Here is a 128,147-nt window from a genome sequence, read left to right as displayed (position 1 = left end):
AAGGGAATGAACAAGTATGGGTTCGAGAAGAATATTGTGGAGAATGTTCGATAGTGAGGTAAAGGTAAGTGAATTTAACTTGTATTTATGTTATTAAATAAACATTGGCTTGCGATGAACCAGTGTCAGAGTTACGATAAGAAGTGATTCTCAGTGTTATGTAAAGTGTGATTCAAGCCTCTATGTTTATTTAGTAAGCTAAGTTAAGGACATCAGTTTGTGAAATTTGCCTAAAAATTTATATTCTAAACTATAAGTTTAGAAAATCACCAGAAATTCTATAAAAATTATTGGAACATCACCAGAAATATTTATTTATTTGATTATTATGATCGATGACTACTTGAGATAAGTCAACCTCATTTTTTTCCAAATCGATTTATAAGTTCTTATGATGAAATATTTTCATAATATTTTTCATCAAGTTTTATGAATGATTTTGGGTATGAACTGCCCAAGTACGATATTTATGATGACGGATTCTAAATGTTTACAGTTATCAAACATTTTACAGTTATCAGACATTTTTCAGTTATCAGATGTTTTATAATTATCAGACGTAGATTAATAAATGATATTATTATGATAAATATAATCTCATTGTATGTTGCATTGAGAATCCTAGGTACATTTGACATGCTATTACGTTGAGTACTTTTCAACTTATGATTGCACTGAAGTGCATCATATCTCATTTTCAGTTTAGCTATGGTACATTCGTGTACCCCATGATTCGCACCGTTGGTGCACAGGTTATGATTGCACTGAAGTGCATCATATCTTAGTTTTAGTTATGATTGGCACCGTATTTTGCCTAGTGCACACCTTATACTCATGTATCTTGTATTTTCTTACATATACACTGGGTTATAATAGTAAATGTGAATGTTATGAAAGTATATGGAAGAAATGAATATATAATTGAAAAGAAAGTTCTAAAATTTGTTCGAATAAAAAAAAGTTATTTATGATATTTGACGATAACTTACATGATTTTTGATAAAATCATGAGATGATGATTTTCAGGTTTTTAGAAGAGAAACGGATTTACTAGTCTGGTTTGAAGTTTTAATGTTTTTATTTAAATTACAGTTTATTGCCTATATTTTATGGAAATTATGTTTTAGCTATACTTTTGCCTCAGTAAATTTTACTTAGCGCGTGATGATTTTCATGCGTAAGTTCGAATAAAGTAGAGGAAGTGAAGTGGGGAGCTTGTCTGCATTATATGGAAATCAAACCTACCGACGGTATCAGTAATACATCCTAACTTTGACTTATTAGTTGTATGTACATTATATCTGTTGGGTTACTTTATCAGATTTACTTTAAAAGGGTCTGTAATAGTAACTAGGATTATTTTCTTTAGTTTTGCCTAATTTTAATATTAATCGTATTTATGAATGAATATTATAAATGTTATATTATAAATGATTTTAAATTAAATAGTAATAGGAAGTTATACGTAGATATAAAACAACAATGAACTGCCTAATTAGTGATTGAAATCGGATTCATTTTCAATGATTAAACAGTATTTTACAAATTTATACGATAAAGAAAAAGTTTTAAAGTTGAAAAAGGAAATAATTAAACAAAACAAATTTTTTAAACATTTAAGTTTAGCAAATATATGTTGAGTTAACGTGACATCTTTAACTTGTATTATGAGATGTATGCAGGCTATGAGTGTTACAATAATTTAGAGCGATTATAACTTAGAATTTGTTTACATGCATGAATCAATGGAGGCAGGTGGAGACAGTCATTCTCTTGAAAATTTAAAATTACCATATATTGTAAAAATTTTCATTTATTTTATATTGAAAATTTGTTTTCGCTCAACTAGAATTTTATAAATTTATCATATCTTAAAAATTAGAGGTTCACTCCCTTAACATAAAATCATGCGTTCGTCATTGTCTGTTAATAATCTTTCTTTAGTCATTGACAATACGAGCACTCTGTAGACGCAACGACCCGAAACCTTAAACCGAATACTTCAAACAAATATAATACTCTCTTTAACTAGTAAAATCATTCAATAAATTCAACGATAACATAATTTTAAATCCTTAACCTAAATGAACTTATATTTTTTTCCATCTACCAATGGCAATCATTGCTACACTTGTCGTGGGTAATGCCATCAATTAAAGATGAAAAGAAAAAGTTATTTTCTTCTTAGTTTTTTCTTCATGCTTATGCAAGAAGCTTGATCATGAGTCATTTTTCTTTCTCTAAAGGTCACGAGGAGCTGCCAAAGTAACATTATGGGGGCCTCTCCCTTTTCACCATATTACAATTTTATTTTATGATATAAAGTTGTCACAATATTTTTGACCTTAGCCCATCAATCATCATATATATTAACTTTATAAATATACCTTCCTTAACCAAAAGTCCAAGACCCATACCTAATCCCATCTTAAAATGGGGTTAAATTGACTAGTTACCTGATCCAACTAATAGTCTAATAATGCTAGGCAAACTAATAGTATTATTTGGAGGGATGCTTGTTGAAATTTACTTGGGATTGTTTTCTTTCTTATCACCTGGTACAAGTTAGGTCATATGTTGTCTGGATCACAAGAAGTCGCAAAGACAAACCATGAACAAATTTCCACCATCAGTCTTCATGTCTCTTGGCTCAACTGGTTAGGTTTTTGTAGATTTCATTATCCATTTTTAAAGTGAATTTTTGAAAATGAATGGATACTCATGTGTAATAGTATGTAGGTAGAGATGGTCTGATGATAGAGTTAGTAGGTTGGCCATGATGGTGGGTGAATATTATGTAGTTGAGACCACTAGTTTCTAGAATATATTTAACTAAAATAGTATAAATGTTTTTTTTAGGATAGACCTTATATATATTAAAGTGAATATAAATGAAATTTTAGGCAGAGTATCGTCAGTATAATAAATAATTAATATAAAAAAATTGAATTTAAAGTTGGTACGCGTTCACCTTGAGAAACATCTACGTCCAATGATGGATGTACATTGTTTTATTGATTGTGTCCATATTGAAATTTTGTTTGTACACATCTCATATAAAAAAAATATTATTAATAAATGTATGTCCACTCTAAAAATATTTCTGGATTCGTCATTATCTACATCTACCATTGAGTAAAATTTGACGTAATTGTTCAAACTCAAGTAAGAATAACACTTCATTTAATCATTAAAATTATTTGATGATTTTTCAACAATTAAAATAAGTGATCAACGGATTCAATGGATGGTTTTAATGATAAAAAATAATGTTATTCTCATTATATGATCTAAATTTGAACTAATATTTTCTGCACGTATACGTAAATTTAATTAAATTTAAATCTTTTAAAAAATGATAATTAAATTCACAAATTATTCAAAGTTGAATATTAATATATTTAAAACTTAATTAATTTGATAATTCAAGTTTAATCTTAATCCGGTAACACAAAATATATTTTCGATTTAAACTCAAATAATATGTAAGTTTGTATATTTAGAAATTTTGAACTCAAAACTCTTATAGAAAATATAATGTCTAATCGTTAAACTAAATCAAATAATTTAAAAATATTTATCCAAAAAATATAAAAAATTAAACAAATTAATTAACATTGTTATTATTATTTAACTAAATAACAATAAATTAATAATTAATGATACAATTTATTTTATATAATAATATTTTAACTTTCAAAATTAAAAAGGTAGAATTTGAAGGGGGAAAAAGGCATCCTAATGCACACATATTAAAAAGTAATAAATAAATAAAAAGTTAATGTACGTAAAATCAAAGACATAAAAGAGTCGATTTTCCTAAAAAAATCATCCTACACCTATATATTTTCCTGTCAGACACCGTTTAGACTATATTTTTTGATCTAACACCTTTTGCAGTAAAACGCTCCCTGCACCGCGCTTTACGTCACGTGGGATAAGACGCTCCCCTGAAACACATCTTGTTAAACGTGTAAAAAATCCAGATATTAATTTTGTAAATATTTTTAAAGTAGTGTCTAATATGTAATTAATTTCTGTTAAGGGCTATTTATGTAAAACGACAACTTTATCTATTTATTTTTTGTGATATTATTTTTAACAACAGTTAATAATTTTTATTAATTTTTAAAATTAATTGTTTAAAAATATTAAAATAAACTTTTAATTACAATTGAGATATCAAATAAATTATTATTCACTTTTTTTAAAAATAACGAAAAATACAATAAAAATAAATTAAATTCAATAAAAATATAATGTAAAGCTAAAAATATCATCTCTTTATTTAAAATATTCTTTCTAATATTAATTTTAAAAAATATTAAAAAATATTAAATTTAAATTTTATTAAAAATGAATAAATATTATTAACTGTTGTTAAAAAAAATAATTAATGACGAGACAAAATAGTTTTTGTGAATATTGAGTAGAAAATATCAACTCTTTAATAAGATGTTTATTCGTGGTACAATTGAGTTGATATTTAGACAGCTTTATTGAATTTTAAAATTAATTGTTTAAAAATATTAAAATAAACTTTTAATTACAATTAAAATTAATTATTATTCATTTTTTTTAAAAAAAATAAAGAAAAATGCATTAAAAATGAATTAAAAATGAATAAAATTCAATAAAAATGTAATGTAAAACTAAAAATAGCACCTCTTTATTTAAAATATTCTTTCTAATATTAATTTTAAAAAATATAAAATAAATAATAAATTTTACTTTTATTAAAAATGAATAAATATTATTAAATGTTGTTAAAAAATAATAATTAATGACGAGAAAAAACAATTTTTGTGAAGATTGAGCAGAAAATATCAACTCTTTGATCGGATGATTATTCGTGGTACAATTGAGTTGATATTTAGACAGTAGTTAGATAAATTTAAGTTATTGACTTTGTACGATCGAATTTTTATTTGATTCCTGTAGCTTCCACACTTATGAATGTTTAACAATCATAAATTTGATTAAAATAAATTTTTAATTACAATTGAGGGATCAAATGAATTATTATTCATTAATTATTATTTTTGAACCACAGTTAATAATGTTTATTTATTTTTAATAAAATTAAAATTTAATATTTATTTATATTTTTTAAAATTAATATTAAAAAGAATATTTTAAATAAAGATGTGATATTTTTAGCTTTACATTATATTTTTATTAAATTTTATTCATTTTAATTCATTTTTATTATATTTTTATTTATTTTTAAAAGAAGTAAATAATAATTAATTTGATCTCTTAATTGTAATTAAAAGTTTATTTTAATATTTTTAAACAATTAATTTTAAAAGTCAATAAACATTATTAACTGTTGTTAAAAATAATATCACAAAAAAATAAATAGATAAAGTTGATGTTTTTACACATATATCACAAAAATTAATTCATATTAGGCACAAAAATTAATTACATATTAGGCACCAGTTTAAAAATATTTACAAAATTAGTACCCGAATTTTTTACACTTTTAACAAGGCACGCTGTAGGGCGCACGCCTTACCCCACATGGCGCCATATCAACCTAAAGCGCGGTGCAAGAGGTGTAATTTACTGCAAAGGATGTTAGATCAAAAAATATAGTTTGAACGATGTGTGACAGAGAAATATATAGGTGTAGGGTATTTTTTAGGGAAATCACCCATAAAAGAGGAAGAACAAAAAAATTCCAACGAACTAATAAATGGAGAAAGAAAAATAATAAATTTGATGAAAAAAAGCGAAAAGAATGGCGAGCTTCGGTGGAGATGTCTAACATACGAGCACTTTAATATACAATTAAAGAAATTTATTATTAGAAATATTAATATTTTTAATATTTTTGATAAAATGTTACTAAAAATATTATTTTTTAGCGAAAATATTAATATTAGGTGATACCTAAAATATTTAACAATTTTTGGGTAAAATTTTACCTAAAATATTATTTTTTTCAACCGAAAATATTAATATTGAACCATACCTAAAAATTAAATATCTAAATTAACATTTTTGGTAAACAATAATATTTTATGTAACATTTTATTAAAAATATTAATATTTTTGATAAAATATTTCTTTAATTATATATTAAAACTGCATAACTACCGTTTTGGTAGGCTAAATCTACGAGATAATGTGTTGGAATTATTTATTTCACGAGATAACGTTCTCCCAAGATTAATTGCTGAAGTATGACGAATTGCACAGTGTTGGTCGTAGGTCGCCATGCCTTCCGGGCGACCTACGACGTGACAGCTTCAGACGTCCCATGCACAACCCAACCCATAGGTCGCCATGCACTCCTAGCGACCTCCTAGGTCGCCATGCACGACCAACGAGGTCGCCATGCACGCCCGGCGACCTTGTCTCCTTGCATAGCCATGTGATATTTCTGCACGTCCCGCTCTATGGATGCAACGCATGCATGAGGGAGCAGAGGGCTAAAGCTTGGTCGTCGGGCAGGAATCTCCCAGCTATGACATGCAGGGCGTGCAAGGGTTAAAAGCTTGGTCGCTGGGCATGCATGGCGACCTCCTTGGTCGCTCGGAGTGCATGGCGACCTAGGAGATCGCTGGGAGTGCATGGCAACCTATGGGTTGGGTTGTGCATGTCCTATGCACACGATCATTCCCTCGTCGGAAGCTGCCACGTCGTAGGTCTCCCGGAAGGCATTGCGACATACGGCCAACACTGTGCAATTCGCCCTACTTCAACAATTAATCTTAAGAGAACATTATCTTGTGAAATAAATAATTCTAACACATTATCTCATATATTTAGCCGTTTTGGTGGGTATCACATTGAGAAAAAAAGAAAACCCAAAACAAAATAAATTAAATGAAAATCTTTTTCAAATATTAATTTACGAATTTCATTTAATAGAGAAGTCTCTACTTAGATCACGGCATCTGCTCTGCCAGCCTCACTGTGACGTCCGCCTCCCGCCGCTCTTTTTCCACCGGCTATTTCCGGTCAACCTTTAACTCTTCTCCTTTCTTTCTCTTCATTATTAGCACGCTCTTACCCAATCACGTGCTTGACACTCTCCTATTCTGATCCGTTGCGTTTTTAGATTTTTTATTTATTTATAGATAAACTATTATATTGATCATTTTTCTTTCACATTTGTGTACTTTTAAACATTAAATTTAAAAAGATTATAGTTTTATAGTTTATATTATCAATTTATTAAATTTTAATCACTTATGTTATCTATTATTATATTTTAATCACTAAATTATTAATTTTGGTTAGTTTGATTATGTGTCATGTTAGTAAAAGGAGTTAATTTTGAACTTCTGATAAAATATCAATTTGATCCCTAAAATTTTGATAAATTCCTTTAAAACTTTACAACTCACATCATAACTTTGATATCAATTGTTAAGAATTTGTAAGCGAAAAATAAACAATAAGAGATCAACATAGGAACAAGACACACACAAGAGACGATATTTAATGTGATTCAACATTATCTATTTCTATGAACAAGATAAATAAATAATCAACTATAAGGGTAGAGATCATAAAAAATATAAATACATGATATCTAAGGGAGGATATAAGGCTTGTACAGGGTGGGCACGTGCCCATCTTAGAATTCAAAATTTCTTTTTTATATGTGTTGTCCATTTTAGTATTGGTCTCTACCCTGAAATTTTATTTGTGTCAACCTCATATGAAATATTTTTTTATTAATATATGTGTGTCTACCATAAAAATATTTATGAATCTGTCACTGATGATACATTATGTATCATATAACTTTTTATCTCTCTCTATATATATATTCCAAAGCTCAATGTATCTCGAGAGGCTCTTCTATCATCAATATAAAATTATCTTTACAACAAAAATCTCAAAAGTTACATAGATCTCAACAAAGATCACATCTATTCAAAAATAATTATCTCATAATTTTAAACGTTAATACCTTCTATTTTTTTTAAAAAAATTAATCTTTAACAAACTTGTGGCTTTGCTCACGCCTATATATCACTTTTTTTTTGTTGCCATTACAGTTCTAATGCTTTGTCTTACATGAGTTTTAAATAGCAGGACGTAAACGAAATAGTGATCGTTATTTCGTGGTCGCGTCGTCGTTTGAAATTGATATTGAAGAATTTAGCGGTGGACAATAAATTCATAATGGTCTGTCACGCCCGTAATTTAATGGTTAACAGTAAATAACACCAATAACAAGACGCTATGACTGTTTTTAACCGTTATTACAAAAAAAACCTTAAAAGAGTTGGAATTTTCACCCCCAAAAAACAACTGGAATTCTCACCCCAAAAAACAACTAGGGAAAGAAACTTGGATGACCATGTTTATTGTTGCACAGTGACACCACCAAAGAATATGGTCGAGTGGACGCTCAATGAAATTCTGTGAAAATAAAAGGTTGAAAATAGAGAGATTTGGACTTGGAGAGAATTCACATAAAGGTTGAGAATCGGGATATTTGGACTTGGAGAGAATTAGACAGAAGAGCTTCTGAATTTTCTTTAACACGTTATGTTTGGGTTTTAACTCAAAAAAACAAAAGGTAATAGTTTAGGTCGTCCACTCCCACTCCCACTCCCATTTCCCCTTATTTTATTTTTTTAAATAAATTCTAAAATATTTTTTCAAGTGATATGTTAATTTGTTATCTTTATCTTTTAAAATTTATAATTTAATCCTTACTTTAAAATGTAAAATTTTGTTTATACAATTGTTTCTATTTCGAAGTAAACACGAGACATTCAGTACTCCACAAGCACAAAGAGCTTGGAATCAAATGAATACGAGTAAATCGTTAATTAAATTATTTACTTTATATTATTTAATTATATTATACATCTTATTCCTTTTAAATAATAATGTATTCACAATGTAATCACTCATCATTAATTATCTTATTCTATTGTCGGGTTTTTAAAATTTTATATTTGGTTAAACTATATTATATATATATATATATGTGTGTGTGTGTGTCATTTTCGTTTAGAAAACATTCTAAAAATCATTAAAAATTACTCATTATAATTATAATTATTATATTTTAGGATAAGTTGTGCGAAATTTAAAAAAATTCACGACCGCGACACTTACAGTGACCGCGATGGCATCTGTAATGTTCACAACCGCGATAATCGTGACGTGACCGAAATTTGGTTAAACTATATTATATATATATATATATATATATATATCATTTTTGCTTAGAAAATATTCTAAAAATCATTAAAAATGACTCATTATAATTATAATTATTATATTTTAGGATAAGTTGTGCGAAATTTAAAAAAAATCACGATCGCGACACATGCAGTGACCGCGATGACATCCGTAATGTCCACAACCGCGATAAACGTGACGTGACCGAAAATATGACCGCAAACGCTATTTAAATCCTTGGTCTTAACTAATTCGGATCGACTCGTGTTATATACCTCTCTTTTCGAGCAAGAATTTTTCACATACACAAAAATTTAAATTCAAAACCTTACTTAAAAGATATCAAACTACTTTATCACTCTATTCTTTTACGTGCCCACCCCCTAAATCACTTCAATCACTCACCATTTATAACTCGTACAACATAAGTATTTTAAATAACAATATATAAGTAGAAAATCGGGAAAAAAAGTTTGAGAATGTGGCTTAAATTCGAATAAAAAGCTGAAAATATTTAGGAAATAGTAATAAAGGAGAAAAAACGAATTAAAATTTGAATAAAGTAGGACAAATTTACATATTGTTTCATTCCCTTGTTTAAGAAGTGGTGTTCACGCGCTCGAAACAATGAGTGAGGGTAGAATCTAGGTTAAGGTCCAAGTTAGACCGCACCCACAAAATCATGTCCAAACCTCATCACCATCGTTCCAAGACAGCGAAAATAAAACGAGACAGACAAAAGTAGGTATTGACAATAAGAAGAAAAAAAATAAAACAAAGTAAAAAAATCTGTAATATTTTTTGTTTCAAAAGTCAGCTCTGATGTCCTCATATTTCAGATCACTCTCCCAAGTGTACCTTATTGTTTCTTTGTTTCTTGTTTTGTTTTGTCCAATAAAATATTGATTCTCTCCCTCTCTAAGGAACTTTCCTTTCCTTTCTTCTTTCTTCTTTTTCCCTAAATTTTTTATTTAATTTTGATTTGAAATGTCTTCCTCTTTAAGATATGTCGTATTCTTTTGCTTTGAAAATCAAAATCAGAGAGTGAAAGAATTGGTTTTGAAATTAGTCTGTTAAGTGACCCTTTTTTAGAAGAAAAAAAGTTGGTCAGTGTTGCATTATTAATTCGAGTGTTGGGTTCTTAGTAAACTATTACTTCAACAACAAGTGAAGCTACAAAGAGTTATAGATAGCAAGCTTTAGGCTTCTCAGCTTCCCCCCCCCCTTTTCTTTGTTGCTGGTTTTTCGGTATTGGGATCTGATTTTCCTTTTCTTTTTTAGTTCAAGAGATTCGATCTTTGCTACTATTTTAAGTTACTGATTTACTTGGAAGGTGCTTATCTGAAGCGGGTTTCTCTCATTATTCTCGAAGAAGTGCTGCTTTTTGTTAAAAATCTGGGCTTCTGGCAAGTGTTTGTAAGTTATTTGTTGTTGGTTTTTTGTTCCTGTAGTTTTTGAGATATTGTTCTTCGAGATTTGAGTAAAGTTGCTTCGTTTAGGAGTTTTCTTTTTATTTTTTTCTTCTTCTTACTGTTTTAATGAATACACTCTCATGTGTGAACTTAAATTCAGAATTACTTGATTCATGGTCTTGGGATTTGTTTTTTTCTCTTTCAGGTTGGGATTGTAGATTTCATTATAATTTTCCATTGTTGTTAGCTTCATTTCCCAGTTGCCAAGTTGAGTTATTTTGCTGGATATGTGAGCAAGTAAGTTACTTTATCTGGGTTTTCTTTCCTCTTTTTTCCTTTGAATCTTCAAAGCATTGAACATAATTGATACCATATTGAATGAATTTGTAAATTTAAGATTTTTTTTTCCTCTCTTCTTTTTCCAGAATGGCGGTGTTGGGGTTTAATCTAATGAGTTTCCTTAATTGGGTGTTCTTGGCTTGCTTTATCTGTACATCACTGAGCCTCGAATCCTCAGACCAAGCTTGTGATCCAAATGATCTGTTGGCATTGAAAGAATTTGCTGGGAACCTCACAGAAGGGTCCATCATCAATTCATGGTATAATGAATCTGATTGCTGCCAATGGGATGGTGTTGTTTGTGGGAAAATGAGAAACGTTTCAGCTTCTAATCGAGTTACTGGCTTGACTCTACCTAGAAGGGGTCTAAGAGGGAAAATTTCGATCTCTTTGGCCAGATTAGATCGGCTTAAAAGGCTCGATCTTTCTTTAAATCATCTGACGGGTGTTTTGCCTTTGGAGCTTTCGAATTTGAAGCAGCTTGAGTTCCTTGATTTGAGCTACAATTTGCTGTCTGGACTGGTTTCTAAACCAGTTTTTGGTTTGATATCGATTCAGTGGCTGAATATTTCAAGCAATTTATTCAACGGAGACCTGTCTGAGCTTGGACGGTTTCCGGATGTCGCTGTGTTCAACTTGAGCAACAATTCGTTTACAGGCCGACTTGGTTCTGGAATCTGTAGTTACTCCAAACGGATTCAGGTTCTTGATTTATCGATGAATCACTTGGTGGGGAGTATTGAAGGCCTAAGCAATTGCAGTATATCTCTACATCAGTTGCATTTGGACTATAATTCACTGTCAGGTGATCTTCCCGACTCTTTGTACTCTATGTCCTCGTTGGAGCGGCTCTCGATCACTGGGAACAATTTCTCTGGACAACTGAGCATCAAATTGAGTAAGCTCTCGAGGCTTAAATACTTGGCTATTTCTGCAAACCACTTTTCTGGTAGTATTCCTGATGTTTTTGGCAATCTTGTACAATTGGAGCTGTTTTGTGCACAATCGAATTTGTTTTCGGGTCCATTGCCATCATCCCTGTCACTGTGCTCGAAGCTTCATGTGCTTGATCTCCGGAACAATTCATTAACCGGTCCTCTTGATCTTGATTTCACTGGACTGCCTAATCTTTCTTTACTTGATCTTGCTACCAACCACTTTGCCGGTCCTCTTCCTGCTTTGCTGTCCAATTGTAAAGAGCTGCAGGTTTTGAGCCTGGCAAAGAACGAATTCAGTGGCCGGATCCCTGAGAGCTTTGCCAATCTCAGATCACTTGTGTTTCTCTCACTGTCGAATAATAGTTTTGTCGATTTATCGGGGGCTTTATCTGTGCTGCAGCAATGCAAAAACCTTACCATTCTTATCCTCACAAAGAATTTATATGGAGATGAAATTCCCCGAAATGTAAGTGGGTTTGAGAGCTTGGCGGTCTTGGCACTTGGAAATTGTGCTTTGAAAGGTCAAATACCAGATTGGCTGTCCGGTTGCAAGAAGCTCGAAGTTTTAGATTTGTCATGGAATCACTTAAATGGCAGTATCCCGAGTTGGATTGGTCAGATGGAGAATTTGTTTTACTTGGACTTCTCAAATAACTCTCTCACCGGAGAAATCCCGAAGAGTTTGATACAGCTAAAGACCCTGGTTTCTTCAAATTCGAGCTTAGCCACTCTTTCGTCCTCTGCCGGGATCCCCCTCTATGTAAAGCGAAATCAGAGTGCTAGCGGACTTAAATACAACCAGCTTTCAAGTTTCCCCCCATCATTATTTTTGAGCAATAATAGATTGAATGGGACAATTTTCCCTGAAATCGGGGTGTTAGAGCAGCTCCATGTCTTTGATATAAGCCGGAATAACATCACCGGTGTCATCCCTGCTTCCATTTCCAACATGAAGAACTTGGAGATTTTAGATTTGTCGAACAATGACTTGCACGGGACAATCCCACAGTCGTTTGCGGAGCTCACATTTTTGTCAAAATTTAGCGTGGCGAATAATCACTTGCAGGGTGTGATTCCTTCCGGTGGACAGTTTTATAGCTTTCCGAGCTCAAGCTTTGAGGGAAACCCTGGACTTTGTGGGAAAATAGTGTCTCCTTGTCATGTTATGGACAATATGCTCAAGCCAGCTATCCCTTCTGGCTCAAACAACAAATTCGGTCGAAGCAGCATTCTCGGAATAACGATCAGTGTAGGAGTTGGGATATTGTTGCTTCTTGCTATCGTTCTTCTTAGAATGTCGAGGAGGGATGTGGGTTATCAAATCGATAATTTAGATGAGGAACTCAGCAGGTCACACCGGTTATCTGAAGCTATTGGTTCATCGAAGTTGATTCTCTTCCAAAGTTCGAACTGCAAGGAGCTCACTGTTACGGACTTGTTAAAGTCTACAAACAATTTTAATCAAGCGAACATAATTGGTTGCGGTGGCTTTGGACTGGTTTACAAGGCCTACCTTCCGGATGGTACAAACGCCGCAGTCAAGAGACTTTCCGGTGATTGTGGCCAGATGGAACGTGAATTCCGAGCTGAAGTTGAAGCTCTTTCGAGAGCTCAGCACATGAACCTTGTTTCTCTTCAAGGTTATTGTAAGCACGGGAACGACAGATTATTGATTTACTCTTATATGGAGAATGGAAGCTTGGATTATTGGTTGCACGAGTGTGTCGATGGATCGTCGGTTCTCAAATGGGATGTGAGACTCAAGATAGCTCAAGGAGCAGCTCGTGGGCTGGCGTACTTGCACAAGGTTTGCGAACCACATATCGTTCATAGAGACGTGAAATCTAGCAACATACTTCTAGACGAAAAATTCGAAGCACATTTAGCGGATTTCGGTCTCTCAAGGCTACTTCGCCCGTACGATACCCATGTCACAACAGATTTGGTCGGAACATTGGGTTACATTCCTCCAGAGTACAGCCAGACGCTGACCGCAACCTGCAGAGGAGATGTTTACAGTTTCGGAGTCGTTCTTCTCGAACTTCTTACAAGTAGAAGGCCCGTGGAAGTATGCAAAGGAAAAAACTGCCGGGATTTGGTGTCGTGGGTGTTTCAGATGAAAGCCGAGAAACGAGAGTCCGAGATTATAGATTCATCATTATGGGACAAGGATCTCGAAACACCACTATTAGAAATGCTCGAAATCGCCTGCAAATGCTTAGACCAGGATCCGAGGCGAAGACCCTTGATCGATGAAGTTGTTTCAGGGCTGAATAGCATCGGAAACGAGGCTGTTCGACAATGAAAACTCCGTCGAGTTGTTTACTCTTTGAAAATCTTAGCCGGGAGGGTATACCTGTAAAGCAGAAATCATCGAAGTTTGGAAGGATTACTGACCAAATCACTTTGATTTGTCCCAAAAAAAAACCTTATGCCATTGTGTACTAACGTTCGAGAGTTTGTATACATGTGATGTTTAAGCCATTTCTTCTATCTGCAATAAGCAATTATAGAATATCTAATTATCAGTGTTTAGCATTAAACCCTTCTTTGATTGTCCTATCTATACATTTTCACCAATGATTTGGTAGTTCCAGAAAATAGAAGCTCATTGCTTGAAGTTGTATTTCATTAGTGGATATATATATAAAATTTTCCCATCTTTTCCACCTTTTATGGGAAAGAGTTTAGGGGTGGGACTTGTTGTGTGTCAAACAAATGGTGTTTGAGACAAGGATTCTCCTTTTTTGACTTTCTTTGTATCGTTTAACAAGAGCTAAACAGTAATGTAAACAGAAAGAATAGTGTAAGGCACTTTGTTCATTAGTGGGATAAGGTTAGGAGTTAGAATAGTGAAAGAATGAAAATTTTGTAGTTAGGGAAATAGGGTGAAACATTTTCAAGCACATCTTTTGAGAGGATGTGGATATCTCAAGACACCCTTAAAAACAGCTATGCAAACGTGCTTTTTTCCTTTTATTTCGGTCCCTTGGTTCAAAAACATGTAAGATCAATTAAGTCAAAGAGTTGTTGGGAAAATTAACTATATAATTCAGGACATGTTTTATTTTGTTTTTTCCTTCACTAGAATGGATCGACTATGAAATAAAAGGAATATTAACTATACAAGCATTTCTTTTATTTACAGATCACATGTTATGCATTCAATAATTAAATAAAAATATCAATCAATTCATAGCTGTCGATGTACACATCTCAAACGCTTTCACCTACTTCTTTGTCCATGGTGGCTTTGGGGTTTTTCTAAAATGGGAAGAAACTTCATTTTCCACTTGTGTTTCTTTTTTCCTTCATGATTGTTCAAGAGACAATGGAGTTGTCTTATTCACAGAGATGTTAATGCTTCCTATGGCCCTGTAGGACACATATAATAGGAAATTAAATGTCTATATGGTATATGCTGGTAGGTCAATTTGGTCGAATATGGCATATAAACTATAAAGAAATCGGGATTAATGAAATGAGATAATATCAGGAATGGCCCCTGTATTTTAGTCAGTGTTTTAATCCGGTGTGTGTACTTTAAAAATGATCCGAGTTTTGGGAAACAGAATGATTAAGCTTTATTAATTTAGTGGTAAAGGAGGGATAGAGACAGGAGATTTTTCAAATGTGTTTATGATCACTGCTGCTTCTAATTTCAACGGGGAAACCATGATTATGCTCGTGAAAATGGGAAAAGGGCCAGGGAAAAAGACTTTGTTTGCTTCTCTTTCTTATTGGGTGCCTTTTTCTTTAATTTCTCAATCATTGTATCCATTCAATCAAACTCATCTGCTTCTTTCATTTTTTTATCTCTTTTATTGTAATTTTATCCATTCAATTAAGGAAGTTTTAATTTAATTTATCTAACTTTAATATATATGTTAAAATAAATGTAATTCTACAAATTTACATGAAATATAGACATGTTTAGGGTATACACATTTAGTAATTAAACTATTAATTTTAATCCGTTTTAGTATTAATTTTTTAATTTTTTTAAAATCATATTTTAGTTTTTATTTCATTTTAATATCCCATTAAAAACTTAGAGTTAAGTTTTGAAAAATTTGAAAGTTTAGGTATTCAAAATAGATCAAAACTAATAGTTTATGTACTAAACATACTATGTTTTAACGATGGATACTAAAATGAAACAAAAAATAAATGTTATGCATGATTTTAAAAAATTTAAAAGTTTAGGTATTAAAACGGATCAAAACTGACAGTTTAGATACTAAACATGAAATTTACTCATATTTTTCATATATCAAATTAAAGTTATCTTATATATATATATATATATATATATGATCCTATTACACAATGTAAAAATCTTTTAGTTTTATACAGATATAGGACCGTTAGATTAGTAAAAATATATGATTGAGATTAACAGTAGGAAATGAGAAGGTGTTCACTGAAAAGAACAATAAGTCAATCTCAACCATATATTTTCACTCATCTAACGGACCAATTATCCTAAATCTGTGTAAAACTAAAGAATTTTATATTGTGTAAGTGGATCTAACTATATATATAATTTCATTAAAATGGTTGTCCCTTGTTCCCATATGTAATGGGGTAAGGGGGAGGTAAGATAGTAGGCTGCCCCCAACATATCTTAAATTTATTTGACATCAAATTTAAACTAGCATTTAACTTCAAAACTAATAATTATGTCATAATAGTAAATTTTCTCCCAAATGTGTGTATAAATGGTCACTTTTTCTCTTAATTTTGTGGAGCATTTTAACTCAACGTTTAATTTTGGAGCAAAATGTCTCCTTGGTGAATGAAAATTGTTAATTCAATAACGTTAACGCTTCCTATTAATGTGACATGTCAACGTGTAATGCATGTCATCAAAAAATATTTGTAAACTATTTTTAAATATATTTTTATAAATGTATATATAATTAACTATAATTATGATTTATTTTAAAAGTATTTGTTTTGTTAAAGTAACATCACATATGAACTTGTCATATTTGTATGAAACATTAACATTTAGTGAATTAATAATTTTAATCCAATCATGAAACATTTTACTTCAAAATAAACTGTTCTAAGCTAAAATCCTCTGGAAAAAGAATAAGATATTCATAAAATGATATAATTAATTCATTTTGAAGACTCAACTAGAATATTTTAAGATTTCAGATTAACTTATAAACTAACAATATACCTTAAAAATGAAAAAAAATGTGATAATTTGGGCTGAATAGGCCCAATTCAAGCATTCTAAAACCAAGACTGTGAGTCCATCCAAAATGAAATTATCAAACCCCGAACCCTTAATCATGGATCAAAACCACCGCTCCGCTACCTATAACCATCAAACCAAAACCAAAACCCTAAAACCAGCTTGGGAGAAAAAAAGCAGACAAAAACAAAATGAGTCATCCTCAACTTGTCGTGCAACGACCGAAACGTGTCCGGTTCCCCCCAGATGTCACTCTTTTAACACGACAAATTTCCCGTTGTTCTTTTGACTCGAAAACAAGAAAGTACAACTGGGAACCCAAGAGGTGAAGGAGAAATATTAATAGTTTCAACCAACAACAAAAAAAGAGTAATGAAAATAAGCATGGAAGCAACATTGGCAAAGAGAGCTTTGTTCAACATCCCAAAGCTCTTGCCTCATGGTCCTCCTGGAATCCAATCTGCTAGAAATATCACCAGGGCTCGCTTATCTTCTGCCTTTGAGCGTGCTGAAGTATGAAATACACTCCTACTTTTCTCATGATTTTGTTAGGGCTATATATATATATATATATATATATATATTGGTTGCTTGAATTATATACAATGTAGGGAAGTAATGCGGTAGCCGAAGGGTCGTCGGATGACGCACCAAGTGACAGCATGTACGAGACGAATCCCTCGTTTGTCACCGGAGAAGGGAGGCCGCCCGCTAGCCAAGCGAGCTTTGGGGCGGACATGGAGAAAGACGGGATTAAGAAGGCGGTTGAGACAGCGGAGAATGTAGGGGATAGTGCAAAAAAGACCATGGATGGAGCTTGGAGAGCGGCTAAAGATGGTGCACAAGGTATCAAAGAACGAGTTCTGAACGACGTCGATGAGTTTGCAGAAGATGTAGCGGTGGATGAGATCAGGAAAGTGGATCAACTTGTTGATACCCGAGAATATAGAAGTATTGAGGAATTGAAGAAGGTAGACTGATGATATTGGAAGAAGATCCAAAGCTTATAAAATATGTTTATGATAATGCAAAATAAAATAAGGTAATATGTTTTTCGATAAATTCGTATACTTAGCAAACGATCCTACATAACTCAGATTAACTCTTTTTTTAATCGAGCCCCCATGGATTCATTTATTTTTATACATTTAAAAAACATAATTTAAATTTATGTTTAAAACGTTCCATATTTTTAGGTAATTTGAACAGCCAACAATTTTACCAAAAATAATTTATTAATAATATTTAATCTTTTGTGTGTCATTAAAACTTTCCTAAATCTATTCGAAAGAAAAAAGTACATACAACTAAATGATCGAATACACATGTATAAGATCGAATACACAACAGAGATCATTTTGCATATCATAATAGGTCGATAATATTCTCGATAAATTCATTAAGTTCGATTTTATCACATCTCTATATATCTTTGAGGTTTTACTCTATATATCATTTTATATACTTGGTTCGAGTAATAATATTTTTAACTTAACTCTATTTATCCTTGGGAGATATCCTTATTTAAGATTTGTATGTGTTCGAGCAGGCTATTTACCTGAATATTAAAAAAAATCTCTAAAATAGATAAAGATTTTACAATTATATCTTATTTTTTAATACATAAATTTTCATTCATATCTCAAAATGGAAAATTCCATGTTTAGTCCCTCTAAAAAGTAATAATTGAATTTTAGTTTCTTAAGCCTTTTGTTCATTTTTTTTAAAAAAAGAAGAGTTTTAACCCTCTCTGAGTAACTCGATTTAATTCATTTTGACATGATTTTTTTTAATTTTGATCCTCCCAAGATCTCATATTTATATCTCGACCCCCAACAAAATTTCTTAATTTTGCTTCTGTTAGAACTTAGTCTCCAAATTCAAATTATTGCTAGTTTGTAACAACAATTAGTACTTAGCCTCACGAGTCTAAATATATTTAAATTTGTATTTTTATTAACTAATTCCATGAAACATGGTCATCGTCTAAATATGGACCAAATCAAATCGAATCTTAACACATATACTATAGATCGAAATTAGAACAATAAAGGTGGATTGATCATCCAAATATACATATTTCTCAAAGGTCCAAAACTTAGCCATCGTCCGTTTCAAAACACAACACAAACATGTCATTTATATATTCACCTTTAACTAAAGAAAGCAGTGTATTGGTGGGTGCGCCAAATGATACTATGACTATGAGTCAATGCTTTGGCAAATTGAAAGAAAAATTCTTCAATATTTGTCGGTTTTTGCATGCATGCATGGGCTGATGAAGAAACCTGGAATCCGATACGCATGTCTACGTTAAACAATTAACTCAACTTTGCAAAAAGGACTCACTCGAACAGGAATGACATGATCGTCGAATTTGTTCGTGACAACAACGAAGAAGTTCATATGCCTCCAAGTTGTCTTCATCTACTTTGATTCCTTCTCGTATTTCGGACGTTTAATATTAATAGGCTTAAATATACAAAATGTGCCCAACGTATGCCCGCTTTTTCAGTTTAGTGCCTAACGTTTTTTCGTTTCAATTTGGTGCCTAACGTTTCTTTTCATTACTCAAAATAGGTCACGCCGTGATGGACCTTAGTTTTCTCCGTTAAGTGACATGTGTCACAATCTAGTAATTTTAAAAATTTTATTAAAAATTAAAAATTAAAATTATATATTTTTTAAAAAAGAAAAGACAAAATTTTTGAAATAACCCCTAAACTTTGAAAACCTTCATTTCAACCCCTAACCCCTAAACCATTCGGCCGCCCCTCTTCCAAGCTTGTCCGCTCGACAACGGTGGCTTATCAAACCGGTTGGGTTTTGGTCGGATAGGACCGGCGAGCTTAGCTTCGGTAGCGGTGAGGCAGAAAGTTTGCGGTTTTGGCCAGAAATCGCAAAAGTCGAACAATGATGGGGGCTTTTCGTCGGACTTTCAAATGCCACTCCACCACAAACGACAGTGATTGGAGGCGAGTGGATGAGCGGGCTATGATAGGTCCGGACTGCGCTTCCACTGGGCTAGGCGGTGATGACTCCCGACAAGCGGTGGTCGAGGTTGAAGGTGGGCAACCGAATGGTTTCCTTGCGATTAAGCTCGACGGTGACCGATTTCGGGTGATCTGAGGGCTGGGTTGAGGTCGTCAGTTGCTGATGAGTTCAGTGGGAGCGGCGATGTACACCACCACCGATCGTAGAAGGGTGGTTCAGTGATGGGGTTAAAGGTTAATGTGTTGAAATAAAAGTTTTCAAAGTTTTGGGATTATTTAAAAAAAATTGTGTTTTTTTTAAATATATAATTTTTATTTTTTTAATTTTAAATAAATTTTTTAAATTAATCAGATTGTGACACGTCTCATTTAACAGAGAAAACTAACGGTCCCTCACTACGTAACCCATTTTGAGTAACGGAATGAAACGTTAGGCACCAAACTGGAATGAAAAAAACGTTAGACACTAAACTGGAAAAAAAATGCATACATTAGGCATCTTTTGTATATTTAAGCCATAATAATAATAATACGAGCACGTTTCTTAAAAATAATTATAGTAGAACATAAGTGTTTTGATATTTTATTTTTGGTTTAATAGTTATGGAGAAGTTTGAGGTCTTAGTTTCAAATTCTAAGTGTATAGGTTTGGTATAAATGTATACTAATCTATAATGTTCAATTTCAACGTAGAACAGACAATATTTTTACAAAGCATATTGTTGAGAGAGACCCTAAGGAGAATATAAAGGGTGTCTCATCAAACAGCTGAATACCCTTTCTTTATATCATGGTTCTCACATCATAAATAGCATATCCTATAGTTGTTCCTTCACCAATTTCAAATATAATTTTTTTTTTATATATAAGGAAAAAACATTGATATATGTTCTTCTGAGAAGGAAAGAAAGAAGAGAAAATGTAAAACTGGGTTTGCAAAGTGACAAAGTTTACCATGTTTTAATGCTCAAATTGTGTTTTAGAGTTTGACGAAAGGGGAAAATATGAGGACGAAAAACAGAGAATCTATGAAGATGGAAATGAACTAAAAACTGAGAATGGTGGGGAATTTGGTGATATATACATATAATGGAGAAAAATGCGGCGGAAATGATATGTATGCATTTAGTGGTGAAAGATGCAGAGAATTTGTTAGTGTTAACATAGTAAAGAGATCACGATAAACATTTATAAAAGTCGTCGATCACGTGGTCTTATTCTTCTAGTTTATCTTCATAATTTCAATATATATATATATAACATCACTTAATTAAACTTCTAACTTTCCTTATATTGATATCTAGTTGGATAAAATTTATTGGTTGATTAAGTCAACACTTGTCATTGATGTTACAAGTCCTATGTGTCTAAAATAATGATATGATGCATACTACATCTCTAAAATGATGATGTGGCACATTTCATGTGTTCAAAAGGATGATGTGGCACATGTCGTGTGTTCAAAGTGATGATGTGACACATAATACATGTTTAAAAGTGATAATGTGTCTCATGTAAAGTGCCCAAAATGATTATGTGACGCATACCACATGATCAAAGTATAGATGGGTTGGTACATGTCACGTGTTTAAAGTGATAATGTGTCACACATCTAATCTGATTGTATGAAATGTATCCAAATTGATTATATGACGCATATCATATATTTAAAGTGATGATGTGACTCATGTCACATTAGTGATAAACATTGACACTTAATAATTGAATATTTTGTTAAACATTAGACTGGATTTTGACATTATATTTTCATTAACAGTATATAAAATAATAATCCAATGTACCTTAAATTAAGGTACTTTAAGATGGTTAAGAAGGAGTTGAAAGAAATTTGAGGGGCCATGGCACCTGCCGACCCCCTTACCTCCATCTCTCCACTTGATGATGATAAGTATGAGCTCTGCAAGTTATTGGCTGCAACAATTTTATCCAGTACCCTATATAGGACAATGGCCATGTGAAACTTGGTGTTATGTCAATGTCACAAATTTAAGGTTTTTATTTTTCAATCTTACCTTACCTCCCCCAATTTGCAGAGTCTGAAAGAGTTTTACATTCACCCATGCAATGTAATAACACACGTTGAAATCAATGGAAAAATAAAACATTAGTTCACGTCTGGTAAAAACGACAGAAGCAGATAAAGCATTGTCCAACTCCAACAGGCACGCACAAATTGGTTGCTTTTACAGTATTCATTTCGATGACCCTTTCTTTGATACGTCTCTCTTGTGAGTTAATTCAACTGAACCAATTGAATTTATAACTGAAAACTACTGCTTTTGAAAGAGCAATAATTGAGACTGTAATTTGCATATTTATTTATAACAAATCCAGATTCCCCCCAACAAGCTGCTTCCTTTATGGAACTCTCAATCATTCACCAGCAAAAATACTATACCGAATAATAGGATTACTTACAAGAAGATGTTGGTTGTGGTCCTCCACCCCCTTTTTGTTATGCTTTTTTTAAGTATTTATATCTCTCCATTTATCCTGAAATGGAAGCTTATAGGTTTGAGAAGAAACAAGGGTGGTTTGTGAGAAAAAAAACATGAATAGGGATTTAATGGCTGAAGATGTGGACAATGACATGGAGGAAGGTGAAGAAAGGGAAGAGGAAGAGGGGACTGTAGGTTATCCTGAAGATGAAAAGAAAAAGAAAGCATCAGGAAGGAGAGGGTCTGGTGGTGGTGGCGGTGGTGGTGGCAGTGGCGGCGGAGTGTCGTTGCCTTCTTGTCAAGTGGAGAATTGTGGGGTTGAGTTATTGGCTTCCAAGCGGTACCACCGGCGCCATAAGGTGTGCGAGATTCATGCTAAGTGGCCGGTTGTGGTTGTTTCCGGAATCAGGCAACGGTTCTGCCAGCAATGCAGCAGGTTTTGCTTTTATTTCTTTTATCATATGGTTGTTTCTTTGGTTCCACGCTTAGAAAGGTAATTACTTAACCTAGAAGTTAACCGGTTTGAGCTTTTCTGCTTTCATTGTATATGTTCACAGGTTCCATGAGCTATCAGAGTTTGACGAAGCGAAAAGGAGCTGCCGGAGTCGGTTGGCAGAACACAACGATAGGCGTAGGAAGAGCTCAGCCGAATCATCTGCCGAAAGAGCCAGAGTTCCAACAACAACAATCCCTGGAATTTCATCTTCTATGAATTCTCACATCAGATGAGCTTAAAAACCAAAATCTATTATCAACATGCAGCATGCTCCCTCTCTTCTGTCTTTCAACGGTTCATGTCTCGCACTTTGTAGTAGTTGTTTACCATACTATAACGTAAGATCTAATAATAGCAGCTTCGGAATCTTGTTTTCTCGCGGCTTGCCTTGTCGTCGAATCTACGCTTTCTGTACCTATGACTCTGTATCCATGGAGACTACTATTGTATCAATGATCATATGCTACATAATTTCCTATGGCAGTTGCATTCAAGTAAAGGATATGATGACACATTTTGAGAGGCGAGTATTATGCACATATTTGACCATTTATCAGTAGCAAAATATCGAACCAGTGATGGATCGATGAGATTCGGAAACAACATAGACTTCCATGGGATGATGGGATTTCCCCTCCACTAAATGATAGCCATGCTTAATGTTCTTGGACATCTTGCTTCTCCCTTCCCCGGATCACAAACTATCATTGCCTTCACCTATCACTGAAAAATTAATGCAAAAAAAAACTTTTCTTCTTTTGAATTTCTTAAAAAAAACTTATTGAAACTTGTAAAACTTTTGTTTAATCTAGTTCGTTAACTCAATATTTATAGAGGATTTCCAAGAGATATTTACTCCAATAAGATATCTTTTAATATTCAAATTTGAATAGTTAATAATATATTTTAATTTAAAATATTTAAAATTATATAATTATCTTTAATATTCAAAATTAAATAAATAATAAATATATTTAATTTGACATATTCAAAAAAATAATTACCCTACTTATATTCAAATTAAAAATACATTTTAATTAAGAAAAACCCTAGTAATGTAGGTTTCCTCTGAAGGCGGCGTATCCTTCCAATTTCCTAGGAAGCATCGAAGACTAGATGATAACCAACTGATCGAGATGGTTCTACCGGCACAAATCCCAAGGATTCTAATTCTGCCCCCTCTTACAAAGACTCACTCATGAAAGAAAGCGGCGTGGTTCCAAACGAATCGGAAGAGATTATGGATGGAGATGATATAGACCTCGAAGAAGGCGATTTCACCAGAGGCAGGCTCCAAAGACTGTAATTTCAATAGTTTTTTTTGAAAAAGGTCCTATCCTTGGGTGAGAAAAGTCTTGTCCAAACTGTGGTTGTCAAATTATTGGGTCGGAGAATCGGGCATACTAACCTATGAAACAAGATTTACGAAATCTGGAAGCCGTCGCAGCCAATTAAACTCATGGACATCGAGAATGATTATTTTCTAGTCACCTTTGGCATTCAATTAGATTATCTTAAGGCTTTATCAGAAGGTCCTTGGACGAGAGATTTAAATAGTGGAACTTAACTATAATAGCGGCCGTTATTTGTGGTAGCATCGTCGTCCGAAATTGATATTCGGAAAAATTACATGGGTAGCGGAATCACGTCAATAGCGACAACGTTGAAACCTTACGTGCATCGTCGAGCCGAAACCTTATGTGTATCGTCAAACTTCTCCGCCAGTGAAAAAGTTAAGCAGCAACGACTGGCTTCCACTTTGTAGAAGATGAATCTTGAAACTTATTTTTCTTTGTTTCAAAAAATGAAAGGTCGAGGGGGAGGAAGGGGAGAGGAGTTGAGACTGTATACCACATAGTTTTCAGCTGGGCCTGATGAAGAATTGTCGAGGCTAGGAGCAGGTGCCTCAGTTGATGAAGACGGTGGGCTCGAGGCCAATAGTGATACTTGGCTTTCGGATTGCTAGGTGCCAATGTTGAAACCGTGGCTGGTAGTGATTTGAGTTAGAAAGTACACTTTTTTTTTGTTTTAGAAAATGAAAGGTTGTGAAGGGAAGGGGAGTTGGCACATTTGTTTCATTTTTTTATTTTTTAAAATAATTTTTAAAATATGATATATTAATTTAACATCCCTCATACCTTTTAGAATTTATAATCTAATCCTTAATTTAGAATATAAACTTTAATTTTTATTTAATTTAGTTCTAATTTCAGTAATATAAATTTATGTAATTTAAAATTTACATTTTTATTTTAACTATATTTAATTTAGTCATTTTATGGTAAGTTGTGTTATATTTAAAAAAATTCACAACCGTAACACCTGTAATATAATCCGTTATGTATGTAACCGTAATAAAGTCGACGCGACGAAAATATGACTGCAAATACTATTTAAATCACTGCCCGCACTGATTTTGGTCACTACCTCACGGTAGAACCATGGTCCCCCGACTTCTCCTCCTCGGACCCGTACCCGAAGATGGTGACAGCGTGGATAAGACTGCCGAAAATGGGTGAGTGTATTGGTCCCGTTATTAAAGATCGACTTTCAAACCGAAAATGGCAGGAGAGGCCGTTTTGCTCGGATGGCGGTCACTATTGACCTCAGTAAACCCCTGATATAAAAAATTATCATCAACAGGAGGACTTAAATTATCCATTACAAGTCGCTACCCAGAGTTTGCTTTCAATGTGGTAAGTATGGCCACTTCAGGATGGCTATCGAGGAAGCCAAGCGAAACCACAAACTGAGAACTCCAATGGCGATTCTACTGTAAACGCGCAATCTCCGCATAACAGCCCTTTTGGTCCATGGATGGTTGTCGAAAAGAAGCAATGCCGAAACACTAAGAAGCCTGATCAGACTCCTGGCCGAACTAATGGTATAGCTTTTAGAGAGTCTCGTTTTAATCCGATTTTTAAGGTGGAGAGTGAAGACAGTCCAGACCAGAACACTTCTGATGCGCCACAGCCTACTCCTCAGGTTCAGCTGCAAGCCCCACCTGCTAATACGAAATCAACCAGAAAAAACAAAGGCAAAACTCCTATTGCTGTCACTACCCTTCAAGCCTTCAAAGTCCGTAAGCCCTTGGTTACAACCCTCGCTGATTTCTCGATTCTCCCTTGGCAGCAAAGCAAAGCCGGAAGTTCCCGGTTGTCTTCTAAGGGTTCCCTCTCAGGCTCTCAATTGAATGGTGCTAAACATTCTGTCGTTATGTTGAACGAAAACTCTGACCCTAATATATCATCTCCTTCAGTGCATCTCACGTAACCAACCAGAAAAGGACCCACCTGATATGAAAACTTCCAACTCTAGTGAGTAATCGAAGCACGATAATTCTGCCCAGATTGAACATGTTGACCCTGTAATTCCTTCAACTGCTGGTTGCAAATGCTCCTAGAGGTGACCATGCCGTGGCTATGATGGAATAAGCACGGTATTTCCCTTTTTCAGACTGTTTTCTTTATGAATCTTAAAATTATATCTTGGAATGTTCAGGGCTGTGGGCACTTGAGGTTCCTTCCTGCAGCTAAACAATTTTTGCATGATTATAAACCAGATTTAGTTTTGTTTGTTGAGCCACGTATTAGTGAGCGCAAAGTCTGTTATTGCGTCTCTCGGTTTCCCTAATTCTCATCGAATTGAAGCCGTGAGTTTCTCAGGAGGAATTTGGCTTGCTTGGTACGACTCTATTTCTGTGGAGATTATTCTTAATCACTTTCAATTCATTCACTGCCAAATCTTACGAAAGGAGGACAGTGGAATTGTTTTTGCAATTGTTTTCTATGTTAGTCCGTGAGCTTCTGGTCGTAAACTCTTATGGCCTCACTTGTGTCAGCTTGCCGCCTCTATTCGGTCACCTTGGGTTCTCTTTGGTGACTTTAATGCTACCATCACTGAGAAAGGGTTGCGCTTCCACTACTACCCCGAGCCATGCTGTTCAGAATCTCATTTTTTATTATGGGTTGCAGGACATAGGTTATCATGGGCCGGATTTTACTTGGAATCGAGGTCTAGTTCACACCCAGCGTGATCGCTTCATTTGTAACTCTTATTGGGATAAATCTTATCCTGATTCGATTGTGCACCATCGAAGGAGCCTCACCGAATCATCACCAAACACTGAAGGGATTCAGACATATAACATTCAAAAGAGGAGGATCAGAGAAAAATAAAATAAAAGGAAAAAAATAGAGAGATCTCATTTGAAAATTAAAAAAAAAAAGGAGTACAATAGTTAATTAATTGTATTCGTTTGATATACGTATTTAAATTGTCTTAACTTATATGTGTTTAAAAGGGGTCTTAAATTAAATTTCATTTGAATTTATAAGTTTTATAAGGACAACTAATTAATTAATTAGGTATCAATTTATGGCATTATGGGTGCTACATCACTCAGGGAGCATGATCTTTATGCTCTCAATCGAAGTGGTGTTTGCTCTCAGTTTAGTCTTATTTGGATGACATCTTGGTGTGTGATTTTGGCTGTTGCTTGATTTGTCTAGCGTGTCAGAAGAAGGTTTTCACAACCTCACCTAGGCTTGATGAAAATAATTGACCGTGGGGTTTTCTTAGTACTGTCAATGTTTGGGTTTGTGTAAGGGCCACAATGTCGCTTTGGTGTTTGTTTCGTTAATGTATTTTGTAGTTGTTAATGCACCTGGTTGGTTAAGAGTACTCTTTTCTTCCATCTAAGGTTAGGGAGGCTCTTAATGATGCTCTTCACTTAGGTTTATTTAATAAAAAAAATCTACCTTGCCGAAAAAAAAAATCAAGGATGATAATATATTTGGTTTTAATCTTAAAGTTCTTACCAAAAAAAACAAGGGTAAATTACACTTATCATCACTGTCCTTTGTCCTTTTTTTCTAGTTTACTCACTGTACTTTAAAACTGGCAATTCTCATTGAACTTTATGCATTTAGCGTTTTTGGTCATTAAACTTAATAAAATTAGTTTTTGGGTCACTGAGCTGTTAACGTCATCATTGGTAGGGTTTTTGACGAAACTTCGATCAGTCCTCGATGGCGAACGGCGACACTTCACGGAGCGGGGTCGATAGGGGTTTTATCGGAGCAAGAAGATGCTTCTAATGCCATATGCGGCGACATTCACCGACGAGTTTTACCAGACGACGTCATAACGCAATTTGTCAGGGAAATGGCTGAGTGACCAATTTTGTCAAATATATTAAGTTCAGTAATGAAATTGATCAATTTTAAAGTATAATGATTAAAATAAGAAATACAACAAAGTACAGTGATGATCCGTGTAATTTACCCAAAAACCAAAAACATGTATTATTGTATGTATGAACTCACTCACTCAAGATTCAATCTTTATGGTCAAAAGATTAAAAAAAAAAGCTCTATTTTGAGTCATTTAGGGCCCACATTCAACGATATTGTTTAAGCTCTCACGCGTGCTACATTAAGCTCGAGTCGGCAAGAAATGAACACCAACACAAAAGGAAACTATTCAAATCACCCAACAAGGTTCCCCTTAGAGCTTCGTTGCAGGAAGTAGTAGTTCGTGTGGGACGAGCAGGACGAACAGCATCAATAGCAAGGATCCGTTGATGTCTTCGAGAAGTAACAGCACGAACAGCAGTGCACGGACGAGCCCTAGACAATTCGGAGAGTTGTTGTTGCAAGATCCATACATGTAATAATAAAGCAAGCGAAATGGTCACGGCTCAGCTATATGGGGATTCTCAGATATGGCAGTACATTACGGCGGTGCCTGTTCTGAAACGTGAGGCTTCCAGGAGGAAGAATTGTGGGGTCGAGAGGAAAGATGCCTTGAGAGGCAAGAAAAAAGTGACCATCATCAAGAAAGGAGTGCCACGAAGGGATGAGGAAGTAAATTAAGTTTCATGCAGGGTGAAATCAAAACCAAAATAAAAGTTGAATGATAATTGATAATTTTTATTCATTGATCTGAAATTATAAAACTTAGGAGAAAGTAAACTACAAAAGGATTAGAAATTCTAGTTTAATGGATCAAGAGAGAGATTTAAAAAGAAACATCAAAGAAAACAAAGGAGTTCAGCAACTAATGACAAATCCTTTAGCGTAAATACAAAAGCTTACCCTATCGTCCCTCTAATACAAACCCTTCATTTCAAGAAGGTATCCATTGCAGCAGCATACATCCCTGCGTCGGAGTTTCGAAACTCTGCCGGTTGATGCTGACGATGATCCAACAATGTCCAAGATGAAGACGCGGCCATTCTTGCAGGTAATGTAAAGCTCCTCTTAAACTTGTTTTCCATCTTCCTTATATTCTCCGTACGGCTATCCAAGCTCAAGAACTCGGTAGGGTTCGCACTGGCATCCGGGTTCCGATTAGAATCTTTTCCCTCAACGATAAAGGGATGGCAGTCTGTGCCCGGTTTGGACCCTAAGCTCTCCGGGTTAACTGAAAGGTTGGTGTCTTCGCCTCATCCGGTGAGAGCGTTGAAGAAAGTCAAGCCATTAGGCCATTTGATGTCATTTTTGTGTTCATTCATCATATCTTCCATTCTTGTCTCAGATGAATGGGGCATGAGAAAAGTGTTGGTCTCATCTTTGGCCTGTGGAAATCCGAGTCTAACTGGGTTCTGATAATTAGATGAAGTATCCATCGGAGCTGCCGGTGGAATCGGCCTCTGGTTCCAGCCAAATACTGAAGGCTGTGGAGGCCAGGTCGGAATGGCAGAATGCTTTGAAGGAACCGTAGACGACAGTGAACCATTTCTGTTCGACGAAAACATCTGAGAGAGAGAGAAACCGGATTGATAGCCAAGTGATTCAAAGGTATGCCTCATTCTTAGCACAAAATGGAGATCTTCACGTATCTGAGGACATACATACATCAAACATTTATAAATGCACACAAATACACGAGATCAAAATCATCATACATTACAGCAACTACCACTAATGGGGGGGAAATGCTATTATCAGACTCACGATCTTGCAAGAACCCAACTGGAGAAGACCTTGGCCAGCTTGAATAACAGCAATTGTCTGGTCAAGAGAAAATCAAGAATGACACGAAAACACATGTTACTCGAACTTTAGTATAAACATCGAAGTCGACATGGAAACTTACACAGAATCGGAGTAAGATAGACAAAAACAAACCAGAAAAAGACTAACAACAGTGAAGAAGTAGTAGTTACTGAGCAGACCTGAATCCCAGAGTCAAATTGATCAGTCCATTCAGGGGGGAGCTGCAAATTAAATACAACAAAGGGGGAAAGTCAACAACTTACCATTCCACCATAAATACACAGCCTTACTTCAAGAACAGGGCAAACAGTTTAGATTTTAACAACAAAAAGAAACAGGTGGGGTATTTATTGTAAACATACAGCATCAAAAGAACTCTGCCAATAATTGGATACATTGGGCTCAAATTCTGTTGGTTCTTTGAACACCCATTTATGGCACTTATCTGATGCAACTTTCCCCATTAACCTGTTCATTAATCATATTTTCAACCAACCAAAAACATGCACCAAGGAAAAATAAAAATCTATTTTTTTTTTCCATTTTTTTAAGGCTAAATCTAATGAAATATTTAATAGCACCTACCCAGTACCCACCCTTCTACATAATTATATAACTGAATGGATAATTTGCTGAAAGCTTTCTTCACTGGATCTTCTCCATCGATCTCTTCTAGATAATCAGTCACTCTTCCTCGGCAAAATCCATCTTCCCACATCAGCATCCTTCACCATGTAAAAAAAACGGGGGGGTGGGGGAAATCAAAATTTACCTGAAAATTATTTATAAAGTTGCTAAATTTGGAAATTAAAATACCTCCAAATCATAGTTTAACGAAAACCCATATCATAAAATCAATTAAATAACTCAAAATCCCTCATTAACCAAATTTCCCCTGTTCCTATAAGGAAACAAGCAATGCCTGACTCCGAAGTTGTTCATATTTCCTGTGTTTTGTCATTAACTTAATAGTCAAAAGTTTGCAACACTTGAAAGCTCTGAAGTTGTTTCATTTTCCTCTGGTTTCTCCGGAACCAAACAAGCAGAAAAATGAATTTGAAAAGGCAAACCCCAAAACCATACTTACAAGCTGCCGTTTTCATCCCCGACCTTGCAACCATTACCCCCCTCACTCGCCTACACCAAAACAAAGAAACCCGATTTAGTAAAACAGGTGAGAAAAGTAAATTAAAAAGAGAAAAAAGTGAGAGCATGTCTGAGTTGAGACAGACGGTTCTAAGTGCCTCGTGAAGGGCCATCATCCCTACAGCTTCTTTGTTCCTATCTGCTGAACCTGATCCATCCATCCATCCATCCATCCATCCGAGAAAGAAAGCAACTTTCTTCGATATACAGTAGTGTATCCATCCATCCATCCATATGAGAAAGGAAGCAACTTTCTTCGATATACAGTAGTGTATGCTGCTGGTTTTGACACCTCTTTGGTTATATAAACTTTGGGTAAGCTCATACTGGCTTTTTAGTCTTTTTATTTTGTGTACCTTCTTTTTCATTTTATCTCTTTTATCTGCTTATTAACTACAAAGTAAAGCCTTTCCTTTCCTCCCTCTTACTATCTCTCCATCTTTATCTTTTACCACTCAAAAAAAAATTAAGTTTCGGAGTGTCCTGATGAAGAAGACTTCGCCAACTTTTTATAATATTTAATTCTTTTATGATTCATTATTTTTAAAACTGCGTTTATAATTACAATTAACTACAAGATATGGCACATTGATTATCTTATCATTTAATTATGCAATTGGATTCTTAATAAAAAAATTATGTAATTGGATTCTATGCATAATATCTATTTTTTTAATAACTTAAAGTTAGAGATTATTTTAAATAATTTATATTTTTACAATCATATTACTCTTACCTCATAAAGTTATAAATAATTAATATATTGAATATTAAAACTATAAATTAATTTTAAATACTCAACTCTTTGTATATTATTATTATATTTATAATTTTAAGTAAAGTATAAAAAATAAGAATTGAAAATGATCATTATAAAAAGAATTTATTAATCTAGGGGTATTCTTGTCCAAAGGGGTGAGAATTTGTCTAATACCTAAGAAGTTGGAGATAATGATTCATGTCATTCTGGTAAAAATATTTTCTGTGAATCAAACGTGGGAATGTAATTCCGGAAAATATTATTCCCCTTGGTAATGTTATTTTCCGCGAACCAAACGTCTCCTTAGAGTTATAGGCATGAATCAATTTATCATTGTGGTTAAAGGAATCGTTGTTGTTCCTAGAAGTAATGGGTTCGAACACCAGCGACAGTAGCAGGGTGATTGAGCGGTCATTGTCAAATGGTTGAAAGTATTTAGAACATATATTACTTTATAATCACATTAGCTTAATAAAAAAAACTTTTAGGTTATAAATGGGTCAAGTTAAGTTCAAATATTGTTGAGCTTGATTCAATTTGAAAAGTTTAAAGTTAAGCTCAAAAGTTGATTGAATTTTAACCGAATTAAACTCTAATAGTTTATAATCTATCTCATCTCGTTTATACCCCTAATGGCTAGTTTAGTTCATAGATGAGATTTAAACTAAAATAAAATATGAACTAAAAACTCATTCATACGTTCGCGTATGAAGCAAACTGAGTTGGGAAGACCGCCCCCATAATAAACCTCTATAACACCATGTCTAAATTAGTCGGTCAATAGATCATATACAAATTATTCATTAAAAAAAACATACATAACATTGTATGCATGATAAAACTCGAATTCTAAAATTTCAAAATTATCAAAACTTTAATCTTATCATAAAATCAATTTATATTTTAAACATCTTAAATGATGGTATAATTGGTATAGAAAATTAACGAAATCAATACTAGACTGTATTTATTAATTGTGTTGCATTTATACTTTAGTCAATATGATTAAGTGTTGATGCAATCTAAGAAAGTTTTGTCAACATGATTTGATTTTATCATTGCATAATTAGGCTAATTAAAAGTGAGGCAATGTGGATTAAACAGTGTAAAAGTAATTGGCATCATGATTTTATTTATTTTTAAAATTATTATTTTTGGGTAAAAGTTAATTCATTTATTTTGTAAAATAAGATTATACAACGAGGCTGTTAAAAGAAATCCAGCCAAATAATATGATAAAAATTATTTTTTACTGTATGTATCACATTATTATATATTTAATAATAACACTAACAATCAATTAATCTAGTGAGACGAAGTATTATATCCTTTAAGTAAGGTTAGAGAACTTGAATCATAACGTTTGTGAATGGAGCAAACTGGATTGCGAGAGTCACTCTCGGCTTTGTATTATCTAATTCAGATTAGTTTATCAATGGATTAGATACTGATATGTATACCAAAAATATATATATTTAGTAATAATGATATATTGATTGTTTAAGAGAAAAAATAATCTTAATATTGAAAGGGTAAATTACACCAATCATCACTGAATTTTATTCTATCTCCTATTTCACTCATTGTACTTTAGATATGTTCAATTTCCTCACTGAATCTAATACAATTAGTAGTTTTGGTCACTCAACCGTTTTCTCACTAAACGTTGTTATAAATGAGCCGTTACATAGATGCAAAATAGCGTTGTTTTGGTGAAAATTCTATTTTTCGAAAACGGCGTCTTTTTAACCCCGTTAAATATTTAAGGACCGAATAACCAAAAATACTAATTGTATTAAATCCAGTAAGGAAATTGATCAGGTTTAAAGTATCGTGAATGAAATGTGAGAGAGAATAAAATTCAATGATGATTGTTGCAATTTATCCATTTTGAAAATATAAATTTCTGAAAGTAAAAGATTAAAATATTAAATTAAATAAGATTTTAATCAGAGCTTTAAGTAAACAAATAAACAAACACGAAAAAGAAAAGCTATGTGAATCAGAGAGTGAGTGGATGATTAGGGGGTCACGTGTGCTCGTGCCATCGGCAATGAGTCGGTGCCTCGTTTCTCGTAAACAAAAGCCAAAGAGCACGAATTGCGGAGGAGCTGCTGCCCTGCAGCATCCCCTTCCACCACCACCCTGCGGAGAAGCTGATGGGGTAGTTAAAATATTTAATATAATTACATATTTGGTTATTGTTACTTATATATTTTATCAATTTGGTCCTAATTTTAATAAATTAAAATAAACTTAACTCTCAAATCTTTAATTTTAAAAATATTTTAAAAGTTATGACATATTCTATAATTATAACAAAACAAAATTTTTACTAGAAATTCTATTTATAGTTATCAGAAGCATTCCGTCAACGGTACCATAACTTCTTTTGGTATTAAGGAAAATATAGTTGATTAGTCAATGCATATAAAGTTTGTTGGACAAAATTTTTATCCTACTACTATTTGTCAATGACATTTTAACAAAATCTTTTTCGAATCGAGTTTATGAAATTACAACTTGAAGTCAACCCGAGTCGTCAAGTAAAAAAATTGATTTTTCTAGTCGAGTTTTTCTCAATCCTACCGTGTGCCGTGACCGTTTAAATCATGAATCATGGTTAATGAAAAAGAATAGTAAAGTTGATGCCTTTCTTGAATTTCAGGTTTGACAAAGAGCCGAACAAAGAAGTTGCTATTAAAGTTATTGATTTAGAGGAATCGTGAGTGGAGACCTCTGTTACATTTTCCTTGATTTCTTCCTCATTCTAGTTTTTGTAGTGCATTTACAGTTCTGCATTTCTTATGATTAAACATTCTTATGAACTGAAAACCGAAGCTGGAAATGAGTAAGACTCGAGAACCCTGATAAACCCTCGAGTCCGTGGAGTTTCACCGGAGAGATCATTGGTAGCGATCTTGAAGAACCGGTTAGAGTCCATATATGAGAAAATAAAAAGAAAATAAAAGCCATTGATTTCAGTGGTTATCGTTGTGTCACCGTCTGTGGAAGGGATGCTTCTAACAGCTACGTGCTGCTGCACTTAGAGATCAACCAAACTAAAGGTCTGTTATCATTTGGTCTTCTATAACTAAATATGTATAACACAATCAGCCAAAATATAGCTATATGCAAGTCTCAGATAATTGCAAAAGTTGCATCCTTTTAATCGAAATCCATCGGATAACGTAAGGCTCGCTTGAGTTGTCTCCTAGATAAGCAGGGACTCTCTTCGGAATATAAACTTGGTAACTCACCTGAACGACACCAAAAAGAACAACATTATGATTGAAACTTAAAAAGTGATTGATTAATCGAGTACTACTGGGGTTAAAACCGAACCTGCACCATTTCCCCACCCCGCATTACGGACATTGTCTTTTGCTGAAATTGTGAACCACCCTTGGTCTCATCTTCCTGTTTATCTGAGCTAATGTTTCCAGAAAGGGATGGCTTATCACAAATAGAATCACTAATATCATTATCTTTACCGTCTAGATTACCACGCACTTCGGGACTTTGGGCAGTTCTTAAATTAATCTCCTTCACACTACTCTCGGTTACAAGCTTGGCTCGAGGAGGTTCTAGTGCAGCAGATTCTTGTTTTTGGGTGCTGCAAGTATTAGGTGGTTCCTGTCCTATTCGCAACTTAACAGATTTCGGCCTACTAGAAACAGAAGCTGCATTGTCGGTGGAGGATTTTATGGTTTGAGCAGTTTCTAAATCACTCTCACCTACACTAGTTTCAGTTACCAACCTGGCCTGAGAAGGTTCTTGGGTAATGGCTTCTTGTTTCTGAGTATTGCTTGCATTAGATGATTCAAGTCCGGTTTGTGATATAACCAACGTTGGCTTATTAGAAACAGAATTAATACCTGTATTACCTTCTTTTCCAGGCATACCAGTGGGAACCAACCGAGCTGATGGGGAAGCGACATCAAGCCCCGGAGTCTCGGAACATTTTCCATCATTACAGGTATTTGTCGTGTTCCTATCATCCTTGGGGAGAGTTGATGAGTCTCTTCTAACTGGACGCCGTCTAATCTGTTGGCTCACTTGGCTTGCTATCACCACTCTACCATCATCTGCTTCAGGGGCTTTGATCTGAAACGAGTCATTGTTTACAGAGGATGGCGTTTTAACATCATCAACTCTCTTATCATTCGAAGTAATTGGAGAATTAATGTTTTTCTGGAGCTCACCACGAAATTTTTTTAAGTTTTCAAGTGCACGTCGTCTTAAAATTGATTCAATATTATCACTAATTAAACCATCAGTGGCACTTGAAACATTAATTTCTTCAACATTGCTCGTTCTGATATTAGGAACTTCTACTTGCTCATCATCTGGAGGCTTTATCTTCTCGGATACAGCATGGATATGTTGCTGCAACTCCCCCCGACTACAGCCGTCATTACTATCATTGCTTCTGCAGGATGGATAATCATCATAATCATATACATCTTCTTTAGGCTCATCAGCAATCGATTCTCTGATGCTTTCATCTACTTGTTCAAAAACAGTAATAACCGATTTCAGCTTTCTAGAGTTGCTATCCTCTGCTACTCTCTCCTCAATCGACTGATTAGATCCTTCACTATCTCTATGGCAAGAAGAAATACCCCTTGATTGCTCCTTACTCCTTTTGCTTCGTCTTTTAACCTTTTCCAATCTTCTTCCATATTTCTCCTTCCTTTCTGATCTGACCCTTCTTTTCTCATATTCTATCTCATCGTTGTCACTCGGACAAGTTGAACAACTCAACGACATACTACTTCTTGAACTCACACTCAATTCTCTCGTAGACTTCTTCCTCTTGCCAGTTCTCTTCCTATCACCCCTCCTCGATCCTCTACGTTTCTTTGCATTAGGAGAATCCTCACTACTTTCCCTACTGGAGGATCGCTTTCTAGATCTCTTCTTCCCACCTTTTATCCTTCAGAGTACGAGACCGGGACCTTCCACCTCTACAATCACCCTCGGAACTAAAGGATGAAACAGACACCATACTAGCCAAATCACTATCACTTGAATAAGAAACAGAACCATCTCGTCGACGTCGAAGCCTCTTGGACTTGCTTTTCTTGCTCTTAACCTTATTTCTCTTCCTCATTCGCGACTAAAACGAAGAATGCACATACATACATATGGAGAGAAATTAAATTCACCAAACATTCAAACCTAACTTTCATTCAAACATTAAACGATACTTTTAATTGCTAAAAAAGGGGTTATCTTATAACTAATTAAATCACCAAATTAAGTAAAAACTAAACCCAGGATCAAACTTTAAATTTTATACGAATAAATCTCCAAATTTCTCAACTTCACCTCCTCTATTACAAAACATCATAAGAATAAGCCTGAGGATTTCTATAACGTTCCTAAGTTTCCCAGGCATCAAAACAAAGGGTAAATCTTTAAACCACTAAACTACAAATTGCAGGTAACAATAGACCCAGAATTATACCTAAAAACGAAGAATTAATCACATTTTAAAGGGGGGGGGGAAGAAAGGGAATTACCTGAGATAAATCTTTCGGACGTTTCGTCTTCAAAGAAGATGATTTTCCCATCTTTGATCCTTTTTTGGTTTGCCTCTACCGTTTATCTGCAAAAAAGAAAAGAAAATCCCACAAAAAAGTAGAAAAGAAAGAGAGGAGGATAGTTGGTGAAAAATTAGAAGGAAAATGAAATTAAAAAAAATGAAGAACAGGAAGAACATGGGGGAGAAATAATCATTTTTTATTGGAAGAGTTCGCTTCAGCCTGGTAACCTTAAAAGACGGATAAAAACACGTTGCCACCAAGACATTATCAAACAAGCTTGTCGTTTTAAAGGTTCCATAAAGCCGTTTTACTCTATGTAGTAAGATATTAAAATGATAACATTAATCAAGAAATTTATCCCATCTTAAAACAAAACGAGGCCTTTAGTTGATATACAAAAGTTTCACTGAGAGTAATTCATAACGGATGTTTTCTACGGAAGCTGCTATCAACCTGACGTTGGGGGCAGCCTACTACCTTACCTCTCTCTTATCCCATTACATATGAGAATAGGATCAACTAACTTACAAAAGTTCCACATTTCATTCAAGTTCAGAAGGGTCATAAATTTCACTCCGAATTTTTCACATTTGCTTTTACAAATATCAGGATCCAAAACTTTTAAGTTATCCTATTAATCTTCTCGTAAATGCCAATCAAGATTGAACAACATGCCAATCATTCACAACAATCGTAAAAGTCCTCAGCCGCCGGAGCCAAAGTGCCGCACAATCGCATCCCAAAGTCATTAAGTAAACGCCGGTCCCACTGTCCACATCGGACACCGACGTGCCAGCTTAATTGTAAACTCATCTTCGGACATGTCACCCCATTCCCGCGTCTTCTTTTATTCGTTTACGTTTCCCCTCGGCCTCCCTTAAAGTCAACCATGGAGAGCTTCACGTGACGAGAATGCACGTGGCAAACGATGATCGGGTGAAGTCCTGGATTTTCAATTATTCGAAATGTTTTGTTCGCCGGTTCACGACGACGACACGAAAACTGGGTCCCGCCTTTTAAAGCGGCCGCCACGGGGCCCTTCCCGTTTGTACGATTAAACCACCCGTTTGATCGATGGTGTCCAGTGAATCACGTTTAAATTGAAGGCTCTAAGAACTTTCAATACGAGGAGGTATTTTCTTCTTTGTTTTTTTAATTAGGCGCAGCCGATTCTTTTTTCGTATTATCAACTATGTGCCGTTGTCGTACGAATTGGGACCCATGAGTGACGTCATCGAACTGATCGATCGTCCGACACCGCCGAATCCGTTGCTGACGGGATGCCTTTCTAGCCTGGACAGCGGAGGGTGCAATTATAGCATATACTATAAGGTAACTGAAAGATTAAATTGATCATTAGGTCATGTATCATGTTTGAATTATACTATAATTTAATTAATCCTATTTTGTTTAACTTTTTTGAATTTTAAAATTGTAATTTTATTCATATAATATACGATAACATTGATATGTATTATAAAAAATAGTTGAGTACGAATACTTAATAGTTAAAATAATCATAATTCATTATTATTTTTAGAGATTATATATTTAACACTAACCGTTATAATAGAATAATTGAACAATTATTATAAAAATAATTAAATATATTTAAAAAAATACTATTTTAAATTATGTTAATTTAATATATAAAATCATTGAACTATTAAATAGATTATATTTTGTACAAATTAATTTACCTTTTAATAGTTAATATTTTACACAAATTAAGTCGCCTTAATAAAATCATTTCTAAAAGTCACAATCGAACATAAGCAACTGTAATAAAATGATTAAACATTTATTGTTAATTAATTAAAAATATTTAAAATAAATATTTTATAATAAACTTAATTTTATTAAAAATTAGATATAAATGAAGAACTTGATCGAATTGTGATTAGGTAGAAACAACATAGGGAAAATTCCTCAAGTTGCCAAAATACATCTCTAGGAGTTATTTTCTTTTATATAGGTTACATGTCAGCTAGCTTTTACCATTATAGAAAAAGATAGCCAAAAACGCAGAGAGCCGGTAAAAAAAAAATCAAAACATTTCAGCAGGCAGCTCGTTAAGATCAAGATCAAACACTCTTGCTCGCACCCCTTGATAAAGATCAACAACCCAGGACGACGAATCCGATTCACTCTGGGCTCCTCCGGCGTCGGAGATAAATTTTCCGGCTGAAGCAAATACATCAAAGAAAAAAGTCGGACGATTTGCCGTCACGGGGAGCGATAGTGCCCGCTGGAGAGTGTGAGGTCCAACGGCGGCGGAGAAGAGACTCCACGGTGCTGCTCTGGCTGGGCTTCGAGTGAAGTCGTCGGTATTACCGTAGGTGAAATTTGTTTTGGCCTTAGCGCCACGGAACTCTCGCGCCGCCGCGTCGTAAGCACGCGCTGCTTCCTCTCAGCAGTGTCGAACGTACCGAGCCAGACTCGGGCCTTTTTTCTCGGGTCACGGATCTCAGCCGCGTAACGGCCCCACGGACGCTTTCTCACGCCGCGGTAACGGATCTCGTGGTTATTCGCCCCGGGATTCGGTTAACCGGTTTCGATGTCGGAGCCATGGAGCTTTTTTCCTTTTTTCCCCTTGAGGTGCAGGAAGGCGAATTTGGTTGAAGGAAAACGGAAGAGGTTCGGGCTTATATACTGGAAGGCAGCTTCAAACGCACCGTTTCAGCACTTCTGGGTGCAGTCAAGCCGGATAGGGGGTGTTGATTTTTTGCTGCATGAACCACCTTAGTTAAGTCCCTTACAATTATTTTGCGCCGTGTGTCCCAGTTTAATGAACTTTATTAAATTTATCTCTTCAATAAAATCAGTTTTTTTTTAAAAGGTTTTTAAATCATATTTTATTAACGAAAAATAATAGCATTAATTATTATTATTATTATTTATTTGATAGATATTATTATTGCAATTGTATTTTAAAAAATATAATTAAATAAACCATTTTATTAAAATAGACTCTTCAATAATTCTTTTTTAATCCAATAACTTTTTAACTTTAAAGTAGTTGATATTATTAAGAGTAATTTATGCAAATTTGTCATTAAAAAAATTTTAGAGCAATTTTATTTGAGTTTTTATTTTTTATTTTATGCAAAAAAAGTTAGGTAAGGTGTTGTTCTCATAGTCTAGGATCAAGATATATTTAAGACTCAATTTGGATTTGCATAAGAATTTACATATTACCCACCGAGAATGACGATGATAAGATTCGAACTTGACATTACAAACTCAAATTTTTTAATCTAAACAACTTATGACAACCCTCGTTAACGATTTTTTTATATAAGTATTTTTGTTCTAATCATTATTTTTTATAATAACTTTTGATATAATATGATCATACTTTATTTTTTAATAAATTAATGATTTTTAACAAAAAAATAATGATACGTATCATAACCATATCAATCAATAAATAATAAGTTTAATATATTGTTGAAAAAAGTTTGTACTTAAACCCCGACACAAAAAAGTTTTGATATTTAACTATTACATTAAATAAAATACTATATATATATAATATTTAGATTAAATTATGATTAAAAATTATAAGAATATATTTCATAAACAATATTAATTATAAAATAAATTATAAAATATATATTTTTATTCATTTGGACAAGTGTAATGAAGTATCTATTTAAAGATAAATTTTTAATTTTTTAACATTAAACGCTCACACATCCGGTATTTATGATGTTTGAACTCAAATTCTTAAAAAATAATAATAATTCTTTTATTCCGAAGATCATTTGATTCGTACATAAAATAACATTATATGTATAAAATTGATTATAAGTCGATACATATCTCGAACAACAACATACTCGGAGAAAAAGTTGATTCATCTATCATAATTTTAGACGGAAGAAAATAGAAGCCACGTTATTTTTGTAGTTGTAGATATAGGAAGATTTGAGAATTTTTATGTACATCTAAACAATATAATAAAATGCGGGACCAAGACGCCCTAGAAATCCCACGTGACAAATGTGACAAGTTAGACCTCCTGCCCCAATTAGTAATTAAAATATATTTTTTATTTTAGACGGAAGAAATAGAAGCCACGTTATTTTGTAGTTGTAGATATAGAAGATTTGAGAATTTTTGTACATCTAAACAATATAATAAAATGCGGGACCAAGACGCCCTAGAAATCCCACGTGACAAATGTGACAAGTTAGACCTCCTGCCCCAATTAGTAATTAAAATATATTTTTTTCTCCTTTAGTTTGGAAGTTTTGCATTAATAAATCTGGATCGATTGGAGTTACATGTCTTACTTTAGTAGACGAGTCTCTCAGTGAAATTATTTTACATATTCAAAGACTCAAGCTTAAGATTTTACTTAAGTAGGGATGGTAACGGGCCGGGTTCGGGCCGGGTATTGGTCCCCCATCCCCGTCCCCATTTAAAAAACCGGTACCCGTCCCCGTTTAAAAAACCGCGGGGATTTCAACGGGGATCCCCGTCGGGTAATAGGGGAAAACCGTAGGGAACCGGGTATCCCCGTTTAGCACAAACGATTATTTAAACGGGTATTGGCCAGGTATTGGTCGAGTATTGGGTCGGTATTTGGACTGGTCGGGCCGGTATATATATATATATTTAAATTAAATATATATTTTTTATTTAAATTAAATTTATTAAATTATATATATAAATAATTATTTTTAATATTTATCGGGTCGGGTATCGGGGCGGGTAATCGGGACGGGGATTACCAAACTCGTCCCCGTCCCCGTCCCCATTTAAAATAAATGGGTTTTCTCCGTCCCCGTCCCCATCTCCGTTTATCATCCCCGAACCCGACCCATTTAATTCGATTTTCGATTTTCCCCGTCGGATTCGGGTTTTTTTGCCATCCCTATACTTAAGCGATATCATATTACTAACCACTTCAAACAATCTCTATTAATATAATTTAAAATGTTATAGTTTTATATAAATATTAATAAATTAATTAGATGTCTCTATTTCCATATGTAATGGGATAATAGGAGGTATGATAGTAGACTGCTCTCAACGTCAGGTTTAGAGCAGTTTCCGTGGGAGACATCCGACAGTCAGAATTATAAATTGCCCATCGTTAGACTCGATCTCACGACTACAAAATTAAAAGCCTTACGCTCTACCAACTGAGCTGGACGGGTAATTAAATATCAATAAATTACGTTATACTAAATCTTGGTAATAATTTTTTATATTGAACCTTATCTTATCTTTAATATCATATGTTTACTTTTGTATTCCGTGTCGCGTACACGGTCTTAATTAAACAAATAATTATTTCATAATAATAAATTCCTAAAATGTAGCCGCCCTGCCGCAGCAACGAAAAACAAGTGAAGCAACTGCAATAAGTCCAAGAATACACGTCAAGTAAACCGGAAAGGTCACAAAGGGCGCCGTTGGCTAACGGCGTTTCGGGGTTGCTTTGTCTGGTTGGTGTCGATTAACGGAAAAGGTTACCGCGATTTTTTAATTACTTCATTCATTTTTGTCGGTATGAGTAGGGGAGTTGTTTCGATCTCACTCACCTCATGCCGCGCGGGACTGGTTCACGAAATATAAAATTATTAGTGAGAATAAAATATTTTTTAAAAATAGAATTACTGAAAATGTTATATTGTGTTTGGTTGGTTTAGCAAGAATGTAAGATTATCGTGTTTGATTAAAGGAATAAAAGATTATTAGAATGTATATTTGATCAAATTGTCCTTATTATATATATATATATATAATAAATTGAAAAATATTTATATATTTTCTTAAAAAAATTTAAATTCATAAAATTTATATAATTTTTTTACAAATTTGAAAATATAAAAATGTTTAATGAAAGGGTAAAATTTTATTTTAACCCCTAAACTTCATATAAAATTTTAATTATAGATTTTTTTTTTGTAAATCTAAAATAGTTTAAGGATAAATTTGAAATTCGTAGATTTTTTATTATTCAATGACAGAATAAGGATATTTTTTAGGAAAAAAATTAAGGGTATTTTAGTCTAAAACGTCGGTAATCCAACAATATCTAAGGAAAGGGAGGTAATGACATTCCCGATAATATACCCCAAAAAATCCACTATTGGTAATGTAAGATTACCGGGAATGACATTCCTGGCCAACCAAACGGGGGAATGTGGATTTCATTCCTATAGGAATCTCACATTCCCCCAACCAAACACATCCTAAGGATTTATGGGTAATTTGAGGTCTATGAACACACTATTTAAGGCATATGATTTATGGTTCGGTTAGAAGATCATTTTAAGCTAATTTGTAAGAGATTTGTGCCCAAAATGAAACAAGACATAGGGGTTGAGCATTTGATCGAGTCGAGTAAAAAAATTTGAGTTGACGAATCCTATTTTACAACTTGAACTTAATTTGAAAATTTTTCGAGTCGAGTTTAAGAAATTGCGTTTGATAAAAGCATATTTTGATGATATTACGATGCCCAATTACATTTGAACCATGATTCTGGGTGTTCATCATCTATCTTTATGTTCCTGAACTCATTCTGCTTAATTTGCTGGGTAGTCGAACTCAAATCATCATCATCATCAACATTTTCAAACTCTATAAACAAATTCACATGAGATACATAATGAGAGTAATATGTCTCAATCATACCACAAAGGCTGACATCATTGCTAATAAGAAACCTCTTAAATGATACCAACAATCTATAATATAACAAAGAGATTCTTCTTTTCCTCCCGAGTTTAACATTTCTTTCTATTTTAAGCTTCAACTTGTAATGCCCCAAATATTGAATTAAGGACTTTATTGAAAGGATTTAAAATTTGATAATCTATTTGATTAATTGATAAAAGATGAGAATGATTTGGGAAGAATAGTTTTGACTAAATTGTAGTAATAGAGGATGAAAATGACATTTTGGTCATTTAGAATAAAATGAATTAAAAAATCATTTCCTTATAGTGTATTAAAGTAAAGAATAAGGGGAAAAGAGATTTTACTTGGTCAACTATTTTCTTCTTTTTCTTCTCCCGTGGATAACTCTCCTTCATAGCTCAAAGGTGAGTTGTAAATTGTTAGTATATCCTTTCGTTTTTGGTTGGTTATTGAAGCCTTGTATATGATAGAAGCTTAAGGAAGGTTTAGATGAGATTAAAATGATGATATAAGGGAAATAATGGAGATTTTAGAAAATGGGTTTTTAAAATGATATGTTAATATATGAGTGTTTATTGATGTTTATTGGTATAAGTAACTTGTCAAAGAGGTAAATGAAAGATTAGAAGCATTGGATGAATTTAAAAGCAAGTTAGAAATTTTGGTGTGATTTATAGAATCAAATGATCTTGAGGGATACTAGATGTTTTAAGTATATAAATGAATGAAAGTTAGTATGGATAAGTAGAGAAGACTTACATAGTATTGCTAAGGGTAAACATGAGAAATATTAACCAAATTAGGGTATGTCTCGGGTTGAAAACTGGAAAATCTGGGCATGGGTATCGGTACTGATAGAACAGTACCGATACTATAGGCTAAAATATGATGAATCACTTGAGTAGTATTGATACTGATTCAATCAGTATCGATATCGAAGGGGGGGTATCAATACCGAAGGGGAAAGTATCGATACCATTCAAAAACATAATATAAAAATGGTATCGATACCATAGTATGGTAGTATCGATACCATGGTAGGGATATTAATACTGAGGAGCCAAAAATTGTAAGATAGGTTGTTATTGTTGTAGAAAAGTTAATAACATGTACTTTTGATTAATGTTTAAGTAAAATTGTTAGGAAATATATTAACAATTGATATTATATGTGTATTTAATGAATATGGAATATATCAAAATCAAGCTCCCGAGTCGAGTAAAGCAAAAGGCAAAAGCCAAGTCCCAGAGTAATCATCTTTATATTTTGGATATCAAAGCAAGGCAAGCCAGGTGAGTGCATTTAACTATGTACGTATATGTTATGGTAGTTATAGTTGTATGATTTATTGATGTATATATGGTGATTACCAAATGACACTAAGTGTGCAAAAACTTAAGAAATTCATACTAGATGGATGAATTTTCGTATGGGCACTATATGTGTAAAACTTAAGAAATTCATACTAAGTGGATGAATTTCTGTATGGGTACTATATGTGTAAAACTTAAGAAATTAATACTAAGTGGATGAATTTCCGTATGGGAACTATATTTGTAAAACTTAAGAAATTCATACTAAGTGGATGAATTTTCGTATGGCCTCTATATGTGTAAAACTTAAGAATACTAAGTGAATGAATTTTCTTATGGGCACTATATATGTAAAACTTAAGAAATTCATACTAAGTGGATGAATTTCCGTATGGGCACTATATGTGTAAAACTTAAGAAATTCGTATTAACTGGATGAATTTCCGTATGTGCATTATATGTCTAAAACTGAAGAAATTCATACTAAGTGGATGAATTTTTGTATGGGCACTTTATGTGTAAATTTAAGATTTTCATACTAAGTAGATGAATTTCTGTATGTGCAGTATATGTGCAAAACTAGGAAATTTATACTAAGTGTATAAATTTTCGTATTGGTAGCAGGTGTACAATCCACGTACATTAGAGTAATGGTCGATAAATGATTGTATTAGTATTACAAAAGTAACTATTGAATGTTTAATGAATTGAAAGAAGTAATGGATATTGAAATCGTCATAATATACTTGTATATAGAATTTTTTACTTATGATTATTTTGCCTCACTAAGAATTTTCTTAGCTTGTGTTAATTTCACGCGTAGGTTTTACTTCCAGTGGAGTAAGGAGATTTTTGGACATCGAAGCAAGGATCACCTCTTCACTAACAATATGATACATGTCTATTTTTTATGTATTTAGTTGGCATGCAACATATTTAGTAAAAATGCTCTGAAGAACATTTTGCATGGTACTTTTTATTATGTAATTACGTTAATGTATATTTTGTACTAATTTAATTAGAATGTTTTATAAAAAGAAATAATTTTTTTGGGTTTTCAAAGGAATAACTATTTTAAAACTAATGTGACATCTATATCCCGTGTACGGGAAGGTATACGGGAGATGGGTGTTACATAACTCCTCAAGTGATTTTTTTTTATTGAAACACATGCTTAAATGTTTTCAATAAAAAAAACATTTGCCTGAATAGTAGTCATCCTAGCTAAACATCTAACATTTTTTCCTGAATATATTAAAATCGACTTTCATATGGCATATATATATATAGGCCTTAAGAAGTTGTCCTATAAAATGAGTCTACCCAAATTATTGTGTCTTGTTTGTCCTTATTCTTATTCAAAAAAAGATATTACATCAAACCACATAATAACAAACCAAAATAAGAGGTAAAACCCGATTAAGAGGAAAAACCTTACTTCATATAAATACATAATAAAAAAGATGCAAATACATCATAGTAAAACCACAATAAATAAAAATATTGCTCTAAAAGACTCAAATTCATCGATGTATCATGGAATATATTCTACATGGTGGTGGTGGTCTACTTCTAGGAGGGTTTCTTCTTATATGTTGCTTCTCCTCGTCCCTATTATTGTCATAATCATCATCTTTATCCTAATCCAAATCCTCCTCTTTTTCATTATCATCATCACTCTAAATAACATTGTCTCGATAAGGGCAGAATGTTGATATATGACCTCTGTAGAATAAGGACCCTGGAGGTGTATAACTGACAATCCCACTACTCGATGAGAAATACAAAAATTATGAAAAATCAGACATCGATATCCATGAAGCATATTGCAGTTGAGGTGTTTGTGGTGGAGGACCACCTGCAGCATAATTTGTATAGGAACTAAATGCTAGATCCATAAGCATAATCGAAAATATCCGCCGATGGGTGTCATAAAACCTTTCGGGCTCTGTACGTAACCAAATAGTGGTGGCATTTAAATCGACAAATATGGCATATGCACTTGCGAATGTGGCATCTGAACCAATTGTGTTGTCATCTGAAACGGTGGTGTCCCCATGTGAATTTGAGGACTACAGATGTAAACCGACGTCGCTGGTTGATGGTGTTATATTTCTGGTAGCATAGCTAAGGATGACCGGAAGCACATGTTCTTCGTCCAGTAGTGGGGGAACGATGATGTTGTAACGTCAGACAATTTTATCGAGAAATATGAATTGCCCCTTATGCTTCCACTGAAAGTAAGAATGGCTTCCCGTTTACGTTAAACCATTCAATATAACCATCTAAAACCATCAAACCAGTTTCTGTTATATACTGTCAATGAAGCAAGCGTTGATGTCAGTTCTCCCACGTCGCCAACCAGTCTCTATGCTTCACCAACAAATTTACCTATTTCTTTCCCCGTTTATCGACGTTACAGATATTATCAAGGTTCATTGGTGCTTCTGGAATAAATAATGTAAACCCAAACTGACGAAACACACGATTAGGCGAATGCCACTCAACAATAGAGTAACAAATAAGGGGCACAACCGCCACCATACATCAAATATCCCACTAAGGTTAGGTGGGATGCAAACCCTCAAATCGTTGTCCAAATATGGCAACCATTTGAACTAAACAAAAATATAGATTTCTTATCAAAATTAAAATGAGATTCAAATTATATAAATACAACTAAATAAAAAATATTTTTTTAAAAAGTACCTATATACCTCTATACCTTGAAAGTAACGGAATGACATATGACTCATTCACGATCGGGTACAAAAAAGACATGTGGTACCATGCCCATGGTTGGAGAAGCATGAGACAACCACCAATATCAATCTTCTTATAAATTGTAGCCCGACCAATTTCTCTAAACAAAAATGCTAACACTAACACTACAGACCCCAACTCAATGTGTCGAATACTTCAAAATCGATCAGGTGCCTCAACCACATATAATGAAATTGGTTCCGAGATTTGTCAAGCACCAATATACCTCAATTGAGTTGCAGTATTTATGCCTGGGCAAATGATTTTGCCTTATCCTCCAAATAATTTTCGCGCAACTATTTAAATTCACTTTTCAACTACCCTAATGTTATTCGACCACCATTGAAACTGGGCGGACAACTTCCAAGATACTCCCTGCATAAACCCCCAATCATAATATGTCATACCATAAATGACAGGTCTATCGACCAGGAGACCCAGTTGCATTGAAATATCCTTTAGCGTAATGATACACTTCTCACATGGTAGATGAAACGTGTGTGTCTCTGGCCTCCATCTATCAATTAGTGTAGAAATCAGGATGGGTTCAAGTTTACAACCTCCTTCAATTTTTGCTAACCAACCGAATCCAACCATAGACAAATATGACCAGATACGCCTAAGTGTTTCCATCTTCTTGTTGCGAATAAAAACTTCTAATATACGATTATTTTCCTAACAAATAAATTCTAACCATTAAAAATTGAACTACTATTTCAAAATTATTTAAATAATTTCAAATAATATATTCTAATAATTTAAATATATAATCGATTTCATAATATTCATAAATTTAAAAATAATATAATTTTGTATTTTTACTATATCGACAAAATTACTCGAAATATGATCAGCATCCAATCGCAACAACACACCTTTAATTTTTTAACTGTATTTAATAAATATTAACTAAATAAGTTTACAATTAAATAATCAAATACTAAATACTAAAATAAAATATAATAATAAAATAATTAATTATTTAAATAATAACAATTTTAATGAATAAAATAATAAACTATAAAAACAATTATACTTTACTAGATTGAAAATCGATAGAATGGAAAGATATTTAGGTGTGATTTATGTGAGTTAGGGAAGGGGTTTAGATAAACATTCGGTTGGGGAAATAAGCGGGAGAATTTGGCTGGAAATCGGGGTGGGAGGGGGATAGCTGGAAATTAGGGTTGGAGTGGGAAGACGCACCCCATAGTATGCACCTTCAAGGGTTGTCATAAAACCCCGGTAAGGCGCATCCATGGGGATGCACCTTCTAGGGGTATCGACGATTTTATCGGGTGTCAACGGTTTTCAGCTAAGGCGTTTCCTACCAATCGTGCCTTTTTCTCTCAGGTGTTAGATCGAAAAATATTTTCGAAACGGTGACTGATAGATAATATTTTTATTTATATAGTGATTTTTTGTCAAATTACCATACTTCATAACCACATTTTAACACAAAACAACACAATAAAGTTATATATATATATATATATATATATATATATATTATATATATATATATATATATCACTAAATAAAAATAAAATATAAAAGCCATACACAGACTTAAAATTACATTACCAATAATATATTATATATATCTAAGCATGCCAATAAATGATGACACAAATAATTGAGAATCAAGGATTTGATCTTTTAAGGTCAAGTTCGAATCATATCATCATCACACTTGGTGAACAATATATAAATTCATATGTAATTGGTTCATAAGTATGCCTTGATCCTTTACTGTAATATATATATATATATATATATATATATATATATATAAACATCAAAATTTAGAAATAAAACCAACAACTTCGAGACAAAAGTAAAACAAAACTAAAAGATTGACGAGAACCCTAATAATAACCCTCCTGCAAAAAGCAAACCGAATTAACAATTACCTCCAAGGTAGTTTTTGCACAAATTTGGAAACATGGGCGTGCCGTGCTCTCCTCATGCAGAACTAATCAGTGGCTCTGGAATTTGCCTCGAATGTTGGGGTTTTGATCGCCATGCCAATGATTTCGCCGTTCGCGTGCTCAATTCCAACCTTAATATAACCCACAAGATGCTGCTCGGTTTATCAATCATAACCAAAGATTTTCTTCCCTTGCTTTAATGTTTCTGCATGAAATTTGTACTGTGTATATTCATCTCTCTGAAAATCACGTTGAGGGGTTTTCAGACAATCAATCTCCTCTTACAATTTTTGTCACTTCTGTTTAGAATTTCATGAAGCTTAAGAATAATAACTAATGTAATATTGGTCTAAATAATGAAGCTTGAATCTTTCGAGAATCTTTCTGTTCATGTATAATTATAATTGAATTTAAAAAAAATGTGATTAATCATTTATCTAGTTACGAGAGAGCAACGGAATCAATCATTTATATAGTATAAATTCAGTTTCACCAACAGCATAGTTCCATATACAAAATGTAATTTCGTTAATAAATTACATTTTATTTAATTATTTAGTATAAAAAATTGATTATTTTAGATTTACATATGTCCTAGGGGTATATTGTAAGAAAATATAAATCTTTCTATGAGTTGAATCAAAAACCAGAAATGAATCTTTTCCGGAAAAGAAAATATGATATAGCCAGGAAAAAAGGAAAAGAGAAAGGCATATCGATTGTTGTGATCTCAGCGTATTGGAAGCAAACTTATCAGATATGGATAAGTCACCATCATCTAAGCAGAAGAAAACGCAGATTAATTAATCGCAATAAAGCATGATCTTACAGGCATGAAATGCAAATCTTGGCTGACGCTAATCACCAGTCCTTTTCTAAGCTTACTCCTAATGGCAACATAATTTGAGGAAAAAGAACACGTTAATGGGATAATTCCTATGTCCACATGCAGTCAAACACAGATGAACCAATGGATATCTTAGCACCAGAGGCATTGTTACCCTCCTCGGATACAGCGCCGAAGTTCGGTGGGGAGTCGCCGTGAAGCGGCGATGCAGCAGCCAATGCTGGCTGAGACAAAAAGAAAGGGAACTGTAGATTCTCTTGCAGGGACCTCAGGCTTTGAAATCCTGAAACACCGGCGGTATGTGAGTACCTCGAGATTGAATCGAAACCGTTGTTGACCATTTGTGGTGGAGGTGGCAATGCGAGGTCGAAACCGGGGTGGAAAAAAGGGGTGGCGGCAGCTGAGGAGACTGCAGCAGCAAGGGTGGAGAAACAGGACACGTGCTCAGATTGTGTATGGCTGTCGTAGGAGCAGCTGTCACGGTCGGCGCGGGAAATGGTGGCGGTATCAAGGAGAGGAGGAAGGGAGATTGAGGACGGAGAACTTGGTTCTTGGTAGAACGAAACGGCGGCGTTGATGCGACTCCTCGCTCCACCGCCATGGCTGCTGCTGGAACCGTTACCGGCGCCACTCTTCTGAAAAACCCTAGAAATAACCCATTCATCCTGCAAAGAAAAAATCTTTGAGCTTCAACAAAACAGCTTACCAGACAAAAAGAAGCAATGAAGAGACATACCTTCGAGCTTGTGGAGAGATAATGATAAGCAAATTTGCCTTCAAGCCTATACTCATGCATGACCCAATTACTCTTTTCACCTTTAGGGGCCCTTCCCCTATAAAAAACCAGGGTTTTCTTCATTCCAACAAGGGCACACGTCTTGGAGCTATAAATCTCCCTATCTTTCCCAGTAGCCTTCCAATAACCAGCCCCAGTTGCTCGGTTTGTCCTCAACCCCGTTGGGTACTTCCTATCTCTTAAACTGAAGAAATACCACTCTTTCTCTCCCATCGTTGCTTTCTCTGCAAAATTCCATAACCAAACCAAAAAAGAGCTGTAATCAGATTTTTATTACATCAACGAATAAAGTGTTAAACGCAATGATTATAAATACCAGGAAGCTCCCAAGGCTCACACTTGTTAAGGTCAACTTCAGCTATAGCTCGACCTGTAAAGCTACCATCAAGTACTTTCTTCAACAGATAGTAGGTAATGAGCTCTTCATCAGTCGGATGGAAACGAAAACCAGGAGGCAAGTGAGCATTACTAGAGTCCAAATGAGGGTAACCGTCCATATTCAAACCCCAAATGTCCAAGAGCTTGAAACCAGAACCCTAATCTTCAAAACACAGAGCTGGACATCATGGAAGGAAAGAGAGGAGATAAGTGGAATAAAAAGGAAGGGGGAGAGTGGTTGATATAGGGCGAGAAGGGATTTGATGAATCGAGTGGCAGAGGAAAAATTGGAACAAATAATAAGAAGATTAAGGGGATAATCTGGAGCAGGAAAATTCAGCCTGTGTTGCTTTTTCTCTGCACCGTTCTGCTTGGAAATCTTTCTCTTTTCTAGCTCTAGAGAGTGAGAGAGCGCGAGATGATGTATGGGGGATTAGAGTATGCGTGCGTGCGTGAGAAAATGTGCAGGTATTCTCTGTCATGTCAGCGTAAGAAAATATGAAACGGGAAAGTAAATTTTCTTTTCATTTTCTTGAGAGACAAACAAGAAAAATTAGAGGATGGAGATTCATATATTTTATATTTTGTTTGAGGACGTAACAATAACATTATCTATAATCTGAAAATGTAATGAATGAATCGATAAAGCTGTTTCATATCTCTGGATGTCAGAAGACACAGAGATTAAAATTATCCACTCATATATATACACCCATACATATACCTCATAATTCTTTTATCGTCACTTATTTTTTAAAATAAAAGATTTTTTTTATTAATTTACAGAAATAATAAATGTTTTAAATATTTTTAATTATTTAATATTAACATTTTAATTATCTTATTATAATATTAGTATTACAACTTCTTTAACTATCAAAATAAAGGTTTTAACTATCAAAATTTTTATACCTCCACTCTCATTTAAATGTATACTTAAAAATAATTTTAAAAGAAATCGACATTATCATTTCAATTATAACAAATCCAATTAAATAAAAATATGATAATATTTTACAATAAAAATATTAAATTACGTTAAAATAAAACAAAAGAGTCAAATTATAACGTACAATATATCAGACAATGTCCGGCGAAATATTATTATTGCTTTAACCTAAAAATAAATAAATCAGTAAAATATTAATGTTTCAAGGTACTGTAACAGTGGTGAGAGACTGCAAGTCAGTTTTAGATTATGATTTTTCTTTCATGCTTTTTGATTGATACATTTAACTGTTCATTCTATTGTTTGAAAATATCTGAACTCTTATTATTCTAAACAAAAAAAAAATCACAAGTTAGAAATAAAATAGGCTTAAAGGACAAAAAGGTGCCCAAATGTATATATTTTTTAGTTTAGTATCTAATTTTTTTATTTTAGTTTGGTGTTTAATGTTTTATACTGTAACTTAATTTGAGTCAGCTCGTGACGTGCGGTTAATTTCAGCCGTAAAATGCCATCTGACACTGTTATAATATTAAAAGTAAATTTTTAATTAAAATAATAACTAATTAATTAATTGAAATTAAATATTTTAAAAAAATAAAAACTTTTTTACCTTTAACCTTAAGTAATTTTCTCTCTCTTCCCCTTCCCTCTCTAACCTGTCACTCTCTTCCTTTTGAATTTTTTAAGTAACCCTAATAATTCTCATTTATCATTGCAATTAAGGAATGCGAAATTTGTTAATACCCTACCGATTCCTTTTTGGTTTTCTATCAAACTCATTGGCTCATATTGAAGGAAGAAGAACCGTCAAAGAAATGAAAGAGTTTGTGAAGGTAAAATTCACTGGTAAGCCTGAAAATGAAGTCTGTGTCTGATTTTGATTTTAATGTTAAGCAAATGACTTTACAACCCTAATCGAATCCTTTATGGTTTTCTATAAAAACCCATTGGCAGTGTGATTTTTGAATGATACGTAAAGTTGAATGCGGTTAATTATGTTCCCTTTTATCAACAAAGGTTTTATTTTAATGGTAAGTAAATGTTATTTGATTTTAATGGTAACCAAATGATGTTGATTCCTTGTAGTTTAATACTAAGTAAAATATTTTGATTTTGACGGTGATACTTTTGAAGGATAAATAAAGTTGAAGGACTTTTGGTGTTGTTGATTCTGAATTTGATCAACAAAGGTAACTCTTTTTTGTCTCATTCTATATATTCTTTTTTTAAATAGAAAAATATTTTATTAAAATATATATAAATAATATTTAAATAAGCAGTTATTGCGCTTTGTTTAAAGAATATTAATGAATTTAAATTTGATCATAATATGTTTATTAACTTTTAAAATATTGTAGTTTATTTTCTTAATGACATATATAATGCAAGTTGGTTATTTGGTTTGTGACATATATGATGAATATTGGTTATTTGACTTGTGGTTATTTGATTTTTTTTGTTAAATTTTAGTTTGACCCTAACATGTTAGAATTCTGTTAAGTTAAATTATTTTGTCTATTAACTGCTAGTTGTATTGATATTTTTAGGTTATTCAAATTAAGAATATGACATTCCAGGGTAGTGAAAATGTTGGTAGTGGACATATTGGGTTAGCTAGCATTTATGGGTTGGGAGATAAGAGAGTAATGAAAGGAGTTATGATACCTAAGAAGAGAGTAAAGAGGTAGGTGGATATTGTCCCTTATCTGATGATGATGATGATGAGATAACTTCCATCAGAAAGAACTTAAAGTTAGTGATAAGGAAGATAAAAAAACATCACTGTCACTAGATCAGACTTAGAATATACTGTTAATTTAGGTGCTGGTGAGGGTAATTAAGATTCTGGAAATGCAGATCTGGGTGCAATAGATCATGAGGAAGAAGGTATTTGTTTGGGCTCACCATAAGTAAATGATGAATATTTATCAAGTTAAAATAGAAGAAATAATTTGGGCTCAACGTAAGGAAATGAGACAGCTTTAGGGAGTAATTGTTCAACAAAATTAAGAGGTGAAAACAATGGGGAGGATACTGTTTGCCTATATTATTTAGATGTTGGGAATTATGACACTGATTCATATGGGGATTTTGTATCTAATAAGACTGGTAAACTATTTTTTTATTTTTCAAATGTTGAACCTCAATTTGAATTAGGCATTATTTTTTAAAATCAAAAACAATTAAAGGATTTTTATCTGCTTATGCAATAGCTCATAGGTTTGATTTCAAGTATTTAACAAATAAAAAATAAAAAAAAAATTAAGGTTGTGTGTGTAAGAGTAAATGGTGTCTATTTATGATATATGCCTCTTGAGTGATGGTTTTTCCACATTTAAAACTCTAGTAACAGAGCACCAGTGTTCCGTGACATTTAAGAATCAAAGAGTTAATTATAAGTGGATAGAAAAATATTTTATTGGGAAGCTTAGGATTCTTCCTAATTTAAAATTGAGTGATATGATGAGGCTTGGTAGAAAAGAGTTACATGTGAATTTGAACAAATAATGTTGCATGAGAGCTAGGAGGTGGCCAATGCAACAAATTAGGGGTAGTGTTGAACATAAATACAGTAGATTGTATGATCATGTCAATGCATTGAGAACTGTTGATCCAGAGGATAGTTTTGATTTAGTGGTTGTTAAACTCATTCTTGCTGAGAATTCCAAATTTAGGAGGCTATGTGGTTTTTTAGTGATTTGAAGTACTGTTTTAAGAAGTATTGTTGGGATGTTCTAGGATTAGATGAATGTTATTTGAAAGGTGATTTTCAAGGTGAACTTTTTTCTGCTATGGGAAGAGACAACAATAATCAGATACTTCATATTGATTGGGTTGTGATTGAGGTAGAAAATAGAGAGACTTGGGCATGGTTTCTAAAAACCTTCAGACTGATTTGAATCTAGGAGATGGTGAGAATGTGACATTGCTTAATGACATGAAGAAGGTAAAGTTTATCTTTTAATTTTAATTGTTTTCCAATTTGGTGCCCAATATTTGTCTCAATTCCAGTTTGGTGCTTAACATTTGTGTTGGGTTTATTTTAGTGCTTAACTTTTAATTATTTTTTCAATTTGGTGTCCAATCTTTAATACTTGTTTCCATATTAGGTGTTCAGCTTTTATAATATTTATACTTATTACTTCTACTTGTGGAGCACATATTTTGTGCTAGGCATATTTATGCCAACCGGAAAAAAAGTAACAAAGGAGGTGTTCTCCAGTTGCTGTTTTGGGCTTGTTGCAAAACTACAAAGAAGTCATTTTTTAACACAATGTTTACATGATTGGTAAGCTCAAAAAAGTTTCATATGATGATCTGATGGTTAGGCATCCTAGGTATCGGTTTAAAACATTTTTTAGTACTATATAAAAGTGTAATGATGTAGACAATAATTTTTAGAGTCTTTTAATTTTGCCATATTAGGGGCTAGATTAAGTTAATATTTATATGTTAGAGGATATTAGGCACTATGTGATGCACAGAGTTGTTGATTATAAGAATAAATTACTTAGGTGGAATGGTGACTTATGTCCTAAGATTGCAAGAAAATTAGAAGAACATAAGAAATTGAGTTATGGTTGCCATGTCATCTGGAATGGGGTTGCAAGATATGAAGTTTTACAAAAAGATGACACATTTGTAGTTGACTCTAAGGGCTGAAAATATACTTGTAGAGTGTGGGATTTCATGGGAATATCATACCCTCATGTTGTGTGTGTAATATCGTATAGGGAGTAACAGTTGGAATCATTTGTATTTAGTCTGTATAAAATTAAGATTTATCAAGCATTGTACAAATGTTGTTATTTATAGTTTTCCAAGTGAAAAATATTGGAAAGACACAAATGCCCAAGATTAATCCACCTTTTAAAAGAAAATTGAAAGACCAAAGCATAAAAGGAAAAGAGAAAAATGTGAGATGAAAAGCAAAAACACCATCAATAGTAGTGGAAATAAGATGAGAAATGTTGGAATGAAAATGAATTGTAGAGTTTGTCAACAGACTGTATACAATTTAAGAACTTGTCCATAAAAAACCTAATAAAATGTAAGTTTAATTTGGTTTTTCACTCTTTTGCTTTAATTTAATAATTTGAATATATATATTCTAATTAATGATTTTTAAGGCAAACCAAGTCCCATAAACAACAACTTCAATAGGGACTGCTTCAACACCACCTCTTTGTACACCACAACCACTACAACTTATTCTTTCACACCAGAACCCTCTATACCCCTACTTTTATAGTAGCAGCTTCAACACCCCCTACTTCAGCACCATAAGCACCACCACTGTCAACAATAAATGTTTCATAAATGAGGTTTATGCCTACTCAAACTGTTCAATCACCTATAACCTCTACACCTAGAAAGAAGAATGTGACAACAAATAGAAAATCCCTTCCCCCTAGACATCATGTTAAACCACATGGGCCAAGAGCAGAACAATCATGCAAAGGTTTAACAAGTACACAAATGAAGCAACATGACTATAAATTTTAAATGTAAGTAATTCTAATTCTAAACAACTTTAATTCTAAATAGCTTCTCATATTTGCTTTCTTTTTAACCTAGAAATACCAAGTCAAGTGCTCACTTCTCGACCTAACACAAGTTCACCTATTGCAGTCAAGATGCAAAGTTCAAGTGTTACACAACCACTACCAGCTTCAGTATCTTCTCAGTCACCTTTAATGGAAACTTCCAACATTGATCCTAAGCATTTAGAGACCTTAGAATAAAATTTATATTTTTTGTGTTTTGTGTTGCATTGTCTTTAGTTACATGAAATTGGTTATTTGACTTTGTTTACTCATGTGAACTATTTGGGCAGTTGACATTTCATTTTATTTAGATATATGTAACTACTTTGTAATCCAACTATTATGGCTAGTTAACTTCAATATATGAAACTTTTTCTTTTGCTCATATTACTTTCCAACTATTTACATACCCATGCTAACATTCAATTATGTATCAATGCAATAGAAACATATGCTAACATTCTATTTCCATACACAAAACATAATATTTCCACATCAACATATTAATACTTTTATTATCTTTTAACATGACAATTGTCATACCAACATTACAACAACTACAATTTCCTTCAACTACACCACTATCTAAATATCAAATTGCACATAACAACTACAATTTCCTTCAACTACACAAACATCCCAATTGTCAACACATTCATCATTCATCTAAATACCAAATTTCACCATGAAGAAGTAAAGAATACTATCTTATAGTAATAAAGCATTTGTCATCCTCTTTGTACATTTTACAATTTATTTAAATTGTTGGTTTTCATTTTTCAAATTCCTATTTTCGATCATTAACATTTCAAATTAAAATTTCAAGTATTCATCAATACATCCATTGTATGGTTCATTATCTACCCTGTAACACCCCCAACCCGTATCCAACCCGGATCCGAGTCCGAAGTATCACATTGACTTTTCAAAAACCTTTACTTGTATAAAATAGTGAGTAATTTAAAATTTATTATTACATATAATTTATTCAAAACCTTTATCGAACTATTTAGAGCTTATACAATATATTATTTTGAATACATGCCAACTAGAACTTTATGTATTAAAATACATATTATTCACCTTTCTTCTGATCTGACATTTGGTAAGGAGAACTGACATGTCTTGCTCCACAATGCTATTTACTCTTCTCACTTCGGTAACCTATGTGTGAAACAATCACACGCTAAGTCGATGACTTAGTGAGACAATAAATATAAAATATAAACTATAGCTTGTAATCATGCATGAACAATTACTACTATCACTCATACCCTTATTCATGTAACAAATCCCTATAACACATATGCAATATATATCATTACATGTAAAAACATATACACACACATATTCATCACTCATCATTTCCATCATTAGCCTTATTTCATTATCAATATTATTATCGTTTATATCACTTAATACATATCCTCTTATACCTAGCATTTTAACCAACATTTGTCTCATTTAATCATACAATCCACATATCATCATATAAATCATATAATACCATTCATAGCACAAAAGCATACAAATCACATGTAATATATTTGTTGTTATATCTTTGTCTAGCCTATGTATATTTTTGAGAACTGTAGATATGTGAGTCTATGGATGTTGTGCACTATGCTGTCACCACAGCTTGTATGGGGTCCCACTAGGGGCTATGAGATTTGTCCCGAATGACCTATGTACTGTATTTGTCTCGAAAGACCACTCCTTAAGAACCATATACATATTCCAGTGGATCAAATCTGTCTCAAAAGACCCTGTAAATGTTCCAAAGGATACATATATGTCCCGAAGGACCACGTAGACCCTCAACTCTTGGCATGCCAACTATACCTCTAGCTCTCTTTACACATAACATGGGCATTAACAATATATCAGTCACATATTCATATAATCACATATTTCACTTTCACCTGTCTCTTATCTCTTGTGACCATATAATCATATCACTTTGTATCATATTTCACATATTCATATCACATAGTTCATATCACTTGCATGTTTTCACATAAACACATATATATCATATCTTATTCTTATATAATCCTGCATATCATCTATGTACATTCACTTAATCTCTTATATTCATATATCATATATGCATTTTATTCATTATATAAACATATATTCATACAAGTCATATCATACCTTCAACAACATATAGTTCATAACAAACACATGTTCATGTTCATGAATTTATGCATAACACTATAGGAAATAGACTTGTCGCAAGTCTTATTTCCATTTTATATCATATACGATCTAATATGCACTCACCTGAGCCTCATTAAGTTCCAATCCATTTTTATAATTTCCTCTCTTGCGATCGAATCGTAACTTGATAATCGTTACGGGACTTGTTCGTGTTCGATATCTATATAATCATACATTGATACATATTAGTATCCAATTGATATACACTAATCTATCATTTCTTAGACCAAAAGAAATATATATTTTTATTTCCCTTGAAGTGTATCGATGCATTCTACAGTGTATCGATGCATCCCTTAATATGTGCATCGATGCACTCCTTATGCATCGATACACTTCCTGTGTATCGATACACTCTGAACAATTTCTGGAAATTTACCCTTGATGCATCGGTGCACCTTGAATGTGCATCGATGCACATAGCCCATAATTCATTTTTAAGCCCGAAAATCTACTCAAATCAACTCAAATGTTTCATCTTTCAACCCCTTTCATGTTCTCAACTCATATGCACATGCTTAAACCAATTTATATCCATATAAATCATCTTTAACTTAAAAATTATATTCCTCATATGTAACTCAAGAATTAAACCAACTTTGCAATATGTTTTAATTCCAATTCTATGGCTTCTAACTTCTTAATTAGACCATTGACAAGTCAAATTTAACTTCCAACTCTAGTTATGAACTCTATTTCAAGATTTCACCCAAGAACCTAAAATCTTTAATCCCTCCTAACTCCATCATACTTTGATTTTAAGATAACTTAAGCTTTCCTTAAGCTTAGTTATCGTCTAATAATCATAAACCAACTTTTATTTCAACAAATAATCAACTAACCACAAAACTCACCTTTGTCATGGTGACTCACGACTGAAGAAGAAGAAGATAACTCTGGAAGTTTATTTTGCCTTCTTTTCTCTTCCACGTGGGCTTCCTTATCTAATAAAGGAAAATAAAAATCTTCCATGTTAAATGACTATTTTACCCTTTACTTCATTCAATAATTACTAAATAACCTTCATCATATTTCCAATAAATCATTAAACTATTCAATTATCCCACTTTAATCACCAATTCCTGAAATTTTACAATTTGGTCACTAATCCGATATTGAGGATGTTATATACCCACAGGAAAAAATTACACCGATTATGCAGCATAAAAAAATAAAATTATTAGGCTAATAAGTCAACAAACACTAAACTTTTTTTTTCTGAATCAAAACTTACCTCTTTTGTTTGACAACACCCATAAAATTTTTCCCTTTATTCTATGGCTTATTAGAAATCCAATTGGGAGCTTTCATTCCACAATAACATTCCATGATCCTTGAACAATAACGAGACCTTGAACTTTCACTTGACATCCTTCACTCCATGCATGCAGATTTCAAGAATTGATTTAGGGTTATCGACTTCAATTTCAAAAAAGGGTAGAAAAGGAATGAGAAAAGAGTGACGGGGAAGAGGGAAAAAATTACTTGGGGTCAAAGGTAAATAAGTTTTTTAATCTTTTTTAATGTTTCAATTTCAATTAATTAGTTATTATTTTAATTAGAAATTTCATTTTTTAATATTATACCCATGCCAGGTGGCATTTAACAGCCGAATTTAACGGTTTGTCACGGTCCGACCTAAATTGAGTTACGAAATAAAACGTTAGATACTAAACTGAAACGAAAAAACATTAAGCACCAAACTAAAAAAACGAACGCATGTTGAGCACCTTTTTTACCTTTAAGCTAATAAGATATAAATACAATATTTCATGTATATAATTTTTAAAAAAAGTTATATGAAAATATATTATAAAAATATATATATAAAAGTATATATATGTAGCACGAGCAGAGTGATCTATGTGGTAAAGAAATAATTATCTTTCCTTAAGATTCGGGTTCAAATACCGAGAACGTCAAGGGTGTAAGCGTTCAATATTAAAAATTTAAGAGATATCTTAAAATAAATAATATCTTATATTTATCTCAAATTAATAAAAATATAAAAGTATATAAAAATGTAAAAATTTCTACAATCTTCATCTTGATTCGCCATATCTACACTGAAAGCACCCGTAATCATAAATTACTGAAAGTAGACAATCCTAAAATAAAATAAAATAACAGGGAATAAACAGAAATTAGGAAAAAGGGTGAGAGTAGTTGGTGAACCAGACTTGTTGAAATTACAGCTAGAAGACACTCTCATATTTGGGCAGGCTCCTTTCTTTTTTTTACTTCAAAATCAATGTTTCACACGTCGGAATATCCGAATCATAATATTTGTAATGATAAAATATAAATCTGATAACTGAGATTTATTCTTTACTATTATACTTACTGTTGCTTTAATTTTTTTACTAAATTCAATATATTACTTTTTTTGGTCAATCAATTATTAGACGTTAAAATAAGTTATTATTTAGATGTAAAACGGCGTTATTTTGATAAATAATTTGTTTTTTAAAATAGTATCATTTTTAACGTTATTAATTATTTAACTGTTGAGCGACTAAAATAGAAAAGGGAATAATGTTCATTAATAAAAAATCAAATGTATTCAGTTAAGTGAGAAAAATTAATAACTTTTAAAGTTCAGTTAACTAAATAAGAGAGATAATAGAGTTTTGTGATTAAATTCGTGATTTACCCTAATAATATTAAGATACTATTATTGAATGGTTAATTTGATTTATGTAATGTTAAAACAGAATTGTGTTGGGAAATCCTGAGGAAATAACGGTAATAAGCTTGGTTTTTGAACTGCTTAAGTTTTTAATTGAGGAATTTCAACGCGTGAAATGATTAGATTAGCATGCATGCATCAATTCAAGCAATCCCATCCATCCATCACCAGCTCATGCTCGGATTTTTAGAAGCCAAACAGGCTTTACATCAAATCATCTCTTCAACCTGCAATTTCAGCATGCTTAAGTCTTCCTCCTCCTTCTTCTTCTTCTTCTACTTTCCCCAGCCGGTCATTGGCAAAAACAAAACAAAAAACAAAGCTCGATAATCGACAAATTAGAAAGTGGGGTGGCGCGTGACGACAAAGTAAAGTAAGCCGCGCCGCCCTCCACCTCTTGCGCCTTGTAGTGCGGGTCAGGCCTCTACCCCTTCCGTATTGGCCCACCGCAATTCTCTTTCGCTAAAATGCGCCGCCTCTGTGCACTTCGCCTATAGGCCGATTGCGTATACTTTATTCAAATTTTGTCGCAGCGCGGCAGTACCAATAATGGGACCCCGTACATCTTTGATCCTTTGACACGTCAACATCCACGGTAGGATCAGGTTACGTGGCAAGATCTTACGATCTGGATTTTGTTTTTGTAGCTTCAACAACTCAATCCTGTAATGCAGTTTTTTGTAAACGGTTCAATTATTTTGATACGAGAATCAATAAGATTCTATTTTTCCCCCCAACAAAATATTAACATGTGGGACGTTTGGGCAAAATTTTCTAAATTTTGTTATGAGTTTGATTTTTTATTTTTTTTGAAACAATTATATTTTTTAAATTATTTAATTGAATAGGATAAATATTATGGTGAAAATCAAAGTCGCATTGCACTCCGTACGTCTCTTGAAAATTCGGTACGCATAATAATCTTTACATCCCTCCAATTTAAGTTTGAAAATCGTGTGATGTTCCATGCGTTTCTCATAATTACTATAGTAAATATTCTATTTAAATAAATAATTATAGAACCGTATTATTTTATAATTTTTTTCATTCACATTATTAATAAAATTTAACTATCATATGTGATTGATAATTGTTGTGCTGTGTAGACATTGATTGATATTCCCAAAATAATTCAATTCCAATATTGTGTATGAAATTTGATTAAATAAAGTTCCATTCTTGTTTACCTTTCGGAGTCGTAATATAAAGGATCATTCAATCATCTTTACTCATGTCCCTTCCTTTCTATACCTTTAGAGGGTGTTTGGTTCAAGGATTGTGGGATTCCCATAAGATGGGAAATCCCACATTCTCATATTTGGTTGGTCGGGAATCTCATTCCCGGTAATATTTTATTACCAATAGTATATTTTTTAGGGTATATTACCGGGAATGTCATTACCTCTATTCCCTTAGGTATTGTAACATTACCGACGTTTTAGACTAAAATACTCTTAAATTTTTATTTTTTGTCAAAAATATCATTCTTCTGTCATTGAATAATAAAAATTCTACGAAGGTTAAATTACAAATTTATCCTTAAATTATTTTAGATTTACAAAAAAAAGTGTATAATTAAAATTTTATATGAAGTTCAGGAGTTAAATTTTTTTTACCCTTTCATTAAACATTTTTTATATTTTTAATTTTTGTAAAAAAATATATATAAATATTATGAATTTAATTTTTTAAAGAAAATATATAAATATTTTACAATTTGTAATATTATACAAATATATAATAAGGACAATTTGATCAAATATACATTCCAATAATCTTTTATTCCTTTAACCAAACACGATAATCTTACATTTATACTAAACCAACCAAACACAAAATACATCATTCCCAATAATCCTATTCCCTGGTAATCTTTTATTCCCACTGGTAATCTTACATTCCGTGAACCAAACGCACCCTTAGTCATTACCCGATCACCGATGCTGAGATTTATGAACAATTATGTGTGTTTGATAGTTGAAAACTATTTTTTTTTTCGTGTTTGATAGTTGTAATTATTTTTTCTTAATGTAATTCATTTTTTTTAGTAACTTTGTATTTTTTTGTAAAATATTTTATCATCTTATTTTTCATAAGATATTTTCTTAATGTTTTGCTTCAAAGTATAAACACTCAAAATAATATTATTTTATCTATTTAATGTTAATATTGTATTTTATTATTATTTTAATGAAAATATTAATTATTTAATATATATATACATATATTTAATATGATTTTAATAATATTATAATTTAAAATTTCATTAAATTAAAAATATAATGTCATATATTGTAATAATATAACTGAATTATATTAATATAATATTAAAAAATAATATTATTAAAATAATATTAAGAAATTTTAAATTAGCTGATCATATTCCCATATGTAATGGGATAAAGGGGAGGTAGGATAGTAGACTGCCCCTAACGTCAGGTTGAGAGCAACTTCCGTGGGAGACCTCCGTCAATCATAATTATGAATTGCCCACCGTTGGACTCGATCCCATGACCACAAGATGAAGAGCCTTGCGCTCTTATCAACTGAGCTGGACGGACAATTCTAAAATTATATTAAGACGTCTTAATATATACTTAGTAATTGTGGAAGGTGGGCCTGAAAGTACATGAACTTGGGCTAAAAATTAAAGCCCTGCAAGAAGGGAAAATATTAAACGCAGCGTTTTGCTAATTGTATTATCTTCTGTTTCTGTGTTTTTTGGGTGCTTGATTAACCTAATTTGACGTGTTAAAAGACGTGGGGAAACGTGGGGCTCAAATGAGTTTAATTTGTCTCCAATACCCATAATTAATAACCATTGCACTTGTAATGTAAGAAGAAAGTATTGAATATTTGAAAAAAAAAAAAGGAATTGAACTCTGCTCTAGTGAAGCCTATGGAATGCTATAGATGATTAAAATTATGAGTATTATTCTCTCAAGTATCATCTTTTGATTGAGTAATAAGGATGATTGATGTGGGTACAAAGGGAAACAACAGTAATCAAAAGAAATAAGACTGAACAAACGAGTTGGAAAGAAGATGGAACTCAAGAAAAACTCAGGGTTAAGGCAAAACTCCAGTTTCGTTGTAGTATTGTAAGGGTTTCCGTGGTTTGGGACCAAGTGCTTTGTTTGACTTTTAGCTATCAGACTGGTTTGTTTGTTTTAATGTCAGTTGTTTCTAAAGATTCTAGGTAATCAGAATTCAAGTATTTTTTTAAGTATGACATTGGCAATTCATTTTGTAGGTGAAGCAGCTAGAAAATGCTGTTGTTGAGCTGGTAGAAACTCATGAAAACTGTCTACATCGTTCATCAGCTATTCAGTCTGTTGGAGAAGGATACCGACCAGGGCCTGAGGTGCATGGTTAATAATATTTTTAATCACAACTTTTTTGGTTTAGTACTGTTATATATATATATATATATATATCTGCAATTCTGAATTAATGTCATCCGTTGCTTTGAATGTTTTAAATTACAGTTAACTGATTTTAAGAAGTTGCTTGACACGGAGTTTGAAAGGGTCAAATCTAGTTCATCATCATGTCCGCAGAATCATCCACTGATGCATCAGTTTCATCAAGCTGTCTGGGTATTTTTTTGAAGTCATCAAGCCCCTTCTAAAAGTATTTAGTGTCAAGCAAAATAGAGGTAACTAGAGTAGAATATAGACCATTTCGTGAAGGAGGTGCTAACACCATGTCAAGAACCACTGATCTAAAGCTGGTGTTAGTAGATGTGATTTTGATAATATGTTATATTCTTTAATGGAAGCAGCAGTTAATGGACAATGTGGATGTGGTTTGCAATTGATGAGAACTCTGTTGGTCACTAAATTCATGAAACCACACTGCTCACAGCTGATATACTTGTGAATTGATAAAAATATACTTATTTTGTCTCTCTCATGACTCATATGCTGAAGTTACTGAAACCTGGATGCCAATAGATTTTATGTGCCGCTCTATATATCAATGACTATCTTAAAGCTTTTTTAGTTTTATTGGTAATATGATATTATATGTATGTAATTATTATATATCTTCATTCAATTGGGGCTTCTTACATATCCAGTGTTGTTCAATCTTCCACAGAACGTTCATCATGCTGGACAGACAATGCCAGGTGAAGAGCAGGAGGATATAGTCATGACCGGTACGGGGAGCAATATTAAGAATCTTAAATGTCCGATTACTGGAAAGAATATTACTGATCTAACAGAACCTGTTTGTAGGTATTGTGAAGTTGATTTGAAAACAGATGTTTCCGGTAAAAATCATATTTTCTTTATGTTTTGAGAGATGCATTTTCTCTTTCTCTTAGTGGAAAATTTTATTTATTTTGTTGTCATTCAAACTTTCCAGAAAAGCTATATGCATGGCCCTTGATTGATATTAATCTTAGTTATAAGTTTCAATTGTGAATGTGAATGGTAAGGAAGGATGGTAGTTCCAAAGACTTTCACTGTAAATAGTAGGCTCTGTTGGTTCGGCCTTTTAGGGTTGCCCATATGATTGAATTGTTCAGAAACTTGAGCATGCAACGCGATGCATATTTCTGTCCATTCTTTTGTTTCAACCTATATTGAATTTGTTTATTCCTGTGATGCAGCTTGGACTGCAAGCACATTTACGACAAGAATGCTATCCTGAACTTTATAAAATCCAATCATGGCAATGTCAAATGCCCTGAATCAGGTATACAATACTGCTGATATCAGAGGTCTTGATTCTTCTCTACAGCACTCATTCCTGGCCGTTTCTTCTTCTATCAGCTTGCCCTAAGATGCTGCAGGCAAAAAGAGTCGTCTGCGATCCATTGTTACTCTTTGAGATAGACGAGCTACACACATCGAGTATACAGACTGCTAGGACCGATGTGATAGAAGATTTCACGGAAACCTAACCTCAAGAAGAAGAGAGTCCATGATGGAAGCAGTTGTGCATTTCTCATTTTGCCTAGCTCGATTTTGAATCACCGTGGCCTTTCGCCCTTTCTTAGCTGATTAGAGTCCCTGGTTTATGTAGCCTTAATGCATATAATTAGAAGTGTAAGCATGCAACTATGGAAACAAGTGAGAAACATACATGAAGGAATTTTTGTATATTGGGCGTGGTTTAAGGTGTTGATTTGAATCTATATTTGTTTTCCTGGAGTGCTTGAACATCATTTATGGGAAGATTTAACTCTACCTCAAAGTTCAATATGACGACACCTAATATGTTTTTTCAGTTCTAATCAGATATTTAAGTCTACTTAGTCTACTTTAAAGAACTCATTAAACAACTTTAATGATAAAAAAATGTGTTCTTTTTTGAGGTTAAACAACTGTATCGAGATGTGTGTGTAAATTTATTTTCAAAAATTATATATATATATATTATCTTGTAATATCATGTATTTAAAAATCACTTTTTATCAGTGGGTCAATCGAGTAATACAGCACTTACTATAAAATCTTCCTCGTTCAACAGGCCTTAGCCATTTCCTACAATGGCATACCTTACTAGGATTCCTGCCGGTCGAATCTTTGGCTTATGCAACCGTTCAATTTCCTCTCCAATCAAAAACCCATTCTTCAATTCTACTCTATCATATGTTCCTTCACCCAAATTTACCATAGCATCCCAGTTCTCCTCATCTCCTTCACCTTCTTCTTCTTCGTCTGCTGCAACGAATACCCAATTATTTTGCACCAGTACTCGTTGGAGGCCCATGTGTTTGTACTACACTCAAGGCAAGTGTACCCAGGTTTGCCGGCTAGCTTTTGCTACACCCACCTCTTATTACAATTACTAAGAAAAAGCTAGTCTTTATTGATTTTCATGCCTCTGTTTTCACAGTTTATCTGTTGTTCACCACCTGTTTGAGTTAAGCTCAAGTGCTAGATACTATTTTTATGTGGGTGTATTTTGTTAACCATGTGTTTGCCTGTATGGGTTCACATTTTGAGCAAATTTGGCTTTTGATTAACAACTAGATGACTTTAGTTTTCTATACAATGATTATTCTTAGGCAGCACATTGTTTGAGTTGCATTAAGGTTTAAGTTATGGTTGCAATATATATGAAAAAAATAAATAAACATGTATTGTAAGTTCTTATACCTAATTTAGTTGCTTTTTTATTTTCAAGTTCAGATGGATGATCCTTCCCATCTGGAGAAATTTAACCATGATTGTTCGAGAGATCTTCAAGTTAATGCCACTGATGAAATTTTCTATGTGGCTAAAACTTGACTTAATTGCAGAGTCTGGCACGATACGGCTCAGCCATTTACGGACGTCATTCAGCAGTTTGAAGCTTGGCTGAGTCAACATAACCTATGGGAAAAGGACAAGGGTGGCTGCCTTACTCGTTCAGCATTTGTAACCTGGTGAGTCTTGAACTCTTCAAGAGTTTATATTTATTCGTTTTCGTCTGCCGATGAATGTTCGTTTCTTTGATGTTAGTGGAAATTGGGATTTGAAGACAAAGGTCCCTCAGCAATGCCAAGTTTCCGGGATCGAGCTCCCTCCGTATTTTAAGGAATGGATCAATCTAAAGGATGTATAACTAAACTTTTATGGCCGTGAGGTAATTGCGAGCTTTTAATAAACTAAGCCATTCTTTTCATCTTTCTTGCAATTCATGCATCGTCAAGCTTCGAATCGATAATACATGGCCAATACTTGTTTCCTGAAATGATGACTTTTATGTTTGAGCTGAATCTTCTATTCTCAATAAAATCCTGTCTGAAGCCTGTTTCCGCACATTTCTGGATGTAAAGCCATATATTTTTTTCTCATAATCATAAGCATGTTTGTATTTAATTAGGGTAAACTATGCCAGTAATTCCCTTTGTTTTCGGTTTGACAGACTTTGGTCATCGGCTTTTTAATTAAGTGCGCTTGATCCCGTACGTTATCGGTCCGTTCTGTTTAAGGCCCTCGGCCGTTAACCCATTAACAGAAATCTCTTCCTTCTCCTCCTTCTCTTTCTGCTTCTCCCTTACGTTATCGGTCCGCTCCTTGTCCCTTATGTTATTGGTCCGTTTGATTTAAGTCTCTCGGCCCGTCTTCTTCTTCTCCTTGTCCCTTTTGTTGTTGGTCCGTTCCTTATCCCCTATTTTATTGGTCCGTTCCTTGCCCCCTTATGTTATTGGTCCGTTCCTTGTCCCTTAAGTTATCGGTCTGTTCCTTTTCCCTTATGTTATCGGTCTGCTCCTTGTCCCTTATGTTATCGGACTGTCCGGTTTAAGTCCCTTGGCCTGTCTTCTTCTCCTTGTCCCTTACGTTATTGGTCTGCTCCTTGTCCCTTATGTTTTGGGTCCGTTTGGTTTAAGTCCCTTGGCCCTCCTCCTCCTCCATCTTCTTCTTCGTCTCGGTGATGTTTAAGTTGGCCATTGGAACTGTTAGAAGAAGAGGCAAAGATGCATGTTACATGATATGATCCAAAGGATCAGAGACTTAAACCGAAAACAATGGAAGGCCAGAAGTTCTTTTTGGCTTGGACTTTATGGGTCTGCGTATGAACATTTTTTATGATCATTCTTCTTACTATCTCGATGCATGCTCCACAATCACTAGGTTTACAAGAGTTCCATGAGAGCTATTCGACATACTAATAACTCTTCTTTTCCAACAAGAAGCTATTAAGTGACTGAGTGTTCTACTAAATTTTATTTTTATCAGATTGTATAAACTCCTTGGCTTGCCTTCTATCGAACTTAGAACTTAGTTCCTGACCAAAGTTAGCCAAACCGAAAACAAAAGAGACTATCGGCATGGTTTACCCATTTAATTATCATAACCAATCTTGCATTGTTGGTCCTTCCTGTCAATCTATGATTTACTCTGATGCTTTTTTTTTCTCTAAAGTACCCATATCTGATGACATCCAACACGAGTACGAGAGTATGATCCCTCAAATATCTGCATTCAACACTTATTTTGAGTCTCGGTAACATGGATGACAGGCCAGAGGAATGATGTCGATGATGAAGCAGCTCGAAATCCGGTCTTTGGGATGTCACCATCTGGGCATCGACGACTCGAAAAACAGAGCAAGGGTACTGCAACGCATGCTTGCTGATGGCGCGCTTATGCAAATTACTGCAAAGAGGAATCCTGGATCTCAAAAGGTCGAATTTCTCTATGAAAATCGTATCGAACATCCACCAAGGAGGAGATAAGCTTAAGCTAAATCTAAACCTTGCTCTTTGAACATTTGATTCTATGTTTTAATCCAGTTGATGCTGTTGGTTAAATTATTCTTCCCTGGACAAGCTTTGAGTAAGCCATGAGGTGGATTTTGAATCACTTTATTCACATGCAAGTTTCAGACGTGGTAAACAGATCCGAATTTGAAGATGAAGATTAAACAGCATTGATTCAGATTATTCAAGTTGACGCTTTTTTCTTCTACTAATTTGTTGATTTCCTGTTAGATATACAAAAATCACTTGACCGTTCATGTATTCGTGTTATATGCCCGTGTCATGATTGAGCTGAGTCGAGTTTAAATTTTGTTCAAGCATGAGACAATTGATCCTTTGTTGGATAATTATAGGTTCCTTAGGTTATTGGTAAATCTCGAATATGTGAATATAATAAATTGAGGTGAGAGAATCGTCTGTACCAAATTTGAACTAATTTGTCAATAAATTGGAGATAGGAAATGCTATATGGATTAATCTTTAATTTGAAAAATATTTTAATAAAAGCAAAATAAATTAGACATAATAAAAAAATTAAGAAATTATGAAGGAAAACTTCTATATGGCACACTAAAAGACTAAGTAAATTAATTCATACAATACGAATCATCTTGCCTTAGTGGTTAAAGGAAACGTTGTTGTTCCTAGAGGATAGCAGGATGATTGAGCGTTCATTGTCAAATGGTTGAAAGTATTTAGAACATATACTACTTTGTAATCAACTTATCTTAATACAAAAAATAATTAATACAACAAAAATATTATTAATTATTAGTTGGATTGTTAAAAAATTACAACTGAGCCCGAAACAGGCCAAAGCCCAATCCACAATTGAATATGTATATATACACGGACAAATTACCCCCTCGAAGGGGGGAAAAATACACAGAAATTATGTTCGTTAGTTCTTACCTGTTGATTCTTGGAGATTGATGATTTTTGGAGACTTTGTCTGTCATCACCATTCTTTGTTCGAAGTTCAAGTTTTTGTTGCTGCAGGTCAGTCAATTTTCTTTTTTGAATATGTTTTCTCAGTGATAAAGAACTCGTAGTAGTTGATATAATTTAATCCAAGCTTGTCTGATTCTGCTGTCACCTTTGAAATCCTCAAATTTTCTGAGAATAAGATATGGGTTGTTTTTGCTAAATTCAATTATAGTTATGTACCTCAGTTGCTTTGATATGCACAGTTCGCGAGCTCGAATGAAATTCAATAAAAACAATGAATTTCAAGGCAGAATCGTCTATGTTTTTACATTTCATTTGCAAGCATGCTGAAAATATGATATTAGTTTTTAACTATTAATCTGGTTTTGTGAAGTTGTGTTTATGCAATTATGGTTAACCTAACTCGGTTTCCATAATACTTAGGGATTTGCATGATTATCCGATCTTGATTCTGTATTGGCTTCAAAGTTACTTGACTGATTGGGGAAATGGAATTGAAGGGTGAATCTAAAATGGAAGATGCAGTGAGGGTCCAAACTCTTTCGCAAATGGGCATTTCAGAGGTTCCATCACAATACATTCAACCCCTCGAGTATCGGCCTAAACCCGAAACTAACAATATAACTGGTTTTAGCTGCAAAAATGTTCCTGTCATTGATCTATCCTGTGAAAAGGAGTTTGTCCTGGCTGCCATTCGAGCCGCTTGTGGAGAATGGGGAGCTTTTCATGTTATCAACCATGGGGTACCCACCAAACTGATGGATGATTTGAGGAGAGTCTGTCTCTCTTTCTTCAATGATGTGCCGATGGAGGAAAAACTTAAATATGCTTCCCGGCCTAATTCTGTTGCATCGGAGGGATATGGTAGCCGTATGCTAGTGAGCTCTGAAAATGAAACTGTTTTGGATTGGAGGGACTATTTTGATCACCATACGTTGCCTCTTTCACGCCGCAATTCTTCCTCTTGGCCCCATTTTCCTCCCGAATACAGGTACGTTGTTTTATCTTGATTAATGCTCTTAAAGGTGTTATTAACTTGATTTATTTTCATGCAGGGCATTGATGGCTGGTTATAGCGATGAGCTGAAAGCATTGGCTCAGAGACTGTTGGCATTGATGTCCAAGAGTTTAGGACTCGAGGCATCCTGCATGGAAAATATGATTGGAGATTTCTATCAGAACATAACAGCTAGTTATTACCCTCCTTGTCCGCGGCCGGATTTGACGTTGGGCCTGCAATCGCATTCTGATATAGGTGCCATCACACTTCTAATACAGGACGATGTTGGTGGCCTGCAAGTGCTCAAGGATGGAGAGTGGCTCCTTGTCGATCCCCTGCCAAATGCCATCCTCGTTCTTGTGGCCGATCAAACTGAGGTGTTACTCATCTTTTTTTTAATATTCCATCAACGCATCATAAATGAATGTCGAGAACCGTAACCGTTTGATGCATTGGGAACTTGCCTTACCTGCAGATTATAACTAATGGGAAATACAAAACCTGTGTTCACCGAGCCGCAACAAATGCAAACAGAGCCCGTCTCTCGATCGCCACATTTCATGACCCAGCCAAGACGGTCCGAATATCCCCTGCCTCTGATCTCTTGAGTCAAGATTCCCCACCTCGGTATTCTCCAGTTGTTTACGGAGACTACTTGTCATCATGGTACTCAAACGGCCCTGAAGGAAAACGAAATCTCGACACGCTCCTCCTCGACATTTCAAAGTAAACCAGAAATGCTTGTACTCTCTGCAACATAAACCCTGAAATAAGGTCATGCTCTTTCATTTCAACAACTCAAATAGTTAAGCTATTGCATTGCTTTGTTTATGCATTTTAAACAGCTCAAATATGTTGTATCACTCAATATATGACAGCTTCTCTCTTGATTACTCTAAAATTTACCCCTTCATCCCTAATAATAATTTGTTACCATTCATCTTTCCCTGAATTTACCACAAAGACTAAAATTATATCAAGTGTCGAATAATAATACTTTAAATGTTTGATTTTACTCGAATGTACTAATAGATGAGATAGACGGAATGAACAACTATGACAATGATATATGATAAGGACATTACGAAATTGAGTGAGAAGAGTATCACGTCCTAGGGGTGGATGACATTAATTCATCTAGGAAAAGTGAGAAAAGATCCTTAAATTTAAAGGCGGTGACATTTCACGTTTTATTAGACATATCTTTTAGTAATTACATGTGAAGATATATTAAAATGATAACATTAATCAAGAAATATATCCCATCTTAAAACAAGACGAGGCCTTTATTTGATACACAAAAGTTCCACATTTGATTCAAGTTCAGCACCATGAAGAACCATAAATTTCACTGAATTTTCCACATCTTCTTTTACAAATCTCCAGGATCCAAAACTTTGAGGTTATCCTATTTAATCTTCTCTTAAATGCCAGCTACATTTGAACAACACATAATCATTTCACAACCATCATAAAACCAATAGTACTATCGTTTATCATGTTTCTAGTGTTGTCTTGCTAAACACAGCAGCATCCACACATCAAAAGTTCTCGACTTTAAGAATTCCACCTCAACAATTGCTGAAAGAACCAAGTTTTGATCATAACTCCAAACACAAATGGTTGAGAAATTAAAAAAAACCCAGAAAAAGATTAGAGAAGAAAATAAAAAGTGGGGGTAAAACGGCAGTGACATTTACTCAATTTCATAGTAATAAATTACAGTTGCGGTGTCACGGATGTAGTTGTGGTATCGCGGTCACAGACGCTGCAAACGTTGTGTAACGCGTAACGATTATTGTGGGCGTGATTTATTTCTAAAAAATCACACTATTTCTAAAACATTATATTTATACATTTCACATTCATTTTCTAATATTAACTATTGTTTAATGGTTTATTCTTATAGTCAATCTTCAATTATTATATAGAGATGCGTCATAAGTTAAATGTTTGTTAATATTTAACATCATTTTTTTGTTAAGTTAAAATATTTGATTATTTTATCTATATAATTTTATATTTTAGGCAATTTGGATATTCGTTGTTGTATTGTTGCGGTGTAATTTTTTATCCATTGCGATATTATGTAAGGATTTTAAACTATAAAAATCGTGATGTGATTTCGTTTATCGTATTGCGTTAATATTACATCACCTCATATATTTTTTTTAATATTAAAAATAATTTTTGAAAATAAGAAATTAATTAAAATGAAAAATTAAACCTTTTTAGTTTATAAGGGTGGATCCGGCTAATTTCAGGCAGATGGAGCAGCAAGTGACCGGAGTCAGATTCGGCGACGGACAGCTGCCTTGAGTCCAGTCCTTGAGCTGGAGCCTCCGAGACCCGGCAACCAGTTACCGAACGTTGCTGGACCGGGATTTTTACCGACTCTGGATACATCGGCGGTCTTGTTGGATCATCAGCAACCATTTTATGGAGCAGTTGTCGGGTCTAGCTTAGATTGTGAAATTTTCCGGAGCTTTCCCACTCTAGATTCCCGGAAAGTTTAATTTTTGTTTTCTAATTTTTTTTGTATAAATACAATTTATTTATTAAAAACTAAATAATGTCATTCTTATTAATTTCATTTTATTTTCATTTTAATTAATCTCTTATTTTCAAAAAAATATTTATAATTTAACGATCAAATTTAACGGTCTATCACATTTTGATCAATTTTAAGTAACGAAATAAAATATTAATATTAAATTAAAACAAAATAAATATTATACACTAAATTAATAAAAACAAAAATATATTAGATATTTTTGTATATTAAGCCAAATATTTTCCTGATCAAGACGACACGAAAACTGGGTCTCGCCTTTTCAAAGAGGTCGGCAGCAGTCTTTGTTTTGAAAATCGGACCGGATCGGACCGGTCGATTCAATCGGGAACTATTGTTTAGTCCGGTTCAATCTAAATCGGTTGAACCACTATTAATGAACCGGCTAGAACCGCTGAACCGTTTGAACCAGACCGGCTGAAAACCGGAAAAAATTGAGAAAAACTGAGATTTTTGTTTTGTTTTGTTTTTAAAAAATTAAACCAAACAATGTCGTTTGTTAAACGAGCCAAGTCGAACTAGAGTATTGCTGAACTCGACTCGAACTTGAAAACTTTAAAAGTAAACTCAACTCAACTCAATCTCACAAGCTAAAAATTATCAAGTTCAACTCAAACTCGAAATATAATATTGAAACTTGAACTCAAAAAGGCTTAAACTTAAAAAAAATTAGAAGCTCGATTGAAGCCTAAAATTCGAGCTTGATTGAAGTGAAAGAATACTTATATAATTATAGTTATATAATTTTGTTATGATTTTTTTAACCTTAAATTTATTTTTTAATTATAGTTATATAATTATATTTATTATTTAATGTGTTTTACCTTAAATGAGATGACTATCCAGCTCAGTTGGTAGAGCACAAGGTTCTTAACCTTGAGGTCGTGGGATCGAGTCTTACGGAGGGCATTTCATAATTCGGAGGTCTTCTACGGAAGTTGCTCTCAACTTGGTGTTGGAGCAACCTACGATCTTACCTCCCCCTTATCCCATTACATATGGGAACAAGGGACAACCATTTTTACCTTAAATATTATGTTGTAGTTAACTTGAATCATTTTGTTTCACTTGATTTTATGGTTTTTAACTTATATATGTTATGACTTGTGATATAAAAAATTATTTTTTATTAAATATTTTTTGATATTTTTATTTAATTTTTTAAATAATTATGACGTCGTCTGTTATTTCGACCGATCAAACCGATTCGATCGATTAAACTAATAAACTAATAACATGACCGGTTCGCTAACCGATCCGGTTATGAAAAGCATGACAACAGCTTTGAAGACGATTAAACCAACACTTTTCATACTATCACTAATGTGCGGATGCCTTACGATATGGTACCCATTAGTGACGTCATCAAACAGATGGATAGTCTAACACCGCTAATCCGTTGCTGACGTGTTGTCTTTAGCCCGGGCAGCAGAGGTAGCAATTATAGCACGTGCTATTAGGAAAAATGAAAGAATAAATTGTGTCCGTATGTCTTGTATAAAGTTTAAATTTTACTATAATTTAATTAATCCTATTTTGTTTAACTTTTTTGAATTTAAAAATTTTAATTTTATTCCTATAATATACGACAATTCAGCGGAGGATATTAAAGCACATATCAAGTTATTAATACTACATTTTTGTCACACGTAAAACGAGTTTAACATGTAAAACTTCATTATGACTTTAGTCCAATAGCAGCCATAGATTATTGCCAAGGAATCGGGTGAACAAACAATGATAACACTCTGTCCTTCGAGTCACCATCTTCAATAGCATGGCCATCGCCATTTTGGTACATCAACTGCGACACTCTCGCAAGGTCCATAGCGATTTCGATAAACGTCCGAGAGAAGGGAGATTTAGCCATCTGTTCTTCGTTTATCTTTTTCCATGCAGCCTCGATCAGCTTCTTTACGTGCTCACGAGCTTCCTCTTCGGGTGCTTCGTTTTCGTGCATGTAACATTGGATTGATTTCGGAACATCACCTCTTTGTTGCTCGTACTAATGTTAAAAAAGAAAAGAAAACCAATCAGTAAATGGAAATCTCAAGTTTACAAACTATGTATATTGATTACTATGCATGTTGCTAACCGATGATGTCCCGAGATCATCGGCTAATCGAACAATTATCGACGACTGATAAATTATATTGTGGTAGTATTCCTCAATGTGCTGCAATCCCTCCTCTGTTATATGATCAGTTACCAAATAGGCATGGCCTAACATCACGGAACCGATATCGACAACCAAGCGTTGTCGATGTACTCCTGTAAGGTTGGTTTGTATCCGATGTAATACCACTTTGCCTCCAACAAGTATGCTTTACAAAGATTCGTCCACTGAACACATTTAAAGTGTTTAAACTCTTAGCTTCATAGGTAAAAAAGAAATGGAATACAAGTTCAGAGATCGATTCGATACCACTTTCTTGAGGAAGGGGAGGACATCGATTCCTTGTTCCTTAAGAGTGTCGAAAGCCATTTCGTTTACGGAGTTGTAAAGGGCATGGTAGCATATCTTCATATAGGCTGGAAGCTTCTGTATAGCATTTATATCCCATCTGAAAATGGCAACTTTAAACATTAATAACAGAGATCAGCTGCAAAATACATCAGATGGTGGTAGTCTGCATGGTAGAGCTGCAAACCTCTCGATGGCATCGGTGAAGAGCTCCAACTCGTCTAAGGTTCCGTAAACATCATAAACATCGTCTATGACGGTTATTAGCGCGTTCACCTTGGTTTGATCTCGTCGGCTCTTTCCGGACTGAGGACTAATTATCATTCCCACAAAAGTTCTCCATCAGCCTGTCTCTAGCAAAGTCCAGCCATTCGCAAAGACCGAGATTCTTCCACCACCTGATTAGAAGTCGAAAATCAGAATCAAATATGATGTAGATTTCGAACCGGTCTGGCTATTAAGCATATACTTACGCTGAAGCGTGTCTTAGATCGTCCTGGTGAATGGCTTGGACCATGTTGAAATCCAATATGGCAAGTTCTAAAACGATGTGATTTTTGTCCTTGTTCTTCTCGTAGGCACCTATGAACCATCTGGCTTCCAACCTCGGCATCCTCCAATGTAGAGGAAGCTCCAAGGCATGGTCGACGAGCATCGAAAGATATTGATCGTTGTTCTGCTTCCGACATTCTTTTAGAAGCTCCGCTGCCGAATCCCTAGCATTCTCCAGCATTGTTTCGCCTTCTACTAATAGGTATGAACCCTCATAGAGGCTGAGCAGTCCCTTGCAGTCCAAGGAAAACCTTGCTTTTAAGTTCCCAACCTCATCCATGAAGCTAGAGAAAACATCTATACATGAAAACATGTATATAATCAGTAACGAAAACGTTTGCAAGTCAAGAAATCCGACATCGAATCGAATTTTGTTTACCTTGATTCACCTTAAACCCATGTTGCCTTAGCAGTCGAAAACCGAGTGCTGTAGCATGTAAACTCTGTTTCTCCCCTTGAACACTGCTGCAATATTCACTTACGTTCTTCAAAGTAGTGCTTATTTCATCTTCAAAGTGACGGGACAAGCCGAGTCTTCGTAAAGTATCGATAAGCTCAAGCTTCTCCAAAGGATCATCCACCATTTCACAGAGCATCTTACTCACTTCTCCCCGTAGTTCACTAGCACGTTCCTTGTACGATTCGCCACGTAGAAAATCGCTCCGAAGAGACTGGACATAATCATGACCCCAAATCGGAGGATGGTAACCAGCCGACCGTCTAACGACGCCGACATCACCGAAAACTTCGGTCGTAGCTTTACATTGCAAGGCTGAAGACAAGTTTAACCTGTGGAAACGATTCTGGAAATTCAAGAATCGTTTCCACTGGGTGTGTCCGGGGAAAGTGCAGACGGAGACTGAATTAAACAAGGAAAAAGCCATGTTCGAAGCCTTGGCCTATTGGTAAAGATATTTTAATTGGGATGGTGAAGGTAATGGACACATGCATGCATATCTATATATACACACAAGTGCAATCCAATTAATATTAAAATATTCATCAAATTGGAAATATATATTATTATAATATTTTGCATATTTAGAATGTTAAACTTATTGTTACAGTATAGCTCTTTACATCAACGAACTTTATGTGAATGCGCTGTGTCATCTTTCAAAGTAGTTGACGCACTGTGCGTAGTAGAACCACGTGTGAAAAATAATAAAAGGGACTGTCAAGTCATATTTGGCTCATCTAGTATTGGCATGAGACTCGAACCCGACCTGATTGGATCGGATTTTTTTAAAAAATTGGATTCGTTTGGGTTCGGTCAGGTTTTTTTAAAAGGTGGTGTTCGAGTAGTGTTGGACTCGGGGAAAAAATAATTTTACCTTATATATTTAGGAATAATTACAATAATATCCTTCTATATATTATTTTTTTCAATTAAATCACTATTTTTATTGAATAAAAATAATATTTTTTTATTATTTTGGGTTGGGTCAAGTCAGGTTCGGATTTTATTTCAAAAAGTTGAAAGTTCGGGTCGGGTATATATTATACGGGTTGGGTTTGATTTCGGTGGAGCAATTATTGTTCTCGGGTCGGGTCGGGTGGAAAAAACCCCGCCCCAACCCGACCTATGTCCATCCTAGGCTCATCTGCGGTTAATAAAATCAAACCCAAGAAGTCTATTATGAAAGGGATGAAACGGAAAAGTGAACGAAAGCCTAAGAAGAGCAGTAGATTCAAGGGGAGAAAGATAAGTGTTGAAGGGTCGAGTGCGTTGGAGTTTATTAGCGTAAATGCTAATCAAGGTGAAGTACATGGTTTGGAGATCTCATGCTACCATATTGTTCTATTTAGCGAAGCAGAGGCATCCGTAGCAGTCAGGGAGGCATTGGGAGTGGAATTTTCTGCGTCGAGGAGGGAGGTGCTGGATAGACTGGAAGAGATCGAGTCTACTGTTAAGCTTTGAGTTAGAGAGGTTAGTGTTACTATTTTTATTTGTGTGTTTATTCTTCTATGGTTATGTTTTTTTCTGTGATGACGTGAGATGTAAGAAGCATGGGGAAAAAAGGAGAATTTGAGAGCTATATGTTAGGTTATTGGATCAAACAAAACAAATGCTATCTTGTTACAGGAAACAAAAGTTTATGAGATTCTTGTATGCGTATAAAGAAGGTTAAAAGGCAAGCGATTTGGGAAGCTGGTGCCTGCTCCTGCTGAAGGTGCTTCGGGAAGCCTTATCTCGATTTGGGATCAAAATTTGTTCCTTGTGAGTAGCAAGATTTTCCAGAGGAGAATTGTGGCTTTAAAAGGAGTGTTAGTGCATTGTAATATGAAGATATGTTTAATTAATGCGTATGGTCCGATTGTTCAGGGTGATAGATTGAAGTTCTTTTATCAACTCAATGACGTAATAGAAAATTTGGGTATTCCTATTATAGTCGGTTTAGATTTTAATACTGTCACAGTGGAAATGGAAAAAATTGGAGTGCTTTCTTACCTAGTGGTAATTCAGCTAATTCCCACATCTGATTTGACATAAGCGAGTCCATCTCATCTTTCATGGAAGACTCCCACTTAACTGAATCCTCCACCTGCATTGCTTCATCATAGCACTCTGGTTCACCATTGTCAGTCAGCAACAAGTAGTACAACGAAGGCGAATAACACTGGGTTGATTTAGGAATTCTGGAGAAGCGTCTTAGTTCTAGTGTGCCTGGTTCTTCTTGAACTGCTTCAGGATTGATCTGAACATCATTTCCAGAAATCTCATCGAACTCAGCAAATTCCTTTGTTTCAGCTTCGGTATTGGAGCTACTTGATTCTACAGTTGACTTGTCTTTGTACATTACATTCTCATTGAAAATGACATCTCTGTTTCTGATGATCTTTCGATTTTTGTAGTCCCAAAACCGGTAACCGAACTCATCACCACCATAACCAACAAAGATACATTTGTTGGACTTGGCGTCAAGTTTACTTCTTTCAACAGAATTTATGTGTACATAAAAAATACAACCAAACACTCTTAAGTGTGAAAGGTTTATTTCTTTCTTGCTCCAAACTTCCTCTAGTATTCCGCCATCCAAAGGAAAGAGGCCTACGGTTGATCAGGTAAGATGCATTGTTGATAGCTTCAGCCCATAGTATTTTGGGCAAGCCGGCATGTATCCTCATACTTCTGGCACGTTCATTCAGAGTTCTATTCATGCGATCTACTATACCATTCACTGCGGTGTCATGAGAACTGTTGTCTCCATCTTGATCCCATTATTTGAGCAGAAATATCTTAATCTACTTTTTCTGTACTCTCCTCCATTGTCAGACCTCAACCGCTTGACTTTCAAACCAGTTTTATTTTCCACCATGACCTTTCATTTTCTGAAGGTATCAAAGACTTCTAATTTCTTCTTCAAAAAATAAACCCACACATTTCTTGTAGAATCATCGATGAAGGTGACATAATATAGTGAGCCTGCAAGAGATGGAACTGGAGATGGTCCCCATACATCAGTATGAACCAACTCTAACTTTTCTGCCTTGGGTGTATTGTAAATCTTTGCAAAACTGACTTTCTTTTGTTTGCCAAAGATGCAATCCTCGCATAGCCCGACATCTATATTCGTTAGATCCGGTAGCTTCCTTTTTTTATAAAAGTGTCTTCATCCCTTTCTCGCTCATATGGCCAAGTCTTTGGTGCCATAGGTTTGATTTTTCATTTGCATCTGCTACTGCAATGATATTCTCTAAATTTGAGGTTACATAGAGAATACCAGTTTTCTTATCACGAGCAATGACGAGTACTCATTTGGTAATTTTTCATTCACAGCCTGAAAAGGTTGTACTATAACCTTCTCCATCAAGCTGTCCTACAAGAATCAAATTTCTTTTTAGGCCAGGAATATGTCTCACTCCTTTCAGCGTCCAGGTGGTCTGGTTTGACAAATTTAGTCGGATGTCTCATTTTCCGACGATCTTCAAGGTTTCATCATCAGCTAGATGAACCTTCCCAAAATCACCACTGACATAGTTCTCCATGATTTCTCGGCATGGGGTGGAGTGGAAAGATGCCCCTGAATCCAAGATCCATGATTCAATCGGACTGTTGACGCTTAGAATCATGACATCACCTGTCTCCTCTATTACGTTGGCAGATTCCTGTGCGTCGGTATTTTTCTTCGGTGCTCGACAATCTATTTTAAAGTGACCATTCTTGCCGCATTTATAACAGGTAAAATCTTTCTTTCCCGTTCTTGATTTTCCCCTTCTGGATTTGGATATGCCACGATTTGAATTTCTTTCTGAAGTTCTCCCTCTGGACTCCGTGTGCAAGGCTGAGGAGGTTGATGCTTCACCCGATTCTCTCCGTCGAATTTCTTCGCTCAGTACCAGATCCCGAACATCGTCGAATTTCAATTTACTATTTCCCGACGAGCTGCTAACTGCTGTAACAGTAGCATTCCAACTGTCTGGTAGAAATAAGAGAATTAAAGCTTGAACTTCATCATCGAATTCAATTTCCACGGAACTCAATTGGGTTGTAATTGTGTTGAGTTCATTTAGGTGTTGAGCCACTGATGCCCCTTCCGCCATTCGCAAATTGAATAATCGCCCCATCAAATGAACTTTGTTTGAGGCTGATGGCTTCTCATATATACTGGAGAGAGCCGCCATAAGACCCATCGTGGTCTTTTCCTTTGCTATGTTGAAAGCAACATTGCGGGATAACGTCAGTCGGATAACTCCGAGGGCTTGTCTGTCGAGAAGAGCCCAGTCTTCATTCTTCATGCCCTCTGGTTACTTTCCTGAGAGAGGTTGATATAAATTTTTCTGGTACAGAAAATCTTCAATCTGCATCTTCCAAAAGCCAAAGTCCGCACCATCGAACTTCTCAATTTTCACATTCCCTTCGTCTGCAGCCCTCGCTCCCACTTGAATATGGCTTCTTTGGATCGTTTCTGACAATTTCTGCGAACCGCCGTATATTAGAACACCTCCGTCGACAAACTCGTATCACCGACAAATTTTACTATTCACGAAATTCACTATTCACGTAAATAGTAATAAATAGTAACCTCTCAAAAAATTGACAAAATTCACAACCAAAAGCTCTGATTACCAGTTGTTGGAAAATAAACCGAGTACGAGTAATTTCTCTATAACCAGATTAATGAGAATGTGAAATAAAAGCGGAAAAATAATACCCGAAATTGATAACGAAATTCAGCCAATTATGCCTACGTCTCCGGACTGCTGCAAATCTTTTACTAAAGAGAAAATTTACAGGTATTTACAAAATACTCACTACTCACAAGAAAACTCTTTAGTATTGAGAGAAAAAAATGATTTGAGATGATTTTGAAGATAAATAAATTAAGGTATTTATAGTTAAAATTTAAGGATTAATTTTATAATTAATCTTATTTCTATTTTAATTAAAAAATAAGGACCCATAAAACCCAAGCCGGCGGTGCCCCTTTTATTTAGCCGCAATAATTGACTTTACACCTCGCAGGGAGAGTGGTGCGCTATCTGAGACATCTCTGAGACACCGTAATCTCCCTCACTTCAGAGTTCTCCCACCTGATCTAAGTACTGTTTTTCATTTCTGCAATGTTATCTCTGATCATTTTCCGTTTGTTTTCTTTTCTGAACAAGGAGAAAGGATCTCATATATGGCTGACACATTTTTTGGGGGTTATTTCAGTTTATATATATATATATATATATATATATATGCTGATATCTTTTATTTGACTTGCTGCAGGGGTTGCTGTACTCGAGTTCCCAGAATTTTATGAAGAACTTGAGAATCTTATAGATCATCACAAAGATATGCTCTTGGATATAGAGGACATGTCTTACGAGGTATGATGAAGCCCATTAGTCATTGTCTCTATGGCTTTATTTTTACTGACCACAGGAGTTGCTCGCGCTGGGAGAGCGGATTGGCAATGTTAACACTGGTTTATCAGATGAAACCGTTAGACGTAAATTGAAAACAAGATCGTATTCGACATTTGCAACAAATATTAACCTGGAAGAAGTCGCATTTGTTGACCAGGAACCTGAATTTTGTACAATTTGCCAGGTAATTAGGAGATCTTACAGCTTAGTTCACACCATTCATTGTTGATCAGCTTGAAGCGCACATCTATTTCTTCGTTCTAGTTTGCAGCACTGTTTTTTCATCATGGCATCGCCATTCACTCCAAGCATATGTTATTTACTTTCTTGTAATTTTGCAGGAGGATTATAAGAAGCAAGAGAAAATCGGCACCCTTGATTGTGGACACGAGTATCATGCGAGTTGCTTTGGAAAATGGCTGCTCGTGAAGAACGTATGCCCCATATGCAAATCAGAGGCATTGGCCACATAGTCCAAGGATGTATAAAGCATTGCGGTGACATTATCCAACAAAAAGTAACGAACTACATAAGATGTTTGATGGTCTTTTCGCCATAAATCAATATTTGTAGAGTATTTTGTACATGAACTTGCGGATGTCTACCAGACAATCATTTATTTGTTGGTTCTGTAATTATCAACAATTGTACAGACTTCCATTATGCAGTCTCTCATGCGATGATATTAACTTTTAGCTATAATTATTCATTACTCTTTTTTTTCTTACCATATATATATTGCCAGTTTAAGTTATATAAATTAAGTAGGAATGAGATTCTAAATCAATATTGAATCTAGAATAAGTTCCGAACATGCAAGAACACCTCGACACAGAACTAGGAATCTACAATAAAGAACATGACACCATAAACTGATCTGCTACACCGAGCTTGGATTCTACACTGGATTTTGCAACTCAAGACTATTTTTTGACAAGATCCTGCAGAGCTTGAATGAAATTGTTGATATATTCTTCTTGAAGATGTCTGCTGGAAAGGGTGTGCTTCAGCTTGTCACGGTTTGCCTTCAGCATCTTTGCTGTTTCATTCTTCTTGTCCATCACCAACTTGATGGCTTCACTCAATGATTCCTTTGGGATCTGCGTGTTTTTACCTCTCTCAACTTCAACCCCAATCTTGAGTTCATTCACCATCAACCTTGTAATCAGGATGTGATCAAAAATTTGAGGAATCAACACGATCTGACAGTCACTAAGCAAAAACTCCCACATCGATCCATATCCACAGTGGTTTACGAAACACCCAATGTTAGGGTGGTGCAATAGCAGCTCTTGTGGAACCCAACCACCATAAACCAACCCTCTCCCTTTAACCCTCTCTTGGAGCCCCTCAGGCAGTGCTTCTTCAACAGTCGAGCATCCTTTGGGTGGCTTTAAAGCTACTAAAAATGGGAGTCTACATAACTCGAACCCAAGGACCAACTCTTGGAACTCATCTTTCTGCAACTGGGTCTCGCTTCCGAACGAGCAAAACACAACGGACCCTGGTTCGAATTGGCTTAGCCAACTAACCCATTTCTCATCAAGCTGTTGGGTCTTTGTTTCAGGCAAGCAAGGCCCCGATAGCAAAACAAGCTTACCAGATCGTTGAGCAAAGTAGTCAAGAAATGGTCCCTCGATTTCACGGTAAGTCCTGAAGGCAACGACATCACTTCCTATCATACTCTTGTGCATCCGTTCTTCAAATGACAATCCACTCCCGAAATCCTCAGCGAGAAACAACAATGCATGAGCCTCTTCAGCTTTGAATCTCACAGAGGAAGAAGGGTAACCGGGAGGCAATTCTATCGCCTCTTCTACCGTCGTTTCCCTCGTTAGTTTCTTATGTTTTAACACCATTCCCGCCGACATCGAGGCGGCCACTACATAGAATACGGGGCTGATCCCGAGTTGGCGAGCCAAGTCAGGGATCCAAAACCATGTATCATAAAAAACAATATCAGGTTTTAGAACCTTGAAGATGGATTCAACTCGATCTCTGGTTTGGTCAACTGCAAAAGCAAGGTACTTTTGCTGGTTCATAGGAACAACAGCTGTGGTTTCAGCACCAGGAGGGAGACCATCGACTTGAGGAAGAAGGAGAGGGAAGAACTGGATGAGGTTTGGGAACTGGCTCAAGTTTTCAAGCTTTGGTTGAACTCCTTTAGGCAAAAGGAAGGATATTTTATGGCCTTTCTGAGCCAACTTATTTGAGAGATGAAGGAAGGGGATGAAGTGACCATAGGCAACCCATGGAAACATGGCAATGTGAAGCTTTGAGCAGTCGGATTTCCTCATTTTTTCTCCTTCAAATTTATGTTGAACAAGGTGAACCCAGACTGAAGCCGTTAAATACGAAGGCCTACCTAGTTTGTAACGCCTACAATACACAGTTTCACAACAAAGGCAATATACATTCAGCTTGTTTCTTGATACAGCCAAGTTCTGCATCAATGAGATTGATTTGTCAACATCAGACATTTTAATCGGTAAAATATCAGTTTTGTCCTCATTTTCTTTCACAAGTTATTTTATTTTAGGATAATCATTTTTTCTAGGCAAAAATGATTTTATTAAGAATTAAAACAAATAAACCTCCTACCTAAGTTACATGTCTCGTTAAAAACCTACTTAACCGTTAATCTATTAACGGAACGATGACATAACATCTTCATTCCATGACAGCGATAACATGACTCCCTCACCAAAATAACGTCGTTTTGACACGACCGTTTTAATGCTCAAGAAATTCAAAATGACTTCGTTTTTGTTAATGAAAAAAATGATTTCAATGAGATTTAAACCGTAAACTTTAAAAACTAAAGTTAAACACTCAACCACCAAACTAACTTAAGAACTTATTATAGTCTTAACAAAACTAATCTAAATGTTAAATAGCAATTTGAATTTTTTAATTTTTGTAAACACAAATAGGCATCTCCTTCCTTTCTTCTTCAACAAAACCTTAAAAATCTTGAGAGTATGGAATTGAAAATCTTTAAGGAAGGTTGGATGTTGAGCTTGGAAGCCAAATCAACAATCTTGAGCTTGACATTTCGTTAAACTAATGGTATTTAATTATCTTCCCATGTTCTTCTCTCACCTTTTTATTAAAAAAAAAGTCTCAGTCTTTAAATCATTAGTTAATCCCTCATTCTCTCTTTTTTTGGATCCATCATCTTCCTCCCAATCGGGTTATTTATTTTCTCTGTAAAGCTTTCATTTTTTTTTTGAAAATGGCGTTGGAATAAATCGAGAAAGTTTGAGTTTTTGTTGTTGATGTAAGGAGAAAGAAGAATGGAGAAGATGATGATGGGAGGAAGGTCTTTAGAAGAGACTCCAACTTATACAGTTTCCTTTGTGATTACAAAATTAGTTGTCTTTTGCTTTGCAAAGCTTCCATTTAAAAAAAAATGGCGTTGAACGCTCCATTTATAGATTTGAAAGGTGAGTATCGTACTAACTCTGGTTTTAGATTTGGAAGGAAATTTTTAATTCGATACTCAACACATTTGATAAGAAAGATTTTGTTAAATAAAAAGTTATTAAGTTAGTTTAGTGGTTGGATGTTTAGCCTTTTGTTTTTAAAGGTATATTATGTTCGAACCTCATTGAAATCATTTTTTCATCCACAAAACAACATGATTTTGAGTTTTTTGAGCACCAAAACGACGTCATTTTGGTGAGAAAATCACATCATCGTCGTTACGAAACGAAGATGTCATGTCATCGTCTCGTTAATTAATTAACGACGGGGTGACATAATTACAGTTATACATAAATGACAGTGTTAAAATTGACAAAATTAAAATGTTAATTGCATAAACGAATCCAAATTTAAAGATAAATAGTATTTAAAATAGTTTACCCTTTATTTCATGTAAAGTTGTAATGGTAAAAATACATCATAATTCATCGTTTCCTTTTCACAGTTTACCCAAACACGATTTATTAAAATTATTTTTCCATTCCTCTTTTAATTTTAACCATCCAAATAAAATAAATAAGTAATCATTTTCTTTCCATACCTTCCCCTCTTTTACTTTCCTTTCTTTCTTTTTTTCACTAACTTCAATTTAAACATAAAATAAGATTTTCTTTAATCAAACATTACAATCTTGCATTTCTACTAAACAAGTTAATCAAGATAATACAACTTTTCCAAAATAATATAACATTCCAGTAATCTTATTTTCAACGACAATCTTACATTCAGTGAAGTATATTAGTCCCTATTTCATCATATAGTTATGATGTTGTATTGATCAATATAGAGTTTTGATGCTATGCTTTGTTACTTTAGAATGCATAGTTTGATCACCTAATATCTGATCAAGTCTATTCGTTGACAAGTTTTAGGGCTGTTCATGGACGGTTTATCGTACCATTTAGCCTAAAATGTCGGTTAACTGTCGATTAACCGTTATAATAGTTATAGGATTTTTCTAACTGTATCATAACCATTAAGAATCGGTTAATCGCTAACGGTTAACCATTATTAACGATTCGGTTACATGTTAACCTTTGGTTAACCTATTACAATTATTTGTCAAATTTTTTCATAATTCATACTATAAAAAAATATATAACTTAACACATACTTACACCGATGTAAGTGAATAAAATTAAAAAAAAATGTAGCACTTAACACATACTTACATCGGTGTAATTATGTACATCTCCAAATATCTTAGTACCTAACAATAAACACATAATTATAATGGTGTAAGAATATTTCTATATTTTCAAAGAAATAAAAATTAAAAATGATATATATATATATATATATATATAATTATTTGTATATTGATATTGATCCATGGCTCCACAATCTCCGAAAGAATCATTTAGATTTAATTATTTCTTATATATTGTTGATCAAACTATTATTTTCTCTTAATAGAAGATTTGAAAAATACCAAGAATATGATATTTTTTTTGAGTTTTTTATTTTCTTCTCATAATTTGCAGTCGCTAGATAATGCAAGTCTAACAGTCTAAAGTCTCATTGTGTTTATTTTGAGTTTATTCTTAAGAATAAAGGACAATCTGATATTGATGGAAATGAATTGTTCGTGGAGTTGGTACTAAGAGAGTTCTTTCCTGTCGAAAAAATGGGGCCATTCGAAATTTTGAAGTTTTTTGAAAGATAATATTTTTTCCTAATGCTATTATTGCATATAGAATTTTATTAACTATTCATGTGACAGCTGCATATGTAGAACGAAGCTTTTTTAAATTAAAGTTGTTGAAGATCTATATGTGTTCTACTATGTCACAAGAAAGGTTTATTGGGTTAACATTGATAGCGATTGAGAATGATATTTTGGAGAAAATTGACTACGAAGATTTAGTTGATGATTTTACTTTTAAGAACGTTTGGAGGATGACACTTTTTATATAAAATATCACAATTATAGAGTTATTTTGTGACATTATCTTAATTTCATATGTTTATATTTTTTTTATAATAAATATTAGTAATATAATAAATTTTGATATTTTATAATTTCAATTTATTATAAAATATTTTAGGAAATTTATTTTAAAAAGTAACAGCCTCCGTATTTTTTGAGACAGGCCTATACGGCAATACCAATGGAAGTCACTGCTTTCATAAAGGGTCTTAAGCTTTCAACCGAGAATGGATGAGATTATGCAATCATTGAAGGGCATGCAATCTCCAGTGTGAATCAACGAGCAGACCACCTAAAAGATATTTCTATTGTAGGAGTGCTGTTCAACGAGGCGCGCACACTCATGCTAGAAGTCCCAGCCCTCAGGTTCATTATGTTAACCAAGAAGATATTTGGACTAAGTCTACGGTGATGGTCGTATAATATACCAACGGTTGTGGGAATCAAAATCGTTGAAAAACTTAAATGAAAAACCTAAAATTCTGCCGACACTTTACAGTATTTTTCACTATGATCGGCATAGTTTCACAGTGAGTGGAGGATTGATTTTGATCGCGACGGCGAGACGATCCTCAACGGTGATGGCCATAGATTGATTGTGGTTGATAGACGAAGGAAAATATATAAAATTTGAGAGTTTTAGTTTTAAAATTGTAATATTAAATTTTTAAAATAAAATAATTTTTAAATTTTTATATGCATGACATGTGTCAGATAACACAAATTTAACGGTTGTTACAGTCCATGCACCTAAAAGTGCAACGTTGAAAACTTTAGGCACTTATTTTTAGTGAAAATTTCTTTAGACACCAAATCGTATTTCAAGATATAGTCTAGGCACTTATTTTTGTATTAAGCTTGATGGTAGTTTAATATTTTTCATATTTTTATTATTATTCACCTCTCATTTATCGATTGAATATTACTGATTTTATCTTTATTTTGAGTTTATTTTGAACATGAACCTCATTGGATTAATTAGCCCAAAAACCAACCGAGTTCGATGGTCCAGCTAGCATCTTCTAGAAGATGAGCAAAATTATTTTGAATATTTAATTTAGAATTTACCTAGTTCAAGATTATCCAAAAGATAAAACAGAATTCAATCAGGACTATAAGACTTAGGGGCTGTTTGTTTTCCTCTTAATGGAACCATTCAGCTCTGAATGTTGAACCGTTCAGCATTCAGCGCGTTTATTTCACACCTCTGAATGATTCAGTACTGACTGATTCAGCAAAACAATGTTGAATGATTCAACAAAACAGTGCTAAATGATTCAACAAAACAGTGTTGAATGATTCAGCACAGAAGTACATTCTGAATGATTCATAGCCATTATTAAACAACACGTCACATTCAGTGCTAATTCATATAGAGCCTCTGAATCATTCAACATTTGAATCATTCAGCGCTTAATCATTCTGAAGTAAACAAACAACCCCTTAATATTTATTTTTATCTTTTTGTGATAAACCTTGTAAATTTAGAATTTTAGTTTGATTAATTTATTTTTTATTTATTTAGAAATTAATTATTTACTTAAAACTCTCGGAAGGATTTTAGTTTGATTATATCATTATCTTTTATTTAGTAATTAATTATTTTATTTACATAGAACTCTTAGGTTATAAATACCCCTTAGGTAACAGTTGAAAAACAACTTGGAATTTATTTTCCTTGGTTAATTATTGAAGTATGTTTTTTTTTTTCATCTACACTTTTCTTTTCTTTTTATTTTCTTTTCATAATGCTAAGCATGATTCAAACCATGCTTAGCTAAACTTCTATTAAGCCAAAAGTTTTTGCGAAACTCAATTCTAATAGTGAGAATTGAGTCTTGATATTCACACTTCAGATTATATTCTTCGATTCTCTGGAAACTAGGAGTGTCAATCGATCATTCTCTTAAAAGTTATTACATCTTCAATTCAAAAGGTGCACATTGATTTGAAGATTATTTTACTTGAAGTTTGGAAGTCGGATCAGCTGGTCTTAATTTGGTTTCTTTGTGAACAAACTTAGCGGCGGTTCGTTAAAGGAAATCAAGATTGAGTTCCATTCTTGGTGAGACGTTATAACTCTAGTCGGGCTTTTCCAAAACTTAAAGTTATTTTGGATTTAACGGCGATAGACATAGCTAGACCAACAAGGATCGAATTTCGGAGATAGACTTGAAAATTTTGGTTAACCAAAGAGAAGATTTAGCTACAATGGTTGGGCCCTGTTGACTGTAACCCGCGTACATCAGGAAGGAAAAAAAATTATTTCGATGAAATATCGAAATTGAAGCTAAGCAAAACCTGAGACTATATCATCTCTATTGAATTCTTCTACTTTATTTATTTTCTCGTTATTTTTTATTCAGTGTTTATTATTTATTACTTATTTACTTTTATTAGTTTTAAATTCCCTTTTTTTTTTTGCAGTTGATTCAATCATAGAAATGACATTATCAAACTTTATTAGTTCCTACGGATCGACACTACTTCTTTGTATCACTTTATTTATTTATTTAAGAATTATTTTTATTTAACAATTTCGACGTTTGTCAAAGGCTACATGTTATGAAAAAATTCTAAAAAAAAATACTTTTAGAATGATACAGGATGTTAAGAGGAATTCCTATTGTCTAGAATGATTTAAAAACATCGAAGAATGATAGTTCTAGTGTCGACAAGACATAGGAATAAAACTTTCGAGGTTTTATTTCAATGAGAGAAGAAAATAAAATAATTAAAAAAGGGGGGAATAAGATAAACAACATGCTGTTCCAACATCAACAGAGAATAATCTAGGCCATCATAAAAATATTTATGTATGAATAATTTAAAAGTTCAATGATCAAATTAATAAATTTTAAAGATGAATAGTTAAAACATAAATGCTGAAAAACGTGGTGACGAAAAACATAAGTTACCCAATAATTTTATGTCAATCGGATCATTAGTAAGAAAAATAAAAGATTATCTCAGTTGATATTTATTTAATAGTATCTCTTGTTATGCTTCAAGAAATTAAATAAAAATTTCAATATAATAGTTATATTGACTATAAATATATAATAAATATAATTAATTATGATTATAATTTAAATTTAATATTTTTTTTTATAAAAATTATGTTAATCTTACTTGATGCAGTGGCTATGTATGATTATAGAGTTGATAACACGATATGTAATTTTTCATTTGTATTAATGTTATTTTCGCATTTCTTTTAAATTGTATAATCATGATGATAAATTATTAATTAAATATATCATTTTAGATATAAATCTTATAAACAAAATAAGGACAGTTTGGTCAATCATTCAATTTAATATTGGATTTGAATTTCATAACGTTTCATCACTAAATATATGCAAATTATTTTGTTTGCCGACTAAAACTCTCAACAGCTCTTCGAGATAATTCTTTCAAAATGTATGCAAATTGCTTTGTTTGCCGAGTAAAAATGGCGATCGTTGTGCAATGGTAGACTTTAGGCTTTATAAATTAGGTTCTGTGTTTAGCCTCTGGCTTCACCTGCGTCAACAAAAAAGATGGGCAAATACGACTGCAGAAAGCTTCACGTTGCCATGTTTCCATGGGCTGCCTATGGTCACTTCATCCCCTTCCTTCATCTCTCAAATAAGCTTGCTCGGAAAGTGTTGACGAAAACGGGTAAAGAAAACGAAAGAACACGAGAATTTTACGAGGTTCGGCAATGTGCTTACGTCCTCGGTGCCTAGGCGGCGCTAGAAGTTTTATTCAATGATTTTTTAGGTCTAGGTTACATCTCTATTTATAATAGAAAACCCTGGTACATAATTACAAAATCAACCCTGTACCGTACCGCGGGGGCTGCGCCCCCACACCCCCAACCCACATAATTCGTAACCCCACAACGAGACTTTTTATGAGCCATACATAACAAATCTCCACCTTGGCGAATATCCTGCCCCTTGGAAACTTCAATGTGGGTTGGGTTACCTTGCTTCTTTAACAACTCGAAACATTCAACAAGTCCAAGCAATGCTTGAACTTGTCTGTCGTAACTGGCTTGGTGAACATATCAGCGGCATTCTCATCAGTATGTACCTTCTGAAACAAAACCTCTCCAGATGCAACCAACTCTCTGATCTTGTGGAACCTTACATCAATATGTTTAGTTCTAGCACGATACACCTGATTCTTAGCCAAGTGAATAGCACTTTGATTATCACAAAGCAACTGAACTCCACCTTGTTGAACACCAAACTCCTTCACTAAACCAGTAAGCCATAAAGCTTCTTTTGCAGCTTCAGCCGCTGCCATGTATTCAGCTTCAGTTGTAGATAGTGCCACGACAGATTGAACAGTAGACTTCCAGCAAATAGGCCCTCCACCAAGAGTAAACACATACCCTGTCGTAGATCTTCTATTATCCAAGTCACCTGCATAATCTGAATCCACATATCCTACAACCAAAGGATTATCCCGCTGACTCCCAAAAACAATTCCATGTCCCACAGTACCCTTTAAGTACCGAAAGATCCACTTGACTGCATCCCAATGTTGCTTACCAGGTTTAGACATGTACTTACAAACTTGACTAACAGCATGAGCTAAATCAGGACGAGTACATACCATCGCATACATCAAGCAGCCAACAGCATTAGAATACGGAACCTTTGCCATATTTTCAGCTTCCTTATCTGTCTTAGGGCACTGTTCTGATGAGAGCTTAAAGTGATTCGCCAATGGAGTGCTAACTGGTTTCGCGCTGCTCATCGCAAACCTTTCTAGCATTTTCTCAACATAACCCCGTTGAGATAGCCGCAGTTTCCTTGAGTCTCTGTCCCTGCAAATTTCCATTCCAAGAATTTTCTTTGCAGCACCTAAATCTTTCATATCAAATTCCTGACTCAATAAAGTTTTCAAACCGATAACATCATCCATGTTCTTCGCAGCAATCAACATATCATCAACATACAGTAATAGAAAAATAAAAGAACCATCATCAAGGCTCTTAACATAGACACAACAATCATACTCACATCGGTTGTAGCCAATCTTGATCATATAGGAGTCAAACCGTTTATACCACTGTCTCGGAGACTGTTTTAACCCGTACAAAGATTTCTTCAATCTGCAAACTAAATGCTCGTTTCCAGGTTGAGTGAAACCTTCAGGTTGCCGCATGTAGATCTGCTCCTCTAAATCACCATGCAAAAAAGCAGTTTTAACATCCATCTGCTCTAAATGCAAATCCCAACTAGCCACCAATGCAAGTACTGCTCGGATTGAAGTGTGCCTGACCACAGGAGAAAAGATTTCATCATAATCAACTCCTTTCTGCTGTGAAAAACCCTTCGCTACCAAACGAGCCTTGAACTTCTCCCCCTCTTTTTCTGTTACTGCTGGTTTCTTCTTATACACCCATTTGCAACCAATCGGCTTCTTACCCTCAGGAAGGGGAACTAACTCCCATGTGCGATTGTGATTCAAAGACTCCATCTCCTCAACCATGGCTGCCATCCACTTGTCGTTTTCCTGACTAGTAACGGCATCATGAAAAGTAACTGGATCATCACTGCTAACAGTAAGTGCAAAAGATACCAAGTCTTCAAAACCCAATCTGTTCGGAGGCTTTATATTCGTCCGTCTCACCCTGTCTCTGGCGAGACTATAATCCTGCAAATCATCCGTAGTGGAACCACCAGAAGTCGGTTGAGAAGTTTCTGGTTTCTCAACTGGAAATTGCTCGAAATCTACCACTGTCGTGTCTTGCTTCTGCTGCAACATAGACTGTTCATCAAAAACGACATCTCTACTAATCACAACTTTCTTCGCAACTGGATCCCAGAACTTGAATCCTTTGACACCTTTCTTGTAACCCAGAAAAATGCACTCCTTCGATTTTGCATCAAGTTTGGATCTCTCATCAGCAGGTACATGCACATAAGCAGGACAACCAAAAATCCGTAAGTTATCAAAACTAACATCATGACCAGTCCATACCTCTTCTGCAACTTTCCCAGCCAGCGATGCCCTTGGCGATCTGTTGATAAGGTAACACGCCATGTTAACAGCCTCAGCCCAGAAGTGTTTGGGAAGCCCCGCATTCAACCGCAAACATCTGGCTCTTTCATTCAACGACCTGTTCATTCGTTCCGCAACACCATTCTGTTGTGGTGTCTTGCGCACTGTAAAATGCCTCTGAATCCCATGCTCCTTACAGAATTGTAGGAACTGTGAATCTGTGTACTTCGTACCATTATCAGACCGCAAACACTTGATTTTTCGTCCTGTTTGGTTTTCTACCTCAGCTTTCCACAACTTGAACTTCTCAAAAACTTCAGATTTCTGTTTCAAAAAATACACCCAAACTTTCCGTGAAAAATCATCAATAAAAGTAACATAGTACCTAGATCCACCCAAAGACGATGTCGTGGAAGGCCCCCATACATCAGAATGCACATAATCAAGAATCCCTTGAGTTGTGTGCTTCGCAGTCTTGAAACGGACTTTAGTCTGTTTACCAAGAACATAATACTTGCAAAAATCGAGCTTACAGCTTTTGACACCATGCAACAAGTTTCTCTTGTGTAATTCTGCCATACCACGTTCACTAAGATGAGCAAGGCGCATATGCCACAATTTTGTCGTATCATCACAGGACTCAACAGAGTGAACTCCACCTGCAACGGTACTCCCTAACAATCTGTAGATATTCCCTGCAGTCATCTTGCCTTTCATCACAGTCAATGCTCCTTTAACAATCCGAATGGTTTCCCTATCCTCGTCAGCCTTAGGGATAAAACCATTCTTGTGCAAAGTGCCCAAGGAAATCAAATTCTTCTTCAAGTCTGGGATATGTCGAACACCACTCAACGTCCGAACGGAGCCATCGTGCATCTTAATTCTGACATCACCAATACCAACAATATTGCAACATCGATCATCACCCAAATAAACCGAACCAGAATTAACCGGCCTGTATGTCGAAAACCATTCCCTATTTGGCGTGATGTGATAAGAACATCCAGAATCAAGAATCCAAGCATTCGTCAATTGTGTCGTTGAAATAGAAAGCATATCACCCTCACTGCAATCAGAAGTATCATCCTCGACCACGTTCACAGACTTGGATGAGCCATCACGCTTCTCATCGGTCTGCTTTTTCAACTTCGGACAGTCTCGCTTCATATGTCCCGCCTCCTTGCACTTGTAACAGTGAATCGTCTTCTTATCCCTGGATTTGGATCTGGAATTCCGCTTCCCGGACCCTGCCTTCTCTGGCTTCCGTCCACGATCTCGATTACCCTTGACATATAAGCTATCGGCTTGAGAGCTTTCCCCTGCATTCTGCTTCCGCTGGTTGTGAGCCAACAAGGCTGCAGTAATCTCCTCAACGTTGATAGTCTCTTTCCCATATGTAAGAGTAGTCACCATGTGTTCGTAAGAGGAAGGCAACGAACACAACAGAATCATCGCTCTGTCTTCATCTTCAATTTTCACATCAAGCCGAGCCAGATCAGAAACGATTTGATTGAAGACATTCACGTGTTGCGCCAAATCGTGATCGTCCTGCATCTTCAGCCCATACAGCCGCTGCTTCAGATACAGTTTTGTCGTTAAGGATTTGGACATAAACTGACTTTCCAACTTCCTCCAAATTTCGTCTGGAGACGATAGATGCATGACGTGATACATGACCTCGTCCGCCAAGCATAATCGTATGGTTCCTGCCGCTCGCTGCTGCAATTCTTCCCAATCTTCCTCATCCATCGACGCCGGCTTTGTAGGTCGCAAAGCCTTCAAGATCCCTTGCTGCGCCAATAGATCCTTCACCCTCGTTTGCCATAATCCGAAGTTACCCTGACCATCGAATTTCGCGACTTCGAATTTTGCTCCTGACATCTGATACCAATTGTTGACGAAAACGGGTAAAGAAAACGAAAGAACACGAGAATTTTACGAGGTTCGGCAATGTGCTTACGTCCTCGGTGCCTAGGCGGCGCTAGAAGTTTTATTCAATGATTTTTTAGGTCTAGGTTACATCTCTATTTATAATAGAAAACCCTGGTACATAATTACAAAATCAACCCTGTACCGTACCGCGGGGCTGCGCCCCCACACCCCCAACCCACATAATTCGTAACCCCACAACGAGACTTTTTTATGAGCCATACATAACAGAAAGGCCATAAAATATCCTTCCTTTTGCCTGAAGGAGTTCAACCGAGCCTTGAAAACATGAACCAATTCACCAACCTCATTCAATTCTTTCCTCTCCTTCTTCCTCGAGTCGATGGCCTCTCTCCTGGTGCTGAAACCACGTCTGTTGTTCCTTTGAACCAGCAAAGGTATCCTGCTTTTGCAGTTGATCAAACCAGAGATCAAGTTGAATCCATCTTCAAGGTTGTAAAACCTGATGTGGTTTTCTATGCTTTCTGGTTTTGGATCCCTGACTTAGCTCGCCAACTCGGGATCAGTCCCATATTCTATGTAGTGGTTTCCTCCATGTCGATGGCGTTAAACACTAAGAAACTAACCAAGGAAAATGACAGCTGAAGAGGTGATGGTATTGCCTCCCGGTTACCCTCCTTCCACGGTGAAACTCAAGGCTGAAGAGGCTGCTACAATGTTGTTTGAGGCGGAGGATTTCGGGAGCGGGCTGTCGTTTCAAGATCGGATAAGGAAGAGTACGATAGGAAGTGATGCAATTGCCATCAGAACTAGCCGCGAAATCGAGGGACCGTTCCTTGACTATGTTGGTAAAGGGTTTGGGAAGCCTGATTTGTTAACAGGGCCTTGCTTGCCTGAAACGAGGACCCAACAACTCGATGACGAATGGGTTAATTGGCTAAGCCAGTTCCAGCCAGGATCCGTTGTGTTCTGCTCGTTTGGAAGTCAGAGTGGGTTGCAGAAAGATGAGTTCCAGGAGTTGGCCGTTGGGTTCGAGTTAAGTGGGCTACCATTTTTGGTAGCTTTGAAGCCACCCCAAGGATGCTCGACTGTTGAAGAAGCACTGCCTGAAGGGTTCCAAGAGAGGGTTAAAGAGAGAAGGTTGGTTTATGGTGGTTGGGTTCCACTGGAGCCGTTATTGTACCACCCAGACATCGGGTGTTTCGTGAACCACTGTGGGTATGGAACAATGTGGGAGTTTTTGCTCAGTGACTGTCAGATCGTGTTGATTCCTAAAATTGGGATCAAATTCTGAACACAAGGTTGATGGTGAATGAACTCAAGATCGGTGTTGAAGTCGAGAGAAATACAAACAAGAAGGTATCAAGGGAATCACTGAGCGAAGCCATTAAGTTGGTGATGGACAAAGACAACGAAACAGCTAAGATGATGAAGGCAAACCATGCTAAGCTGAAGCAAATGCTTTCTAACAGTGTTCTTCAAGAAGAATACATCAACAATTTCATTCAAGCTCTGCAGGGTCTTGTCGAATAGTATAAACTGCAAAGTAAGAAATGTAACGATAAACAAATTTTATCACCCTTAACTAATGAAAATCATTTAAACGTACAAACTAGATAACGGGTGTTCAAACTATGTACTCCAAAGTGATAAAACACAACATCAAAACTCCATTCTGGTCAAATACAACATCATAACTATCAAATGAAACCGCCTAATGCTAAGATGATTAAGGACTTTCGGCCCATTTCTTCTTGTTCTGTGGTGTATAAACTATTACCAAGATTATTGTTAACAGACTTGCTAATGTTTTTCCTAATATGATAGCCTTAAACTAAACAACTTTTGTTTATGGTCGTGACACAGTGGATAATACCCTTTTAGCTCAGGAGACGATTAAAGGGTTTGTTAGGAAATCACACTCTCTCACATGTGCGCTGAAAATTAATCTAAGCTTTTGACTCCTTGAGTTCAGGCTTTATGCTTCGGATTCTTGAAGCTTTAGACTTGCCTTTACAGTCAGAGAATGGATTCATGTATGTTTCATCGAGTCTAGATTTTTTATTTCTATTAATGAAAGTCTTGTTGGTTTTTTCAGAGGAGCAAGGGGCATTAGGCAAGGGGGCCTCCTTTCCCCCCTTTTATTCGTCCTCATTATAAATGACCTGTCGAAGATGATTGATATGGCTGCTGCAAGTGGAATACTTAATTTTCATCCCAAGTGTAAGAAAGTGGGACCAACTCATCTTTACTTTGTTGACAACTTGTTAATATTCTGTAATGGTCCCTTGATTCGGTTATTGGTGTGCATTGTGTTTTAGACAGCTTCTACTTGATTTCTGGCCTTAAGTTGAATGCCAGAAATTTTCGTTTCTAGGATTGCGACTAAGCAGTTGGATGACATTAGAAGCTTCTTAAGGTTCAAAGTTGGCACTCTTCATTTTCGTTACTTTGGTGTGCCACTAGTTATAAGGGAACTTAATGAAAAGGACTGCTCTCTTATTGACAAAATTAAAAGCTGGGACAGGGGGGAATAAGCACTTTAGTTATTCAGGCAGGCTGCAGGTGATTAGGTCTGTTTTGTTTAATATTACCAATTACCGGTTTAGGCGCCTTGTTTTGCCTCAAGCTGTCATCAAGAGGACCGACTAGATTTGCACTCGTTATTTTAAGAAAGGGGAAGACACGACACGACTGCTGCTGGGGCTTGAGTTAGCTGGAAGCCAATTTGTTCTCTTAAGTCTAAGGGTGGTCTTGGTTTAAAAGACACTAAATGATGGAACAAGACATGCATGCTCCTTCTTATTCGAAAAATCCTGACAGGGGAGGGGTCTCTTTGAGTTGCATGGATTAAAGCTTATATCTTAAAAGAAATGGACCTTTGGCGAGCTGAGAAGGTCAGCTTTAACTGGAGTTTGCCTAAAGATCCATTACATAAGGAACTTAGATACCCTAAAGAACCATGGAAAAGGCACTGAAATCAAATCGAGGAAATTTTGGTAACGCTATAACTATATTGCCTTTTTCACTTTTCATCAAACAACACGAATTAGATATTGCACCAAAAAGAGACACACCTCGACAAAATAACTAACGGTAAAAAAATAGTTTCCCACGACCGGCTCGAACAGTAGGTCTAACCGAATCAATTCGGTCGATTCTCGTAACTTGAGTAGATCTGAAATTAATGGGTAACGACTACGAAAACGATAACTCCATTTCCGAGTCGATATCTCCTGCAAAATTACGACTTCCAAAATTAATCTCTAACCAGTAATCAGTATACGAAATAATATAATAATATATAACGGCAACTGAAATTTATTTTTGACCCGATCGAGTAACTGCCAGCGTTTCGATTAGAATAAATAATTACACCAGAGACACTGTCGGCAACGAGTTTGTAGCGGCAGCAACCCCAGGGATCAAGGAGCCTTACTGTGGCCTTAAACAGTCGGCGAAGACACCAACACGGGTTGGCAACAAACGGCAACACCTTCCAGATCTGATCAAAGAGTCATTGAGTGAAGCCATCAAGTTGGTGATTGACAAGGACATTGAAACAGCTAATATGTTGAAGGCAAGCCATGCCCAGCTGAAGCAAACACTTCGTAGCAGAGATATTCAAAAAGAATATATCAACAATTTCATCCAAGCTTTGCATGATCTAGTACAAAAATAGTCTCAAGTTGCAAAACGAGATGCATGAAAATCACCCAAATAAAGGAATGAACGTTCCTATTCCTTTCTCCATCCTTTCATATATCTTTCTCATGCATTAGTATTGGTATTGTAATAATATGTTTGTTTAGAGAGTGTAAGTTATCATATTATAACATATAAAGACATATTTAGTAATCATATCTATATAAATAAAGAAATCTTTTCTTCGTTCCAAATGGCAAGCTTTGGTTGCAATGAAATCATGACTGGTATTATTTGAAATGTGGAAGATTGTGTCCTAACGTGGCATGATTTGAAGAAAAGTAATAGAAATTATTACATTATAGGAGTATCAGATATTGTTTGATAAATTATTACATTATAGGAGTATCAGATATTGTTTGATAAAAACTATGTATTCCAAAGTGATAAAACACAACATCAAAGCTCCCTAGTGATCAAATACAACATCATAGCCATGAAATGAAAGAGGAACTAAGATACCCTAAAGAACCATGAAAAAAGCACTGGAATCAAATCAAGGAAATTTAGGTAACCCTGTTTTTTCTTTCGACTTCAATCTCAAAACTGGGGGAAGATAAAGGATGATAGTACGACGAGGAAAGTTTTTTGTTTAATGATATGGAGATTTGAGGAAACTCAACATCATATACCAATTAATCAGAACAGCAGCCAAGTTTCTTGATGGCAGAAACGTCATCTTTTGGGCCTACATTGACGGTTTGTCCCTTAGGCAATGCTGCAGGATCATCCCCTACTTCAAGCGCCTTTCGGCTTACGACATGGTAGATTTGAGTCAACACTTCGGTGAATGCATTCTCTACGTTCAGGGACTCGAGGGCCGATGTCTCCATAAAGTAGGTGTTTTCTTTCTCGGCAAACGCTTTGGCGTCCTCTGTGGAAACAGCACGCAGGTGCCGTAGGTCTGCCTTGTTACCTACAAGCATAATCACGATATTGGGGTCCGTGTGGTTTCGTAGTTCCTTCAACCATCTATCGACATTCTCGAATGTGATGTGTCGAGTGACATCATAGACAAGCAACGCACCAACGGCTCCCCGGTAGTATGCACTTGTAATCGCTCGATATCTGAAAAATATATATCACAAGAAAACAACTCTGAGAAAGCTCATGGAACACATCCATTCAGTGGGTCAAGCTTTGACAACTCAGGCTCGTGTAGAAATCATTTCTTCTTTTGACAGGCACCTAAACACTTGATTTAAAAAAAATCGATACAGGATGTTCATTTCATGCTCTACAAGTTCTCAACATAGATTTTGTTTAATTTGAAAAGACCTAAGGTCAGTCAATATAGAAAATTAAGCGTTACGTAAAGTTTTTAAATTAAATTTTTTCACTTCACAAATATATTATATTGTGGAGCCTCACTCCGGTATATATTCCCCAGAGAAACACCACAGAAAATTATCCACGCAGCTCACACAAAACATCCAAGAAACGCAACATGAGCCTTCTTTGAACAGAGAAGGCTAAACATAGATCTCGTTACAGACAAATCCGTCTAAAATGAATGAAGGAAAGTAAATCGATCGATAAGTCGGATGTACAAATGATATCATCTTCAAAAACCCTATATTCTAAAGATGGTTACTATTATAGTTGATGATTCGACTAGGACTTTGAAGAAAAGTAGGTCTAGTTCCACCTTTTCAACAATAAATCAAGCTGTAACATTTATCGATTAGACCGAAATGCATACTCTATGTAGCTCATCTATTAGTAAGCTAACTATGAATTTTTTTGTATATAACATAGCACATGCGAACTAATCAAGAAAAGTTGTCATTCAAATATGCTTTAAATCTAGACCAATACCTACTTTTCACCAAATTACCAAAATCCAAGTCCTCATGCTTTAACATGAAAGGAAAATTCTGAATGCAGTTTACTTCTACATTTTCTTAGCAACCAAACAAAGAAAAAAAGAAATCCTTGGACTTCACCAAACCTATACTATAGTCTAAAAACACCTTCTTTTCCCCAAATCACTAAGAAATTCCCCCCCCCCCAAAATATCCAAAAATCCAAAACTACATCTCCTCAGCTACTAAACAGCTCTAAAATTACAAAATACTACACAGCAACTCAAAAAATAATAATCTTTACGAAATTATAAATAATAGTAATATAGAATAAATAAGTTTTAAAAGATCTACCTTTCTTGTCCAGCAGTGTCCCAAATCTGTGCCTTGATGACCTTATCGTCGACCCGAATGCTTCGTGTTGCAAATTCTACTCCTATCGTGGATTTTGACTCGAGGTTGAACTCGTTTCTCGCAAACCTCGACAGCAAATTCGATTTCCCCACACCCGAATCTCCAATCAGTACTAGCTTGAACAGATAATCGTAGTCCTCATCTGCTCTATACGCTGCCATTTCGGGTCACCGGGTTGGTGTTTTTGGGATTTTTGGTAAAAGGATTAGAATCTACGAAGAAATTTTATCGACAGACAGAGATCGGGGGAGTCGGAGAGGGATTTTTGAAGTTGCAATAAGAAAGGGAGAAAAGGTGGCTTAGATTGAGAGTACAAATATCGGGTCGGGTTGGGTCGGTCGGGTCGAGAAATTGGATCTATTTCACTGGTCTCGTTTAGGGGAAAGGTTTTCAAATTTTAATATTGAATTGAGTCAAAATGGTAGAAGACTGGTGAAAGTAAGAATCACGATTTGAAAATTACCAGGAAAGTAATACTGAATTCTGACTGTGTATGGCGTTGTTTTTTCTTTTTCAACGTTATTAAAAGGGGTGAATTCACGATAATGTTCTCGAATTTTTTTATTCACGATATAATGCACATCCCAGATTAATTGTTGAAATTGGGTGAATTCTACAGTAACCTTGGAGGTCGCCATGGCATCCGGGCGACCTTAGAGGTCGCCATGGCATCCGAGCGACCTGTGTGGTATTTTGCAAAGGTGTAGGTCGCCATGCAATCAAATAGTATTGGAGCATGCATGGGGGAGTTGTAGGATGCATGTTGTGCATGGGACGTGGAAATGCATGGAGGAGTTGTGGGATGCATGCTGTGCATGGGACGTGGGAACTGTGCATGGGCCATACACGTCAAACGGTGTGACTGCATGTGCATGCATGAGGTCTCGTGAGCTAGGATTACATGGCGACCTACAAGGTCGCTGGGACTACATGGCGACCTACAAGGTCGCCGGGACTACATGGCGACCTACAAGGTCGCCTAGGCTGCATGGCGACCTCTCCATTGGCACTCGTATCGTATAAGACTGCATGGCGACCTCTCCATTGGCTTGTATGGCTCGTCTGCATGGCGACCTCTCCTCGTATAAGACTGCATGGCGACCTCTCCATTGGCTCGTATGGCTCGTATATGGCTCGTATGTCACCCCGTATGGCTCGTATGTCACCCCGTATGTCGCCTGGATTGTATAGCGTCCTACAAGATCGCCTGGATTGCATGGCGTCCTATGGCCATCACTGTAGAATTCATCCCATTTCAACAATTAATCTGGGATGTGCACTATATCGTGAATAAAAAAGTTCGAGAACATTATCTCGTGAATTCATCCTATTAAAAGTTATAAAATAATTTTTTAATTATAAAAAGTTATTTTACTGAGTACTCCATTTATTAAAAATTATAAATAATAATTTAATTATTTATTATATTTTAAATTTATTATTTTATGTTAAAAATTTGATGATAATCTAATTTAGATATTAATTTATTGTCTGATATATAATAAAATTTCAGTTTAAATATCAAAAAAATACCCAATGTATGTCTTTAGTTCCAATTTAATACCAAATATTTTTTATTCCAACTTAATACCTAACGTTTGATTCCGTAATTAGACCGTAATAGACATTAGTTTCAGCCATTATATGTTTTTTAATATTTAAAAATATCTCCCTCTCCCTCTCCCTCTCCCTCTCCCTCTCCCTCTCTTCCCCTTTCTCTTTCCCTCTCTTCACCGAAGGTATCAAATCCCATTTCCCCTCTTTCTAAAACCAGTTCAAGTGGGTAAAGATTTCACGGACAAAATATCATTTCATCACCAACCAAAACACATACAAAAGCCAAAAAAAATATAGAAAAAAGAAACCCATCAAATGGTTTTTGTACATTTCCGCGTACTCGGCTGTCGACTTATCCGATTCTAAATTGGTTACAAGGGTTGATCTATCCTCCTTTGAATCTGTTAGAGTTGACCCAACAATCTGCTTCACTTTCCCCTGGTGATAGATCATACTGTAAGTGTTAAGAACTACAGAGAAATCTCAAAGCCAATCTCACACAAGCACCAATACAAGATTCGAAAACTGACGGCGCAACGAACAGGGGAAAAACAAGATTCTACAAGAAAAAAATTTGGTCAGATTCGAGAAACCCAGTAAGGAAAAAGAAAGAGGGAAAACTGTAAGGAGTTGTACAAATATTAAACTAAGTGAAGGGATGGCAGCTCTGGGAAATGGAAGGTTGGTAAAGCCATAAAACGAAGACCTGAAATTGCTGCCATGGGAAATGCCACTAAGCTTCCTTATCGAACAACTCCCATGGAGGTTGCTGCTTCACATCCTTGAAATCGCCCTTTTCTTTAAATTTTCACAAAACCCCTCGGCCAAGATGAAGACTGAAGAGGAGATTTGAACCAGTAGACAAATCTGAAAATGATTTGGGATTTGGGTTAAAGAAGAAGAAAAAAAAAGAACGGGAAGATAGAGGGAAAATCATTTTTTAATATTAAAAACATATAATGTAATATTTTTAACGGGTTAAGGCCGAAATTAAGGTGATATTTGTTTTTAAGTTAAAAAGTCTGCAGTCTGTGGATCATATCTGTAGGCATCTGCAGTAGAAGAGGTGAATCAAAAGTCTGCAGTCTGCAAGAAGAAGAATGTTTGTTTTTTAACGTCTACAGACTGTTAAAATAAACTTAATATAAATAAACTGATCTTTTAATAAATTTAATAAGTATTTTATAATTTTTTAAATTTTATTGACGAAAATGATCATTTGTATATAACTCAACGATAACTAATATATTTTATTTGAAAAAATATATTAAATAAATATTATACGAATTTTATTATTTTAAATTATTACATCTACGAACTATTAGATTTTGGTTTTAATATTATATATCATTTTAAAAATTATTATTAAATCAATTGATAATGAAATTAATTTGATTTTATTTCAATCTGTTTGTTTCGGTTTAAGTAATTATTAAAAAAATTATATTTTAATTCTCAATTATTATTGATTCACAAATATAACAATACTCGATTTTATAATATCATTTAAATCATCTTAATTTATTCGAGTGGTACAATCTGATTCTAGTAACATAAAAATATATATATAATATATACTCCATATAATATACATCAATTAGTATTTTTTCTATTTAGAAAAAAATATATTATTTGTTTTTTATTTATTTATTCTGTGTAAAGGGACTTTCGTACTTTACCAAAATTAAATGATAAGAATCTGTTTTTTTAATAGTGTGAATATTTTTTTTATTAAAACATTTATTTTGTCTTTTAATGCTAATAATTGTATGTTCCCGTGATTTTCTAAGTTTTTATATATAAAAAAAAGTTTACTAAGTTTAATTGTATAATATTTTTTACTAAGTTTAATATATTTTTTCAAATAAAGTATATTAGATATCATTGAGTTATATAAAAATGGTCATTTTTGTCAATAAAGTTTAAAAATTATAAAATACTTATTAAATTTATTAAAATATTATAAAATTATTAATAAATTTTTCTAAATACTATAAAATAATTATTATATTATCGAATTTTTATAATTTATTACAACATTATAGTGACTATTTTGTAATAATTCATTAAATTTAATGACATTTTATAATTTTTATAAAATTAATAACAAAAATGGTTCTTTGAATAGGTTAGAAGACGTCTGCAGACATAAGGTCACGTCTGTGTCGCGCAGGCCACACGCAGACCTTAGAAGAGCTTTTGTCTTCTAAAAAATAAACGGTCTGCGAAGCCCAATGTCTGCGCGTGGTCTGCGCGGTGCAGACATAAGAGATTTGAAGACCTTAAATAGTGGAAACAAACACCACCTAAGAGTCCGTCGCGTCTTGATTTAATATGAATTACGAAATTAAACGTTATGAATCAAACTGAAATGAAAAAAATGTTAGGCGCCAAAATGGAACCAACGGTATACATTGGACACTTTTTTATGTTTAAGCCTAAAATTTAATCATAAAATCTCAAACGATTATTATAATTCAGACAGTAGATTAACATCAAGTTAAGAATGTCGTTAATTTTTAATAAAAAAAAGACGAGCTTGGAACATGCCAGGTGATCATTTTGTAACATTTAATAGTAGTGAAACTCAATAAAATAATACCCTATAATTGGAGAACTATTATATAACTTTTAATAATTAATGAACTCAACAAAACAACATTATATAGTCGGTGGATCATCTATGTACTTTATCCTATTTAAATTTATAAATTTTAAATTTAGATTCGATGCAAGTATTTTTTTAATATTTATTATTTGAAAGCTGCTTTATTTTAAAAATATAAATGAGAACATAAAATATATATATAAAGACATTGCAAATATTGGGGAAAATAAACTTCAAATAAATTTTAAAAAAATAGAAATCAACGAAAAAGAAAATGTTTAAGTTGATGAGAGAAAAGGAGACGCCAACGAGAGAGAATATATTAAAATTTTAGTATTTTAAAATTGGAAATACAAAATATATGCTAAAAAATTGACCGTAATATATTTTAATATTTTAAAAAGAAAGTACGAAATCAAGTAGATTATGTGGTTAAGGAATTCTTATAGTTTTTTGAGGACTTGACTCGAACACCAATAATATAAAAAACGTAAATATTTAATGTTAAAAAGATTAAAAATTATCTATAAATAAATACTATATTTTAGTTACGTCAGATTAATCAAATTTTAATACCGAGATTAGATGGAATCGGAAAGTAATTTATTAACTGAAATAATTAATTTATTCAATTATCGAAGGTCTTCTACGTGGATAAGGTTGTCAAGCACCGTACGTCTCTCCAACTGATGAACTTTGGTAAAATTGCCACGTCAGCTTCTATTGATCGATCTCAATCTCTTACATCATTCGTCTTTCATTATCTTACAATGATTTTCTCGTACAAATTCAATCCCGACACCGAAAGAAAAGGCCCCCGATAAACATGGAGAAGACGGCGGCGGATGTCATGAAACGCGACGCTTTGGGGAAATTTCCTGATAATTTAGAGTACCAATCAGGATTCGGCAATGATTTTTCATCGGAGGCGATCGCCGGAGCTCTACCACGTCGCCAAAACAATCCCCTTATTTGCCATTTGGGGCTCTATGCTGAGCAGATCTCCGGCACTTCCTTTACTTCTACGCGCAAGCTTAATCAACGCAGGTAATAATTTTTTATAAAAAAATGATTTTTAAACAATTTGTATATTGATTTAAATTAAAGATGAGTTTCCCCCCCCCACCTAAAAAGAACTGATCTTTACGCCTGGGTTTAATCATCAAATTGAATTTTTTTTCCCGTGTGAATAGTTGGTTATATAGAATCAAGCCATCGGTGACTCACAGGCCATTTTGGCCACGTGAACCGAGTCATAAGAAGCTTGTGAGTGAATTTGACCTGTTCCAACTCGGTTGCAAACCCGACTCAGCTCCGGTGGAAGCCTGTGGATAATCCCGAGTCGCCAACTGATTTTATCGATGGTTTATACACAATATGTGGAGCTGGCAGCTCATTCCTTCGACATGGATACGCTATTCACATGTAATTGATATTTTAGTTGCCATTTCACTTTTTACATGAATATATAATCACAACTGCTAATTATAAATCATTTTTTCAATACTAAAAATTATGTATGTTACTACGTTTTTACCTGTTATCTAAGAACTATGTTAAATTTCTGTGGTATTTGTTTGATATTGTTGTTGTTTGGGGACCCGACGCCGCCCTTTATCTCCGAGTAGTAAACCTTGATTGATATTGCTGCTGGTTTTTGATATAAGATGGGAAATTGTTGCTGAAAAGAAGTTATTATAACTGTTACTACTAGCACTCAAGCACAGATCACTGACCAATATTGAGAAGAAAATTAGAAACCGAGATGTTCACTAATATGCCGGATGCATGACTTGAAACTTAGTTAGATTTCAACTAGACTCCATCAAGACTATCTTAGTAGTCTTGATATCGGAAGGATTTCAACTTGACACTTTAAAACTTGCGTTTTGGCACACTTTTCAAGCTCTGAGCTGAGTGGAATAGGATGATTCCCTGAATTGCTTACAACTTTTTCATTAGGGAAATGGAAGTAAAGTGAGTCGGGTTTCGTTTGCAGTTTATATTTTGGCTTGATACACCGAATTGCTAATGTGCTTGGTTGAGATGAGTTTTGACATCATAAAATCTCTGTGTATCTGTGTTGTATTCAAAGTAACTTTTGTTGCATTGATCTTTTGCTATGAGACGTCGGTAGTGCTCTATTGTTTAGCTTAAAGGTGAACCTTAAGGGAGCAATAAAATTTTCGTCACATATAGGTACACTGCCAACAAATCAATGGACAGTTGTGCCTTCTGCAATGCGGATGGTGATTTTTTGGTAGTTTCACAGCAAGGAAGTAAGTTAAAATCCTTTTACAATTGGGTTCATGACCCCTTAAGAACAGCATTTTTGATGCAAAGGAATACTCTTACTTAAGAACTGCATTTTTTATGCAAAGGAATACTCTTACTTAAGAACTGCATTTCTGGTTACAGGGCTATGGATCACTACTGAATGTGGAAGACTTCAGGTATATCCTGGGGAAATTGTTGTCTTACCTCAAGGCTTCTGCTTTGTTGTAGATTTGCCTGATGGCCCGTCCCGTGGTTATGTTGCTGAGGTCTTCGGTACCCATTTTCAGCTTCCTGATCTTGATCCAATAGTTACCTAATCTCTTGTTCAGATGTGGCCTGTGAGTTAATGATGCATGATATTTTGTTGTTTGCCCAGATTTAAAAAAAAAAAAAATAAGCCACTATTTTTATCGTGTTGGATAAATATGCCCTCAGGATACGGTTTTCATCTCGTGTAGGTGCTAATGGTCTTGTTGCTTCAAGAGACTTCCTCGCTCCCACAGCTTGGTTTGAGGAGGTTCCCCGGCCGGGTTTTACTATCGTACAAAAGTTTGGTGGAGAACTTTTCACTGCAAGACAAGATTTTTCTCCTTTCAACGTTGTTGCCTGGCATGGTAACTATGTCCCGTATAAGGTGGGTATAATCAATTTTCAAAATGAAATGGCTACACTATGAGATTTCGAATATGATACATTTAGTGATCTGATTTTATTTAAAATGTTGCATTCAGTTTGATCTTAGCAAGTTCTGCCCTTACAATACTGTTCTAGTCGATCATGGTGATCCATCAATAAATACAGGTATGATGATAAAATATAGATGAACTTTGTTTGCTCATGGTACTCCTAAGATTTATTTGAACTATATCTTGCAGTTCTGACAGCACCAACTGATAAACCGGGTGTGGCATTGCTTGATTTTGTCATTTTTCCTCCCCGAAGGTTTGGTCGCTGAACATACATTCCGACCTCCATATTACCATTGCAATTGCATGAGTGAATTTATGGGCCTAATACATGGTGGATATGAGCTGAATCCTCTGGCTGTTATCTTTTTAGCTGGTACAGTTTGAGTATACTTCTAGTATAACAATCGATTATAGGGTCGCTCCATAGAGAAATCTTCATTCTTCATGCTGGTAGAAAGCAAGCCGTTTCTTTCTACTGTTTCGGTTTTAATTCTTTCTCAACAATGATGAAGACTTTAAGTCAGCCTTATTTATTCTTCTGATTTAGAATCTCGGATTGGTTTCAGGCAAAAGCTGATGGCTTTCTGCCCGGTGGTGCTAGTCTTCATAGCTGCATGACTCCTCACGGTCCTGACACCAAGACATTCGAGGTAACCATCTTGAGCACAACATCGAGGTTTTACGTCGATTTCCTTTATGCCTTTTTATTCTTTGGGTAGTCTGGTTGGCTAGAACAAAACGAGGCCATTCGTTCCTGTTAGTTTGTTGATGATTCGGAACCGGCCTATTAGGCCCCGGTCCTGGTTGCACCCAGGCTGCTGGAGTGGTTCCATAGTAGGGTGGTTCAAGTCATAGCCAAAGGCAGAACCCTAAGACCCAAGTGGACCAAACGTAGGTCAAGGGTGAAGCCACCCCCACCCAAACACACACACAAGTTCATTATGACTCACCAACGAATCTCCATGAACCGGTTGACTCAGTTCCATAAAATCTGTTTTTAACATGTAATTACTATTTGGATTTTTTTAATAATTAAATATATTTTGATTTTATGTTATTTTTCACTATATCGTAACAACATCCATCAAATTAAATTTAATTAAATTAACAAAAAATAAATAAATTATTCTTCGACCCCAACTTTATTCATACATTGTTTGGTTCAATTCATAAAATCGTTAGTCGTAATCGAATTGTTCTTAGATACGGACTTTGTCCGGTGGGGCTATTTTTGTCTCTATATACATATACATAATTTTTTCTTTACGAATATAAAGTAGTATTTGTTCTAAATACTCTTAATCATTTGACAATAAACGCTCAATCACCCTGTTACAATCGTTGGTGCTTTAACACACGACCTTTATGAGCAACAACGATTCATTTAACTACTGAGGTAAATTGGTTCGTGTTGCTCGTAATTATACTTAAAGTGCTAAAGTTAAGACTCATACATTATCCAACTTAAGATAAAATAACTCTAAAAACAACTTTCACACTTAGACATGAAATCTCAAGTTTTCCAAAACTTGACCCTTAATTAAATTATAATAAATTTAAAAATCAGATTCCATTTGAAATTTATAAAACGACTCAACTTTTATCATCTCTACTCGTTACCATTAAACTGTGACCTTATATTTTTTATATTAAAAAAACAGATATGAAGAAGATATCATGTATAAATTTTATATTTACAGATTATCAGAACTTTATTATAAATATGGAATAAAATCACAAGAGCTAAGGTGCAAATGGATGCAACTGTACAAAAGTGGTCGCCACCCCCTCAAGTCTCAACTTTTCTCCCTTTTCTTTTGTGTTTTTCTAATTTATTACTTTATTGTAACGTGTTTACGCGTCCCCTTTCTAGGGCTGATTTTTTTATTATCTCAAAAGTAGTAGTACCTCAGTTTTCTGTTTATGTACTTAATTATCTTTCATGTATCCTTATATTCAAGTACTATTTGTTTAGTTAAAAATTAGGGTTAATATCAAAATAATTGCCCAAACTATGCCCAAAATCTTGAATAGGTGTCTAAAGTATTTTTTGATCCATATAGGTGTCTAACGTTATAAACGTTATCTATTTAGGTGTTCGGGCCGTCAACGGTGTTAATTTCACCCGTTAAGTGACACGTGTCAGAATCTTGTGATTTTAAAATTTATTTTTTTAAAAAAATATTATTATAATTATTAAAAAAAACCCTAATTTCTCTTAAATTATAAAAAAACCAAAATAACTAAACCCCCAAATAATATCCTAAAGCTATCGTCGCCACCCTTTCTAGCCACGAACGCCGCTGCTAACGTAGTCGCTTCAATCCTCCTAGTCATATAGAGTCGAAGTTGTCATCGATTGGTCGTCGAGATCGCGTGGGATCACAATTTTCATCCTAGGGTTCGCGGTGTATAAAACATCGATTCGCCGTCAATCGGTCACGATTTTATGTGGTTTTGGTCGTTGGGGGAGATGAGGTCGGATGGAGCATCGGCAACGGCAAAAGGCGATGGCCGAGGTGAGTTTAGGGGTTGAAATGAATGTTTTTAAAGCTTTTGGGTTATTTTCAAAATGTTTATGTTTTTCTTTATATATATATATATAATTTTATTTTTTAATTTTAAATAAAAAATTTAAAATCATCAAATTGTGACACGTGTCACTTAAAAGGGAAAATTAATGTTGTTGGCGGGCTAGGCATCTAAATGGTAACGTTTGTAACGTTAGATACCTGAATAGATCAAAAAATAATTTAATCACCTATTTGAGATTTTTGGTATAGTTCAGATACTTATTTTGGTATTAAGCCTAAAAATTATGTGTAATGCTCTCGAAAAGAATTCATCGACGAGATACGGAAAGATCATTAGGGGAAGTGAGAGATAAAGAAAGAAAATAAATAGTAATTGTGAAGCACGTTCAAAAGAATATTCTTTTAAGTGAGAGAAAATAAGAAAGAGTCGCTTTGTTTATGAGAACCGATAAATAATTCTATTTGAGTGAGGTATTATTTATAGCCTACTCAATAGTAGAAAGTAAATTCCCAGCGATTAGTTGGTCTAGTGAGATGAGACACTAGATTTCTTATGTATTATTAGGGGGCCAAATCCTGGCGTTTACGTATAGAGCAAACTGAGTTGGAATGATCACCCGATTTGAATTACTCGATCAATAGATTGGATACTAATAATCAATTAAAAAAAGTAAATTTGTATTCGACTGGATTATTGCCATTTTTTTGCATCACCAAAAGTATGTGAATTCTTCTTTTCGTTTTTTTTTTACTTTTATTTTATTAATCCATTTTAATTTCACAAATAGAGAAAAGAGTATTCAGATGTATTGTTAATCTATTTATCAATCAATGTTTACAAATCTTTATCGATGTAATTGATAGGTTTCTTCCCTTCTTTGTACTTTGTATATTTCATATGATTTTAAGTATAATGAAAAAAAAAATTAAAATTTGATTAAATCGTCGCTTTGATTCTCTTTTTTAAGTACTTAGATACAATATTTCATTTTGGAACAAAAAGTTTCATTCATGGATGAAAATTGTTAGTCAACAAAAGGAGAACACTTCAAAATAAAAACCTTTTTGTGATAAAATCAAATGTTGGGGCCAAACTACTCTAAAAAATAAGGACTAAAAGATTATTTAATTAAATATTAGGAGCCTTTTATCTTAAAATAAAATAAGAAATAAACTTGGTATTAAATTTTTTTCTAGTTGTAATAATGTTAAAAGGTATGCATTTAACTTACCATCTTACAACTACTATTAATCATTTGATTCAAGCAAGCTGGTCCTATGCTTTTACTTATCTTAATTACTAATTAATAAGTAATAAATTAAAAGTTTCGAATTTAAATCTCAACATTTATAATTGTTTTCGTAATCGAAACCGAAACCCTTTATATAAAAAAATATAGAATTTAAAGTATGATTATGTGATTATTAATGTAAAGTACAAATTAGAATATGGATAAAGATAAATTAATCAGAGACAAACTTTTACTTGCCAGAGGGGTTACTGAACATGCCTCATTACTTTTTCGACTAATCATGATTAGGGTTGTGTTTTAATCTTTAAAAGAATCCCAACATAAATGCCAACATGAGACGATGGAAGGTACCAAGAAGCTAAGGGGAAGAAGTGGGGGCTCTTACTCACATGGAGAAGAAGATAGGACATGATTCTTACAACTTCACTTTCTTTCACAGCTCATCCCCCTACCCCGAATTCCCTACATCTTCCCATTACATACATTATTATTTTTCTATATATGCATACTTCATAATGCACTTTTATTCTCGATAATGCCGATAACGAAGTTAGAAAATTTATGTTGGGGTGAAGGATCAAATTATAAAAGTTTAGGCGGTCGAGATTAAAAACAACTCGTGTTAAAGAGTTTAAATTGAATCATTACTCTTTATGATGTCCAAAAATGAAAATTTTCCTTAATCAAGGGATTATAGGGGTTTACTTGAATTTTCAGTTTTTAATAGGGACTAATAATATAATCTTTCAATGTATTTTTTTTAGATTTCTGTTTTGAGGATGAAAATGAATATTTGAAGAATTTAAGAGGGAAAACACAATTTACTCCATTTTAGGAAATTTATTTTAATGACTAAAATGAAATTTTATAAAATTAGGAGGTCATTATGGCATTAGGATACTAATTAAACATATTCTTTAAATCTACGGTGGATAATAATTTAACATTCTAATATAAATGTTATTTTAATCTAGGAAAAAAATTGGATATTCACATATATCCAAATTTATTATCTAAACTGTTATTTTTATCTATCAATCTATATCAGAATCAACTATTACGAACACTAAATTTTATAATTAATTAAACAATTAATTAAAGTTAGGTTTAAGGGTCACTATTGCCCTTGTAGTAAACTTAATTTATCTTTTTCGCTCCTATCATTTTTTTTGCATCAATTTAGCCCTCGAAGTTGTGTATGTTGACATGTTGTTCATCATAGCCATCAAATTCTATTGATGGTTTTTTACTAAAAGAACTGTGAGTCTTTTGCATCTGTGGATTGAGAGATTAGGTTAAAATATTTATTAAACACAAGAAAATAGGTTAAAATATTTATTAAACACACTCGTTATAAAAAATTCCTAAAATTTTTATTATTTATTTAAGTGAAATTAAGGGACTGGGTCAAATTTTTGGAGATTTTTTCTAATTATTGTATTTAGTAAATATTTTAAATATTTTATTTTTTTAATAAATATCACGTCATCATCAAGCCACGTCAGTAAAAATTTGGTTGATCTGGAAATTGCTGGTTGAAAAATGCATAAGACTAATGGTTTGTTAGTCAAAACGAATTTTGAAGGCTAGGATGAATATCATAGACAACAACTTTGAGAGTAAAATTAATGCAAAAAAGATAAGGGATAAAATAATAAATTGGGTTTATTGCATACCCTTTTGCTTAAAGTTAAGTGAAATTTATAAGAGAACTCGCAAATAATTTACATAGAAGGGCTCAAACTTAAGACCTTAAAGATAAATAAAAAAACACATAATTATTTGTTAGGTGTAAAATATATACATTAGATGAAAATGATCTGTACCCAATTTGCCGTGTACTTATTAGTAGGCACATGCATTAATATAAATGGAAGAATCAATATTTTTCCTAAAACTCTTTCGATTAATATTACTAGCAAGTGCTTAATAGGATTTCATTGTATATATATATTGTCCTTTTAACCTAAATGTATCAGCAACTTTTAATAACAGTGGTTTACCAACAGTTTGGTACCCATAATAATTCATTGAATGCTTCTGAATTTCTATTATTTTTCAAATTAACATAATTCCTTGAAAATGGACCATTATTCTTTTGGGTAAAGTACACAAATGGTCCCTCAATTATAGGAAGTTGCTTTGTTGAGTCCCTCGTCTATTAAAAGTTACAAAATGATCACTCAACTATTTATTGCGTTCCAAACTCGTCCTTTTCCATTAAAAAACTTAATTATCATTTGAATTGGACATTAACATGCTGAATGTGATATGTTAGTCGTTTAAGATTATGAGATCGGATTTTATCATATCTAAGTCAACGAGTTAACGTACAAATCTGACTCCCATCAAATTTTTAACGGAAAATGATGAGTTTGGAATATAATGAATAGTTGGGTGACTATTTTGTAACTTTTAATAGTCAAGTGATTCAACAAAAAAATTCCCTATAGTCAGAGGACCATTTTGTAATTTTTAATAATCAGGGAATTTAATAAACTAATATCCTATAGTCAAATGACCATTTCCGTACTTTATCCTTTTTTTTCATAAAGTACTATTTAATATAATATTAATAATCGATTAGTTCTTTCTTCCTAGACAAAGGTAACCACTCCGGACAGACGCAATAATTTATGTTAGGGGTGTGAATTTAATAGGTTATATTAAAAATTATGGGGATGTGAAGTTATAAAACTTTAGGAGTGTGAAATTTGATAATTAATTAAAAATATATAAAAACTTAAAATATAAAGGAATTTAAATTTTCTAATAATACAATTGCACCCGACACCTCTTTCGGTCTATCCCTGACCGCCCATTTGAGGTTGTGGAAGTTCAGGTAAACCATTGGGAAGTTCATGTAAACAATTTCTAGGTTAATTAGAATGTATTTGAAATATACTCCACGTCATATCAAAATTGACATTTAACGTTCAAACTAAAGGATAGATTATATGAAAGAATAGAGTTAAGTGAGACGATATTGACATAGTGTGTATTCAATTAGAATGTTCTAAAGTTTCAATTTTAGATCTATATTAAAATTTGAGGATAATTATAAGAAAGTTAAAATAGGAGTCAAATTCTATTATTAGTCCCTATGTTTATGTCTATGTTGCAAATTTAGTTCCTATACATTAATTTGATCGATTGTAGTTGTATTTTTAAAATTTTAAAATTTTATAATTTATGCATGGTTAAACCAAGAGCATAATTTGAGGTGAAATTGGTGTAGAGGTGACAAATGCAGGTCCCCTAATTTTTTATTATTGAAAAATATATAAGGAAAACTTTAAATTTTTATTTATTTTAATTTTGCCCCTCTCATTTTGGTTTATTTTGATTTTTTTTTTCATTTTCATGTTCTATTGTTAGTTATACTTTACCTCTTGAATTAGAATCATGACTGTCTCCATGAATATATGCGTAGAATGATTGAAGACAGTGGCGGAGCACAACTTGGTCAGGGTGGACACATGCCCACCATGAAATCTGAATTTTCTTTGATTAATTATTTATTTTATTGATGGTGCACATCCTGAAATCTTATTTTATAAACGATACCTACTTTAAAATTTTATTTGTATTCGTCTAATTTAAAATTTTTATATTATTAATATATGTGTGCTTAGGCTGGAAATTATTTTTGGATCGCCACTTATTGAAGATGAATATCAAGGAGGTTGTGGATGTGTAGGGCTGATAAAATATTATATATTTAGATGGGGGAAGGGGGCATATAATACACAAATGCATATACCTTATGTCGGAAAAGGTTAATAGATAATGTTAGTGTATGTAAAATAATATAGAATGGAGTTGATGCCAATGAAAGTGGTCACATCGGCACGTGGTGGTGCGGTAAAAGTTCTAATATAATGCTACAGGGAATTTTTAATTCCCAAACTAAAGTGTTCATCCGATTAATTCCTCAAATAAGGTGTTTTCTACAGTAAATTTGGGATCTCTCGGCGTCTTTAGGGTTAATCAGATTTTTGGATTATTTATTGGGATCTCTAGGCGTCTTTAGTGGAATTCATTAAAAAATTTGGCTTTTTTACACAAATATCACCTTAACATAAATTAATTACTTGTTAAGCATTGTTTAAGAATATTTTACGGATCTAACAAATTTTTAAATACTTTCTATAAATTTAATCATATTTTGTATTAATTATTTTATTATTTAATTTTTTATTATTTTATTTAATTATTTTATTTTTTTTACAGTTATAAATTGGAAAGTGGTCCTTGAATAATTATATTCGTATTTCTCGGCTTTTAAACTTTTCTCTCGGCTGTAAATATGCTCTCAACCTGTAAACATTCACATCAATCCTCTAAACTAGAAGAATGTCGTTGCTTCAGTATAGATATCCACGTGTTGAGAGCGTATTTATAGTCGAGAGAAAAGTTTAAAAGCCGAGAAATCCGAATATAATTATTCAAGGACCACTTTCTATTTTATAATTGTAAAAAATAAAATAATTAAATAAAATAATAAAAAAATTAAATAATACAATAATTAAATAAAATACTAACAAAATATGATTAATTTTATAGAAAATATTTAAAAATTTGCTTGATCTGTAAAATATTCTTAAACAGTGCCTAACAAATAATTAATTTATGTTAAGGTGATATTTGTGTAAAAAGGCCAAATTTTTTCATAGATTTCAACTAAAAGCAAAGAGTAAAAAAAAATCTGGTTCACCCTGAAGACGTCGAGAAATCCTAAATCTACCGTAGAAAACACAAATAATCCAACACCCTAAAGACGCCGGGAGATCCCACCAAAAAATTGGTTAACCCTGAAGACGCCGAGATATCCCAAATTTATTGTAGAAAATATCCCATTTGAGAAATTAATCTGATGAACACTTTAATTTGGAAATTAAAAATTTTCTGTAGCATTATAGGAGAACTTTTGCCCTGATTCCACCAGTTAATTAAACTCACAGTGCGACTTTCCATCGGAAAAAAGCCCCCAGCTGTTGCTAGCTGTCCCTATTCTCCCCCCATGTGACCCACCTCCCCCCGCTTCTTCAAATATAAACTAATAAAACTACTCTTATCCCCCCATTGAACATCATTGGCTTAAAGATCACTCTCTCCTATGGTCTGGTCGGGTTAGTTGGTTGGTTAGCTTTTTAGTGATTAAGATTGTCTTTGTTTTTCGAGCTCTCCATATTTTGTTTTGTTTTTGTTTTGAATGGCGCAATTACCACCAAAGATACCGAACATGACCCAAAATTGGCCTTCATTCCCGCACCAAAGGTTGCCCATGGCCAACTTCGTTTCCGCCGCCGTGAATGACTCCAACCACCACCCCTCGTGGGTGGATGAGTTCCTCGACTTCTCGTCGGCGCGCCGCGGGGCTCACCGGCGTTCCATCGGCGACTCCATTGCTTTCCTCGAGCAACCATTGATGGAAGAATGTGGGGACTCCAACAACAATGCCATGATGACCGACACCAATGAGTTCGACCGTCTAGACGACGAGCAGCTCATGTCTTTGTTCTCCAACGACGTCGCCGTCACCATGGCGGTTGCCCCGACCGTATCCTCGTCGAACCCTTCGACGCCGACGTCGGATCAAAACAGCAACAACGATGGCAAACCTGTGCCCTCTCTGGATCTGCAACAGCCCAAGAATGAACCGGGGGAAGTGGAGAGCTCGTTCAAAACTGAACCACAAGCTACTGAGCCTCCATCGAACTCCAATGGCGACCCCATCGTTGATCCGAAGAGAGTTAAGAGGTAAAACAAAACACAAACAAAAAAAAATTCAAACCCCATTATTTTTCCACCATTTTTAAACCTTTCGTTGATTTGCATTTGCTCAATGAACAGAATTCTGGCAAACCGGCAATCAGCACAAAGATCAAGAGTGAGAAAGCTGCAATATGTTTCAGAGCTTGAAAGGAGCGTCACAACATTACAGGTGCAAATCAGACCAACATATTATCCATATTCGTGTGTTTTTTTTAATTAAAAAATAAATAAATTCTGATTTTTTTTTCTTGATTTATATAAAAAAATGAAGACTGAAGTATCAGCATTATCACCAAGGGTTGCATTCTTGGATCATCAAAGACTGATTCTCAATGTTGACAATAGTGCTTTGAAGCAAAGAATCGCAGCTTTGGCTCAAGACAAGATTTTCAAAGATGGTAACACTTGTTTCTTAATTATATAATTAATCAGTATTATTAGCTTAATTGCTTAAATATTTTTGTTAATATAAAAACAGTCCTTTTCATGATAAGATATGTTCTTTCCAATGCAATTATTTGAATCAATTCCGTATCTTATTTTCACATACATGCAAATTTCCTATTATCATATAAGTTTGTTTTTAATAAATATACTTTGGGTAAACGAATATTTACGTTGCATTAACATTTCAGCTCATCAAGAAGCATTGAAGAAGGAAATTGAGAGACTGAGACAAGTCTATCAGCAACAACAAAGCCTCAAGAAAATGAACAGCGGCAATAACCACCACCATGCACCGCAGCAACAGCCTCCGCCGCCGCCGGAGAATGAAGAACAACTCATGAGTTGATCAGTCAGAAGATCTGGTGCAAAAAGAAATGCAATAAAGATATCTAACAATGGGGTTGGGGGGGTAATTATTTGTTTCATGTTATGTGTTTCCCAATTGCTGTTTTTCTACTAGTGTGGGGGTCCCTTTAAGACAAAAAAAAAGAAAAAGAAATTGAAGGGCTCAAAAAGGGGACACGTGGGATGCTAATATAGGAGGGTGACAATTTTTTTCTTTTTTATTTTTTAAGATAGGAGGGGGACACGTGGGATGCCAAGATAGGAGGGATTAAATTGAAAAAGAGTTAGTATTGTCAGAGACAATGGTGGATATTCTGATTGTGTCATCAAAGAAGAAAATTAATTGTTGATTTCTTTTATTATTATTATTATTATTATTATTTTAATCCTTTTCTTGGGTTTTTGCTAGTTTTTTTCAATATTGTTTTATGTTTTGTTTTTAATGTTAAGAGTATATTTGACATTATTTTTAAAAAGTACGATAGAATTTTATAGTTCCACTGTTAATTCTATGTACTTCCATCACTAACCTCGTGTAAGAATATACACATTAAGTTCATTGCCCATATAAATTTTATCCTTTTATGCACGAACCAAATTATCTCTATGGTTAAAGAAATCATTGTTATTTCCAGATGTCACAAGTTCGAGCATCGATAACTGTAAAAATAATTACACGTTCATTATCAAATGATTAAAATTACTTAGAACAAATACTATTTTATAATCACAACATCTTAATAAAAAAAATTAGCTTTTAGATTTGGGGATTTCCATTTACGGTCCCAATCAATTACTACCAAAATGGACCCATTAAATACAAGATGAACTACTCAATTATCCAAATTAACCCATCTACCCAATAACTAGAAGGCCCAAATAGCCAACAAACTAAATTTATAACATCATAAAACATGGGGTAAATTACGTATTTAGCAGCTCACCTATTCTTGTGATTCTGTTTTTGCTATCCAACTATTTGTTTTCAAAATTTTATCTAATGTTACGTTTTGGTTCTATTTTGATCACTCGTAGTTAGAAAATAAACGAAACTACTGACGTAATAACTTTTTTTTTTATTATGATGTGGTATTACCGAAACGTATGATTTAGAAAAAGAAAAAATAGTTGGATACTCAAAACAGAATCGCGAGAATAGGTAAATGATTAAATATATAATTTACCCTAAAACATAATAAAACCAGTGTACCGGGCTCAATGACCGCGATTACAGTCGCCTGCTATCGCAAGCCCAAAATTTTCAACAACCCCTAAAAATATATATTTTAACAATTAATTATAATATGATATTTTAAAACACATTAATCAAAATTAAAGGTTCTTTTTTTTCCTTCGTATTAAGTGGTAGTTGGAGACATGGGAATGCAAGTGAACAGTCCACCAACCACACAATTTCAAAAACATAAACATTAAACCCACGTAGGCCACCACCCTTTGTCGTTGACGATACTCCATCTGACCTCATCTCCCTCCGTCGACCAAAACTCCCATGAAATCGTGATCGATCGACAGCGAATCGATATTTAATATCATTTGAACCCTATGATGAAAACCATGATCCCATGCGATCTCGACGGTCAATCAACGACAACTACAATGACGTATGACTAGGAGGATAGCAGGGACTACGTCGGCGGCAGTGGTCGTGTCCGGAAAGGGGGCAGCGATCTAAGGATAAGATTTGAGGATTTTAGGTATTTGGTGCTTTTGTAAAATTTAAGAGAAAACATTTTTTTATAAATATAATAGTATTAAAAAAATAAATTTCAAAATCACCGGATTATGACATGTGTCACTTAACAGGGAAATTAACACCGTTGAAAGCCATGCACCTAAATGGGTAACGTTTGTAATGTTAGGCACCTTAATGTGTTAAAAAATAGTTTAGGCATCTATTCAAAAATTTAAGCATAGTTTGGGGGCTTTGAGCACTTATTTTGGTATTAAGCCTAAATTATTTGTTTGGTATCTCATCTATTCATGCCTTTGTGTTTTGGTCAGTAAATTGTTACTTTTGACAAAATTATACTTAATATTATGTATTTTTTCAATTTTAACACTTAATGTTAAAAAAATAACTGTGTCGCTTACGTAGTATTTTTAATATTTTTTTAGAGAAAATAAACTCATTGACCAAAAATGTCTTATAATATACGATTTTAACCAACTTTTTTTGGATTTGCCAAAATAACCAACTAAATCGCAATGCGATCGATAATTCGCAACGCGATCTCCGGTATCGCAAACCAGTTTCCAGATTCGCAACGCAAACTTCGACTATCGCAATACGAACTTGGACTATCGCAATGCGAACTTGGACTATCGCATTGCGATTTACATATTCGCATTACGATAGTCGAAGTTCGCATTGCGATAGTCCAAGTTCGCATTGCGATAGTCCAAGTTCGCATTGCGATAGTCCAAATTTGCATTGCGATAGTCGAAGTTCGCATTACGATTTTCCAAATTCGTTGCGATAGTCCAAAATCGCAACGACTGGTGGTATTGCATTTGTTTCTTAAGAATTTTCTCTAAAAAGATAGTATTCGCGCGGACGTGTCGAAGACACGTATTACCACGACCACGACCACGACCCGAGACGGACGGCGGCGGCGGTGGCGCGCGAGAGTCCCCCTTGCTCTCTATTACTCAACAAGGAAGTGGGAAAGACAAGCATTAAATACCATTCCCAATGGTATTTCCAATACTATCTGGGATTGAGCATTACCAACACTTGTTTCCAATACAATGTGATTATTCAGGAAACAATTAACAATCATGCACCTTAAAACAATTGAATCAGCAACCAATTGCATTAGTATTATACGATTAAATATGTCATAATTAAAAGTCAATCTACAATCAATCGCGATTATTGCAATTTTAAGCAAAACATTCAAAAATAATATCACTATTTAAGGCTCAATCCCACATAGTGTGTGGGAACAAGTGTTGGTAATGCTCAATCCCACATAGTATTGGAAACACTATTGATAATGGTATTTAAGGCTTGGCTTTCCCACTTCCTTGTTGAGTGATAGAGAACAATGGGGACTCTCGCGCGCCGCCGCCGCCGCCGTCCCGTCTCGTCTCGGGTCGGGTCGGGTCGTGGTCGTGTTCGTGGTAATGGTAATGGTAATGGTAATGGTAATACGTGTCTTCGACACGTCCGCGCGAATACTATCTTTTTAGAGAAAATTCTTAAGAAACAAATGCAATACCGTCGTTGCGATTTTGGACTATCGCAACGAACTTGGAATAAATCGCAACGCGAATTTGGAATAAATCGCAACACGAACTTCGACTATCGCAACGAATTTGGAATAAATCGCAACGCGAACTTGGAATAAATCGCAACGCGAACTTCGACTATCGCAACGAACTTGGAATAAATCGCAATGCGAACTTCGACTATCGCAATGCGAATATGTAAATCGCAATGCGATAGTGAAGTTCGCGTTGCGAATCTGGAAACTGATTTGCGATACCGGAAATCACGTGGTGAGTTATCGATCGCATTGCGATTTAGTTGGTCATTTTGGCAAATCCAAAAAAAATTGGTTAAAATCGTATATTATAAGGCATTTTTTGTCACTGCGATTATTTTTTCTTTTTTTTATATCGACATCGTTTTCTCTCTCTTGTTTCTTAAAAATATTAATAAATATCAACGAGTTTATGATGATAAAAGAGAAAATAATGTTGAAATTTAAAATAATAACAATAAAAATATTATGCAAATATTTTTATTAACTTTTAATGATGAAATATTAAAATATAGATAAAATATAAAATTAAGTATAATTTTAAAATATTTAATATAAAAATAAATGCTTAAACTATACTCAAAATTAATTTTTAATATCTAAAGAACTTTTCGTTAAAAATAGGTATCTAAAATTTTCTTTTACTCTTTTAGGTACATACCGTTAAAAAAATAGTAAAGTGACAAATGTCAATTCCATGTTTTTAAAAACAATTAAATAATATTTTATTTTAAAAAAATATAAACGTGACACATGTCATCTAAGATTTTTTTTTGACAGTATGCATATAAAAATGTGACGGATAAAACTTTAGGCACCTATTTTTAATGAAAAATTTCTTAAACACTAAAACGTTTATCGAGACATTCTTTAGACATTTATTTTTATATTAATATTTTTTAAAAAATAGTTGAAGGATCAAAATAAAAATATTAAAATAATAGAATACTAAATAATTAACTGTCCTTTTTTATGAGATTGAATGAGTAAATTTAACTTTCTCAATTTTTTTAATAAAAATGAATTATTTATTCATCATGGAGATTTTAAACAAAAGGCATTAGTAAAATTATCAAATTAATAAAATATTAGATTTGATTAATTCTTGATTGCGTCAATTGGTGCATAATAAACTTTCAAATTTTAAAAGATTCAGAACTATATACTATATTCTTTTTGGACCGAGTACATACTTATCAAATTAATGCATATGCATATCATATTGTGGACCTATGTCGTTTTGAGTGCAGATAGTGGACCTTACTCAAACATTGATGTTTCACTTTATTGTCATAAATCAAATTATGTATATTCTACCCTTTTCTTTATAAAAAAGGACATTAAAGAAATGGAACATATTCTTAAAGAAAATAAATGTCACTAAAAGTTTGTTCTACCATCGGCAATTTAGAAGTGGGCTTACAAAATTTTAATTATTAAATAATTTTTCCTTCTAATTTTCTCTGATGGATACGTCGTTTATCTTTTTTTTCATATTTATTGATCGGAGGCGACACAAATTTTAATGTTAGTTGTCGACCGTCGATATTCTCTATTGTCATTTTATTTTTATTTTTTTATTTTAATTTTCAATAAGTTTGTTTGTATGACAAGTTTTCATCTATCTTCATGGTATATTTTCATCTGCCTTTATAGCAATTTTTCTTATGTCTTTTGACATATTTTAAGATTGTTTGACCATTGTTTTCATTTATATTTTTGTAATGGTTGATTTGATATCATCACGACTGATCAAAATTACGCTTATTTGTTATATTGTTGATCTTCCATGCTTTGGATACTCGGATCGAATTTGGATACCTGTTATGCGTTCATGGATAGCTTTTTCACATCGCTCGATTATGATTTACGATTTGTCGGTGGTTTTTCAATAGTTTGATTCCCTTTTGGGATTTATTTGTCGATACGATCAGATCTGTGTGTATCTCTCTTTGTTGGAGTTACTCGGTTAAGTTTTAATTTTTCCTTGTATGGTCCTTATGTGATCTTAAGTTGCTAGTTTTATTTCAATGATTATAGGAATTTGTCTTAGTTAAATGCTTAATTTACTATTATTATTGTGATATTTATTATAACAAAGATACTTCATATTTTAAATAAAATTAGCGGTTTCTATTAAAAAAAGAAGTGGGTTTACAAATACACATGAAGTAAACTCAATGATACAATTAACGTTGATGTTTTTTTTATTAGAGAAAATAACCTCAGTGACTAAAAATGCCTTATAATATACGATTTTAACCAATTTTTTTTTGGATTTGCCAAAATGACCAACTACATCGCAATGCGATCGATAATTCGCAACGCGATCTCCGGTATCGTAAATCAGTTTCCAGATTCGCAACGCGATTCTGACTATCGCATTGCGATTTTTCAAATTCGCGTTGCGATTTTCCTAATTCGCAATGCGAATACGTAAATCGCAACGCGAATTTGAAAAATCGCAATGCGATTACGTAAATCGCAATGCGAATACGTAAATCGCAATGCGAATACGTAAATCGCAACTCGAATCTGACTATCGCAACGAGATTCTGACTATCGCAATACTGAATTTCAAATTCGCAACTCGATTTCTGAATTCGCAACAGGTTTTAGTTTCGCAACACAAATGTTTTGTGTATATAACTACGCAGCAGCAACAACTCATAACCTAAATCCCTAAATCGCAACTCATTCTATCTCCATCTATCACTCTCTCCGGCGACATCCGTTCCTATATCCAACGACATCCTTCCCCATCCGGCAACATGTTTTAGTTTCGCAGCTCGTTTGTTTAGTAAATTAATTTACAATAATGAAATCATCTAATGTTGATCATGTTTGGATAGATTTGTGTTTTGGAGGGTCATGGGAGAATGTTCATGGTGTTTTACAATATATGCCTTTACCCATGAATCTTCAACTAAAACTGTCATTAAAAAAGTTAACTTATGAAACTCTAATGTTACGTGTTGCAAATAAATTGAATTTAGAGCCCATAAGTGGATTTAGGCTATCATATCAGAGAAATGGTAAAGTTTATTTGTTAACCGACAATGAAGATGTTGAACGATTCATTGCTTACATTAGTGTTTCAAGTGATGATGTTACATTGTATGTTGTTGAACCTAGAAGTAGTGAAGTTGGGTCAGTAGCGGGTAGTAATCAACTAAGTTTTTCAACCCCAGTTTATGGTGCTCAAAATTTAATGGTTCCACCACAATTTCATCACCAAGCAAATATTGTTTCACCACATTTCCAATACCAAACACAATCTCAAAACCCACAACCTTTCCCTAATCCAAATCCCAATCAACTTTCAGCACCAAATTCTGGTTTTCATATTGACTAGTTAGACGATGATGAGCCAACAGAAAAAATTGTGAGTACTAGTCAGTATTCGAAATTTGACCAGTACTCATTGGCTTCTCGTCGAGCTTCAGCTCCCATCCCTAAAGACAATAGTATATGACATCATGATAAATTACATATCATTGTCTGATTTGAGAGATATTATTAAGGGATGGAGCTCTCATTTGGCTAAATTCTTGGATGCAATTAATTATTGGACTAATTCTGGAAACAAGAAGCCAAAGAAGTTCAATGTTACAGTTATCAGAGACGAGACCGCGCCACAATAAACGAAGGAAGCCAAAGGGGATTGTGGTCCTCTCGTATGCATGTGCTTGGAGCGTTTGACGACAGGAAGTACACAGTTTCTACCTCCCACCGATAGAGATAGAGGTGCAATAGGCTTGTGGTTTCGGCATTTTATGGCTAGAGCGATATATGTGAGACGCTGCCTACCTGCATCCGCGTTATGAAAGTGTCCATAAACAATTTGTAAGTCAAATGCAAGTGTTGTTAAACATATATACTCATTTTGGTTTGAAAATGTTTGGTTAAGTAGCTAGAATTCAATAATTTGCTGTTTGTAGGTTTTAGATGTGTAGAAAGTGTTGTTGATTCAAT

General features: G+C 34.2%; 11 protein-coding genes and 5 pseudogenes across 13 annotated transcripts; 9 read left to right on the top strand and 7 right to left on the bottom strand.

Annotated features, from left to right (window-relative positions):
• The first annotated feature begins 10,026 nt into the window (after window positions 1–10,026).
• LOC120164870 (phytosulfokine receptor 2-like) lies at window positions 10,027–14,379 on the top strand. Of its 3 annotated transcripts, XM_039174511.1 has the most exons (3): window positions 10,027–10,578; window positions 10,780–10,875; window positions 11,000–14,379. In XM_039174511.1, exon 3 carries the CDS (start codon window positions 11,001–11,003, stop codon window positions 14,154–14,156), a length of 3,156 nt encoding a protein of 1,051 aa, XP_039030442.1. In that variant the 5' UTR covers window positions 10,027–10,578; window positions 10,780–10,875; window position 11,000; the 3' UTR covers window positions 14,157–14,379. The 3 variants fall into 3 exon arrangements, with proteins under 3 accessions (XP_039030442.1, XP_039030443.1, XP_039030441.1); XM_039174512.1 differs by lacking the exon at window positions 10,027–10,578 and having other exon boundaries at window positions 10,610–10,871; XM_039174510.1 differs by lacking the exon at window positions 10,027–10,578 and having other exon boundaries at window positions 10,610–10,875.
• Window positions 14,380–17,376: 2,997 nt separating this feature from the next.
• LOC120164879 lies at window positions 17,377–18,113 on the top strand. The gene is made up of 2 exons (XM_039174521.1): window positions 17,377–17,573; window positions 17,672–18,113. The coding sequence occupies exons 1-2, from the start codon at window positions 17,433–17,435 to the stop codon at window positions 18,038–18,040; spliced, it is 510 nt and encodes a 169-aa protein (XP_039030452.1). The 5' UTR covers window positions 17,377–17,432; the 3' UTR covers window positions 18,041–18,113.
• Window positions 18,114–22,580: 4,467 nt separating this feature from the next.
• On the top strand, window positions 22,581–23,578 carry LOC120164872 (squamosa promoter-binding protein 1-like). Its single transcript, XM_039174514.1, has 2 exons — window positions 22,581–22,948; window positions 23,070–23,578. The coding sequence occupies exons 1-2, from the start codon at window positions 22,626–22,628 to the stop codon at window positions 23,239–23,241; spliced, it is 495 nt and encodes a 164-aa protein (XP_039030445.1). The 5' UTR covers window positions 22,581–22,625; the 3' UTR covers window positions 23,242–23,578.
• A 5,466-nt stretch (window positions 23,579–29,044) lies between these two features.
• On the bottom strand, window positions 29,045–31,400 carry LOC120164867 (protein RICE SALT SENSITIVE 3-like). Its single transcript, XM_039174506.1, has 7 exons — window positions 31,242–31,400; window positions 31,097–31,146; window positions 30,606–30,734; window positions 30,372–30,477; window positions 30,189–30,230; window positions 29,968–30,024; window positions 29,045–29,852 (listed from the first exon to the last, which is right to left on the bottom strand). Exons 1-7 carry the CDS (start codon window positions 31,383–31,385, stop codon window positions 29,457–29,459), a joined length of 924 nt encoding a protein of 307 aa, XP_039030437.1. The 5' UTR covers window positions 31,386–31,400; the 3' UTR covers window positions 29,045–29,456.
• A 3,570-nt stretch (window positions 31,401–34,970) lies between these two features.
• Window positions 34,971–37,712, bottom strand: LOC120164891. The gene is made up of 4 exons (XM_039174526.1): window positions 37,695–37,712; window positions 37,444–37,529; window positions 35,261–37,037; window positions 34,971–35,175 (listed from the first exon to the last, which is right to left on the bottom strand). The coding sequence occupies exons 3-4, from the start codon at window positions 36,686–36,688 to the stop codon at window positions 35,044–35,046; spliced, it is 1,560 nt and encodes a 519-aa protein (XP_039030457.1). The 5' UTR covers window positions 36,689–37,037; window positions 37,444–37,529; window positions 37,695–37,712; the 3' UTR covers window positions 34,971–35,043.
• A 1,649-nt stretch (window positions 37,713–39,361) lies between these two features.
• LOC120164875 lies at window positions 39,362–40,052 on the bottom strand (annotated as a pseudogene).
• Window positions 40,053–51,068: 11,016 nt separating this feature from the next.
• Window positions 51,069–52,274, bottom strand: LOC120164873 (protein CUP-SHAPED COTYLEDON 2-like). The gene is made up of 3 exons (XM_039174515.1): window positions 52,094–52,274; window positions 51,718–52,001; window positions 51,069–51,646 (listed from the first exon to the last, which is right to left on the bottom strand). The coding sequence occupies exons 1-3, from the start codon at window positions 52,272–52,274 to the stop codon at window positions 51,071–51,073; spliced, it is 1,041 nt and encodes a 346-aa protein (XP_039030446.1). The 3' UTR covers window positions 51,069–51,070.
• A 3,702-nt stretch (window positions 52,275–55,976) lies between these two features.
• LOC120164883 (E3 SUMO-protein ligase MMS21-like) lies at window positions 55,977–67,742 on the top strand. The gene is made up of 6 exons (XM_039174522.1): window positions 55,977–56,054; window positions 65,820–65,930; window positions 66,055–66,165; window positions 66,668–66,807; window positions 67,185–67,270; window positions 67,348–67,742. Exons 1-6 carry the CDS (start codon window positions 55,977–55,979, stop codon window positions 67,476–67,478), a joined length of 657 nt encoding a protein of 218 aa, XP_039030453.1. The 3' UTR covers window positions 67,479–67,742.
• Window positions 67,743–68,054: 312 nt separating this feature from the next.
• Window positions 68,055–70,914, top strand: LOC120164882 (annotated as a pseudogene).
• Window positions 70,915–71,708: 794 nt separating this feature from the next.
• LOC120164895 (probable 2-oxoglutarate-dependent dioxygenase ANS) lies at window positions 71,709–73,531 on the top strand. Its single transcript, XM_039174529.1, has 4 exons — window positions 71,709–71,763; window positions 72,184–72,708; window positions 72,773–73,094; window positions 73,193–73,531. Exons 2-4 carry the CDS (start codon window positions 72,206–72,208, stop codon window positions 73,445–73,447), a joined length of 1,080 nt encoding a protein of 359 aa, XP_039030460.1. The 5' UTR covers window positions 71,709–71,763; window positions 72,184–72,205; the 3' UTR covers window positions 73,448–73,531.
• Window positions 73,532–76,997: 3,466 nt separating this feature from the next.
• Window positions 76,998–79,189, bottom strand: LOC120164881 (annotated as a pseudogene).
• A 5,800-nt stretch (window positions 79,190–84,989) lies between these two features.
• On the bottom strand, window positions 84,990–86,492 carry LOC120164874 (UDP-glycosyltransferase 79B2-like). Its single transcript, XM_039174516.1, has one exon. It carries the CDS (start codon window positions 86,459–86,461, stop codon window positions 85,088–85,090), a length of 1,374 nt encoding a protein of 457 aa, XP_039030447.1. The 5' UTR covers window positions 86,462–86,492; the 3' UTR covers window positions 84,990–85,087.
• A 6,615-nt stretch (window positions 86,493–93,107) lies between these two features.
• LOC120164880 lies at window positions 93,108–99,027 on the top strand (annotated as a pseudogene).
• A 2,642-nt stretch (window positions 99,028–101,669) lies between these two features.
• LOC120164894 (ras-related protein RABA1f-like) lies at window positions 101,670–103,681 on the bottom strand. Its single transcript, XM_039174528.1, has 2 exons — window positions 103,338–103,681; window positions 101,670–102,246 (listed from the first exon to the last, which is right to left on the bottom strand). The coding sequence occupies exons 1-2, from the start codon at window positions 103,556–103,558 to the stop codon at window positions 101,814–101,816; spliced, it is 654 nt and encodes a 217-aa protein (XP_039030459.1). The 5' UTR covers window positions 103,559–103,681; the 3' UTR covers window positions 101,670–101,813.
• A 4,612-nt stretch (window positions 103,682–108,293) lies between these two features.
• LOC120164893 lies at window positions 108,294–111,580 on the top strand (annotated as a pseudogene).
• A 7,868-nt stretch (window positions 111,581–119,448) lies between these two features.
• On the top strand, window positions 119,449–121,049 carry LOC120164868 (basic leucine zipper 61-like). Its single transcript, XM_039174507.1, has 4 exons — window positions 119,449–120,078; window positions 120,172–120,262; window positions 120,365–120,491; window positions 120,729–121,049. Exons 1-4 carry the CDS (start codon window positions 119,531–119,533, stop codon window positions 120,884–120,886), a joined length of 924 nt encoding a protein of 307 aa, XP_039030438.1. The 5' UTR covers window positions 119,449–119,530; the 3' UTR covers window positions 120,887–121,049.
• The last annotated feature ends 7,098 nt before the right edge of the window (window positions 121,050–128,147 follow it).

The sequence above is a fragment of the Hibiscus syriacus genome, unplaced genomic scaffold, assembly GCF_006381635.1.
Source record: "Hibiscus syriacus cultivar Baekdansim isolate YM2019G1 unplaced genomic scaffold, ASM638163v2 tig00111550_pilon, whole genome shotgun sequence".
In the NCBI taxonomy this organism is placed as follows: Eukaryota; Viridiplantae; Streptophyta; class Magnoliopsida; order Malvales; family Malvaceae; genus Hibiscus; species Hibiscus syriacus.
The sequence above is the reverse complement of the archived record's forward strand: the minus strand, read 5'-3'. Positions and strand labels throughout refer to the sequence as shown.

Excerpts from the sequence above, each read along its gene's own strand:
- LOC120164894 (XM_039174528.1), bottom strand. The coding sequence starts at position 103,558 with ATGGCAGCGTATAGAGCAGATGAGGACTACGATTATCTGTTCAAGCTA. Across the intron at positions 102,247-103,337 it reads GACACTGCTGGACAAGAAAG|ATATCGAGCGATTACAAGTG; the intron begins GTAGATCTTTTA and ends TATATTTTTCAG.
- LOC120164872 (XM_039174514.1), top strand. The coding sequence starts at position 22,626 with ATGAATAGGGATTTAATGGCTGAAGATGTGGACAATGACATGGAGGAA. Across the intron at positions 22,949-23,069 it reads TTCTGCCAGCAATGCAGCAG|GTTCCATGAGCTATCAGAGT; the intron begins GTTTTGCTTTTA and ends ATATGTTCACAG.
- LOC120164891 (XM_039174526.1), bottom strand. The coding sequence starts at position 36,688 with ATGTCGTTGAGTTGTTCAACTTGTCCGAGTGACAACGATGAGATAGAA. Across the intron at positions 35,176-35,260 it reads GGGGTGGGGAAATGGTGCAG|GTGAGTTACCAAGTTTATAT; the intron begins GTTCGGTTTTAA and ends GGTGTCGTTCAG.
- LOC120164883 (XM_039174522.1), top strand. The coding sequence starts at position 55,977 with ATGGTTTCTAAAAACCTTCAGACTGATTTGAATCTAGGAGATGGTGAG. Across the intron at positions 65,931-66,054 it reads GATACCGACCAGGGCCTGAG|TTAACTGATTTTAAGAAGTT; the intron begins GTGCATGGTTAA and ends TTTAAATTACAG. Across the intron at positions 67,271-67,347 it reads TGTCAAATGCCCTGAATCAG|CTTGCCCTAAGATGCTGCAG; the intron begins GTATACAATACT and ends TTCTTCTATCAG.
- LOC120164868 (XM_039174507.1), top strand. The coding sequence starts at position 119,531 with ATGGCGCAATTACCACCAAAGATACCGAACATGACCCAAAATTGGCCT. Across the intron at positions 120,263-120,364 it reads GGAGCGTCACAACATTACAG|ACTGAAGTATCAGCATTATC; the intron begins GTGCAAATCAGA and ends AAAAAAATGAAG. Across the intron at positions 120,492-120,728 it reads AGACAAGATTTTCAAAGATG|CTCATCAAGAAGCATTGAAG; the intron begins GTAACACTTGTT and ends TTAACATTTCAG.
- LOC120164867 (XM_039174506.1), bottom strand. The coding sequence starts at position 31,385 with ATGGATGGATGGATACACTACTGTATATCGAAGAAAGTTGCTTTCTTT. Across the intron at positions 30,735-31,096 it reads GGGGATGAAAACGGCAGCTT|GATGCTGATGTGGGAAGATG; the intron begins GTAAGTATGGTT and ends TACATGGTGAAG. Across the intron at positions 29,853-29,967 it reads AGTTGGGTTCTTGCAAGATC|ATACGTGAAGATCTCCATTT; the intron begins GTGAGTCTGATA and ends GTATGTCCTCAG.
- LOC120164874 (XM_039174516.1), bottom strand. The coding sequence starts at position 86,461 with ATGAGGAAATCCGACTGCTCAAAGCTTCACATTGCCATGTTTCCATGG.
- LOC120164895 (XM_039174529.1), top strand. The coding sequence starts at position 72,206 with ATGGAATTGAAGGGTGAATCTAAAATGGAAGATGCAGTGAGGGTCCAA. Across the intron at positions 72,709-72,772 it reads CATTTTCCTCCCGAATACAG|GGCATTGATGGCTGGTTATA; the intron begins GTACGTTGTTTT and ends ATTTTCATGCAG. Across the intron at positions 73,095-73,192 it reads TTGTGGCCGATCAAACTGAG|ATTATAACTAATGGGAAATA; the intron begins GTGTTACTCATC and ends CCTTACCTGCAG.
- LOC120164873 (XM_039174515.1), bottom strand. The coding sequence starts at position 52,274 with ATGGACGGTTACCCTCATTTGGACTCTAGTAATGCTCACTTGCCTCCT. Across the intron at positions 52,002-52,093 it reads TGAGCCTTGGGAGCTTCCTG|AGAAAGCAACGATGGGAGAG; the intron begins GTATTTATAATC and ends GGAATTTTGCAG. Across the intron at positions 51,647-51,717 it reads ATCTCTCCACAAGCTCGAAG|GATGAATGGGTTATTTCTAG; the intron begins GTATGTCTCTTC and ends TTTTCTTTGCAG.
- LOC120164870 (XM_039174511.1), top strand. The coding sequence starts at position 11,001 with ATGGCGGTGTTGGGGTTTAATCTAATGAGTTTCCTTAATTGGGTGTTC.
- LOC120164879 (XM_039174521.1), top strand. The coding sequence starts at position 17,433 with ATGAAAATAAGCATGGAAGCAACATTGGCAAAGAGAGCTTTGTTCAAC. Across the intron at positions 17,574-17,671 it reads CTGCCTTTGAGCGTGCTGAA|GGAAGTAATGCGGTAGCCGA; the intron begins GTATGAAATACA and ends TATACAATGTAG.